We start from the raw sequence: 109,896 nt of genomic DNA, 5'->3' as shown, positions 1-109,896 counted from the left end.
GTATGAACAAATTTTTCTTTTCAAGTTTTAATAATAATTTAAAAATTTAGTACCATAGAAAGTACAATGCAATTATTAAAAGTTTATTCCCACATATTTTTTCTTCTATTTTAGGAGTTGTGCTATTCGTAGCGAAGAAAAATTTCTCCGACTTAGGAACGGATAACACTTATTAATCGTATTATGAATGCATGAGAAGTGTATATCCCCCGGTGGGTATGCCAAGACCATTATTGTGAGGACGGACCTCGCGGCCTAGACATTGATGATTGTCGGAATAACAACTAAAAAAATCACGATTGGTAGTAAATATCGACCATTCCGATGTCGACCATTGTAAAAGTGTCAACTTTTGTGGCTATTGAGTAAGAATGCGTGACTCTGGACCAACGTGCAATTGGGGCGAACTCGACACCAAGTTAAACTTAGGCCCAGTCCAAAACAAATACAATGTTACCAATATACTGTTTTTTAAGTTCTTTCGATAATTATATTATCATACGTGCTTTTTTATATTTTTAACATTTTAATCAAACCTTCTCCAAATAATCAGAACCGGACATATCAATCACGACAAAATTTTTGTACAATCTATATACATTTTCACTAGTTTATTTTTATATGATCAAATTTTACAATCACTTTTGGTTGAATGTGGGTGAACTCTTCGATACACATCTTATTTAAATATGGATCGGTACATCTGTTGAGGTAGACAATTATAACAAGTTCACAAATAGTGTGTATTATTTTTTCTATATTAAACACTATTTATAAACATATAAAAAAGTTACCCACATTAGTAATATACCATATATTTATATAAAGCGTTTAAATTTTTACTAACAAAATTTATATTTATAAAAAAAAAATTCTTCATAAACCATACCAAAAACTTATTTATTTATATAAACTGTTTCTCATAGACTAAAAATAAATAAGTCAATGGAGCAATCCAAACATGGCTTTAGTTGACGTCTATGTTGCCCGGGTACGGTACCGGTACGAGGTACGTTATTTTTAGAAAAACTAAGGTACGGGTACGTCACTATAATATTTTTTTAAAAAAAATATATACATATATATATATGTCAAATATATATATATATATATGGGGGCTGCTAACTTAGACCCAGTTGGGTCTAAGTTAGCAAGGTGCACCTTTTCAGTTGGACAAAAATACCCATGTTTTTAATTTTTGAAAGAATAGAGCAACAGGGGCATTTTTGTAATTTACGCAACAGTACACGCGCCCCCACCTTCTTTTCCCACCCCCCAGGACACGTGTCACGCTATTATTGGACAAAAATCACGCGCGTGCATCACACGCGCCGACAGGCGCGCGTGGCTGAAGGATTTCGCGGAGAGAGAAAGCCTTTTGAAAAGGCATGCCACGTGTCAGCATATGATTGGCTACGTTAATTTTTTTTCATTTAATACTTTAAACTCGATTATTTCGTCGTAAATTAATTTTTTATTTTTTATTTTTTATACCAAAATTCATAATTTTTTTTTCTCTACAAATAGAGACTTGGTTCGTTTGATTTGGACACAGAAAAAAAAACCCAATTTTTCACTACCTTAATCTCATTTTTCACTACCTTACATCAACTCACTGAAACCATTCTACCAGAAAAATGGTTTAAGAGTACAAATCTCTGAAACCATTCTACAAGCTAAATGGTTTCAGAAGCAAATAACTAATAATCAACTTACTGAAACCATTCTACCAGCAAAATGGTTTCAGATTACAACTCTCTGAAACCATTGTACCAGATAAATGGTTTCAGAAGCAAACACAATTAATAAATTACTCACTGAAACCATTCTACCAGTAAAATGGTTTCAGAATACAACTATGTGAAACCATTCTACAAGCTAAATGGTTTCAGAAGCAAATAACTAATAATCAACTTACTGAAACCATTCTACCAGCAAAATGGTTTCAGATTACAACTCTCTGAAACCATTGTACCGAATAAATGATTTCAGAAGCAAACACAATTAATAAATTACTCATTGAAACCATTCTACCAGTAAAATGGTTTCAGAATACAACTATGTGCAACCATTCTACTAGTAAAATGGTTTCAGAAGCAAACATTAGTTTTTAATTACCGTTTTATCTTATTTAATTAACTAAAAATAGTTTCAGGTCTCCAAAAATTTCATAAAATATACCAAAAGTTCCAGAATATTATCTACTATTTTCCTGGTATAATGGTTTCAGTGAGTTGGTTGAGTGGTGCGTGTTAAATTACAACACACAAGTAACGTATTTAGTAGACAAAAAATGAGATTAAGGTAGTGAAAAATTGCGTTTTTTTTTTCGGTGTCCAAATCAAACGAACCAAGTCTCTATTTGTAGAGAAAAAAAAATTATGAATTTTGGTATAAAAATAAAAAAATAAAAAATTAATTTACAACGAAATAATTGAGTTCAAAGTATTAAATGAACAAAAATCACGCCCAGCCAACCATTGTGTGACACGTGTCCTACTTTTAAAAAGCAAATTTTTCTCTCTCCAGGTTGTAATCCAGTGTGGCGCAGGCGCTGGAATCTGATGGATCAGGATGATCTGGGCTGTCTGATTGATCAGACAGTCTTGATGAGATCAGATCTTGGCTGTCTGATGGAAATCAACGATCTGTAACCATGGTCCTGCGGTACGCGCGCGACACTGGATCCGCGTCCATTGATGGTTTCAGAAGGTGGGGCGCGTGTACTGTTGGTGTAAAATTACAGAAATGCCCCTATTGCTCTATTCTTTCTAAGATTAAAAGAATGGGTATTTTGGTCCAATTGAAAAGGTGCACCTTGCTAACTTAGACCTAACTAGGGTCTATGTTAGAAAACCCCTATATATATATATATATATATATATATATATATATATATCAAATAATATAGTTATATTGTTAAAACTAATAATTAAACATAAAAAAGATCACACCACACTTTAAATGTAATTTAAATTGTTCAAAACATCAAAATATGAAATTAAAAATCAATTAGCTCAAAAAGAGTCAATTATTTCCCTCTTCATCATCACTAAAAAGAGTGACCTCTAGTTAGGTTCACCGCGAGAAAGACTAGTAATTTCAAGAATATCAACTATATATTAAATAAATCTCATTTATCTCTACGAATATCCCACATTTTTGTTGTACTTTCATTATAAGTATTAATATTTCTCTTTCTTGAGAGAAGACGAAGATTTGTATGAATAAAAACTAGATCTTTATCTCTCTTTGAATTTAGTCTATTTTTTTTTCAATGAATGAGCGAATAATTCCGGCGGCTACTTTGTTATTGTTTTTTAGCAATAGTTGCTACTTTATATTATAAACAAATAAAAAACGTAAGTCTTCTTATAAAAAAAACTAATAATAAAAGAAAAAAGGAGGAAAAAAAACAGTGTTTTTTTGGATTGGTGTACCACGCGTGTACCACAGGTATACCACGCGTGTACCCATTGCAAAAAACAAAAACAAAAAATAGATACGGTATCGGTGCGTACCGAAGGAGTACCATACGCATACCGGTACCCGGTACGTACCCGGTACCGATACTCCGTCTAAAATGGAGTAAGCATGCAACATACGTCGACGTGGATATTATCGGTGGATGACTGTATGTTAATGTGTGTATGTATGCATTTTCTCTCTTCTTTCTTCTCTTCCTCAAAATAACCGAACACAAATCCAATGCCTTCTTCACTCTCCACCACCATAACCACCGCTCGCGCCCCTCCTCTACCACCACCAACAACCTCCCGTCTCAGAACCACTTCAATCCGAGCACAATCCCTAACCCTACCCGATCCAGACCATAACACGCATTCTCCCTCACCTTCTTTTGTCACCGGAGTACAAAAACTACCAATCACAACACTAGCAGTAACCGATGAACGAACAAAGAGAATCGCAAAGGAAATGGAGAAGCTGAAATTGAAGGAAGTTAAAGAGAGAAAGGAAATGAAGAATCAGAAAGTAGCTTCGCAGAAAGCGATTTCTGTTATACTTCGTAGAGAAGCTACAAAAGCTATTATTGATAAGAGAAGGAAGAAAGGTCCTGTTAATTCTAAAAAGCTTTTGCCTAGAACTGTACTTGAAGCGCTTAATGAAAGAATCGCTGCATTTCGTTGGGAATCTGCTCTTAAGGTTCATTTCTTTCTCTCTTTTTTTGAGTATTTTGGGATGAATTGAATGTGATTGGTTATGTGGAGTTTCAATGATTTGGTTTTGAGGTGTTATGAATAAAAGGATTTATGGTTGTGTGTTTGTGCATTGTTTGATTGATTAGTTGGTTTAGGTTTCTAGTTTTTGAGTGATTCAATTTGATACTTGAAAAATTGAAATTGTAGGAGTGTATCATGTCTAAGGCTCTGTTTGGTAAAAAATAGCAAATAGCTGAGAAATGACCTTATAGAGGACCTGCTTATAGTGAATAACTTGTAATAGCTTATAGTGGATAAGTTCTTGTATTTTTGGTATATATGTAAGATAATTACACTTGAATGAAAGACAAACGCGCAACAAGCGGCGTCGTTAATCCTCTTTTATTGCAAAAGCAATCCTCTTAAACACTACATCTAGAGACCTAGGAAAAACATAAGTGGATAAGTTAGTTGATTGAATTTGTAGTAGTTGGTAAAATTAGAGGTTGAACTAGCTTATAAATAAGAAATGAGTAATGACATGAAAAAAGATATATTTATTTAATGTTTAGTTTCTTTTTTCAAGTAAGATAACAGGTGTAAAATTGAGAGGGAAAAAATGATAAGCTATAAGCTAATAAAAATAAGTTATAAGCTCGTGAGAAAAAATATTACCAAATGAGTCTTTTTTTGTCATATGAGCTTATGAGCTATAAGCTCAAAATCTGGCATTGCCAAACACAACCTAACATTATCAATATAGTTGGATTTGTACATACCAACTTAATGTCATTATAGTTCCTGCAAATAACAGAAGGACAAACTCGTCAAAATTTTGCAATTCAGATATGATTTTGAAATTTTAATAATGTGTTTCGTTGTGAGACTAGATTGATACGGTATTTAATTTCATGGACAAAATTGGGTGTTTACGCGTTTAGTTTTATTTTAAACATTGTAGGAGTGGGCTGTCAGGCTCAGTTTCTCTGTTTTATTAGTTGATTGCGGAGTGGAGTTCCATTGGGTTGGTTTAGTTTTGGGTGATAAATTTGTTTGAATTGTGAGTGTTGGCGATCCTCTGTGTTACCTTGGGATCCGTGCTTGTAATTTTTTAGGTTGACTTGCTTTATAGTTAAATTCAAATCCATATGGATTCTGTTATAGGCTTTAGCTGTGGTAGTATGAATTTGGTATTTGGTCTGCAGCACTACATTGTATTTAGTTAACTTTTTCTTGGAAATGTGGGAAAAAGAAAGTTAGAATAAATGGATGAATAGGTTTGACCATTTTTTTGGTTACAGAATAGCTTTGACCATGATAATATACTCGATTGATTGAATTTCGGTTAACTTTTGGTTTTAGGCAAATAATTAATTAGATGGACAAGAACGGAAATAAGTAAGCTAATTCACAAAAAAGAGAGAACCACAATTAAACCGTAGTATGATTTGGTTGAACCACGGACCCTTAAACCTAACCTTTTATAGGTCCAATATGCAATTGTTTAAATGTTGGTTATTTATTGAAGAAGCTCTACTATTTATCATGTGATCTTAATGTGTATAGAAATGTACGGGAAAAAAGTAACCAGGAAAGTTTTAATTTATCTGCAACGTGGTAATAGTTCATTGCCATACTCCTAGCAAATTATTATCCTGTATTTTATTATCTAGCTTCAGAGTATTTAAATCACTCTCTCGCCCTTGCCTACTTTTGAGGAAGTGAAGTGATGAGGTTCCAATGTTAGCATTTAAGAAATCATATTTGCACAAAAGATACAGATTGTAGAACATAAAATGGTGTGTAATTGAAAAATGTTGCAACAGAACGAAGGCTCGAAGAGTTAAATTGATCGAGAGCGTTTTCTTTTCTGCTGTTTAATTTTAAGGATTTCTTGTACTGTGAAAGGCATCAATTTAGGATCCCATTTGCATGTACTGAAGCATGATTAAATTAGTTTTAAAACAGTGGTTGGAATTTTATGCTAAGCACTCTCTTTCTCTCTCATACACACATACACTAGTGAAACTGTTTATTTTACTGGAAGACTTGAAAATCATATCAAAACATGCTCTCGTGGTTTCAGGTTTTTGAACTACTACGTGAACAGCTTTGGTATAGACCTTACGCTGGTGTATACATCAAGTTAATAGTCATGCTTGGAAAATGTAAGCAACCTGAGAAAGCTTTTGAACTCTTTCAAGCTATGATCGATGAAGGTTGTGTCTTGGACTGTGAATCATATACGGCACTGTTATCTGCCTATGGCAGGAGTGGTCTCTTGGATAGAGCTTTCTCTCTTCTCGAGGAAATGAAGAGTACACCTGGTTGTCAGCCAGACATTCAGACTTATTCAATCCTCATAAAATCTTGTTTGCATGTTTTTTCCTTCGACAAAGTTCAGATTCTTTTATCTGACATGGCCTCTCTTGGTATCAAACCAAATACAGTCACCTACAACACCCTTATTGATGCCTATGGGAAGGCAAAAAGGTAAGATGTTTAACTTTCTTTCTGTATCTTATGAAAATACTACATGCTCAGTGTGGTTTCTGTCAGAACTTGAAAAAAGAATTTTATCATCAAACCATTGGGAGACCAGTGAGGTTGTATCTTTTTTAAAAGACAGGGAAAAGATAGACAGATTAATGCATCCTTAACCTTAATGATTTCTATAAATGAGCTCTTTCGAAGTTGCATATTGATTTCTACAGCCTACAGCGAGGCATTGGCATACCACTGTCCAATCCTGGATTTTCACCAATTTCTTGCCTTCCAACTAAAGTTGTGATGAAAATTTGTTCTTTCTTTGCTGTTTTCTTGTGTTTTATTCTTTTAGCAACCAGCTGCAGCATACTGAATAGCATATTTGTAATATAACTTTACGGTTCCTAAAAGGTTTTCAGAAATGGAATCTACACTTCTGGAAATGCTTGCTGACCAAGATTGTCAACCTGATGTATGGACCATGAATTCAACACTCAGGGCCTTTGGCAACCTAGGACAGATAGAAACAATGGAGAGGTGTTATGATAAGTTTCAGACATCTGGAATCCAGCCAAATGTTCAGACCTTCAATATTCTCTTGGATTCCTACGGCAAGGCCCGTGATTTCACAAAAATGAGTGCTGTGATGGAATACATGCAGAAATACCACTTTTCTTGGACAATTGTAACTTACAATATTGTGATTGATGCTTTTGGGAAGGCTGGGGATCTCAAACAGATGGAGTATTTGTTTAGGCTAATGCGGTCAGAAAGAATAAAACCTAGTTGTGTTACACTGTGCTCACTTGTGAGGGCTTATGCACATGCAGATAAGCCTGAAAAAATTGGTGGTGTCCTACGTTTTGTTGATAATTCAGATGTAACACTCGATACTGTATTCTTCAATTGCTTGGTCGATGCTTATATGAGGTTAGGTTGTTTGGATGAGATGAAGGAAGTGCTTGAAATAATGAAACAGAAAGGTTGTAAACCGGATTTCATAACTTATAGAACAATGATTAAAGCTTATTCATCTAAGGGCATGCATAGTCATGTAAAGGAGCTTAGAGAGCTCCTCACAACAGTGAAGAGACCTCCTTTTGAAAGAAACAAACCTGACTTTTGACGAGAATATCTACCAATACTTTTGTTTCAATTGTTTGGCTGTCTATGATCTGTTTATTTGTGCATATGGTGAATATATCTAGTAGTACTTTGAGTAGGTTGTTTACTGTCTTTGGGCTTCCTAACTTTTTGAAGGGAGGGGCTCTCTTTTGTGAGTAGACAGTAGACATTGCATTTTAAGTTTGTTTATCTACCCCTTTTCTTAGTACTTTATATAGACACTTTTAGAGGAAAGAAACATAGGGAAAATAGGGCAGAGGAAATGAGAATAAAGTTTAAGATGACTTTTTCGAGAGAGGAAGGAAAAAGAAACACAGGTTTAGGGGTTTAGCGTCAATTTTTTTTTTCTTTGAGATAAAAGAAAACATGGAATTCAACATGTCGATAGTACTCTTTTCTATTTCATTTGCATACTTGTCTCTTATTTAGTGGTGTGGTTTATTTGATGTTTCTTTATAATGTAGGGACATTGTTTTTGATGAGTAGTATGCTCCGACTGATATTTTTGTAGGCTTTCTTTATAAATCTTGTATTGCCTCATTGTTGTGTATATTCTCATTTGTTAAATATTATCAAAACTATTTTGTTTAGGAATTACTTAAGGCAATTCAAAAACATGTAGTTTATTATTTATGTAAATTGTATTGATATATAATTAGTCCTTTATTTTTGTTATAATGGTTTGTTGTTGATTTATGAATCATTTGAAATGACACTATGAGGTTACATGATATTATTGTTAAGTCATCAAAGTTCAATGACTCTATATACAAAAAGTTATACACTCATGGAAGATTCCAACTTTTGGAAGCTTTCTTTGATAAGTTTGATTCATAAAATGATTTTTGTGACTTGCACATCTTTCTTGCTTCCCATGGACTAACAAAATCAGGAGGGCTTGTCATATTCGCATCTTTGACTATTGAGAAGTTTTCTAGTAAAAATTGCAGTTTTGACATCTCTATGTCACAGATCTAATATAGAGTCTTAGAATGTGTAACAATGACAAATTGAATTCAAACGGATTTAAGCATTCCAAATGGTGAGACAGGTTTATCACTCCTTATTCCTTAATGGTGAGACAGGTTTATCACTCCTTATTCCTTAATGCTTTGTTTGGATTATGAAGGAAAGAAAATGAATGAAATGATTGTTAAATGAAAGAAAGTGAGTAGAAAGTAAGATGATTTTAAAGTTGTTTGGTAGAAGAGAATGTGAGAGGAAAACAAGAGTTAACTTATGTTAAATGACATTAATACCCATAAACAAAAATTATACTCCGTAATTACATGTTTGTATATGGGCCTTGTTGTCTTTTGTGGGGTTCCATGAGAGAATATCTTTTGGCACCTTGCACCGATGTGAGCCATCCTATCTTCTCATCTCTCATTCACCTCTCCTCATATCTTTTCGTTTATTTTTTTTTTTTTTCATTTTAAGTTTCTTTAGTTTTTGTCATGTTTGCTTAGGAATATGGATATAATGAGTACAAATCCTCTTCCTAGACTACCAACAAAAATGAGAATGGAACAAACACTTTATATGAAAAACTATTTCCTATTTCGAAAAGGTTGGTGGTAACCAGTTCATCGAAATAGAAATCTTAAAAAGAATTAGGTTTGGAATAGTAATCTGTTTTCAATTACCTGTATTCCCGGGACAGGAAGATGGTAACAATTCAAATATTTCTTTGATTTAAAGAGTATTTTCATGTTCTGTATTATACATAGAATACATTAGACCACTGTAATACAATAGAAGTTCAAAATGCAAACAGAAAAAACTTTTATATCAGTTCGTCAGTGAAAAGGTCATCAAATTTTGTCGAGGTAAGGGAATCCAAAATACTTTTATATCAGTTGAGCATCCTCAAGCTAATGGACAAGCAGAATCTGCCAATAAAGTCATATTGAGAGCTATAAAAAGGAGGCTAGCTAGCAAAGGCGAGGCTTGGGTAGCTCATATCTCGCCCATCTTATGGTCATACTATACTACGCCCCAATCTTCAACATGAGAGGCACCGTTCACAATGGTTTATGGTTCAGATGCAATTATCTCAGTCGAAATAGACCCGCCTTAGTTGGAGAAGAGAGACAACAACATTGGAAGAGAACAACATAGCCTAGAGGAAAACCTGGACATGATTGAAGAGAAGAAAGAAAAGGCACATTTCAAGGAGTTCGCCACAAAGCAGAGAGCAGCGAGGCGATATAACTCACGAGTCATACAAAGAAGGTTCAGAGAAGGTGACTTAGTATTAAAAAGGCATATGGGAAAGGATAAAGGAGGTAAGTTCGCAGCTAATTAGGAAGGCCCATTTCGCGTTCACGAAGCCTTTGAGGGCGAAGCATATCGTCTAGAGACAATGCAAGGAAAAATTTTACCCAGGACATGGAACGTCACAGTCCTGAAGTTCTATTATAGCTAGGCGAGAAACGCTTGGCACTAGAAGGAGGGGTTGAACCTTCGACCTTATGGTTAACAGCCGCACTCAAAGGAAGAATCCATAATAGACATGATTTAGGAAGTTTTTGAAGATTGAGTATTTGGAAAATGATGATTCAAATGCAACTTGAAGTACTGAATTTATAGGAAGGAAAGTACACATCGTGGACTTTAGAAATGGATTAATAGGAAACCCTAATGGTAGTTACCTCCTTGAAATGCGCGGTAATGGGCGCACATGTAGTCTTTCAAAATGGGGCGCGAAAGAACGTGTATGTAGCATGAGAAAAACGTGCTAAAATTATGCCTTTCAGATAAATCATAAGAATGCATAATCAATCATCTAGTAAGCACTTCACCTCGCCGAGTTTCGTGCTTGTGGGGGGGGGGGGGGGCTGTGGACCGGGCAATGGGCTAAAGGATAAATTAGTTAGGCCCAATAAGTCCAAAAGTAACAAAACCTAATCAAAGTGATCCATGAAGACCAGTAGGCGAGATGACAAACATACATGACATGGCGAGATGAAGCGATATGACGCCAATTGTCTTTGAACTATGAATCACGCCCAAAATATCTTCTTCTTCCAAATGGTCAACTGCCTAACTTCGCGTGGAAGAAACCATCACCGCCCATCTCCTCCATAGCTTGAGGACGAAGGAAAGAATAAACACCCCTATCCTTGCGCTGGTTCGCGGGAGAAGACGGTGGTGGCCGAAATTCCAAGAGATCAAACTTGGGGAAGAAGAAAATTTTAACCTATAAATCAAGGTTGTCAGAACCGGACCGGTCATCAAACCGGTAAGCTTACCGGTTCAAGGTTCAATTGGTCGGACCGGGGTTCAAACGGGTCGGACCGTTTTTAATTAAATAAGTATATTTAAATATTTTTAATAATATAAAATAATATTAAAGCAAAAATTACACTATATTCAAATGTGAAAGGAGTTGAGTAGTAATTAAATATTATTTTTAATTATTATATTATAAGTGTTTGTCAAAAATCATTATATTATAAGAGGTTTACTCATGCATACACAAATACCTTCCGTACAAAATAATACTTGTGTTTTTTTTATTTATATAGTTTGTTTTTGATTGGACTTAATAGTTTTAGTTGGCCCAGTAAAAAAATAATGTTATCATACTTTACTGTAACTTAGCTCAAACCCACTTATAATTATAACCCCATTTTTAGAACTTATGTTTGGAAGTTGTAAGTATAGCCGCCGCCAACCTCCTCTTGTTATCTCATTCTTTATTTTTGCTTCTGTGCACATAATTTTTTTTGTTCCATCAGACCTTTTTCATCTTTATTTACGTTCTTCTATTTCCTTTTTGTATGCTTTGCTTCTTCAAAAGATTTTTTTGTTCTCTTCCAATCTTCCTAACTCACAATACCACAATATATTTTCTTTCTCTGTCTATGATTCTCTTTCAGTCTTCTTAACTCAGAATACCACAATATAGTTTCTTTCCATTTGAAACAGAGCTTTTGCTCGTTGTTGCTTCTTTCCTTTCCTTTCACGTATTCCGATTCAAAGCGAAGCCAAACTACGTTGTTTGGTGTTTTCAGTTTTTTTTTTAAAAAAAAAACAGAACCCCTAAATCGGTCCGGTCGGTTCACCGGTTTGGCCCGGTTTCGAGTCGGTTCGAACGGTTTTTTACCGGTTCTTTTGCTATCCGTTTTTCAGGCCTAACCGAACCGCTCCACCCTCCGGTTCCCGGTCCGACCGGCCGGTCCGGTCCGGTTCTGACAACCTTGCTATAAATAGCTCTGTATTTTCATTGTAAAAGATCATCATATTTTTTATCAATCCATATTTGATAAGTTAATGTAATATCATTCTTATATTATCAATAATATAACTCCCTTGAGTGTTTACCAGAACATATATGTTATAGATTATAGATATAAATTATAGATATCTATATCTTCTATACATATAATAAAGGGAAAACTTGAAATTTGGTGTAGCCTTTTTTGTAATTCCCATAATACCCTTAACAATTTTTTGTTTAAAACTATTTCTAAACAATTTTTTATTTTTTTTTTAAAACTATTCCTAACTTCTACTCTTTTTTTTTTTCTTAACTTCTATTTTAAAAATTTCTATGTAATAATTTCTTCTCTCAAACAAAAAATAACATAACTTCTATATATTTTTTTTCATCTAACCAATTATGTTTTTAGTTTCATAAAATCGGACCACACAGACGGGACGTGGCTGTCTGGCCACTAGTCTTATATAATGTAACTTTATCTCACATACATGTCGAGTAAAAAGATCAATAAAATCAAATACTACATTGTATTATTGTGTTTAAAAAGTCGGTGAATCATTTGTAAGAAAAAAAAGTTAGTGAATCACATACCATTATTTTTATAATTTTTAAAATATGTATAGGATTTTTATTTTTGAAATATAACATCCAATTTCACATTTAATTATAACTAAACACGACAAACACCTAACTCATATACATTTAACTTAATGTCACATACATGACAAATAAAAAAATCAACAAAAGCAAAATACAGTATTATGATTATCGGGTCTAAAAAGTCAATTAATCATAAAAAAGTCAATTAATCATAAATCATCATTTTTGTAACTTCTAAAATATGTATAGGATTAAAGTCAACAACTATCTTAAAAAATCCAACAACTATGATTAATTGTTAACATAAATTATTTTCCCTCATAAAAATACCTCAATTAGTAGGGACCTTGTGCTAGAGTAAAATTTTAACAACTAAACTACTTAGTTTAAGAAAAACATTATTACTAATGCATGCATTAAGAAAAAATTAACTTTTAATTGATGCATACATTAAATTAACTTTTAATTGTGTCAAGGCTTAAATATTTAGTAAAGAAATTTATTGTTTATGTATTATGCATCAAATTATCACGACTTGCTTTATTGTTTTGGGCATGCCTTATGCCTTATTTAAACCAATTCCTTTTCCTTTTCCTGTTGAAAAAAAAAATTTAAGGAAAAATTAACTTGTAATTGATGCATACATTAATTTTCCTAAAAAAAAACCAAAAACCAAAAAATAAAAACAAGTTAAATTCATTTTTTTTTTTGATTAAATTAAATCATCACCACATCAATCAAATCTAAATTGAAAAAAAAAAAAAAAGAAGCCCAAAAGAAATGTCCAATTTGACAAAAAGCCCTCTTTTCTGTTAGTTCGTCATCGTCTTCAAGCCCACATCACTCTCTCTCTCTCTCTCTAGCAGAGTTCGCATAGTTTCTCTCTTTCTCTCTCTCTCACCTCGAAAAACACCAACAACAAAAAACAACATCAAATAACAAAATCACCCTTCGTTTTTCTTCAACTTCTAGAGAGAGAAACTAAACGTAACCCCAATTACTACTCACGGATTCTATTTATCATCACCTATACTTGTTCTGATTCCATGGCTTGCATTTCTAGGGCTAATTCCTTCTTCTTTCGTTCATTATAGACAATATTCCTCTTTTTTTGCAAAACCCTAGAAAACGAATTCGAGTTGGGAGTTTTCTTCAATTCTCCTCAATTGTGCCCTAGTTTCCAATTTCACCGAATTTTTTTACGTTCAGGTGTTTTCTCTTGGCTCAATTGTTGTTTTATTTCACATTTTCACGAAACCCTAGAATTGTACGAATTGGGGGAAATTTCCGCGGAATTAGGGTTTTGAATTTTTTGGGGAATTGTGGAGCGTTGTCTTGTAGTTGATACTGTGATACGCATTGTTGTGTAATGGTATTGGTTTGTGACTTCGTTTTAGCTTAGTGTGTAAACGTTTATGTGGGCTATGGCATTGATGTGTTATTTAATGTTGGTTTTTGTTTATTGGGTAACTAAATTAGAGCTAGTGATTTGAAGTATAAACATGTGGTGTTTACGGGTTTGAATGTTTGAAGGTGATACTTGGCGGCAACTTTTTTGATGCATGCAATAGTTGCTAAATATATATGTTTATATGTATGGTTACTAGTACTTTACGTATTAACTACACCTTGGTTTTACTCTTTTGTGATTAGTTTAGTTGGAAGCTTTTGGAATTGTATGTGAGTGTGCTGGTAGTATGATGCTTCTTTCTGGTTGTGGGTTTTCTATCCTTTGCAAAAAATTTAAGCTTTTTTTCCCGGGTCGGGTGGGGCGGGGGAGGGAAGGGCTGCTCTTTTTGCTTTATACTCTCTCATTACTCATTACTGTTGCTTTTCTTCTAGTATGTAGAAGGCTATGACTGTATAATCTGTTGACTCATGAAAAGCATTAGTATGATGATCTTTGGGGTTCTTTTATTGAAAAAATTTGCTTACATGTTTTTTGAAATGCTTTTGGGGATTGGGGTGAAAAAGATGAATCTTATGCTTGTTAAGTGTTTTGATGTAACTATTATTTGTGAGATTGTTACTTTTGACATTTTGGATTAAGGCTGTTGAAGTTACTAGGAAACTGGACGATCTAAACCACCAAAGTTAATTTGTTTTTGTGATTAAAAATGATCTGAACCTCAATTTAAAAATTTGAGCCATCCAAATACAAACTGCTTAACATGTAGTTTACATTTGGACTATGGGGGAGATTCAAAATATTGACCTCCTAATATACCAGCCTGTCGTGGAGATTTGAATTGTCTTTTCAATTAAGAACATTTGGAATTATTGATGTGTTTGTGAATTTGATGTTGCTGTTTATGTCTTTTATGCGATATTATTTATTTTCAACAGTCGTCAACATTTGTAATGTTTTACTGTTGAGAAAGTCTGTGTCCTAGGAATTGCTATGTAATTGGATTCATGCCTTATTGACTCCCTCTTTATTACAAAATTCGCAGATTCTGTATTAGATGGGAAGTGAAGCTCTTAGATATTAAGGGCGGGAATGCATGGATGTAACTCCGGATCTGCTCATGTTGTAAATGCTGAGGTTGATTCCATGGGAGGTGTTGTGGACGGCGGAGTTGGTATAGGTTTGAAAACCTCTCCGCGCCGAGTAGCAATTGAGAAGGCTCAAGCAGAGCTCAGGTGATGGAAATGGAAAAAATTTGTGTACTTTGACTTTTTAGCGTTCGTTTTAAGGATTATTATACTCTTATGCATTAAGAATAACTCATGCTCTTTGCTAGCAGGCAGGAGTATGACGTTCGTGAAGAAAGAAGAAGGGAGCTAGAATTTCTTGAAAAAGTATGGAAATTTATATCTTTTGCACTCTATTAAAACATGATTTCAATGTAAATGACCATCACTTGTGCCTTGTAATTGCAGGGCGGGAACCCTCTGGACTTTAAGTTAGGGAATGCTGCTTCTGTTAGTGTTCAGTCTACTTCACTCACTGATCAACATCAAGAACAGTTTGTGACCAGGTTGGCTATTCTGTTTTTCTTTCATATTTTGTTTTTCCTTCATTTTATCATCTGTACATGCAACTTATCTTATTAGTATGTTAATTTTCTTAATGATGCAATATTGCTGCTTTCTTTTGCCCCCCTCTTCAGTGAAGCAAAAGGTAGTTTTGTATTGACTGCCTCCCCTCATGGCGATTCTGTCGACAGCAGTGCTAGACCAGGCGCTCCTTCTATCAGTGAGCCAAATACTGCTGATAACCTCTTACTTTTTGATGGTGAGAATGAGTTGCCCGAAGGAGAAAAGCGATCTTTACATTCAAATAGAAGAAATAATATTGCTCCTTCAGAACAGTCTTCTCAAATTGGTGTGAGTCAAAATACTAAAGAGACCGAAGATTCTGCTATTTTCCGCCCATATGCACGAAGGAACAGATCGAGACCAAATCACGGTCCTCGGGGGGGTTCAAGGGATGGGAAGGGTTTGTTATCCGATACAAACAAACAAAAGGATCAAAATGTACCATCCGTTTCTAAGCCAAAGCCTGTTAGTTTAAATGGCGAGATATTTGTTAAAGACCCAGCAACAAGTGATCCATTGGATAATGAAATAATGGGTCTTCGAACTCATCAAACAAATAGTGTTAGTACTAGTCTTGCTGCAGACAAATTAGATATTACGTTGAATAGAAACTTCAAAGAAGATCAACGTATTGTACCTTCTCAGGATGATACTGTACATAACCCACTTGTCTTGGCTTTTGGCAAAGCTAGTGCAGGTGGAGAAAGGAACCCAGGAGCTTCAGGTGAACTTGAGCTTTCACCTCGTGTAGCTGCTGCACAACCTGTAGATGAATCCTGTCCTGGTCAGACAAATGGTTTTGGCAACATAAAAGTGGACAGGAAAGGTGCACCAACCGAAGACCAAAATAGCAGTGTTGCAGTAGGCCTGAAGAGTTTTGATCCAGAGTCCTGTTGTGCGCAAACTAGTTTAGCTAGAGATGTAAATAATGATACTGATATGTGTACTAATACAAAAAATGCTGATGCAAATGGAACTGCTTTGGAACAAACTTTATTTGAGAAGAAACTAAGTTCAACTGCTTCTGAAGCTGTAAAAGAAAGGAGTAAGACAAACATTGGTGAAAATGGTACTACTGCTAAGAATGAACATGCTGCTGGTTATGTAAACCATTCTGGTAGTGGTAGTAACATAAAAAATGAAGAAGACTTCCATATGAATAGTTCTAGCATGCAAAACAAGTTGAAGGATTCTTCTAGTATTAGAGGACACCATAGCAATGACAGTACTGTATTGAAGGCTGATAAAGGGGAAAGTGTTGTCATGGTGGATCATTCCAATTCCACAAAGGATGACAACTGTGAAAGGCTTCAAGTTTCTAAGGATTTGTCAATTGCTACAAATCCTCAAAGTACTCTGGCTGACAAGGTTACCACTGCTGCATCTGACTGTCAACCATGTTCTCCGCACCACTTGAAGTTAGCAGACAAGGCTCACGAGGATTCTATTTTAGAAGAGGCTCGTATTATAGAGGTATTTAATTTCTATTTTTAGTGGCTTTTGCACTTGTAAAGTTTTGGTATTTGTTCAATGAGCTATAAATTTCTGACGTCATTTGTTAAACAGGTCAAGCGGAAGAGGATTATGGAGTTATCTGCTCACGCATTACCCTCACCGATCCTTCGAAAGTCTCATTGGGATTTTGTCCTAGAAGAAATGGCATGGTTGGCAAATGATTTTGCACAGGTTTTATTTTCTAGACCTATCCGTGATTTCCTATTGTACCCTCACCCTTGTTCGTCTTTCTCGTTTAGCGTTTTGAATACAACCCCAATTAAATTTACTAGATATTTGATTTTCAAAAAATCACTTATCCACCAAAATGTGATTTGTAGGAGCGTCTTTGGAAGACAACTGCTGCTGCGCAACTCTGTCATCAGGCATCTTTTACTTCTCGGTTAAAATTTGAAAAGCAAAACAAGAATCTGGAGATGAAAATTTTGTGCCACTCCATGGCAAAAGCTGTCATGCAGTTTTGGCATTCAGTTGAGTTACTACTTGACAAAGATGTCCCTGAACATAACTGTATTGGCGGTGCAGTTGAATCTGAGAAAGTTGATTCGAATGAAGTTTCTAGGGATAAGCGGAAAAACTCTGAAATGGTGCTGGTTATTTTCTTTAACCTTTTATTTTGTCCACTAAAAAAATTATCCTTTTCTATTGGTCAATGGCCGTCACTTCGGTTGATGTGGTCATAGGGCTGAACTGTTATATGGTTTTGTTTAATTAGTCACTCACATGAGAAAACATTCCTTTTGCAGTCAAATGATTTTACAGCAGTGTATTCACTTGTGTGTGTGTGTGTGTGTGTATGTTTTTTTGTAGTGTGTAAACTTCAACAAGATACTTAGATGTTATGCTATGTGGGATCCTGAATTTAGTGACTGTATGTGCAAATGTCTATCAATGGTTTGGTTGTTAAGGTTCATTGTTGATTTTATGTGCAAAAATGATGAAGCTAATTATGGTTGAAGTTAATATTTGATTGTATTGTTTATGCCTATAACCGGAAAATAAAATTTTCAATACGTTTGTACCTGATTTTTATTTTGATAAATTGTACCTGATTTCCATTTAGTGAAGATTTGTATGTTTTAGTCTTAAAGATATGTTTGAACTGTTCATTATTTACTATGTTTATATTTTGATTATTATTGTTAAGAAGTCCTACATCAGTTGCGAGATGGCCTGAATGTGTGTTTATAAGTGAGGACAACCCTCACCTTACTAGCCGGTATTGTAAGGATGAATTAGGTCCAACTCCCAGTTCAAAGAATTATATTCTCATATTTTTTTTACTTTCTTGTTGGACATTGTTGTAATGCTTGTTGATGTATGTTTGTGTAATTTGCCTGCCTGTTTTGTACAGTAGTTATATGCACAAGAGGTTGATGCCTGTTGCATGATCTGAATGCTCGTGATCTGTGTTATATTAGATACTTGTGTTGTTTTCGCCTTATTTGGTGGTCAATTTTCACTTTCTGCACTACTTTAAGTTACGAGGTTTTGTTTTTGTTGACATTATGAGATGTTTGTTAGTAATGCTTTAATGTTGGTGATTTTGGCCAGGAATCAAGTAACTGCTTGGAGGGACAAAATGCCAGGAAAAAATTGGGACTCAAAGTGCATTCCTATGCTTTGCGGTATATAATGGATAGTAGGTCGCATGGAATTTCCTCTCAAGCAGAAGCACCAGCAACTCCGGATAAGATATCTGATTCCGGTACTGTTGACATGTCATGGGAGGAAAATCTTACGGAAGTATGGACAAGTTACATTTATTTATATGATTAGCTTATTAATTTTGTAAATTATTGACCCATTTCTCTCATGTTTATTTTCACCGCTTTTGTTAAATATAATTGTTGTTTGTGAAGTCCGCAGTATATGGTTCTTTCAATATGATTTAATTGATGATTTTGTGGTTTACTTTTTACTAGTAGTTTATGAAAAACTATTTGTTTTACCTGAAATATCTCATTTACATATTGTATATTTAATTTAATTTTCAGGAAAGTCTTTTCTATACAGTTCCTCCCGCTGCCATGGAAACATACAGAAAATCCATTGAATCTCATTTTGTATTGTGCGAGGTAAATGTATTATCATATATGCTCAAATTTTATTACTTCATGCATTTGTAGATAGTGCGGTGCTTCTTGAATGGTGTTTAAGTTTTATATGGTTAAACTTTTTTTGAGGACAAGCTTTATATATATATATATATATATACATATCTGTGTGTGTGTGTATGTACATATTTTAATATGACATTTTATCTAACATTTTGTTGATAATTTTTTTTTTAGAAAACTGGTAGTAGCATTCATGAAGAAGTTGAAACATCCATATATGATACTGCAGCAGGTACTATTGGGACTATATAGATTATTTCATTTATGAGTTGTTTGTTGATCAGTCTGGAATTAATCACAATATTTTCCCTTTTTTAGAGTTTGGGTGTGAAGAGGTTGCATACGATGAAGATGAAGGAGAAACCAGCACTTATTATTTGCCTGGTACCTATGAGGGTAGAAGATCATCTAAGCCGGTACAGAAGAAACACAAACATAGGATGAAATACACGCATAGGTCCAATGAAATTGGAACTGATATGCCTTATGCGCACTATTCAACTGGAGCTCATCCGTCCACACTATATGGAAACAGGCCTGCTAATTTAAATGTTGGTACAATAACGAAACGCACACGTACAGCTTCTCGGCAAAGAGTTGTGAGTCCGTTTTCTGTGGTCGCTGGGACAGTACAGGCTCTTGCTAAGATAGATGCTACTTCAAGTGGAGATACCAATTCCTTTCAGGATGACCAAAGTACTTTACATGGTGGATCACAGCTCCAGAAGGGTATGGAGGTAGAGTCGGTTGGAGATTTTGAAAAACAGTTACCTTATGATTGTGGTGAAACATCGGTTAAACCAAAGAAAAAGAAGCCTAAGAATATGGTAATCAAAATATACATTCACGTAACTAAGTCTACATACTTCTTTTTAAGATGTGGCTACTTTTTCTATTTAATTTATTTTAGGAAACTGTATTTTTACTGCGATTACTTAACAATAACAATTATTTCTACAGGGTTCTGCATATGATCCGGGATGGCAGTTGGAATCTGTTGTTCCAAGTGAACAGGTGATTTGTTTCTTCAAAATTTCCTTGTCTTGATATCTGTCTACCTCTTTGGACACGATAAGCTAGGCTTGAGTTCTGTGTAATTTGGCATAAATTTGCTGTAACCGGGGATGCAACTTTGTTGATGTTTTAGTTTATATATATATTGGTTTGAGGGGGGGGATAGAGTTGAAGCTGTTTGCTGGAGAGTTTTGTTTTGTTTTTTTTTGGGTACAATAGAACGTTTATTCCTGCCTTTTTTTTGTTGGTACTTTAGAACATCATCATCACAAGTCACAGTTTGTGTGCCTACAACCAATTGCAAATTCCGAAGCCTTCGTCTGTATTGCTTAATATTTTTAGACAATACTTTCCACAGTACTTATCCTTTGATGTCTTAATGTGCTTATAATGCAGCGGGATCATTCCAAGAAGAGATCGGATAGTCATCACTTTGACTCCAATGGAAATAGTGGTAAATCACCTTATCAAATATTTATTCTTTAGATTTTTTTTTTTTGGTTTTACTTAAAATTAATTTTCTATTCTCTCCACGCTTTATGTACTAACCGTTCTGTTATGTAGGTTTGTACGGGCAACATATTGGGAAGAAGCCAAAGATGACAAAGCAATCGCTTGAAACTTTTGAAAATATTTCTCCAATAAATAATTCTATTCTCTCCCCAGCTGCTTCGCAAATGAGTAACATGTCCAATCCAAATAAATTGATTAGAATCATTACTGGACGAGATAAGGGAAGGAAAGCCAAACTACTGAAGGTAATTCTGGTGTGAATTTGTTGACTGACAGTCTTGTAGCAAATTTTCCCTTGTCATCCTACTTATTTTTCTTTTATTCTTATAGAATTCTGCTGGAGGACAGCCTGGTTCTGGAACTCCTTGGACACTATTTGAAGATCAGGTTTTTGTAATTCACAAGAGATCTAAAATTTTGTTATATGGTCCTTTGTAGAATAAATAAACTTCTATCTCGACAACTCTGTGGAAAAGGCTTATCCCTTTTCTCTTCCATGTCACAGGCTCTTGTTGTCCTGGTTCATGATATGGGTCCTAACTGGGAGCTTGTAAGTGATGCTGTCAACAGTACTTTACAATTTAAGGTAATGATGTGCAAATATGGTATGAACATGGAATATCTCTTGGAACTTTGTTATCTTGTTTATTATGAAGTTTTAAATGCGGATATTTTTTTTATTGCAAAAATTATTTAGTCAATTGTTTAGGTTTTCTCAGAATACAATGGGGCCTAAGATAGAAAAACATAGAAAATTAGACAAAGCAGCTAAAGTTGTTATAATGTTGGCTTGGTGATTAAAAGTGTTGACAACAGTGGCTCGAAGCTTAGCATAATAGTAGGAGAGTGGCCGGAGATGATCAATTCAAATTTACTTGTATTGGGAAACCAAGTAGTAGTTAGTTGTTAAAGGGAAACCCTTTGTTGTTGTGTAAATCTTGGAAGGAGAATTCTATTCTTTTACTCTCTTGTCATTCTCAGATCTCTCACACTTGGGTCCGTATCAATTTTGATCCCACTTATTGGATATCTCATCAAATGCAATATAGAAACGACTACTCAAGGAAGACAATCGGCAGTAATGGAACTCAAATCACATTTTTTGGATTCTTTTGTGGCTGAGGTTTGGGAAGAATATGCATTTGATGTATAGGGAATTCAAAATTTACTGGATAAGCAGATGAGAAAATTGGGCACAATCGATAAAGACGACAGGAAATTCATGACTGAAAGGAGAGAAAGCCAGTCACAATACAATGATTCTGAGTTCTTCTATGAATTTATGTACTGAAGAAGAAAGATGGAATTGGAGAATTATGAGACAAAAACTGTATGGGTTGGATTGTTTGTGCAGGTTCACTGAGGTGTAATGGACAAATCTTAGGATTGTTCTTCTGAGAAATGAAAGCAAACGAACGAAAGTCTAATAGTCCCAGATAGAAAAAATTAATTTATGTACTAAATAATTTTTTTATAACATGAGTTAGAGTCTCTGAATTACAGGGTACCTATGTTTGCAGAGATTGCAGAGGCTTGCTCTAGAGGCTTCTAATTCTGTTATTTACAGCTCAGAACATAACTAACTGAAGCTTACAGTAGAACTGAACAGCTATGTTGTTAAAAATTTGAAAGAATACAAACCAATGTACAATTCCCGTGCACTTTAAACATTTCCCCTTATAAACTCATCCAGGATGACTCCCAAATTTCTCCCTGCAAATGAGGCAGAATTTCAGGGGGATTTCATTGACAGGAGTTATGATATAAAACAATGGAAAATAATACAAATCAGTTAAAAGTAGTTATTACAGAAATTTTTAGGTGGTTAGAGTTAGTAAGAACAGGGGCTAAGGGCTTAAGCTTAAATAGTATGAGAGCAGCTGAAGAAAATTCTTTCAGATTTTAGTAATGAGAAATTGAGCATTTACTCATTTGTAAAAAGGGGAACCATCTGTTGTATAGGATGCTGTGAAGGAGATATTGCTTCCTTTTCTGTATTGTTATGAACCATCACAAAAATGTGTTCTCTCTCTCTCTTCTTTATTACTTAGTTCTCATCCTCTTGTGTCTGTAACATAAGTTGCATGTTTTTTTGTAATATTTCCAGTGTATCTTTCGGAAACCAAAAGAATGCAAGGAGCGTCACAAGATTTTAATGGACAAAAGTGCTGGTGATGGTGCTGATAGTGCTGAAGATTCAGGGTCTTCTCAATCATACCCATCAACACTACCTGGAATTCCAAAGGTATGTATTAACTTTACTGTATCCTCATGCTTGTCGAAGCTTTGCAGCTTTTAATGGTTTGATTTTTTTTTTGGGGATATCTTTAACAGGGTAGTGCCAGGCAGTTGTTTCAACGTCTACAAGGGCCAGTGGAGGAGGATGCACTGAAGACCCATTTTGATAAAATTATCAAGATTGGGCAGAAGCAACGTTACCACAGGAATCAGGTTTGATGGAGAAACATCTTTTATTTAGTGGTTCTAATATGCAATGACATTTAAATATGGTATCTATAACTGTTCAAGTCAGATGATTAGTATTAAGTTTAATGACAGGTAGTTAACTTAAATAAGGAACAGTTGAACTTTAGTGGTTGGAAATGAGAAGTCGAAAAATCCAGCTTGAATTGAGTGATGCTTGCAATTGTATGAAAATAAGATTCTACTGTATTTTAGCATTGGCTGAATATTTTCCTGCCTTAACTAACTAGTTGTCGTGATGTTATAATTTAGAAATCTGTGTCCTGTCTCTGTTCCAACTTTTAATTTATTTACTATTTTTTTTTATTTTAAATCTAGGTGTAGTGCTTCCTTTTCGTGTATGATTATTCGAACGCGTATCCTTATTTTTCATCATCATTTCCTTTTTAGAAATTGAACTCTAGAGGCAGGCCCAGGTTAAGCCCAGGGTGAGCACTTGCACACCCTCAAGTTTTAAAAATTACACCGATAATCATATATTTTTGAATTTAGCACCCCAGAAAATTAAGTTTTGCACCGCCATTTTGTCTCATTTCATTTTCGGTGCTGCACACACTGACAAATTCTATCCTATTTCACTTTTTCAGGGTAGACTGACTGAACCGTCTTTTCATGTTAATTAATTATTATGTTATTAATATTATACCATTACTTAATGTTCCATTTTTTTATATTTCTCTTAAATTTATATTTATATATGGCAAAAATACAACTCAAGTTACCACCAAGCCAAAATTATTGCTGTGAAAATTTGCCATATTTATATATCACATAATAATTTAAATTTTCATCTTGAGGATATTTAATACCATGCATAGATATACATTTAAATAAATAATAAAGTAAATAACCAATTTGAATATCTCATATCCCATACAATTTATTGTCTTCCTTGTGTTGCACACACAAAGACTTTTACTAAAAAAAGACATGTTCAGTGTCGTAAATAGTACTTGTATGGTAAAAATTGTAGAGACATTTGATGCGTTGAAGTATGGGTTCGACAAACAATATTTTTCTTTTTTTTTTTTGGTTGTGTTTTCTCTTTTCTTTTTTTGTCTTAGCCTAGTAACAAAAAAACAATATTTTTCTTTTACACATTCAATTTTAATTCTCTTTTCGACATTTAAATATAAAAAGATAAAATACTGAAAAATTTATAAAGTCCGAAGAAAAAAGTGAATTTCATAAATTTTTAGGAAGTTAACTAATATAACCATTTTATTCCACTTATTATTTGTATTTATACATATTTAAAATTATTTATTTCAGTCCATTTTTCGCACCCCATGACCCAGGGTCCTGAATCTGCCACCAACTCTGTCACCATATCCGGTTGAAGTCCTGGATGATTCGAATACTAGTCTTAGTTAAACAGTTGGGCATTTGATCATTTTTCTGTCATGTTTTGTTCTATATTTAGGATGAGATTTCCTAGCAAACTCACCTTTTATTGTCAACTTTTGTTATGGAACTTTACTCTGATTTTGAATGCTTTGACGTTGTACACACCTTACAATATTATGAGTATGAGCTATGGTCAGGTTTATATGGCATAGCTAATTTCTTAGTTTATATGGCACCTGTCCCCATCTTCCTTCTTAGTTTATATGGCATAGCTAATTTGAAAATCTTTTGTTTAAATGTAGAATGATAACCAGGATTTAAAACAACTAGCACCTGTCCATAATTCTCATGTGATTGCTCTCTCCCAAGTTTGCCCAAACAACTTGAATGGAGGACTTTTGACGTAAGTTCCATTTAATGCACACATATATGTGTGTATTTATGTATGCATTGTAACACGCGTTTCATAATCATGAAAAATTTTACGTACTTATTTAGCTGAAATTATGTTTACGTAGTAATTTTCGCATTTTTATGTACATTAATGTTTGAATTCTGGTTGAAGGCCACTTGATCTTTGTGATACAAATGCAACAAGCCCAGATGTGCTATCCCTTGGGTATCAAGGTTCTCATGCTGCTGGTTTAGCATTACCAAACCATGGTTCTGTACCATCAGTTCTTCCCTCATCTGGGTTAAGCTCTTCCAACCCGCCACCTTCTGGTATGAGTCTTGGCAACAACTTGTCATCGCCATCTGGTCCAATGGCAGCCTCTGTCAGGTTTGCATATTTTATAACTGGATATTCTTGTGCAAGTGTGTGTGTGTGTGTGTGTGTGTGCGTGTATGCATGATAATCTTGGTGATGTAACTGCTAGGTTCTGCATTTTTTTACAGGGATAGTAGATATGGAGTTCCTAGAGGTGTACCATTATCAGTTGATGAACAGCAGAGATTACAACAATATAATCAGTTGATATCCGGCAGAAACATGCAACAGTCTAGCATGTCTGTTCCTGGATCTCATTCAGGAAGTGACCGTGGTGTTCGGATGCTGTCTGGTGCAAATGGTTTGGGCATGATGGGTGGGATTAACAGAAGCATTGCAATGGCAAGGCCAGGGTTTCAAGGAATGGCATCATCATCTATGCTTTCATCTAGTATGGTGGGGATGCCAAGCCCTGCAAATATGCACTCTGGAGTTAGTGCCGGACAAGGAAACTCAATGCTGAGACCTCGTGATAATGTACATATGATGAGGGTAAGATGTGTTCCTAATCACTATTAGGCTTTAGTTGGTACCATAGTGGCAACGGTGCTGGAATTTCCACACTAACCATGAAACTTAATATCCATTAAACTAGGCATCTATTGTCTTGTGAATTTTGCTGGGCAACAAGCTCATGACTATATATTTATATCAGTTCTCTCTTTTATGTTTTATCATTTACGGTGTTCCTATTTTATTTCTATTAATGATTTTTCCATCCACTTTCTTTAGCCGGGCCATAATCAAGGACATCAAAGGAAAATGATGGTTCCAGAACATTCAATGCAGGTCACCCAAGGGAACAGCCAAGGCATGCCCGCTTTTAGTGGGATAAGTTCTGCTTTTAATAGTCAGACAACTCCCCCATCTGTTCAGCAATACCCAGGACATGCCCAGCAACCTCATCAACTATCTCAGCAACAGTCTCATCTCAGCAATTCCCATCCACATCTTCAAGGTCCAAATCACGCTACAAATTCACAACAAGCCTATGCTATCCGATTGGCAAAGGAAAGGCAACTGCAGCAGCGTTATCTTCAGCAGCAGCAGCAACAGCTTTCTGCGACAAATGCTTTGAATCCACATGGTCAGGCACAGGCCCAACTTCCCATATCACCACCTCAGCAAAATAGTTCCCAGGCCCAACCACAAAATTCATCTCAGCAAGTATCTCATTCCCCTGCAACACCATCATCTCCTTTGGGTCCAATGTCATCTCAGCACCAACAGCAGAAACATCATTTGCCACAACCTGGATTCAGTAGAAACCCTGGTTCTAATGTTACCAGTCAAGCAGTGAAGCAACGGCAACGACAGGCACAGCAGCGGCAGTATCAACAACCTGCTAGGCAGCATCCTAATCAGCCACAGCATGCACAGCCTCAACCACAGGCCAAAATTTTGAAGGGAATAGGACGAGGAAACATGTTGCTCCATCAGAACAATCCTGTGGATCCTTCTCACATAAATGGATTATCTGTAGCTCCAGGAAGCCAACCTATTGAGAAAGGGGATCAAGTCACGCAAATGTTGCAAGGTCAATCCTTATATGCTGGATCTGGTTTAGATCCTAATCAACCACCCAAGCCATTAGGTCCTGCTCATCCTTCTAATCATTGCCAATTGCAGCAGAAGCTACATTCTGGATCTACCAGTTCTTCATCAAAGCAACATCAGCCATCAGTATCTCCTTCTGACAGTAACATACAAGTTCAGGTTTCACCGGTTGCTTCAGGTCATATAACTACAACACAGCCTGCTGTTGTTTCTCCCAACCATCATCAACTGCAAATGCAATCTCAGACGCCGTCTAAGCAAATTAATCAAACACAACTAAATGTTCAGAAAACATTGCAACATAACTGTCAGGTGCATTCTGAGTCGTTAAGCATGTCTCAAACAGATTCACTTAAAATTGATCAACAGCCTGGAAATAGTGCTTCTCAAGTCAGTACAGGCACTTCAATGTCTCAGGGATCTATGGATTCAACTAGTGTGTTAGCAGTTGCTCCTGTGTCCTCTCAGAGGAAAACTTCAGAACCATCATTTGATTCCCCCAATCCCAATCCAGTTACTCAAGTGAGCTCTTTGGAGAGCACATCTGTTGGAAATTCAGCTGCAACTGAGCCACCAACTGTTAACCCTGGGCTGGGCCCACGGAAGTTATCGGCTAACTTGCCTTCTCATGCACATAATTCTGGGGCACAGTGGCAGCATCATCAGTCTTTGCCTCTTAAACAACAGTCTTCGTTGCAACCAAATCTGTCTCAACAGTCATGCCAACAAACGGAACATCAGCCGCAGCAACAGGAGGAGGAGCAACATTTTCCCAAAGATGTGGCTTTGCAACATCAAGTACAAAATCTACAACCAGCACAGAGCAGTTTGCTTATACGTCCACCTAACTCTACAGTAGAATAATGATTTCTGATGGATGGAGCAGCTTTGAGTTTGCTCGGTTCTGTCAGAACTAGAAATCTTTAGGCCCTTTTGTCAGCACTGTACAGGTATTTTTATTTTCTGTTTTGCCTTGTATATATAATTTAACAAACGCTGAATTGCACATATGTTCCTTTTTGTGATGTTTTTTGTGGAGGGTTGGGGCAAATTAATGTGACTTGTGTATTCGAGGTATACTAATCATTCATATTTTGGGATTGTTGCAATTTTTGTCGGTGGATGTTCTTGTTCACAATGATAATCTCAAGTCAGTAGTTTATATTCACTTTCCAAACAAGCAGCATTGTTATTTGAGTTTTATGGTTCTGCAGTACTCAGTCTGCTAATTGGTTTAGTGCTGAAAAACGAAAAAAATTGGGGTTAGGGGATTTTTGCCATACATCCTAGTAGTCTAGTAGCCTTCACTAGGTAGAACCTATGTTGTTAAAAGCGGCTGACGCGGCCGCAATAGTGACGTGGAGCGGATTTTTTGAGGTGACCGCTCCCAGCCACACTGGTGCGTCGCGTATGGGTAAAGCGGCTGGAGCGGGCAATATTGCGAGAGCGGAGCGGGTCAGATGCGGTTGGAGCGGCTGAGTTTCACATGAAAAGAAATGAAGAACGAAAAAGAAAAAGAAGCACGACGAAGATTAACATGGAAGAACTGCTTAAAGAAAAAGAAGACAATGGAAGAACGACATATAGTCGTTTGTTGGTTTGCCGCTGATGTGAAAATGAAGTAGCTGGCGGCGGATGAGAATATGAGAACTAGGGTTTCATATTTCTTTCATAATTGGGTAGTGGGCTGGGCTAGGTCCATATTAAACCAACCAACAAACCAAAAGGGATAACTTGTTAATACTATTTAAACAATCAATTTAATTTAAAAAAATAAATACACAAAGATATTAATACTAAATATTAATTAATATTAAAATTATTTTTTATTTATATTATTGCTAATAATCAATTAATTTTTTTTCTACAATAAAAAATCAATTGATTGTCTTTAGTTTTTCATTTTTATTAATATCAAATATATTTTTTTTCACACTTTCTCGGTCCTTAATAAAATATTTATTTTTTATTGTCCGCGCCGCTCCTCATTACCGCGCCGCTTTGCCGCGTTAATAACTTTGGCTAGAACTCTGTAATTTGCTTGGAAACAAGTACAATCATTCAAATAAATTAATTAATGGTATCCTACGAATAATATTTTCCTTTTAACGGGATAACTTCTCTTAGTTGTTGTTTTTAATACAATATTTATATTTATTCCATCAGGGCGACACATAAATGTCGGTTTCTATCGCATTTTAGATTGACTAATAATTCAAATTTGTATTGCTTTCGTTATTTAAACCACCTGCGAATGCTTAAAAAAGCCGTTTTTTTTCTTTTCAAGTCCCATATAGCCCCCATATGATTTCCGTTTTATCCTATACTTACTGCATGTCTCCAATGGTTGTGGATTAGATTTGCTCCCAGTCAAAATCAATTGATGAAATTTGCTCTATTTGTTACACTATCCTAATCCTAATGACTATATTAGATTTTGTCTTGAGTATGAAAAATCCGTGCTTTTGACCACTCTTTTCTGGTTGTATTGAAATATTGTCACATGTTAGAATAGAAATAGAAATATTAGTTGCAGAAAATTGGAGAAAACTTCAATAAACTTGTCGGTTTTGTGCAGATGAAGCTGGTCATTCATGTGGGCTTTTGAATATGGAGATGGATATCCATTGTTTACTGCAGGTCCTGTTAAATGATTAACAAAATTTATATTGGTAGGCATCATCACATGCTTTATTCTTGTTTCGAATGTCTTGTATATTACCACTGTTCTTAGAGGGTTTTTCCCATTTTCTTTTTTTGAAAGAGACGAAGATAGAGGTATGTGTACAGGGTCGTCTCTTCTTGTACTTTCCCCCTCTTTTATTTTCCTTGTTCTCCCTGCCATCATGCAGAGGAACATTTTTTTGTTCTGTTAGTTTAGATTATGTATTATTATACCCTGTTAGATGATTGGGTAGCAATCATTTTTATGAGCAAAAGCCAATTCAAAGTTTTGTGAATACAATATTTCTGATATATGCACTAATGGATAGTGTTTACTTATTCAATATTCTATCTGAACCTGTTGGGTTTTTAATAGTGTAAGTTCCCACGTTTCAGTTTCTGAAATGTGACATCTGGCAAGTCCGACCTTATCTTACTTCTTTATGTATAGAAACGGCACCTATTTTAGTTCAAAATGCAGATGTCAGCAAGTTGCTCTCTTTGGAATCATTATTACAAGGTTGGAGATGTGAAGTTGGGTATGATATATATTTGTTTGATGTTTTCAAAAGGTGCTGTTGAGATGCAACTTTCTCTACTTTGTTTTTTACTCTTGAGTGGAGATTGTACTTCTAGGGGTTATGTTCTGTTCTGATGAAATGCTTGTATTTTTGTCAATAGCTTCATTTATATATGATGCTGAAGTTGTTCTTTTAGTAACTAAGTGCATCGTGTTACCTTGCACGAGGAACTTTTTTTAAAAACTATAATAGAGGTTTTGCTTCGATATCTGTAAGAACAGCAGAAAGGTGTTGCTGTGGGATGCTGAGACGGTCAATAAAGTCAGTATGGTAAGAACGAGTTATTTTGTTTTTTGTCTGTTAGGATCTATTAGCATTAACATGATCTCTAACAGCCTCACTAGAGTTTCCTATTGTAGGATAGATGCTTTCTTTAGTAGTTTATGATTTAAATGGCACGATCTGTGTTCTGATGTAACGAAGTTAGCTACTTGATTCAATTTATTTGAAGTGTTGGAAAAATATCTTAGGTACAACTTGTCAACTTCTGAAGCAGATTTTGGTGTTTGATTACTAACTATACACCAAAATCTGTTAATTTATCCTTGTAGAATACATACATTCTTGGTATTTGAAGTTGATGTCTGTATGAATTAAGATTGATGGTAATTATGAAGCAACAATGTTTCTTCATCATTGTATGCTCTAGATTCTTTAGGGTCTGTTTGGTGGGGTTTAGGGAGGGTAGAGCCTTGGAAAAAAAAAGAAAAGAAAACAGTGGAAAGAATGAATGGTATTGAGAGGGACTTGGATACAGTGCAGTCACTGTGATGCAGTCAGTGCATCACAGTTGTCTGATTGAAATCAAACGGTTCAGATTTAAATGCAGTTTAAATATAATAATTCTGATCTTTAAATACAAGCCGTCCGATCTGGATCCAACAGTTTTAAATTCACTGACTGCACATGCAGTCAAGGGTGCTGACTGCACCCAATCCATGTCTGTATTTAGAGGGTAGGGTTTTGGGGAGTTTATTTTTCTTTATAATACAAAATCCCCCAGCTCCAAATGAATTGAAGAATTTTGGAGGGGCGTAGATAAACTTTTCAATCTTATCCATGTTATGTTACTCAAAATTAAGAAAATATGTTAATCATGAGCATTCTCTCACAAATCACTCTCAAATAAGCCGAGTTTTTTCGTTTCCTTCTTTTCCTCCGGCAAAGCCCTTCCCTCCTAACTTTAGGCAAATGCTTATTGTTTAAGTTCCAGTCTTTGCATCAAATACATGTCTGTGAATTGTTTTCGGATCATCTTTATTGTCTTATCCAACTCTTTTATTTCTCATTTACTTTCGGTCTCTTGATTATTTTTTTATTTTACAATGAAGAGATAGAGTGTGAGAGAAAAGTAAACAACACCAATAGTTGTCTTTGAAAAGTTGTAGTCATAACAAATACCCTTTACCATTTAAAGGTTTTTTGTTCCCCGATTTTTAGAAATTCGATTTGATGCTTTACAAGTAGACTAACGATTTATTTAGTCCCTTATACTTACTAGTCCCAAAAATATATAAAATTTACCCACTTAGTAATTATTTTAAAATGTTTGCGATTAAATTTACCCATTTAGTCCCAGAAGTATTGATGTTTTATTAATATTTAATAGTTTAAGTGTTGGTTGTGTTACATAGGTAGTATTTGTATTCGTATAATCATCTAGATGTATTTTGAAAAAGAATCATCTTCCGACGTGGTTATAATCTTGTGGTTAGATTCGCACTAAGCCCTAGTAGTTATCAACCTAATTTTGATTTTTTTTGTAATGAATGTAGTTATCAACGGTTTTCTTTTGAATAACCAAACAAATATTAGAAGTGGCCTTATATATTGTACAAAAAAAAAAAAGTTATTCTTTTTGTGCCTCCTGAGCACCCAGAGACCTCCCTTGCAAAAATGTAAAAAATGCAAAAATTGGGAAAAACTGTTCTATACTGTTAAACTGTTTTGTCACGTTGTCTAATATGATTGGCTCATAGCTTCATCCAATCAAGATTCAAACTAATTAAATGGGGAAAAAACTGTTTCATACCGTTAAATTGTGATTGAATTTTATTAATTGACCGCACTTGTGTCAAGTTTTTTTTACAAAGCTACTCATTATGTCAAACTATCATATTATTTTTTACTATTTTGTTTTAATTTTTCTTCGTTTCGTATAAATAACTGCAAAGTATGTCGTTGATTACTTATATCAGTCCTGTCAGTCTTGTTTAACTATTATGGTTGGGAATTGACGACCTTTTTTTTGTCCAAAATGGAAGCTATATCACTATTCGAAACAGGTGGGAGTAGAGAGGTGGTGGCCTGTAGGACAAAAACAGACGCTTTGCCAGCTAAGTACAAAGTTATAGTAATTGAAAAACAAGTGGGACATGCATGCCAAACTCCTCCATTTAACTTCTGAAAATCTACGGGTGAAGATTTTCAGTTCAACCCCCATTGTTGTATCTAATTAGAAGTCGAGATGTTCGATGTAGTCTCTTACATTTGAAGCTTGAAGATTTCTAGGGCAGATATTCCATTTATTGCTATATTTAATTACACTAGCTTGTGTAAAAAAAAATAGACTAGTTAATCATGTTATATTAGACTAGAAGTTGAAATCTCCGATATAATATTTAAATTGATGTATTTTTTCTATCTAATTTTTTAATTAAAAATTTTATATTAAGTTTATCCACAATTTCATTTTCCTTTTATTGCTGTTGCTGATATTACTTTATATATTCGTTTCTGTTGGGGCTATAATGCTATTACTATTTGTAATAAAAGGGTTCACTTGTTAGACAACAAACACCTTCACCGTTTGCTGCTTATGTTTGCGAACCCTATTATAGTTCGCCATCTAGGTAGCAAACACACTCCAAATTAGAACTGGGCATGACATGTTTCGAAAAATTTAAGTGCATAACCATGCATAAATATTTGTAAAAAAAATAGCGCATAAATAAATGCGCAACTATACGTAAAGCAGTTGAAATACGCAAACTATTAATAAATTAAGTACCCATAAACCAACCATAAAATTATCCATACAAAAATCATTAAATATAAAAAAAATTAATATTCAATGAATATTACAGATGCACAACATCACTGCGTAGATGCCTCCTACTATGATAGTGGTAATAGAAATGGATATTCCTCTTGACCTGCTGTAGAACAAGGTAAGGATAAGAGCCTTGTGGTATATCCCTGCTGGCCATCGGTGTCTGAATCAGTTGTCGGATCTCGAGCACGCATGCAACCAAGTCAACACTTCTGCAGCAACATCCATAATCACTTTGATACTCTAAAGTCTGAATGTTATAGGCACTTAACTCTGATCAAGCTTCAACTCATTTCAAATACGAAGTCAATGATTCAGAAAACTATTTTTGTAGAGTATCTTTTGGAGTTAGTACAATTAAGTGCCAAAATCAAATAATCCCTAAAAAGGGACAGATATACTTTGAATCCTTAAGGAACGTACTACCAACGGATCTCCAAAATACCGATTACAACTGTGAAATCAAAGGATATTTCTATTCCCTCCTCAAAGATATTATTCATCATCATCGTCTATATTAAGAGGACAACGAGAATTTGAAGAAAATTAATCCTTATGGAACAAGTTCAAAATCTTAGAGCAACAAAGTAAAAACCCTTAGAAATATTTTCGTTGTTAAGCTTAATCTTGAATTTCATTTTTGTATCTACTTAAGCATCTTTATAAACACACAATCTTTCTATTTCAACCTTGTTTGAATTCCTTGAGGACTAAGTTTAGTCAGCGGCTTCAAGAAGTCTTTGACAATATGTCTTTAAGTTTGTAATCAGTTTGATTAGTTGATTAAGATCTTGTGGTGCTCTGTTTCTTGTGTACTTTCTATTATGTCATTGTTTTTAGTGTGAAAAAGTTTTAATATAGAAACCCAATTTAAACCATCGTTTCTTGTGTTTCTTGAACCTTCAGTTGGTATCAAAGCTCCAATTCTATTATTGACAATCTCGTGTCAAGCACTTAAGTGTGCCAGAAAAAACTCCTATCTTGAAACACATTATGGCAAACACTAACAACAATGAGAAATGAGAAAGATCATTACTCTACCAAACCTCCAATCTTTGACGGAGAAAAATTTGATTATCGGAAAGACAAAATCGAAAGTTTCTTCCTTGGTTACGATGCAGATTTGTGGGATATAGTCACAGATGGCTACACACATCCTGTGGATGCAAGGGGTGTGAAGCTTGAAAGAAGTGCAATGGATGAACGGCAAAAGAAAGATCAGAAAAATCATCACAAAGCTAGAACGATTCTTTGAGGATGACTCATAAAAGGAAATGAGCAAATAAAGGAGTATGAGACCATTTATCACAAGTATTTAGAAAACTGCCGTTGAGCAATATGTGTGTCAAGTATGTGTATAAAAAACTTGTGTTCCGATAACATTTCTCTTATAAAATAGGTAAAACTCATAAAAACCTTTGAAATGAACACAATTATAACAAAGTTTTGGATGTTGAGATAAATTAAAAAGTGACATCCAATCAATTATATATTCATCAAGTCCATGGTGTAAAACACTCGCTATGTATTATGTATCACCTGAAAAAGTTTCCCTTTTGTGCATAAATGCTACTAGTATTAATATAAATACATCTGAATTTGAGTAGCATTTTTTGTAGCTATATACTCTCTGTACAGGAAATGTAGTAAGAAAATAATGTGGTTGACACAATAATACCTATTGAGAGAAAGAACCAAGTCCTGAGTCCTCATAAAAACTTCTTGCTGCCTTGAATAGATTGGGGGTGTCGACTCCCCGTATACCATCCTCAAACCTGAAAAGAATGGGTATTGCAAGATACTTCCATTTCTTTCAGGGTGTGTGTGTAAGTACAAAATTGCGTCCATATAGCACAGAAGTAAAGTCACCTATGAGAGTAAATCCTTTATCCTTTATATAAGTCAAGAGTAGTTTATTAGATCCGGTGGTAATTCAGCCGCATAGTATCAAAAACAATATACTGGCAAGTTTCGCAAACTGATGCTGTAAAGAGGTATGCTCATCTTCCAGGGGGATATCGTTTACTATTTTTACGCCAACATGATTTTGTCCCCTGTATTTTTAGAAAGTTATCATATCAGTATATACAATTACAAAGAATGAGGTTCGGTAGGAAAAAAGTATTGCAAATTAGTTAAGACAATAACATCTAAAAATATATTAAACAATACCAGATGAGATGAGATAGAACATACATTCCATCTGGAAACACACGTCAAAAAAATCAAGTAAAACATTGAAATGTAACCAGCCTTGCAGAAATGTGCACAGTTCAAATATACTGAGTTTTCCCCTTTAGGTCATGACAAAATTTTGATATAAATGTCAAAAAATCTTCCAAGTGAAATTCTATGATTAACAAAATTTGGAAATAAAGGCATGCACTGGCAACATAGCAACATTATAAAACAATATATTTTGATTAACAAAGCTTATACATCAAGTTCTCAAACTGAAAAAATGAGAGGCAATAGTGACTTACATCAAAATTATTATCCTTTAAGTTTTCCAGTGACTCAGCAAGCTCAGCTTGCTTCGAAGCAGTTGCAAGCAGTGCCTAAAATGAAGAAGCAAACTCAATCAACACAGTAATGTGAATTCTTTAAAAAATATATCCTTCAAAGGGAACAATTTTATCACAGGAGACTGGCACTACCTTTCTTGTCTTTTGCAAGTCATATTCTATTCCTTTTATACGACTCAACGACTCTTGAAGAATATCCTCTTTCTCAGGAGGAATTGTTCTAGGTTTATTAGCCATCTCAGTCACTACTGCCTCCAAATCCCGCAACCTCTGCCAAATTGGCTCCTTTATTGCCGGAGTGATTAATTGTTGCAGAGAGCTGGATTCCACTAGCTGGATTTTCTGATGGCTTCCTGGTTCGTTGTTGGCAGAGCGAACCACAAAAAAATTCCTCAGTGCTGCAAATAATAAATATATACAAGCTAACACTTTGACTATGACTAGATCCAATGTACTAGTGATATAGGAAATTAGCTTATTTGGTCGTCTTCTTGAATGATTGTTGCTTGAACCACCTATCAGATGCACCATTTTTTAAAGTATAATTAGTGCAGGATACAGAATTCTCCTAACTAGAAAAGGAAACAAGTCAATGTGCCTTAAACACTTAATACAATTGTCAGATACATCACTTCAGCAACAAAGAATATTACAATCCAGAGCATAAAAACTGAACTTCCAAAGAAAAGTCGCTGGCAGACAAAGAAATATACAGTCATAAATATCCATTCTGTTCTGAAAACATGGATGGCCATAGGACCATGTGTCGCATGATCTGGGTATGTCTGGACCAAGTGAAACAATTTTCTAAATAAATTTAAACTAGATCAAATTCCTCCTTTCATTTTCTCCAGACTCAAGTCATGTAATTCAAGATTGCTGAGGTTATGTTACATACTCTATTATTATCATATAGAGCACATAACATGAGCATCATCTGATAAATACACTAAAGGGTTAACTAATTTTTAGTCCCCCAAAATATGGTGAAGTTCGTCTAGTCTCTGAACTTTAAAAAGTAGCTTTTCACCCTCCATTTCCGAAAATGTGCTATTCATTATTCTCATCATGGACTCCATCTCATTAACAGCTAGTGTGTCAAACCGGGTAATACCTCTGGCCTATTGTACACTTGGGCAAATAATACTCATGGACTGCTGATGTGTTTACAATATCTCCACCTCACCAAGCCACATAATTTCCCCAATTTACCAAATTGAGATTAAGATCCCACCTTCCGATAACAGCACCAACCTCAAAGAGTGACTCCAAATAGACAACAAAATTGGAGTTTCAGTTGATTGCGTTGATCTTCACTCTAGGTAGAACAGGAGATGGGATTGCATGTAATACAGAAGGTTCGGTGGAAACTTTCTAGGCTAGGTTGGGTGTTAGCTTCGCCGATCAAGTTTTGATTGAAACTCTCTTATTAGAAAGAATATGAAATTGAGGTACGAGGAATTTGGTTGATGATGTTGTTATTATTTATTCCATTGAGAATATTGATTCAATGGGGGGTTCACATTAGTGATTCAATCATCACTGTGTCTGCTCAAACTCTACAGGTAAAGAGTATTAGCATTAGGATTCTGTTAGATCGACGAGGAAGAATAACAGGTGTGAAAGAGTAGGGTTTCATTTTCAATTACGTATATTGCAGAAATAACTTCGCCAGGTGAGGTGGAGTTTTAACACATCTGCAGCCAATACGGATTATTTGACTATTTGTGGGAAACTGAAGTGTCACTCCATTTAAAACATCACCGATTAATAAGACATATTTCACAACAAGGATCAGTGGACCATGAATAGCAAATTTCAAGAAATGGAGGATAAAAAATATACATTTTAAAGTTTCGAAACTAAAACCAAATTTAACATATTTTGGGGACTAAACATACTAAACCCAATAATAAAACACAAACCAATCCTTAATTATAATAGGACAAGCTTTTGGATGACGTACTTGGTAAATCATCATCACCCACTTCTTTGGCATCATTGTTTGGCTCAACTAGGTTGCAGATAGGTCCACGGCCTCTCATCCTTTTCTGCAATATAGTTCCATATCATACATGAGTTGCAGTTATTCAATATTATAAACAAAGTGACAAAATAAATGCAAAAGCATCATATATATATATTACTGAAAATTGACTTTTAATTATCCACGGCCTCTCATCCTTTTCTGCAATATAGTTCCATATCATACATGAGTTGCAGTTATTCAATATTATAAACAAAGTGACAAAATAAATGCAAAAGCATCATATATATATATTACTGAAAATTGACTTTTAATTATCTACTTAATATTAAAGGTTATATATATATATATATAGACTTTCAGTTTTATTCCAAAACTTTTTCCTTCTTTTCAATAAGTTTATTTATATCCATAAGTTTAAAATTTGGCATATATGGTATTTCACAATCATATTTCAATCATCGTTGAATTATAATTAGAAATTTAAGATAAAAAAATTTAAATATTATACAAACTTTCAATTATGTTTGAAATCTTCATCTTGGTTTTAGTATCCTCAAATTTTTAATTCGGCAACAAAAGTACCGCGGCCAATATTTTCATGAACAAAAATGACCCAAGAAGTGTTTCACTCTAGATAAAAATAAGATGAGAAAGAAAAAAAATGTTTTAAATAACACTTTTGATCCTTCTTTCTAATTTGGATTGGGTGATTTTGGTCGTCAATTTCTTTTTCTAGATATGGTCTGATCGTCAAATTTCTTTTACGCAAACTTCTTTCGTTATCATACTTTGCACTCCACAAATGTATATACTTAGGGCGTGTATCACATGAGTATATGTGAGGAGATAATCTTCATTCTTCACCATACAACTACAAGTGAATAGTGGAGGTTTATTCCTCTCATGATCACAACCAATATGCTTCCTATGTGTATGTGAGTGTCTACTATATCCCAATGTCCTATATTTTAGACTTTGCATGTGTCAGTGTTGTATTTGGTGTTCATGTCAGTTTCCAGGTTTCATAACTCTCATATGAAATGTATTGTTAGGATGTCTAGAGAAACATCTCACATTGTTATTTTATCATAAAATATTTAACATATGCCAGCATACCATTTACATATTTCTTTAACAAATTATCTCTGAGGAATGATTTTCATATTTCATTTTATATGATGATTAACTAAAGAGGATTAATAGCAGTATTGGTATAAATAAAGATCAGTACTTTGTTTTCTATAATAAAATGCAACATACCACTCACATTATATGATATAAATGAAATATGCTAACAACACAGTCCAACATATTCTTCATTATCTGGTGAAATTCATGTGGGTCCCAAATACTTGGAACTATGTCCGACTAAATAGGGAATGGTACCCACATAAATCTATCCCAATAAGAGAGTATTTGGAAAGAGTTTGTTTCCAGCATTTCCCCCAAATATATAATTCTTAGTATTCCTTTTCTTCTCTCTATACCTGAACCCTATACCTTCTACATGTATACGATAAAACACTAAAAAAAAAAAGAAAATAGAAAGATAGCTCACATTCTCACTAGAAGGAACTGATTGCATAAAGGTAGAAGGAATCAATGTTGCTTCTGACGTTGGTCCAGGTTCAGATATTTCAGTGCTTGTAACCTGTGAAGAAATAGTTGTGAGTAAGCATCACATCATGCAAAAACAGTATGAATGTGGCTCGTGAGTTGTGCAAAAAAGAAGAATACTGCACTCAAACTTAACCAATTTATGAGTGACCATGCTAGCATATGACTCGGCGTCTAATCTATCAGCAACAGAAGAACTTCCAAATATCGTTGGCTTTGTTGCTTCTCTAGAATTTAACAACTGGACATAGCACAAGGGAGTATTAGCTGTAGATTTGAGAAATAATTCGTGATAGAATTAAAACAAATGCAAAACAAACAATCCTAATGACGCCATACTTTCAAAATGTCAGGATCATTCCAAGGTCCCTTGTTAGATCGAAGACATCCTCCATCATTTGGGCATGAACAAGTTCCACCGAGAAAATCAGGAAGTTGGCTGTTGAAAAGGAAATGCTCGTAAAATATTCATTATTACAGACATAGAAGCAGTTAATTAGCTGAGACCGTACAAAAACAACACAAACCATGAGTCTATAATCTCTAACAATCTGCTCTGAAACTTGTTGCCCAAAACCTGTAAATCCAGAACAAATCATTTAGACTCTTCTCATTTTTTTCTAAAGTCAAATCAAAGCACAAAAAAAGATATTATATACATTTATTTTGGCTGTGGTCCTTGGATCAAGAAATCCTTTTGCTGTATTCCATATTAGCTTGAATCCACTACCAGCATTAACAATGAACATCTGGTTTAATGTCTGGAAAAAAGAAGAGCACATTCATAAGTGCATAGCGTCTGTGTACCAATATTACCAAAGGCAACCTTCGTTTTGCAGCAAGGGTACAGTGCATTGTAAGATTTGTACCCCTAATTCAGGTTCCTTTTGAAATTTATTTGACAATATGAATTTTATAATGACAAAAGAAACATGAACACTGAACTTAGTAGGACAATAAAGACATACAAATCCTAATTTGTACTAAATTCCATTTTATTAGCTATCACGAATAGAAACAGCGTGCATTTTATTTTTGTTATCTTTTTAAGTATCTCCGAATTGAATTATTGAGATTGCAACTTTAAAGATCACTACTATGATTTTCTTACAAAGTTAAATTCAACATCCTACAACATTTAGTTACCTCAGGGTAGTTATCACCATCAATTTTTTGCATGCGCATAACAAGTTCATTTGCAATTTTGCTAAAGCTCAACCAATTCTGCAAAATATATAAAGTAGCAATAAACTTTGATTTCCACAGATTGTTATTTAAGCTATTCTGAAATATTGTTTTAAGCATAGAATTTACCACGCCGTGCACATCAATTATTGTTGTTGTTTTATCTATGTGCCGCTTTGCTGCTATAGAACATGCTGGGAATTTCACTTTAAACATTTTCTCAAATCCTTGAACATGATATTTTAAAAATCGATCTATTGTGGTGACATTCATCAATTTGTTGGGTTCAACTTGGCCAAGTCTCTCAATATAAACTGGTCGCCCCTCTTTGTCCACACCATGCATACCATGAGGGTAATAACGCTGAACGTCTTCATACTCCTTATATATGAAATCCTACACATTATTTATTGTTTTAATGTTCCTTCTGATGAAAATATTTCTTGATCAAACAAATAATATTGGGAAAAATCTTATATTGGAATACTACACAGGATGTTTCCTCACTACAACTAACATGCTTTGGGTGGCTGTTTTGAGTTGAAAACTCAGATAAGCTCTTTTAACCTTTGTGCACAAATTACTATAGACTACCTTTCCTATTAAGTAAAAGAAAAACCAACTACTACCAAACTTTACCTGTAAAATAGAATCTACTCCATACTCCTTTCTCCAATGAAGCATATCTGCCCACATCTGGACTGTTTTATCAATGTCAAACTTTCTGGCCTTCAGAAACCTGCAACAATTTGCATTTGTAAAGCATTCCCTTTTGCATAAAAACTTGCATAGAAAAATAATATTTATCAATTCTCGATTTGTCAAAAAAGAAAAATCAATTCTCCTTGAGAAAAGTTTCTGGAAAAAGTTTTCAAATATCAAAGGATGGCAATCTAGATAAATAAATCCATTAAATTAAACTTGTGATCGAACTCTGTTATAAAAGAGGAAGAGTACTCCAAATTGAAAGCAAAATCATATTAAAGAGAGGAAGAAACTACAATGTCTCTCCAGAAATGTGCTTCAAGTTGCAACTTTGTGTGAATCAATGAGATCCGAACAGTATAACCAATGATATTTCAATTTATTTGAAGTGACAAAATTGGGCTATCAAAAGAGTAACTGCATACTCAGCAGTAAAGTTAACTTCAAAAATGAATTACCTCAGCATTGTGTGATAATTATCATGGGAATCTAGAAGCAGATCTCTTGTAAGTAGAGCCATGCGAAATGAATTCACAGCTTCTTCCTCTTTGGCATCACGAACATCTTCTATAATAATTGAATCAAATTGATAATCCGCTACACGTTTATTACGCTTCCGGAGACTATAAGTGAGTCTCGTTGAAGCAGTCATTGCTCTCCTCCTAAGAGATCTAGCTCGAGACTTGCGCCACTCATCCTCAGAGGTCTCAGGCTCTAAACTTCTATTCCTCTCATCTTCTTGAACTAATAATCCATCTCCTAAAATCACAGTCATCAGTCACCAAAACAAAGATATGTACAACCAAATCAGCATCTTAATATCAAATAGGTTTTGTACCTTGCATTCTATTGAAGACGCAGACAATTCCCACCTAGATTACCTCTGCACAACGAGTAAGCAAGAACTACATTTAATGATGGAATATACTAAGAAGAAAAAACACAACATTTCATTTAGCAGCTATGAAATACTGACACAAACATGGACACTGAACACAACACTGTCAACATTTCAGTGTTGTGTCAGACACCGGACACACCTTTGATCAGATGTGTCGGTGCTTCAAAGTTTACCATTAATTCAATCATAACACAACAGCATATTCAGCTAGATTAAATCCCTTAAAAACAAATGCAAACACTCTAGAAAACTAGAACATGCCACAATTAATACTTAATTTGAAGAATTCCACAGTATAACACAAGTAAACACCACTATTAAGCTGGATCAAATCAAATCCCCAAATAAACAAAAAAAAAAAAAAACCAAAACACTGGATCAATCATAAAAATTAATACATGCAACGATCAAAGAACAAAAAACCAAAATTCAAAGCTCGTTCGAATCTAAAACACCTTAAGCAAAAACAAAACAAAAATCAAACACAAAATTCACCGAGATTGAAACGATCCACATACAAAACTAGAAACAAAAATTGAAATCGTAAAAACACAATTAAGCTAGATGAAAACAAAAATCGATATAATTAAGAAAAGCATTAACCAAAACTCGTAGATCAATGAATAAAACGATGATCGGAAAAAAACAGCATTGCATTCTTGAAGACGAAGCAAAACGGCATCGCTTTTATATATACCTGAGGTGAGAAAAAAGCAAAATGTATATCACTTTCTGAGATCCAATCCAAATTAAACGGAACGTTTCACTTTCTTGGAGTATCGAATTCGGTACGGTGCCGCAGATAGAGACACCGATAAGAGAGAGAGAAACAGAAAGAGAGAGAGAGTTAGTTGAAGTGACGTGAAACGGCGGCAGTATGTATGAGGAAGGCGGTGGTAACGGCGGCTGATTAGTTGGTAAATATGTAGAAAGACAGACGTTTTTGTTAGTTAACGGGAGGAGGAGGTGGGTGGGCGGGGATCGAGTGTGGCGGATTGTACGCTAAAAAGCGTGGGAACAGTCAAGTTTTTTGTTCTTTCAGTCACTCACGCTTATTGTTTCCTTCCAAATATCTCGTGTTGTGACTTGTTATGTACAAAGTGAATTGAAAATTCTACAATGTAAAAAAGGACATTAGTTGAGCTGGTAAAATTAAGTGCACGTGAGGTGCACAAATTCTATTCGATCGTCACAAATGTCAAAATCGTTAGGATAGGAGTTCAAACAACGATCACTCCACTTTGTGTGTGTAAGTTTTTAATGGTTTTGTCATTTCGTCTATCAACCAAAAGAATAAATTAAGTGAGATCCACTTTGGTTGGGATTATTTTTCATCGGGAAAATTTATGTTATAAGATCCATACGCATTTATGTAGGTCTTACTTAGGGGTGTTCATGGTTCAAAATCGAACCAAACTGAATTAGAATATATGGTTTATGAATCGAACCAAAACTACTCTCATCTAAAACCGATTTATTTTATAAAACTAGTTCAAGTATCTATATTTTTTTTTTATTTTGGTGAATATTTCGTGCCATTGTATGATATTTTGTGTGAATGAAATTGGGAGTTCAGAGCAGTATGAACATTAGGAGATTTGTTGTTCCAACATTATTTTCTCTAATAGTTCAGAGAATCGAACATGAGAACTTAAGAAGTAGCATACTCTCAGGTCTCAAGCCAATACCACTAGACCAACCCAAATAGATTGACCCTCTACTCTATTATAAATAACAAATAAAAAGAATTATCACAGTGAAATGCATTTAATCCAAGAAGAATCTCTATTAGTAAAAAAAAAAAACTCCACTTAAAAAACAAATATTTTAAGTTAACTTAAATTCAATTTTTGAAGATACAATTTTTACTAATCCTAAATTTCACTTAGGATATATTATGGAAAAAAATAAAATTACTTAGGAGACACCTCTCGAGGTTCAAAACGTAATTTTAAGACATCCGATTCAAAAAGGATAAAAAAGCCAATATTATATCTAGAGACATAGAAGACACCCCATTGCTGTGCATGAATCTTTGAACTATTTTCAAAATATTCACAACATTTTGTGCTAGGAAATCAAACGTGTCAAAAGCAAATGGTATAAACACATGTTGATTGTTAGAACACGCTCTCTCATGTTTGGCCACTTTGCTTGAAACAACTTTGAGGACCGCATGTCCTATAGTAAAATCCTCAGCTGTCAATCTCACAAGTGGGGATACTCCAGTCAAATCCGCACATGCATATTACACCAAAATATCAGTTGGCCTCAGTTTTATAAAATAAAATCATTTACTTTTTTTTTAGGTTACAAAACTATTTACTCTTTATAATAAGAAAATAACTATTGAACCAAACTGACAAACTTCAACTAAACGTTGCATCAAAGAGTTGTGATGTCCCAAATCTGCCAACCAATTTGAACATTTGTGCATAAACGTTTAGGAAACAAAAATAAAATAAAATAAAATCCCGTTTGAATGTTTTTTAAGAACGCCCATTTAAACTAACTAGTTTAAAGACTCGTGGTTATTGACTTTTATTCGATATTTAAGTTTGTCATTATATTATGGTAGAAAATTTATTTAGAATAAAATATTTAAAAATTTGTTATATAATATTGTTAAAATATAAGTGAAACTATTGTGTTATTTTTTGTAAATCCTATTAAATGAATAAATTTGATTATAACTATAAATGATAAATTATGAAATTTTTTATGTATCCGTCACAAATAATAGTCCCGTGTAAATTATTTAATAAAAATTTAAAAATTTGATTAGAAATATTTAGGATAATTTAGTAAATTTGATAGTAATTAAATTTACTGTATTATTATTATTATTATTAATAGTATATTATTTTTTTTATGAAAAATATTGTTTATTTTTCTATTTCTATATTACTAATTTTATGCATATTCATTTTATTTTTTATATAATTTTGTTTATTGACCATTTTATTCTCTTTTTTCTTTTAACAAATTATTGAGTTGGTCGTATTAATCTGTTTTGTTGCTATTTTTATGAGTATAGGTTGTTTTGTTTTGTTCCAATGTATAATCTGTGTTGTTTCTATTTTTAAGCATATCATTTTTTTTATTTATCTTATATTCTTTCTATATTTTTTTAATATTTTTTTAGTAAAATTACAGTGAAGGATATAAAACTTGCAACGTGATTAAAAGTAATAAGGATAAATTAGTAACTTTGGTTGTATTCGATTTTAATATATTATATTAGTAATAAACTCTTTTTTTTTATAGAAAAATTAATTCTTTTAATTTAAAGTATAATTGCAGTTTTGGTTTTCTTATTTTAAAATTGGTGATATAATATTTTTTAAATGGTGTGATATATGATATGATGCTGAGAAAATATCAACATCGATGAAATCGTAAGAAATTCATTTATAAACTTAATTTAAATCATGCTGTATCACTATAATTAGATAAAATATTTGATAGAGAAAATAAAACCGTCATATTTTAAAATAGGAGAATCAATTTTATAAAACTGTGAAAATAGAGAGACCAAAACTGCAATAAATTTTTCTTTAAAAATCTAAATAAACAAAATAGATTTTCAGGGATTTAATATATATATATATATATATATATATATATATATATATATATTATATATTTTAATTATTATCTTATAGATATAAAGTTCTCATTATCGTTTAGAAATAACTTATCTTTGTTGGTTTAATCAAGTGTTTTAAAAACCGAATCGGACCGGCCGGTCGAACCGGGAACCGGGGGATGTCCGGTCTGGTTCATACGATGGATCGGGCAAGCTATTGGACCGGAAAGAACTGGTGGTTTTCCCGAATCGCCGGTTTGATTACAAGCATGTTTTTTTTTTCGCCCAAAATGCAGCTCTTTCTTCTTCCGGCATTGAGAACCATATCCAGATCAAAAGATCTCGATTTTTTCACAAAGAAACATAAACAAACCAAAAACTGTCTTCCACCGAGGATGAAAGCAGTGAAACAGTAGAAACCAAGTATATGGAACCAAACAACAAACCACATATCGCTGAAACACCAGTGAAAAGGTAGCGATGAAACCCAAACCTTGAACACCGCAATAGACAAACGCAAAAACGCATATAAAAAGGACAGAACGCTGGAGGCTGCTTGAACGCCCCCTAGAGGGAGAATAGAAGGTGGTGACGTGATGGTGCGGCTTATGACATGACGGGAAAATTTTTCAAACATGATGTGACGGGAAAACAACCGGTTCCCTAGACACACTTATTATTACTTTTTCAAATATAACCCTTCTTTGCATTGAAATATGTAAAGTTAACTACAAACAAATTTTTTCGCAAAGGACAATATAGTAATTGTAATACTCAAAAAGTACACATTTATTACACTATCAATTTTTCTTAATAAGCGTGGAAAATTGCAAAGGTGACTTATATTAAGGGACGAAGGGAGTATATAGTTTTATAATAAAGACCGATTTATTTCATCGATTTAATCTGATTTAATCGAATTTATCATGCAGTTCGACCAGTAATCCGATAGTTCGACCAATAAACCAGTATCCTCACCGGTTCGATGTTCGTTCCAGTTTTTAAAACACTGATTTAATCTATGGAATAGATAATACAACCAAATATTTTATTATATACATGAGTAAGAGATCGTATTTCTGACCAATTGCTGAAGGTGATGAGTTCTACATATATAAACAAGACAAATGCTAAATAGTGCCTCAAAGGCACTTGTTAAGGATTTAAATTTAGAAAGTTTTACTTGGAAATTGTGTAGTCAATACAAAAAAAATCTATATTTTGATGTTTTCCATGCACAACTTTTATTTTATTTCTTCTTTTGGTTCCTTAACTAGTGTCCCGGGGGCACTGGTTAGCAAAACCCTATAAACAATTGTTATAGTTCTAAACAAGTCTTCGATATAAATCAAGAGAAAAATAAAAGCTTTTGATATAAATTGTTCTTCTAGTAAAATTTCAATAATATTTACCATCTTGCTAAATTTTGGGGTAACTTTCAATAATATCATGATTATAAAAAAAAACTAATATTTTTTCAAACCAATTTTAAGTTAAAATGAAATGATAAAATATGATTAGAGTCTTTTTATTTTGAAATGATGATTGAATTGAGAATCTATTTGAAAAGTCAATATTTATTCTGTTAGGATATTTTATAGACAAAAATCATACTACAAGAAAATATTGTAAAATTTCGACCAACTTTTTGGAGGAAAGGATTTCCCCCTTAAAGTGTCTGCATCCTCCCGTAAGTATATAGATAATTTGCTCCACAAATATTATAAACATACATTCATTAGAAAAAACTAAAAAACTAAACGCACATTCCTAAACATCATTGCTCCACAAATATCATTAAAAAAAAACTCTAAAATTCACTAGAGAAATTCTCTAAAACTAGTCAATTATAAAATTTTGAAGAACAATTATTTCCTAACCAATTAGCCCATCATCTACGCCAAGTGAGTTTGGAATTCATGGATCACCTTTAATAAAAAAAAAGAGTGTGCTATATCAAAGTTATTCGTATTTATACTTTTTACCACCTAGAATAATAAAATGAGGAAGATGAATGAATATAATTGATGATTCTTTCTATTGTCACCAACCTGTTGTTGTGGGTTACGTGGATGCACGATGGTGTCATGATGTTAAAGGTCGCTCTTTATGTTGGTGACCTCCACGTTAGATTAGCCTTTTGCGGATCCTACTAACCATTTTTTTATTTACAATAACTGTGAATCGAACACATTATTTATAACGTATTACCTAAACTTCTCATCACTAAACCAAACTTAATGGCTTGACTAACCATATTATCTTTTGCGGAAGATCGATTATATATATATATAATTTATCAATTATACTTTTATTTCCTCAATAAATCATACTTCATATTTATTAGGGCTTCAATTCTCAATCTCAAACTCTTCAACTTTTACTTCAACTAACTCTACAAAGTTACTCATCCCAATTTCATTTTTCATAGAATTAATAGTCAAACTTGTTTAATTATAGTATAAAAAAAACATCGAAGCAGCATTTGGTGAATTTAAAAAAAGGAGCATTTTTTTTATGGAGCTAGAGCATGTATAGTGAAAAGATGGAATTCATGTTGATCGTGCCTGATCAGAATATGTGACCGCGCCGACGTTGAGCTCTCGATGACCCCTGTTGAAGCGGAGAGGGGTTGTGTACCTGCAGGCACTCCGATGCTCAAGTCAGTTTAAGTGTGGAGTGTGGTTTTCTGTGCTAAAATGATACGTACCTCTTGAATGGTATGAGATCACGTATATATAGCCCCCAACGATGAGCTAAGACCCTTGATGACATTAATGACCATCAAGTGACTGTCGGAAAACGGCTGGAAAGCCTTGATGAGCAGTTAATGCTCATCATTCCGGTGGAATCTGACGTTACAAGTGGCCCAGGAATATAGCCGTTGGAGTGTCGAGCAATCGTTATATGTCCGCACATTAGGAGCCTGCTCGGTTGATTGGGTGTTCGGGCTTGTAAGCTCGGTCCAGAACACATGTTATAGTGAAAATCTGGATCATATATATTGAAAATCTAGTCACTTTACGTGAATTAAAAAAATTCTGGAGCATATAGTGAAATAATAAATTAAGTGTACTTCACATAAATCAATGACTTTAATTAATCCATCAACTTGAATATTCAGGTTGTATATGCTTTCTCAAGTTTTTTTTTTTTTTTTTTTACCAATCGTTAGTTAGTTCAGTGGTGATTGGTGCTGAACTTGGTATGGAGGACCGCGGTTCGATCCCCCGCAACTGCGATCGGGAGGGGGCTGAAACCACTTGATGCTAGAACTGACCCCCGAACCAGATTAAACTGCTGGTGAAAACAAAAAAAAAGTTATTTTTTTTATTTTTTATTTATTTCCTAGGTTGTCTTGTGTTTATTATGGTTGTATATATTTATAATTGTTTGGGTGTAAATTAGCAAATGGGTGCACATGATTTAATAAATTTTACCTAACTAACCCTAAATTTCCTAGTGTTAAATAAGTAAATATCAAGAATTTTTTTTGTCATATTAGAAAAGGTGCGCATTGCTAATTTACACCCATATATATATATATATATTATATTTTTTGGGTACATTCAACGCTTATTATTATTATTAAATTAAAAATAAAATAAATTTTATTAAGACAAAAGAGTAAATAAATATAGAGATAATTTTATTTGACTAGTGCTCTGTTTTATTCTTTGGTTAGTTTTGTTGTTGCGCTTAAAGTTTGACTATTTTATTGTGATTGTCCTTCGGATCTTACGCCCAGTCTCAGAATATAAGTTGGCAAGGATGTGCTATGCTCTGGCTTTGCAAAAATATTTGATTGATGTTACAAAGTGCGAAAATACTGCTAGTTGTCTTCTAGCTTGCCTTTGTTTTCTTCGTCATCTACAAGAGGTTTTGACAAGATTAGGATTTAGGAGGCACACTATTTATTCTTCGTTAGAATAAAAGCTTTTTTTTTTTTTAAGAAGCTAAATTAGCCCACTCAAATTGGCGTCAGAGAGAATCGAACTTTAAACCTCAAGAGGAGCACACTCTCAGGTCCCAAGCCAATACCAATGCACCAACCCAAGTGGGTTCGTTAGAATAAAAGCTTTGCAGACACGTTTAGGATAAATTAGAGTACTCAAAAGCGTTTTAAAAGCTTTGGAGACACGTTTAAGATAAATTAGAGCTTTTGACAACACTAGGATTTAAGAGGCACACTATTTAGGGTTTGTTGGGATTTGACTTATTTTTAAGCTTATGAAAATAACTTATGTAAATAAATAAATTTTTACGTTAATTTATAAACTTTTATTACTAACAAATATTGTAGTTTTATATGTTGTTTTCTCATAAACCAACTTGAAAAACTTATAATATATAATACATAAAAGTTTATTTATTTACATAAACGGTCTCACAATTCAAACGAGTCGGTCCGAGAGTAAGGCAAATAGGAAAAGGCCTCTAAACATATTTTAAGAAATTACCTAATAAAAATGTCTCATATTCTTCATATTTTGGTAAAAAAACCTCCTATACATTCTACTATTTTCAAAACAATATTTATATTCTCTCAACAAAAATTATATAAATAATTGACTTTATATGAGCTAAGAAAATATAAAACAAAATTGATTATATTACTTTAATAAATAATTTTGTATTAAAAATGTATGAAAAATAATATTGATGCCGAAAAAAAAAAAGATAGAAAAATGACAGCTATGGTAATATATGCGTTTTTTTTTGGATTATTAATGACCTATAAAATGCGTGTTTTTGTTTGAACTTTGATCAGCCGTCTAGAATGCTTTCAAGGGTATGTTGATTGAAGGAATATCCTTTTCAAATGATCGAGTGAATATGAAAGGGAGAGAAAAAACATCTTGTGGAACATCTATTGGACTGAATCTGATTAAAGTCTTAGAAGCTAGATCGTAGATTGAGCATGATTATTGAAGTGAAGACCTGTGGTTTCATTATTGGATGAAGAAAAAGGCTATGATGTTTGCATCATTCAACTTAATTTGCTAACTTATTGACGATTTTGTTTGACAGATAAGTTACTTGAGGGAAAACAATAATTTAAGTTTGGGGTTTGTGATGACATTTCGTCATATGATATTTTTAGTAGTAATTTGAAAGTATTTTAGTAAGTTTTAGTTATAATTATATGGAAAAGGTAAAAAATTTAGCACTGAAGATAGTACAAGAGTTCGAAGAAAAACAATTAAAACAACAATCATGGCGCGATTTGCTTTGTAAGTTGTTAAATATATCTTTAGTATTTATCTGTTAGTGCTCTCAGATTCATCTTTCAGGCTTATCTACAAATCGTGGAACGATTTGGTTTGTATAAGCTGTTAGATTTATCTTTAGTACTTAAACGATTTTTTCCGGATCTATTGGAACCATGTAATTTGTAGAGGATTATGTTGTTGCAATTCAGTCTTTATATTTATCAATTATCATCTATGTTTAATATTTTTCATTAGTATTTAGTATACATATTCATGAATTGATCAAGATACCCAATGAGTACTAATCATTCATTTTAGTATTGGAATTGAGATAATTGTTCAATCAAGTAATAAATATCACCTCTCTTGAAAATCTTGAGATCACACCCAATACAATAGAGATTACAATGATTGAAAAATTACACCAAATGTATAGATATAACAAATTGAAGCACAAGCACTACAAAGTAAACTATGTAGAATAAAAGAGCTCTCAAGAAAATATATTAGCAAGTGTAAAAATAATGAGAGTGATTAGTAGTATTTTTTGACAGAATTTTGATGCAAAATGTATTATTTTTGCCTCATCGTGGCCACGATGAAACATATCGTGGTATGATGGAAGATTTTCTTCAGATTTTCTGTTTTCTTCAATCGCCTTTATCGTGCCACGCTGATATGTCATTGTGGCACGATGAAAAGATTTGTTGCAGATTTTCTTCAATTTAAACCACCTTCTCATCGTGCCACGTTGGATCTCATTGTAGGTACGATGGTGTGCGCTGTTTATTATGTCTTTGCCCTTTTTGATGTTTTTTTTCCACTTTTCTTGCTTCTAGGCAGTAACTTCACTTTTCCAGGTATTTGCTTGTTTTTGGGTTTCAACTGCTATTAAAATTACTCTAAATTACTACTAAAAAGTAAAAACATCATATGATTGACTGTTATCAACAACATAAGGTTATATATGTAAATATATATTTCTTTTTATTTTAGTCAAATAATACAATTGTTTTAACTATTTAATATATATTGGTCAAAAACAAAAAAAACTATTTATTATATTTATTACAAAAAGAAAAAGCTATTTATTATTTTTTTTTCAATTTGGTCAAAAAAGAAATTTTTTTTTATTATATTTATTTTTCATTTTGGTCAAAAAAGGAAAAAAACTATTTAAGATATTTTGGTCTAAAGAAAAAAAAAATTATTAAATTTTTTCTTAAAGAAAATATTTATTATATTCTCAGAAAAAAAACTATTTATTAGTACAATTGCTTTAACTATTTATTATATATTGGTAATACAATTGCTTTAACTATTTATTATATATTGGTAAACCAAAAAAAGAGTTTAATATATATTGGTTAAAAAAAAAGCTATTTATTAAATTTTGGTCAAAAAGAAAAAGCTATTTATTATATTTTTTTCATTTTGGTCAAAAAAGAAAAAAAAAACTATTTATTATATTTTGGGAAAAATATTTATTATATTTAGTTTTCATTTTAATTTGGTCAAAAAATAAAAAAACTATTTAAGATATTTTGGTCAAAAAGAAAAAAAAATTATTAAATTTTTTCTTAAAAGAAATATTTATTATATTTTCATAAAAAAAACTATTTATTATATATAGGACTTCACAAACCACAAAGAATGAACAACCATTGTGAATTCTTCTTTTACAAAAAAGAAAAATTGTGAATCCTGTTATTGCCTTAGTCCACCACATTTTTCATAACGACATGAATCCCCTCGCTCCATCTCCATTGTGGTAGGTTCAGCACAAATTAATTAGTCGTATACCTTCGTCAAATTGCACCTAACATGATGTTCATGGGTAATAGAAGCATAAACATAATTTCATAATTTCGTCAAATACAAGGGAGGTAAGTGTTGAATATGTTGTTGTGTTGTTGGAGATTGTTTGAAGTCCCACATTGTTTAGGTTCCCGGGATGTGAAGTGTATAAATATGTGAGGGCAACCTCACCCTTTGAGCTAGCTTTTGGGGTTGAGATCCAAGCATATTTAACAGTAAGTACCACCACAAACATAATTTATTTTTAAATATTTCTTATATTTCAAATATAATTACTGTTTTTTTTTTTCTTTTGCAATACTATTATTGTTAATTTGTATAATAGATCTTATATATATGGTGATATTATTTATCTTGTAAATATTTATTTTGAAAAAATACAAAATTTTATATTGATAAAAATTGAACAAACCATCAATTCAATTGAAACCACACTCAATTTATATATGATTTTTTTGAGGAACCAATACAATACAATCAAAATCAAACGTACCGCATATTATTTATATTTTTGAATCATATTTTTAACTTTCGAAATTACTAAATGAACCACTGACACCTCTAATCACAATTACTTTTTTTTTTTCAGTTACATTCTGTGGATTGACCAATCCCAATACAATAGCAAATTTTTGAGAGTATTATTAGTATTGTATTTTTATCATAATAGGAATGAGGACTAAACAAGGAGGTGGTCATGAAAGCAATTACTGTTAGGATCACTTCTTTGTATATGCTAAGTAGCAAGCATGCTGTACCAGATGCTGGAGCATCTGTCCCTTTGCTGAAGTAAGACAGAGTTAGCTTGGCCTGCAAGGCAACTGAGCTGCAAGCTCTATGCGCGCGTGTGTGTGTTGGCTTGGCTTGCAGTTTCACAGTTAGTTACTTGTTGTGTAGTTAGTTGCTTGTATTGTGTGTTGGCCTATATAAGAGGCTTGTATTGTGATATGTTGTGTAGTTACTTGTATTGTGATATGTTAGCTAATGAAGCACGATTATTGCTTAACAATTACAATTATTAGAAGGAACAAAAAGGGCTCAGAAGGGAAGAGTAAGAATAATGGTGGATAAGTGAAGAAGAAGGAGGAATGTCATGATCCTTCGGTGCCATTTAAGAATGGATCAAAAGTAAAGAAGAAGAATAAGAAGGATGGTACGTAGCTCGGTAAAGAAGGTGGAGGAATATCACGATGTTTGACATCGTGATAATGATGTTTGACATCGCGATATTCCTCCACATTCTTTACCGAGCCACCATTTTTCTTATTTTTCTTCTTTTCTTTTGATCCATTCTTAAGTGGCAGTGAAGGATCATGACATTCCTCCTACTTCTTCATTGATCCCTTCTTCTTCTTCTTCTTCTTCTTCTTCTTCTTCTTCTTCTTCTTCTTTTTCTTCTTCTTCTTCTTCTTCTTCTTCTTCCTCCCATTAGAGCCCTTTTTGTTCATTCCGTTCTGATAATTACGATTGCCTTCATGACCACCTCATTGTTCAGCCCCCCTTCCTGTTATGAGAAAATATATAATACTATTAATACTCTCAAACGTCCTCGGAAAATCCCACACAATGCAACTATGAGTGTAGAAACAAAAGTGATTGTGATTAAAGGTGTTGGAGGGTTTTGTTTAGGTCAGTTTCGATATTAAAAAAAATATATGATTCAAAAATAAAAATAATATGCGGTTTTTGTTTTGATTGGTTCTACAAATAAATCATATAAATTTAGTGCGATTTCCACATTTACTATGCATGATTGATCATATATATTTCCATATTTAGAGTTTGGTTATCTATCCATCAATGAAGTATAAAGATATTTTTGCAAATCAATTCATCTCAGAATGTGATGAATTGCGACAGAACGACATAGTCGATGAGTTTATGAGGATGCCTTACTTGACGAAATTTCAAAAGGCTGATGAAGATGATGGATTAAAAAAGATGAACTTGAATGATGTTTTTTCGTAAGGCTTGTAGCATCAAACTTCAACCTATCTAATTTGTCATTTTATTAGACTTGACATTTTGTTTGGCTTTATTGATGAGAGAGTTTTGGTTCATGTTCCCCTTTTCTTCTTAAAAAAATCTAGCTTATGAATTAATGTTTGAACTCAAGTTTTTTAACTTTTGGGGTACACATGTTGTGTTTTCTTTTATGCAATTCTTGTTTGGGTTATCATTGATTATATTTAAAAACGTACGGGAAAAATAAATTTTTAAATCTATATTATAATTTATATTAATACCTCTGGAAATACAATAGCAAAATTTTGAGAGTATTATTAGTATTGTATTTTTATGATAATAGGAATGGGGACTAAACAAGGAGGTGGTCATGAAAGCAATCACAATTATCAGAAGGAACAAAAAGGGCTCAAACGGGAAGAGTAAGAAGAATCGTGGATCAATGAAGAAAGAAGAGCAATGTCATGATCCTTCGCTACCAGTTTAGAATGGCTCAAAAGGAAAAAAGAAGAATAAAAAGAATGGTGTTTCGGTGAAGAAGGTGAAGGAATATCACGATGTGAAAGATCATGACTTCCTTCACATTCTTTACCAAGCCACCATTCTTCATATTATTCTTCTTTCCTTTTGATCCATTCTTAAGTGGCAGCGAAGGATTATGACATTCATCCTCCTTCTTCACTGATCCACCATTCTTCTTCTTCCCACCAGAGTCCTTTCTGTTCCTTCCGTTCTGATAATTACGATTGCCTTCATGACCACCTCCTTGTTTAGCCCCCCTTTCTGTTATGAGAAAATATAATACTATTAATACTCTCAAATTTGCTATTGTATTATTGGCCTTGGTAAATCCCACACAATACAACTATGAGTGTAGAAATAAAAGTGATATTGTGGTTAAAGGTGTTGGGGTTTTTGTTTAGGTCAGTTTTGATATTAAAAAAATATAGGCTTAAATGCAGTTTTGGCCCCCCAAGTTTCATAATTTCTTGATTTTGGCCCCCCACATTTCAATTGCTTGATTTTAACCCCATAAGTTTCACAATTGCTTGATTTTAGCCCTTCAAGTTTCAATTGCTCGATTTTGGCCCCCCAAGTTTATCCCCTTTTGCATTTGCTAGTCCCCGTTGACTTTTTTGACTAAAAATTGCATATGTGACATTTTAAAAAAAATTAAGAATATGTTTTAATTAAAAAAAAATTTAAAAAAAATAATATTTGCTTTTATAAAAATGTATTAAAAATTGGTTTTTTTAATAAAAGGTTTAATAATTATTTTTTATTTTAAAAAAACTTTACAAAGTTTTAAAAAAATAGTTCATAAAATGTTTTTTTTACTTTTTTAAATAACAAAATTATTTTATAAACTACATATAATAAAAAAAATTATAATTTAGTTTTTAAAAAACAATTTGTAATTTATTTATTTATTTATTTTTAAATACTTATTTAATTTTAAAATGTCACATAACTAATTTTTAATCAAAATATTCAACGAGGGGCTAGCAAATGCAAAATGGGGTAAATTTGGGGGGTCAAAATCGAGCAATTGAAACTTGGAGGGCTAAAATCAAGCAATTGTGAAACTTAGGGGGTTAAAATCAAGCAATTAAAACGTGGGGGGCCAAAATCAAGCAATTGTGAAATTTGGGGGACAAAAACTGCATTTAAGCCAAAAATATATAATTCAAAACTAAAAATAATATGTGTGGTTTGGTTTCGATTGGTTCTGCAAATAAATCATATATAAATTTAGTGCAATTTCCATATTTACTATGCATGATTGATCATATTTCCATATTCAGAGCTTGGATATCTATCCATCAATGAAGTATAAAGATATTTTTGCAAATTAATTCATTTCAGAATGTGATGAATTGCGACAGAACGACATAGTTATAGGTGATGAGTTTTATGAGGATGTCTTACGTGATGAAATGTCAAAAGAGGATGAACTTGAAAGATATTTTTTTGTAAGGCTTGTGGCATCAAACTTCAACCTATCTAATTTGTCATTTTATTAGACTTGACATTTTGTTTCGCATTTTTTATGGAGATGAAGTTTTGGTTCATGTCTCCATTTTCTTACTATTTATATATGACTTAATTATATTTTTAGCCTTTATTTTTATTTTAGGTTTTAAGTTGGTCCTTATCTTTTAAAAGTTTCAAGTTAGTCCCTTATCTTTTCTACAGGTTTTAAGTTGGTCCCCCCGTCAAATTTTTCACTATTACCTTTAAATTTGGACACATGTCATCAATCCAAATGTGGTTTCTGTTTGCCACGTGTCCAATTTTATCGGTAGTAGTGAAAAATTTGACGGGTGAGACCAACATGAAACCTGCAGAAAAGATAAGGGACCAACTTGAAACTTTTAAAAGATAAGGGATCAAAAGTACAATTAAACCCTTATATATCTAAAAGGTGCTGTAGCTGGTTTGCCATCTACTCCCAATTTGCTTTAAAAAAAACTAGCTACTTTGTATTTGAATTAATGTATGAACTCAAGTTTGTTAACTTTTGTGGTACACATGTTGTGTTTTCTTTAATTTATTCAATTTTTGTTTGGGTTATAATTGATTATATTTAAAAAAAGTAATGGAAATTGTTGCCTATAAACTATGGTTACATTTTATGTGTTCTAATTAATATTTCACTTCTGGACAATAGCAAGGGAAAATGTTGCCTATGGTGCAGTGTTAAAATGTCCCCTATATTCCCATAGCAAAGGTGATGTTTATAAAAAATAGGGTATGATTTTGAAATAAAAAATTTATCCGATTTGAAAAATTAATTTAACATTTGATCTGATCGTGCAATTTTCGTAAAAGGACATCCAAACACATTCGAAAATATTCTGGTTTTGCGGTTGTCGATTTTTTTTGGATTGATTTGCAGTTTTAATTTGGATTGGTTTGAATTTAAACACCCCTGATTGAGGGAGATTACACAAAAGAGAGGGGGGGGGGGGAGAGATAATTTGTCGGGGTGATATTTCTCATTTTAATAGTAGCATAATTTCTCCCATATGTATCCTATCCTATAAAACATAAAAGTAAAAGAAATATAATAATAAAAACTCATTATAAAATTTTAAAATACAATGAAGAAGATATTAAATGAGTTAAAATTTGAAAACTATAATTGATAGGATTGACGCTCAATATATCTACTTAGAGTGAGTTAAAATTACTTGTGATAATATGTTTGAAAACTATTTTTTCATCATTTTGAAATGGAGGGAAGAATCGTCACATGGGTTCTTACTACAGTGTACAAACAAACTTTTTCATCGTTGTATATCTGATTTGAAAAATCAATCCAAAATTCGATCTGATTCAGCATTTTTTGCAAAAGAACAACCAAACAAATTTAAAAGTATTTGTTTTTTTTTTTTTGCGGTTTTCAATTTTTTGCCATGATTTGCAGTTTTAATTTAGATCGATTTGGACTTAAACATCCCTGAGTGAGGGAGAGAGTCCAAAGGTGGAGAGTGAGAGATTTGTGGGATTTAGCAATTGAGAGAAAGAGACATTTTTCCATTTGTCTTTCTCATGTGAAGTTTATTGATAAGATCAATGGATAATAAGATAAGGATTATCGGATATAAAGATAAAATGGTGTGCAAAATGACTCAAAATACCTCTTAAATTAACAGGTGACAAGAAGTGAAGATGAGCAAAGTTGTATAATCATATCTATCTTCCTATTATAGATTTTATAACAAATATATATATATAGAAGGAAGCAATATCTTTGTCTTTTTAATGGGATATATATATAAATATAAAACATAAGGAAAAGAGGATACAAGAGAAAAACAATACAAAGAGAAACATCAAAAGTATTCGTAAAAAAAGAAAGGGTCTTCCTAAACAGTGTATCTCGGGCACTCTTTAAGCATTCTATTTAAGGAAATAATTTATCTAAAATGTTAAACATTTCAATTCCCAATGCGTTGACTTCACACATTTTAATAAAATTTTAACAAAAACTTACTATTGAAGATGCTTAAAGAGTGCCCCGAGAACACTGCTTAGCATTTTCCAAGAAAAAAATATAACAAGAAAAAAACACAAAAAACTAAAACCACAAAGTGTACATATATATTGATGAGAAAGAAACTTTCTCTAATTTAAGTGTAGTCCAAACGTTAAATTGTAATTAAAATATTGTGCGGATTTTTTATGTGAAGTGTGGGTTTGAATCTTAATTGATATAATGTCATTCTACTTCGCATTTTGTTAGAATGAGTTTTACCACTATAGATTCTTAAAACTATATGATATTAAATTTTTTTAGGCTAAATATATTTTTAGTCTCATAATTTAATTTTAAGTTTTATTTCGTTCCTTTAAATTTTTTATTGTTTCATTTTAATTTGATTCCTTACATTACAGACTTTTCATAATTTGGTCTTTTAAATTTTTTTCTTTTTATTTTAGTTTCTTAAGTTATGATTTTGGAATGTTTTAGTTCTTTAAATTATAAATATTAAAATATTTGGATCTGTATATAGGAGGACAAAATTTTCTAAAATTTCTAACTTAAAAGATCATCAAAATTTCTAATATTCATAATTAAACAGACCAAAATGAAACAAAAATAATTATTAAAAGATCAAATTATATATAATGGTTGTAACTTAAGCGACTAAAATGAAAAACAAAATTAAAAGATTAAAATGGAAATCTAAAATTAACTTAAGGGATAAAAAGTATAATTTATTCTTTAATTTATTTTGATAAAGATTTAATTCACACGCCCACCAACAATATAATTTCTTATTACAACTCAACCATATTTGTATAATCATTTTAAGTATTTGATTTGATTTGATGTTATCAATATCCATATATCAAAGATCATATATGAAAATGGCGGCTAATTAAAGTGTGGAAGTTTAGACTTGGGATGCAGAGGAGGTTCCTTTGGGTGGTGGTGGTGTTGGGGGTGGGGGTCAAATGTGTAATTAAGCCAATTCATTTTAATTATCTAGTTGTTGTGGTGTTAATTGATTTTGTGGTGTTAATTGACAATGTTTATTTAATTATGTTTGTGGTGAATAATTCAATAATTGATAAATATCAATTAAAAGAAATAGAGCAAAAAAAAAAGAAATAGAAAATAAAAACAAAGAGGTGTTGGGAGCATAGGAGGGTGTAGATCGAAAATAGTAGAGATGAGAATAATGGAGAATAAACATAATTTTAATTCCCATTAAACCAATTTATTTGTAATAATGTCATTGTCCCTTGACATTAACTTAAAAAGGCAAGGCACAGGATAGGTCGATATACAAAAACAAAAAAAAAAACAAAATAGAAAAGGGAAGGAAGCGAAACCTTATGATCAATGATGTTGTTTCGTCTGTGATGTTGTTGAATTGATTCGTAATTGCTGTTGGCTTTAGGTGAACCTCGGCGTTCAACAATGGGTGGGTTCAAGAGTTTGAGAAAAGCCACAATTTATTAAAAAATTTGTTTTGAGTGTAACAAATCACAAGTTGAGTTTTTATGATGCTTTAAGAGTCCTAAAAAATTTAAAAACATTTCTGAGATTTTCGTGGGTAGAAGAACAACAAAATCGAAGCTTGTTGAACAACCTTTAATGGAGTATTTTTTAAAAATAGAAACGTATGAACCTTGTCGTATTTAAGAGATTCAATTGCCGATTTTAAAAACTATAACCGGGTATCTTTCCGAAATTCAATGACGATCAAAACTCTATAAAGATTGTCAATTTTCGTTGAGTATAGAGGGAGAACGATCCGGGTCAGTGGTCACGAATCGGGTCAGAACAACCCATACGCAGACCCGCTGCGTGAGGGAAATGAACAGTATCTCCCCGAGGGTGCAATTTTTTTAAATATTTTTATATAAAATAGTAAATAATATTATGAGAATTTTGGGACCGCTTAGGGATTTTTTTGAGACCTAGAACTAATTTTAGTTAATTAAATGAGGTAAATACGTTTTTTAAAAATATCAGAATTTAATAAAAATTTCTTGTAATTTTATTTAAGGTATTTCGAATAATTTGGAATGGTTGGGGATACCTCACTCTCCCTGGTTCAATTCAATGAATATTTTTCACAAATTCCGCTAATTAAATTAAATTAAAATGAAACGGGGCGTGTCAGGGACTGTTTCGGATGTTATCTTGCTGTCCAGAATGGTTAATTGGCTGAGTCGAAATCTTAGAGAGATAGAAATGGAGCCGTATACCGGTGTGTTGTTGTTTTGGTTGTTGCTTATGGACGTTGTTTAGATGTTGTTATAAGTTGTTAAATGATGTTGTCTATTGAAGTTGTTAAATGATGTTGCCTATTGACATTGCTTATTATAACATGACATGCATTCATTCATGTGTCCAATGATGTTGCCTATTGAAGTTGTATAAATGATGTTGAAAATGACGTTGTTTAATGACGTTGCTTATAATGACATTGCTATTGGTACCACATGCATTTAACGAGTCTAAGCGCATTGCATGCATTCTATTTATTGAAGTTGTGTTTTATTAATGAATTTGCGTTTTATCTATTGTTTGTATTCTTGTGGTGTGTTGTTGCCTACTCGTTCAAAATTATGGAATTTTTTTTTTAACAACAGCAAAACTGATTTGGTAATTAATATTGCCATACAAAATTTCTAACTAGCTAGTTCTATCTTCTATAATATTTTGTTTTAACAACTATATTCTATAAATTGCTGCATGCAATGAACTATCTGATGCCATAACCTCTCACAACAAATTAACAATTGTAGCTTGTTATCTCTTTCAATCAAAACAATGGTTTATGTTAGGCTCGTTCTTTTGTCTGTCTTCTTGCTTGCCACTTTTGGTATGTATACATTTTAACCATCTTTCTCATCATTACACTGTACCCAAATCATATATTTAGGAATTAATGGATTAACAGTTTAGTAAATTATTATGTACCCAAATATGTATATGTTGTGTGTATAGGTAAGTCAGCTTGCTCCATTGCTAAACAATTTTTTTTAGATAGAGTGGTATATAAATTTCAGTTTCTCGATCTCTAAACTGATCACATTATTTTTTTTAAAATAATATTATGTGTATGTTGTTTAAACTTTAATTGGTTTTGCCTTTTACAGTAACGTTTCCTATTAAGAAAGTAGAAGCAATATGTGGGGAGCTTTGTAGTATAAACGTACCATGCCCCAAATCAGCTTGCGGCTTTTGTACTCCACAAGGGTACATTGGTGTTTGCATCCCTGGATCATATAAAGATGCTATGAAGATGGTTGGCGAAAATTTTATATGTCAGAATGATGCTGAATGTAAGAACAAGGGATCTAGGAACGTTTGTGTTCGTTTTCCTAAAGCTGATGTGGAGTATGGTGTGTGCGCTGATTCTATATCTGAGGCAGAAAACTTAATCTTCAAAGATTTTCTCTAAATCTAAACTTACAAATGACTTGATGCCAACAATAACCGCTTAATATTAATGCTCACAAAATTTATGATCCATGATATGTGTAATATGCATGCATCTTTGTTTCCAATTGATGAGGTTGGGTATCTATTTCAATAAATTATGTCTGCAAATGAGTGTAGAACTTTAATAAATGTTATGATTCTTATCTAATTCTTTCCACATTTTTTATTTATTTTTGTACTTTAATTAATTGATGCTTCCATTCTTTCAAATTTCTTAAATGCATATGGTTTCAAATGAATTTTCACATTGGTTGCATTGGTGATGTGCACACGGACAACTGGCCATAAATATTGAATTTGTTTTGTTGAACACAGTGAAGGGATTGTTCAAAATTATAGATATAAAATTATAAATAAAAATTTATATCAAACTATCGATAAAATTATATAAAATTTCATTAATTATTTAATTAAAAGCATGGTATATCAAACAATAGTACAAAAACTCAGAGAAAGTACAAAAAGTAGTATTTCCTATAGGCCCGACAAACCAAAACCACGAAATAAAGATAATCTGATCCAGTAAAGTAGACACATTAACAACAACTCCTCTAAACATGGTATTGTTTCGAGCGCACCATAAATCCATGTGTTAGCTAACCAAATAAAATGGCGACCATTAGCATATTTCTTATACTCCACCAAATCACACCAAAGCTATTGAAATGACTCCAAACCTCTTCAAAATGAATAAATTCTTACTTTCATCCACTTAAATATATTCTTCCACACTTGTAATGATTGGAACAATAGGATAGATGTTTATTTTTTACCTGTGCGTGGCCACTCCATTTTAGTTAATAGTTCGAACTGTAAAGTGAAATATAATATTTTATTTGATATCGAAAATATAAATGAGTTGGAGGATGGGGACGGGTGGATGAGTTGGAGAGTGGAGTGATAAAGTGGTCAGCGGTTCAAAATTATCCCTCATATTAATATACAAGTAGAAATATATAGCTCCTCATAGAAATTATATAAAAAAAAAGGCATGTATATTAAGATATGTTCCCCATAGAAATTTTGAAAAATTAGACACTTGTATTATAAAAAATAGACATGCATATTAATATATGTGTAAATATAGGTTCCTAAAGAAATTTATGCCCCCGTCCGTAAATATAACTCTCTTGAAATTTTTTCTTTGTCCTTTGTTTATAAGATCACTTTCATATTTCCAAGAAAATTACTATATCTTTTAAAAAAAGAGATAACCTTTTGCAAGAGATTTCCATAATGTATTAAATATGAGCGAAAAAAAATAAATTAAAAACATATAAAAATTCCTAACACAAAGAATACAAAATTGAGATCAGAAAAAAAAGGAAACAATAGAAAAGATTGAAGCAAAAAAAAAGGAAACAGTAGAAAAGATAGAAGGTTTTAGAAAAAATGGAAGAGAGAGAGCGCCTGTAAGAGAGAGAGGGGTTTGCGAGAATTTGAAAGTGACCGAGTGAGGGCAGGGGTGTTTGCGGTTTGGTTTAAAACGATTTTAAGACAAAAAATTTATCCGATTTAAAAAATCAATCCAAAATTTGATCACATCTAATAGTTTTCACAAAAAGACATTCAAATCCTTCTAAAAGTATTATTTTTTGTGGTTTTGAGTGAGGGAAAGTACATGACAGAGAGAATGAGAGAGGGATTTTAGTATTAAGAAAAAAAAGACACTTTTCCATTTGTCTTTCTCATGTATTTGACAACCAATGGATAATAAGGTATGCCTTATCGGGTAAAAAGATTAAATGATGTGACAAAAAATAAAGATTAGCAAAGTTGTGTAATCATATCAATCTTCATATTATAAATTATATTGAAGGAATTATCTATATCGTCACATTAATTTATTAATCTCGTGTTTCTTACTTGGTCTAGCCTTGTTTCTAAATTTAATTAAGGTCACATATAATTAATTCTCTAATAAATCTAAAAAATAAAATTTTTCTTATAATTAAAGTCGGAGGAGTATTATGCACAAATAAGGCTACAAAACGAACACCTTCATTTAATTTTAACTAGCAAGACCTTCAAATTTTTGTAAGTATTTTGTGCCTAAACGTCTTAGAAATAAATTGAAGGAAATGAATGTGACAATTTTTTTGTTATATTGAGAGTAAAATTTATGAATATTATATTTGGTCGTGTTAGCCCGTTCCTTCGTGACACTAGTTAAAAATCCAAAACAAATAAATTTACCGGCTTCTAGGTATCAAATATAGGCATGATATTGTTAGAGATGTTCTTTTTTATATTTTTAGGCGTGTGTGCGCTGATTCTATATTTGAGGCAGAAAACTTAATCCTAAAGATTTTCTCTAAATCTAAACTCCCAAAAGAGGAGATTCCAACAATAATCACTTAATATAACTAATGCTCACAAAATCTACAATCCATGATATATATATAGATATCTATTTGAATTTCAATAAATTATGTAATGGGTGTAGAACTTTAATAAATGTTATGCTGCTTATCTAATTAATTCTTCCCACATTTATTTTTATTATTATTATTATTATTATTATTTTTTTTTTTTTTACTTTAATTGATTCTTCCATTCTTTCAAATTTCTTATATGTGTGTGTATATATGATACGGAACTTTTTTCGTTTCGAAATCTATGGGTGTTATTCAATGAATCAATGGCAATGCATACCATTTACAGTTAAATAAGACTCTTTACATCGGTTGCTTTGGTGATGTGCATACGGACAACTGACAAAAAATATCGAATTCGTAATTTTGTTGAACATGTAGATATGAAATTATAAATAAAAATTTATAGGTATGACAATTTGACTCATACCCAGCGGGTACTCGCAAAAAATACCCATAACGAGTAGGGTAAAAACTCATATTTTAGGTACGGACATGGTTATGGGTAATTACCCGCAAAAATTAACGGGTATGAGTGCGGGTATGGGTACCTTAGTACCCACTCCGCCCCATACCCACGTAATATATATATTTTTTTATTTTATATATATTATTATATAATAACATATTTATATGAATTTAAAAAAATACAACACTATTAAACTATTACACATTTTTAATAAAAGTGTTTATTTATAATATAATACAAATATAATGTGAATATGTCAACAAAGAAATGAACTTTAACATGAGGTTAGTAAAATTTTTGTTTATAATTTTCATGAGTCAATATTAATATTTTTTTTTTTAAAATTAATTATATTAAAATGATATGATATTTCATAATTGATCGATTTATTTTTAGCAAAAATGCGGGTAACAAGTCCGGGTATGGGTACTTAGGGTATGGGGATGAGTACAAAGGTTGTTACCCACGCGGGTATGGGGATGAGTATAAAGGTTGTTACCCACGCGGGCATGAGTTGGAGGACGGGGTAGGGTGGGTGAGTTGTAGAGACGCCGAGTGACAAGGAGGACGAGGGTTCGAAATTGGCCCACGTATTCTCTGAGAATAAAATTCAAATCTCTTGTCACTAGGTAGAAATATAGCTCCTCATAACAATTATATATATATATCTGTGTGTGTGTAAATAGACATTTGTATTCTAAAAATATACACACATACTATCCGTCCCTAAATATAACCCTCTTGAGATTTATTTTGTCCCATTTTTATAAGACCCTTTCATATTTTCATGTAAATTAATTACTATATCTCTTTTTGAAAAAAAAGTTAACATTAGAATTCATTAATGTACAAAATATGAGCGCAGAAAAAATTCAAAATTTTTAAGCGTAAAAAAATATAAAAATTCCAAATACATAATACAAAATTGAGATTAGGATATTGTTAAAAAAATAAATAAATTGATATTAGGATAATAGAAGGTGAAGGAAACAGTAGAAAAGATCGAAGAAGAAGAAGAATGGAAGAAGGTTGAAGAAAAATGAAGAGACGGGGTTTTGTGAGAATTTGGAAGTGAGGGGAAGGAGTGTTTGCGGTTTGGTTTGGAACGATTTTGAGACAAAAAAATTATCCGATTTGAAAAATCAATTCAAAATTCGATTTGATCAATCCAACGGTTTTCACAACAATCAAACGCATTTAAAAGTATTCGTTCTTTTTACGGTTTTTTGATTTTTTTCATCGGTTTGTAATTTTAATTTAAACATCCTGAGTGAGGGATATCATAAGAGACAGAGAGAGAGAGAGAGATTTGTGGGAATTTGCAATTGAGAGAAAGAGACACTTTTCCATTTGTCTTTCTGATGTGAAGTTTATTGACAAAATCAACGGATAATAAGTTAAGGCTTATCGGATATAAAGATAAAATGGTTTACAAAATGACTCAAAATACCTCTTAAATTAAATAGGTGACAAAGAAATGAAGATAAGCAAAGTTGTATAATCCTATCTATCATCCTACTATAGTAAATTATAGGGTATTTGAAATATGAAAGATTGAAAAATAATTCAATAAATTATACTGTATTATGCACAAATAAGTTCTTTTGTTAAAAATAAATAGAAGGAAATGAATGTGAGTTCTTTTGGTTAAAAATAAAATATATGAGTTCTCATGTGTTGATAAAAAAAAGGAAATGAATGTGATAAAATATTTGGTCGTTTGTATGAATATTATATTGGGTCATGGTAATCGGTGTTTAAGGACACTAATTAAAAATCCAAAACAAATAAATTTATTGGCTTGCTAGGCTTCAAATATAGACATGACTTTGTTAGGAATGTTCTTTTTGATAATTTTAGGTGGGAGGGAATATCTGCGAAGAAAGAGGGGCATATGAACTTTTTGACTGTGTCGCTAGAGGGGAGATCGACACTTCGGTCAGCGAATATTCTTGTGTATGGGTGGTTACGAGAAAAACATGTTTGTGTGGACTTGATTGAAGTTTCTCCATTCGTGGGATTGAGGACTATGTGTATTTTACTGTCGGACAAGCAACTCCCAAAGCCGCTTTAAGCAAAGTGACAAAACATGATAAAACATATTCTCATAATCAACATGATTTTATCTCATTTGAATTTGACACTTTGGTTTCCTAGCATCATAGATCGAGGATTTTTTGAAAAGAATTCAAAGGGTCATACATATCAATTTTGTGTCTCCTAGACCTATGAATGTAGTTTTTCGGAGAATTGATTTCATGATTCTCGAACATATAATTACTTCTCTAACTAATACCTTAGAGACACCAGCACTAGTAGAAAAATGACATGTTACTTAAATATTTTACATCAGTGGAAAACATGTCAGAAACAAAACTAAACGCGGTGGCAATCCTGTAATTATGGCAAAAATTGTCTAAAATAAATTTCCATCTAACCATAATATCCACAGATGTAAAACATCTTTCAAGTGGAAATAAATTTTGAATTGAAAATGGTATTTAATCTTCGACATGGTATTTTGAATTGAAATTTTGGTAATACCCTGAAAACGAAAAGCAATTATTCAATCTTTGACATGCATTGAAGGTGGAAAAACACAAGAAGAGGGGGTTGAATTGTGTTTTAGTATTTAAAAAACTTTTTCGAGATAGCAGCGAATAAAACTAAAGCACAATGTAAGAGGATAGAGAGTAGAGAAGAAAACACATGAATTTATACTGGTTCCTCTCACAAATCGAGAGTAGTTCAGTCCTCTTGTACTTCCAAGAGAGTTTCACTGAAATAATCACCAAGATTACAATCACTTGCTCAAGTTAAACTAACAAGAGACTTCCTACTCAAATGCTCAAGTTATCTAAACAAGAGACTTCTAATAAACACAAAGGTTTACAAATGAAAATATAGAAATACACCTAAGACTTAAATAAACACAAGTATGATAAGTTACAAGTGTTTTATAAACTATCAGAGTATGACAGATTAAGAGCTTTAAGTCTTTTGTGCAGAGTTTCTTTCAATTTGATTGTGCGCGTAGGTAAAGTGTATACAGAGATGCAATTCGTCTTTGTATTTATAGGCAATGAGATATAGACGTTGCATATGACCGTTGATGAAGATAAGATTGCCAGCTTGAAGTTGTCTTGACATGGATTTGAATTAACGTCCAAATTTGAACAAGAGTTTCAGCAACTTTGGCTTGATGCAGAGAAGACTTTCCAATCTTAACTAAGAAGACAGACACACCACGTTTCTTCCTTAAGACTAGGGATAATGTTAGAAAGCTATCCTGAACCACTTGTACAGTCCACTTATGCGTCGACATCTGACCTTGGCCAGATGTAAAACGCGTTTTTGGTCAGATGTAAAATGTTTTTTTTTCTACTAGTGTAGTTATCAATATATTATCATAGTAGCTAACAATAGAGCTTAAATTTTTTTGGTACATACAATAGAGCTTAATTTGTTATAGCTATTAATGCCACAAATTATTACTCCCTCTGCTACTTATCAAAGACAGTTGAATTTTTAGATTAATTTAATAATTGATGTATTTGATCTATAATATATATCAAATATATCAGTTATTCAATAAATATAAGAAGTGAATTAGACTAAAGAAAATATTTAAATACTAGTTTTGCCACATTAGCTAAAAATGATGATGTCTAAATTAAACGAGGTCATTTTAGGAAGAATGGTGACAAAACCTTTAGCTTGTTTAGATATTGTTCATTATAATATTGGGATTGAAATTTGCTGTAGTAAATAAAGACATAGTTTTCGCACTGATTTTTTAATCTCAACAATTGGCAATTTAATAAGAAAGATTTAAACAAAAAAAGAGAAAAATCCATAGAAATAGCGAATATGACCAATCAAAAATTGACAAACCATACATGATTCTTCTCTTGCATAAAAAATTCATACTAAATAGCATTTTCCATTAATTATTGATCAAATGGTTTATTTTAATAAAGTATAAAACCTCTTGAAATGATCTCGGCCATAAAATGTAGATCGGATGGTCCTAATTTTAAACTGTGTCAAAATTGTGGGAAACTTTTTTTTTTTGGAACCATAATTGTGGGAAACTTAATAGCAGCAACAAACTGATTCGATAATATTGCCATACAAAATTTCTAGCTAGCTAGTTCAATCTTCTATAAATTGCTGCATGGAATGAACTATCTAATGCAATAAACTCTCCCAACAAATTAACAATTGTAGCTTGTTATCACTTTCAATCAAACAATGCCTTATGTTAAGCTCGTTCTTTTGTCTGTGTTCTTAATTACTTGCCACTATTGGCATGTATATATTTTAACACTCTTTCTTATCATTATACCGTACATTGATCAAATCATATATCATGAGAATCTACTACCGTGCATTGTATGTATAAAAATGTGTAGCGGAAGATGAAATATGAAATCCTTCTCTATTTTTCTTGTTAAATTTCTTGATGAGTGTGTTAAGTATTTTTTTAATAATATTATAGTATGAAATACTTCTTGTTTAAACTTTAATTAGCTTCACCATTTACAGGAACGTGAGAAGCACAAGATGTTGCGAAGATAATAGGGGAAAATCTTACATGTCACGATGATGATCATGTAAGAACAAGGGAACTTGAAACTTTTGTGTTCGTTCTCCTAAACTTGATTTGGATTATGATGTGTGCACTGATTTTACATCTCATGCAGCAAACGTATAATCTTGAAGATTTTCTCTAAATCTAAATTCATAAAAGACTTCTCTAAATCTAAATTAACCGCTTAATATTTATATGCTCACAAAAATATATAATCCGTCATATATGCGTGCAACTATACTACTATATAAATATCATTTTGCCGTTCAAAAAAAAAAAAAAAACTACTTAAATATATAAAAAGTTTTTGTTTCCAATCGATTAGTTGGATATTGGTTTGAATTTTGTTGGAATAAAGAGTATAATTATGCTTGAATTAAAAATAAAACTTTTGAGTTTCACGTCGTGTAATAATAGAGCATATTATATATATAGGATTTCAACCACTAAAAAATCCAAAGCATAATCAAAATATCTGTTATGAACTATTTCTAAAGAATAGCAAGAATATAGAAGGAGAAGAGAAAGAGAGAAGAGAAAGGAATAGACCATTGTTATTATTCTATTCACAAGTGTGTATTACATTGTAACAAAGGGGTCCTATTTATAGGACACAATTAGGGGACAAAAAAACCTACACAATAATGGACATTCATTACATATTATTCATAACACTCCCCCTTGAATGTCCATGAAGGATATTCTTTCTCTAAAAAAAAACCTAGTGAAGGAAAAAGAGTACATCATCATTTGTAATAAAACAACGAATTTCTTGTATGTGTTGAATTACAATTCTCAACAAAAATATCTTCTCAGCTTGCTTGATGTAGTGCTAAAATCTTCACATGATTAGATGATATTGTTGTTTCTTTAAAGTATAAATAATTCTATGTTTTGCTTTACTTCAATATTTGGGTTGGATGAATAGGCAAAAATAAAATACTACGAAATTATAGCAAATATATTAGTGAGTTTAATTGAATTAAGATATGGTACTTCAGGACCAATTCAAATTGTTCATCATTTTCTTGAGGCATGACACATCAAATGACATTGCAACCATTTTTAGTATACAACAAATTAGATTTGTCAATGTCAAACTGTTTTAACACTTTTGCTATATAATCTTATTTAAATTATAAATTTAAATGAGAATATCTCATAAGCTCTTCGGGAGTCTAGATGATATTTTATCATTAATATAAGCCTCGGATATAAATAATTCTTCAAGAAAATTTTATTCTTTGAGCAATCATTCAAAGATGCTTCAATATCAAGGTTTTCCCTTTTTATTCTTTAATTAGTTCTTCGGGAACTAGCTAATATCACATATATTTTCATTAGTTTTGCTAATTTGTCTACTTTTCCTTTTTTTTCTTTCAATTCTAGCGAGAAGCCGAGCTTTTAAAATTAACACGGCCATGACTATTACCTCAACGATGGCCACAATTTTTGTCCATGGTAATCGTGTGTTGCTACATTCACTTCTGGGAATGGAGTAACATCAATGGGTTGGACTTCATTCACTTCTGGGAATGATTTTTCATTCATTTATTATTGATATATACTATCATCAAATAATAAAATTAAGCAAATACTTAGATAAGCATAATAAACATAGTCAAATAAAAAAAATTAATTCCAATTATTTTTTATTAATACTAATGTAATGTAACATACTGAAAATTTATAATGCAAATTAAATAGTAACTTAATAATAATTATAATGTAACCTATGTTATGAATAAGATTAATTAGTAACTTATTGAAAAAATAAAAATAAATTGGCATATAACGTATTGATAAGAAAATTGGCATATGATATACATTTTTTATGTTTTGTACAATATAGAAATAAATAAATAAATCCATTGAAAATTGTAAATTGCCAAAATTTTATAAAAATTGGTAAAACTATCCTTTAGGGATGCATATGTATATTGAATTCTTCTGGAATTCTTAAGAAATAATTTGATTTTTCTTTTAAGTTCTTCAGGAACTATATAATATTGTTATAATGTAAGAATAATCTTTTATGCAATCCTCATAAGAATAATCCATATTCTTCGTTATATTATAATATATCTAATTGTACAATCCTTCAAAGATGTATCCGTAATGAATTCTTCGGGAATTCGTGGGTAATACAAATTGATTTTAAAATTGTTTAAGAACATGTATAACGGATCAAATATATATTCAATCAGTTATTTATCCAATCCTTCAGGGATTGATGTTCATTTTACTTATATCTATGAATCTTCAGGATTCATATTTTAAAATTTCATCATACTATGAATCTTCAGGATTCATATTTTAAAATTTATCACACCATGAATCTTCAGGATTCATATTTTAAAATTTCATCATAATATGAATCTTCAGGATTCATATTTTAAAATTTTATCACACTATGAATCTTCAGGATTCATATTTCAAAAATTTCACCACGATACTTCTGGATCGAAGGTTTGTGAATCAATATAAAAAAACAAGAAGACAAAAAATTATCTGAAAGAATAGAATAAAAAAAAATCATACATAAAATAAAATTGTCACTTCCCTTTGTTGCTATACCTTTCTTGAAAGGGGAGAGACTATCGTGCTGATAACGTGTTATGAACTATTTCTAAAGAATAGCAAGAATATAGAAGGAGAAGAGAAAGAGAGAAGAGAAAGGAATAGACCATTGTTATTATTCTATTCACAAGTGTGTATTACATTGTAACAAAGGGGTCCTATTTATAGGACACAATTAGGGGACAAAAAAACCTACACAATAATGGACATTCATTACATATTATTCATAACAATATCCCCTTTTATTTTACTAAAAATTTTCTTTCTAATCTATATATACATTTTGGATTTTATTTAGTTTCTAATCTATCCTGGAATATGGAAATGAGTATGGAAAATAAATGTTTTGGATATTGTAATGTCCCATTAATTCATCAATGTTGGCGGTTGTAAGATTGAGCATAATTTATGATAGAAAAGGAAAAAGAAACCCAATAATGTGCTAGTGCTCAGATCAATTTTTATTTGTTTTTAGTTTAACTAAATTCCACCTTGGCAAGTGACAATGATTCTACATAAATAAAAATTGCAATCTAAGCAAAAAAATTGAGTGGATGTGTGGCCGGAAAAAGGGGCTAAACATCAATGGACAAAATTGTTAAAAAAAATAAGGGGTTAAAATCCCACAATTAATAATTAAGGACAGTAAAAGTGTTTTATGTTTATCTAGTTCTTCATGTTTATTTTAAATTTTAATTTGGTCCTTTATGTTTAAAATATTTAAAGTAGGTCCCTTGTGTTATTGATGTCAATATAAATTCGTCATTTTCGTTAAATTTTGAGTTAATTTTTTTAAACTTTTTGTTAAATTTGAAATTAATTTATGCTAAAACTTTCAAGTAGTACACTCCTAAAAAGTTGTCCGCGTGTGCAAATCCATTATCCGCGTAGATGACTTAAACAAAAAATTGACCGAAAGGTCCAATTTGAAACTTTTTAAACATATATAAAAAACCAAATTAAAACTTAAAATAAACATAAGGACCAAATATATAATTAATCCTAATTTGTTCTGTTGTTAAAAAAAAATCCTTAAGTTATTCTATAAATACATCAATAATCATGACTTTCAACTTAATTATAAAGCAAATCACCGTAATAAAGTTTCACACTTAGAAACTATTATCAAACTAAATAAATTATCCCATCTAATAAAATAACATAACGAATGGAATGACCGGTGAACACGGAAGAGTCAAAGAGATATGAGACATCATTTCGTTTTGCTTACATTTGTTTCACTTGTGTGTTCACTACAAAAAAATGGGCGATTTAAGAAACGCGCAGATCCTAGCATCGACACATTATACTGCGACGATTTTGTCAACTGTCACAAAAACCGTCGCAAGTAACTTTTCGTCGGCTTTAAATCGTCACAATAAGGCAATATGTAGTTGGAATTTTTGAACACTTTGCGTCGGTTTGAAACCTCCGCTATTTTTTTTAAAATATATCATGATGACTTTTTTGCTCAGTTTTTTGTTTTTTTTTTTTATAAGCTAATGATATTATATAAAGGAAGTACTAAGGGTACTTCAACCAATACAAGAGAAAATTTTACATGTATTGAAGGCAATCTAAAGGATTAGTACACCAATTGGTATAGGAATAACATAAATTTCTTCCACTCCTACTAACAAACCAAAACCAAGAAAAATGTTTAATTTTTTCTACTAAATTACTTAGAGTGATTGAAACACCTTTAAAAATAACGTTAGTTTAAGATTCCAAATATTCCAAGTTGTAGCACACCAAACCATCTGTCTCACCTTCTTAAAATTGCTAGTTCACCAAAAGCAATGAAGTGCACCCATCCAACTTCTTGCGTAGGAGGACTTTTTTGCTGCAATTAATTGTTTTTTTCCCTACTTAAGGACTAATGTTCAAACGCAAAGCAAAACTACTAACCAAATTAATTATTAACGAAAGTTTGATACATTAATTGAAATTCATAAAATTCATAAACAAGGTATCTTAATGTTAGAAATAATATAAAATCATTGATGTGACTATATTCTAACAGCTTAAATTTTTGAGATAATCAGTTATTTGACACTTAACATTGGAAAATTCAACGTCAGTATGAATTCAGCTTCCAGAAATCTTTGCTGATACTCACCACTCATCTGGTATAGCCTCCATGTCACAATAAAAATAAACGACCGCCTATTACAGTATATATACAGTTCAAAATAGTAAGTACTAACAACTTTTCAGCTTCCAAAATTCTTCTTCAATAGTTTTGTTTATGAAAGATTTGACATGAGATCCTCCTCCTTTTCACATCGGTTATGACTTTGCTTTAACTCTCTACTAATCTCAGATGTAGGACCTGTTTGTTTGAGATTTAAAAAAAAATAATTTTTTGAAAAAAATCATTTTCAAGAAAATCTAAAGCTAGTTTCCATTTGTTTACGATAATAAAAATTTATTTTTTTAAGATGGTGAAGAATGATAAGTGATAAAAAAATGAATTTTGATAAAAGCTATTGAAAATAGATTCTCATTTTGATGAAAAAAATGATATTAAAAAATCTGAAACAAATAAAATTAAGATAAAAAAATGAATTTTTTTTTGGAAAAAAAATAGATTTTAATGGTTAAAAATCTGAAACAAACAGTCCCATAATCTGCGGTAGGAAAATTAATATCAATTCCAACCACATACGAGAAACCAAGAAAACCAGACTATTAGCTTAATATTCAAAAAAAACATATCCAAATAGCTTAATATTCAAAAAGAACATTGGACAGCTTAATCGCACGAGACAAATCTCATGAATTAAGACTGTATTTGATCTATAATTTTTTTTTACGGAAAATGAAGAATCACCGAGCTCTGCACAAATGTAAGAAGTGACCGGTGCCATATAACAGGCATTGTCCAAGTTTCATTGACAAATCTCATGAAATGAGCAATAACTGCATCAACCACGCGATACGACAAAGCATATTTCTTCTCCAGAAGAAGCTTTATGAAATAGCTGCAATTATTATCATTATCACCATTAGTATCTATCATTTATTAAGAGGAAAATTAATGTCAGATATTAAATACCTAGTGCCACAATAATCAATCCCAGCAAGCTTTTAAAATGCAACATTGTATGCATATCGTTTGACACACTCAGGTTTTCTTGAAGGTCTCCATTTTTGCGTGGTGTTTACTGCGTGACAGGTTGCCCACTAAGTCAAACCTGGTTACTAGAGGCATATTATCTTCTGCAGCTCATTTGTGTGTATCTGGTTGTGGGATGGCAGAGTTGGCTCATCATTTATTCATCTCCTGCAGCACTTTTGGTTCTCTTTGGGATCTAGTTCGGACTTGGATTGACATTTCTTCGGTGGTTTCTACTTCTATCGGGATCATTTTGTTCATTTTACTCTCTCAGCTGGTGGATCTATCGGTCTTTTTTACCACTCATTTGGCTTGCTAGCGTATGAGTTGTGTGGACGGAAAGAAATCACATGTTATTCAGAGGCTCAGTCAGTACTATTTATTAGTTGTTGGACAAGATCAAACTTTTCTCCTATAGGTGGTTGAAGACGACGAGTGTTACGTTAGTCTCAAACTACCATAATTGGTGGTCTGGTCCTTTATTATGTTTGGGCCTTATATGATTGTTTATTTATTTTTGTGACTATTTTTAAACTCTGGTAATCTATCTTGGCAAATATTGTGCTAAGGAGACTTGTTTGTTAATATATATCATTTTGCCTTGTTAAAAAAAAACACATTGTATGCATATCTATAAATTCGGGTGCATCAGACATTGATTGTAAATAACTTTCAATCGCTACATGTAAAATGTACATCAAATTCACTTCTAGTAGTAACTTTTAAATCTTTGCATCAAGACAGTAGAATATCTTCCATGAGTGCTTGGGATTGCAACAATTGAGTGTGGAAATTCGAATGGACAGCAGAGCTATCAGATACAGAAACAATAGCAGCGCAAGATATTCTTTTAATTTTGGAAGCGGTGCGGCCACAAAGGGAGGTGAGCGATAGGAGAAAATAGATTTCACATACTGCTGGTCTTTTTACTGTTAAAACAGTGTATATGGCCTTGCAAAAAATGTTTGGTGCAAATGATTTAGAGCTCAACACGACGAAAGCGTTGAAGAATCTGTGGTTGAATAATGTTCCATCGAAGGTAAGCATTTTTGGGTGGAGATTGTTGTTGGATAAATTACCAACTAGGGAGGCCCTATATAACAAAGGCATCATCACAAACAACCATGAGAGAGGCTGTGTGTTTTGTTTCAAGGAAGTGGAAGATACCCATCATATTTTCTTCAAATGTGACGTCATAGCACAAGTATGGAATATTGTCTTCAATTGGATGGGAACCAAGATGATTCCGTTCATTGATACTAGTACTTCATGTCATTTTAATTTATTTGGAGACTCAATATTTGGTAATAATAGCAAGAGTTTCCGGCACATTATTTGGTTGGCGACGACATGGAGTATTTGGCGCACGCGTAATAATATTTTATTTAGAGGAGCTTTCGCTAATGTTTCTTCTTTAGTGAACCAAATTATTTATATTGCTTGGTTTTGGTTTATAGGCCGTTTAGGGAGCAATGATTTTGTGGCTTTTCATGACTAGTGTAATAATCCCTTGGATTGTATTCGTTTGAATATGAGGTGATTACCTTTGAATTGTAAGGGTTGAGTACCCCTTGTACTCCTTATAATTCAATTTTTGCTTATAAAAAAAAACGCTGATCAGGAATAACACATACTTGCTTCCATATTAGTATAAATTAGTAATAGTATATAGTATATACGCAAAACTTTAGAAAAATAACGTATGTTATTGATAATATTTTAAATTATTTTAGACTCAATTTTGTTGATTCAGACATTTAATATTGTACAGATGAATTTAAAATTATTGTATAAATTCTATATTGTATTATTGTTATCTCATACACACTCAATGGTTGTGCATGGGTGGGTACAAGGGAAAACATGTTTGTGTGAACTTAACTAGATTTTATCCACTCGTGGGAATTCAAGACCGTGGATTTACCGTGGGACAAGCAACTCAAAAAGACGCTTCAAGTAAAGTGGCAAAAATTGATAAAACATATATTCTGACAATCAATCTGCTTTTATTCCATTTGCATTTGACACCTTGACTTCCTAGCACCAGAGACTGTGGATCTTCTCAAGAATTCAAAGCGCCATGCATATATATGTTGTGTTTTCTATGCGTATGGATATGTAGCTTTACGGATGATTGGTTTAGCCATCTGAAACGGTTAGCAGCTCTGCTTATTGCACGAATACCTTTTATTTATACTAGCGGCCAGACAGACGCGGAACATATTTTCTATTATGTAAAAAAAAAAAAGACATGACTTATGTTATGGTGAGTTTGTTAGTAAAAAAATTTTGCTGCTTAAAAAAAAAGTCATACACATGATATTTCATAAATAAATAAATTTTGTTATTGAAAATAGTATTTTATAATTTTAAAGGAACAATTACACAAATTTTAAGATCATTTTACTAGTTACTTCCTTAAATAATACACTAGATACACTAGTTAGCAATACATCGCCACAAATTATTACTCCCATCGGTCATTTTTTAGACAATTTACTTTTTAAATTAATTCAATAATTGATGCATATGATTTATAATATAGACCAAATATATTAATTATTTAATGACTCAAAAAAGTGATTTGTCTGTTATAAAAAAATCCCGTAGGGAGTTAATTCTTGAGGATAAAACCATTAATTTATTTATAATGTTGCCACATAAAATTTCTTGCTAGCTAGTTCCATCTTCTATAAATTGTTGCATACAATGAACAATCTGATTCAATAAGTTTTCACAACAAATTAACAATTGTAGCTTGTTCTCTCTTTGAATCAAACAATGGCTTATGTTAAGCTGGTTCTTTTGTCTGTTTTCTTGCTTGCCACTTTTGGTATGTATATAATTTAACCATCTTTCTCTTGCATCAAATTAATGGATTAATAGTTTACTAAATTATTATTTACCCACTACTAAACAATACAAATGTTTACTGATAAAAATGTGCAGTGGAAGGTGAAATATGAAATCCTTTTCTATTTCCATTGTTAAATTTTGGCTTAATTGCAATTTGGTCTTTTGTTTATCAAATTTGCAAAATAGGCCTTCCATTTAAAAATTGAATATTTTGGTCCATATTTTTACATTCGTTGCAGTTTTGATTCTAACTCATGTTTTTTGCCTTAAAAGTGACGATTTTTTTCCAAAAAAGGTGAATTTTAGTCTCATATATGGTATTTCATCTTTAGATTCAATTTTGAACACAATAAATCATTTATTAAGACGCCAAATATCACCATTTTTAGAAGAAAAACATGAGTTAGGACCAAATCTACAAAAAATGTAAAAATAGTGGACCAAAAAGTGCAATTTTAATACAGGGGGACTACTTTTACAAAATTTGATAAAATAAGGGGACCAAAAATATAATTAAACTTTAAACTTATTGATAGGTGTGTTAAATTTTTATTTTTTTTAAGGTGAGACCTACTCTATCCTTTCATAAATTGAGGGTACGTGCCCATGAACCAATAAGAACAAGCCACATGAATAAATTTAAATGTGGTACCAACAAGAAACTTGTAACAAACATTTGAATTTGCACATGTGGACTTGCATATAGCTTGTTCTCATTGATTGATGGGTAAATACCCTCAATTTATGAAAGGGTAGATTATAAAAACTTTTTTTTAATAATGTTATGTGCATGTTGTTTAAACATTAATTGGCTTTGCCATTTACAGTAACGTTCCCAATAAAAAAAGTAGAAGCAGTACTGTGTTTGGCAATTTGTACTATATCCACACCATGCGCCAAAGGTTGTATTTGTATTACATCTCCTGTCGGTTTGTGCCTCCCTGAATCATATAAAGATGCTGTGAAGATAGTTGGGAAAAATCTTATATGTCAGGATGATGCTGAATGTAAAAACAAGAAAACTGGAAACTTTTGTGTTCATTCTCCTAAACCTGATTTGGAGTATGGTGTGTGTGCTGATTCTATGATTGACGCAGAACACTTAATCTTAAAGATATTCTCTAAATCTAATCTCACAAAAGGCTTCTTGGAGATGCCAATAATAACCACTTAATATCATGCTGAACACTCCAGTACACATCTTATTTGGATATGTATCAATACACACTGCTGAGATAGACAATTCTAATAGTCCACAAATAGTAATTAATATAGAAAAGTTAATAAATATTATTTGTGAACCTATCACAAGTCTCCACTTTAACAAATGTATTGATATATATATATATTTAAATAAATGTGTAACGAAGAATTCACGTGATAGTAGTGCTGACAAAAATCTACTATCCATAATAAATAAAAAGTCTTGTTTCCGATGGATGAGTTGGATATCTTAGATATCTACTTGAATTTCAATAAATTATGTATGCAAATGGGCGTAGAACTTTAATACATGGTATGATGCTTATCTAATTCTTTGCACATTTTTTATTTAATTTTTGTTACTTTAATTGATGCTTTTTTCTTTCAAATTTCTTATATGTATATGTATACCATTTACAACTAAAAATTATGCGAAACTTTTTTCGTTTGATAACTATGGCGTAAAACATTGAACCAGTGCTATTCAATGGCAATGCATACCATTTACAACTAAAAATTTTCATTAGTTGCAAAGGAATTTTCACATCCATTGCTTAGGCAATGTACATACGAACTGACCAAAATTATTGAATTTGTGTTTCTTAAGAAGTTTTACATCAGTTGCAAGATGACCTGAATATGTATATATAAAGTAGAGGCAATCATCACCATATGAGCCGATTTTGTAGGGTTAAGTTAGAGAAAATACTCAGTTAGGCCAAACTCTCAATTCTAATATGGTATAGAGTCTTTTCATGATCTGTTGGGCCGTCTGCTACTAGTTTTCCAATCGGACCATCCACCATTTAAATCCGGACATTGATCCAAATAGCGCTGGACGTAAGAGAGTGTGTTGAAGTCTCACATCGATTGCAAGATGAGCTGAATATGTGTTTATAAAGTATAGGCAATCTTCAACACACAAGCAGGTATTGTAAAGAAGGGATTGTTCAAAATTATATCACTACTAAAAATTAGTTTATTTCCTACGGATTTGGACAAAAAATCCTCGGGAAATACGTTTCCGTGGATTTTTCCAAGGATTTTGATTACCAATTAATACCTTTGTAGGTAATTCTATGACAAGGTAAAACCACAGATCTGCATATATATCCACAAAAAATATAGCTTTCTACAGATAAAACCGCAGCTAATGCCATTTTTTTTTACAAATTGGGTTTTTTCTTTTATTAAATGTCAAAAGGAATATTAAAAATCACTCTTATTTGTTGATAAAAAATTACTTGCTCTACAAAATCAAATAAACAAAAAAATATTAACACATGGTCGATGTACATCTAGAAGGAAAAATACATCTAGAAGCACACTAGAACTACTCCATACAATAATTTAAGATGCACGATGTTGATAAAACAAATGAGTAAAACATCAAATAAACAAGTTAACAAACATACCAGTAAATTTTGATGTTTTATGTGTTGGAATTAATTTAATATGAATTTTTTAAATCATGCTCAACAATAAAGATTAAATTTATAATCTTATTTTAGTGCGGAAACCGAATAAATATATGAGCATGTATATAAAACAGGATCTACGTCATGTTAATTTATCAAGATTATAGGAGTGGGAATACCTGGATAGAAGAATTCATTAGATACTAACCGTTGGTGACACACGTACACAAAGAGAGAGACGGACGACGAGTATCTGTTAGCTTGTGGTTCTTCCTCAACTTGGACTCCTTATTATGCCCTAAGCACTCTTCAGATGGTGAGAAGATGTGATATGTAGTATGTCCGGATATTGGGGACCATAGCCTATATATAGTGTGATGGTCAATTAGGGTTCCCATTATTCCGAAACGGGCCATCCTGACATCCACTCATATTGAGTCCATATCCAATTAATTAATTAATTCTAAATAGAAATCTAATTAACCTTTTAACTTTACTTCTTGACCACTTAATCAATTAAGGCTCATAAGTGATAAATAGCTAATATAATTATATAAAGATATTTGCCCCCATAATATTATTGGAATACCATAAAATATTCCAACATTATGTCCCTATGAGACACTCCAACACAGTTATGAAAGTAAGCTAGTGCTCTACATATCTAAAAAAAAGAATAAGAATGAATGAGAAACAATAAAATGGTATGCACGCACGGTAAATATATACAAAAAGTTGTAACCTTTATCACACTCCATCAAATCATGCACAATACACATTTCAATTCCATATATATGGACTCATAGCACAAAATGCAACAAAAACCAAAAGGATATGAGAAAGTTGTAACCTTTCCAAGAACGAATTCATTGGTGTGAGGACTGAGGATCATAGTTATCAGAGGTATCAAGAAGAGTGACACCAGGTGTGCAAAAAAACCAGTCCTCATTGATGTCACCATCAAAACAAGCAAAAAACTATGAAAAGAAACACCAAATTCAAAGAAGAATAGATGAAGTTAAAAGAAAAAATAATTCAGGTGCAATGGAGAATTCCATCAACATATAATATCCACTTCAATTTTCAATATACAATCTCAATTTATTTTGGAAAAATAGATCAAAAGACATGGATACAGGGTAACATTTTCAGTGTAAAATACTTCCAGACCTCATAGACAAATAATTGTCAATTCTTCCATGTACCTATAGATGGCAATGGAATTTTAGGGTTATGATATTTTTTTAATTTGGATGATAGAAAGAATACTACTTGTTTTGGACTGAGCCTAGAACTGGCCAAAATTCCAGTCTTCTAGAACGTCGAGGACAATCCAAAAGAGCACGTCTTGATCCACTTAGGATAAGCATGCAAGCTGACCACGTGCTCCTCATCTGATGACACGTCATCATCAAAGCCTCATCCCTGATAAGCGGAACAGCTTTGACCCAGAGTGATGGGCATGAACTATCTATCCCTCCATCCAAGGAGAAACCCTAGCAGTCATTTTTAATGGGCTCCTCAATACGGCCCATTAAGGAGTCCTTTGGTCCAGCGTTGGGACACTATAAAAACCCTCCTCTACAGGAGGTCAGGTTTATAATTGTACTTTGTATTGAGTGAATTGTGTTTATAAAATAAATTACATCTAACTTGTTTTTTTGGATTTAGAAAGAAAAAAAAGGGCAAAAGGAGTATCGTCTGACTGTAAGGAGATTTACATTGATACCCGCACACATAAAGATGGTTCAATTGTAAATAAAAAAGCTGCAAACTATCTAGCTGTGTTTCTCTGTTCTTGCATGGTTTTTTTGTGTTTGTTTAAGCTTTGTAGCTTTCTCTGTTCTGCAATGAAGGGTTGGAGGGTTACACAATCTCATTGTATTTGTCTGTTTTGGATTTTTTTCTGTTGGTCCGATTCTGTGTTTGCATGACTTTTTGGTGTTTCTCTGTTCTGGTTTTTTTTATCGGTTAGAATAAAAAATGTTAGAATAAAAAATGATAAAAATTTATATCCAATCATAAAAATGTTAGAATAAAAAATAAAAAACTAAAGAATTAAGTGCAATATAATTTAAATGGCTACACACACATATATATATATATATATATATATATATATATATATATATATATATATATATATATATATATATATATATAATAGAAGGAAATGTCAAGGAAATGAATGTGCACGTGAATTCTTTTAGTTAGAAATAAAATTAAATATTTTTTGGTTTACGATGAGTGAATTGACATGTTTTTAATAAAAAGAAGGAAATGAATAATGTGACAATTTTTTGTTGTTATATTGAGAGTAAAATGTATGAATTTTTTGTTGTGACAATTTTTGGTTTACTAATTATTATTTTTTATTTTTTAATTATCCCTGTGTTGGTTAAAAAAATCTCATTTCATTTATTAAAAAAAAATTCCCAATTCATCAACACGACAAGTCGACAACACCCCAATTTCACTTTCTTCAACCTTTTGATTTCACCACTTCATCTCTTCAATCTTCTCCCTCATTTTGTTACCATGGCTCCTTCATTGAGTTCAGTCTCAAGCTCCTGTTGTATGAACTACAAAATCCACACATGCAATTTAATTTTTTTTTCTATTACGAATCACTAATTCTTCAATTCATTTTCAGAGATCCCAACAACCACAAAATTTAAAAATTCATCTTCAAATCACAAACCCGATTTCAACTAATATAAAATAAAAAAAAAAAAAAATCAAAGGTTTATGGGTTGCCATTTTCTTTAATAAAAAAAAAAAACCAAAATTCTTCATTTTATTTTTGTTGAATTTCCACATTAACTTTTCTTGGTTTCAACTATTATGAATCATTGAACCTTAGCATTAGATTTTCTAGTAATTACTTCCCCTTATTCTCCCGAACACCAACGTGGCCCTTGTTGTCATGTGTTGTCTCTCCTCAAATTGATTTTTGGAATTTTAGTCAGAAAAATTAGAGTTAGGTTGAGTGAAATTGAGAGGTAGTGCAACTATGATGATTCATTGTCCGATGGTGTTTATGGATTCAAAGGGGGTTAGATCGTGGCTGGAGGGATGCAAAGAAAAGAAGAAAAATATAACACTAAACAATGATGAGAACAGAGTAATAAAAGAAAAAGAAGTTATAAAGATGAGGGTTAGACGCGGCCGGAGAAGTGGAGACGAAGGTTGTCGGCGGTGTGGGGATAATGAAGGCTGACATGAACTGAACGCACGGATACAGTGTGTTTGGGTTTGTGGTTCACTGTTTCAGTAAAAATAAACAAATTCAGCATTGAAGATAACTATTACAATATTATATTCCTAAAAAAAAAAAACCGGAACAACCTCCAATACCCGGTAAAGTCACTTTCTCACATGTAAGAGACATGTTCCATTGACCCACGCTAGAATTCGCCTCAATAGATATGTTTAGTTAGATGAATTGATTACAATTAGATAGATTGGTTTGAACAGTGATGGGAAACGTCGACTGTTGTGGTGCTAGTAGGATGCCTGTGCGCAGATGCACGGGGTAGTGCGTTGCCGCTTCATATAGTTAATTTGAAACTATGAAGTGAAATATAATAATTTAGTATTTTATTTAATATGAAAAAATTTAAATGAGATGGAGGATTGGGTGGGGTGGATGAGTTGGAAAGTGGACAGATAAGAAAGTTAGAGGTTCGAAATTGACTTTCATATTAATATATGAGTAGAAATATATGTCCCCGTAAATTTTTTTACAAAATAGATACCTTTATTATAAAAAAAATTGACATGCATAAGTTGATTCAGTTTGGTTTGGAATGATTGTCAGATAAAAAAATTATTTGATTTGAAAAATTAATTAAAAATTCGATATGATCCGACGGTTTTCGTAAAAAAACTTCCAAACACATTTGAAAGTATTCATTTTTTGTGGTTATCAATTTTGACTGTTTGGCAGTTTTATTCTGAATAGGTTTGGATTTAAATAGCCTTGAGTGAGAAATAGTAATAAGAGAGAGAGAGATGTGGGATTTTGGAATTGAGAGAAAGAGACACTTTTCCATTTGTCTTTCTCATGTGAAGTTTATTTGACAAAAGCAATGGATAATAAGGTACTACTCTGTCCCAAAATATAAGGGAAAATTGGTCAAAGAAAATTGATGTATTTGGTTAAAAATTTGGACTAGATACATCAATTTTGGTTGACCAATTTTCCTTTATATTTTGGGACGGAGGGAGTATGTCTTATCAGATAAAAAGATTAAATGATGTGCAAAATGACTCAAAGTATCCCTTAAATTAATAGATGACAAAAAATAAAGATGAGCAAATTCGTATAATCATATATATCTTCCTATTATAAATTTGTCTTTGTAATTGATTTAAATAATTAATAAATATTGTGAACGATATCTTTTAATTAATAAACTTGATTATTACTAATTTTGAAACACATTAAGTGGGATACTAGTTCATTAATTGCATCTTAAAATGTGCCCTTAGGGCACATGTTAGCGGAACCCATTTGATAATACCACAAAACTCGCTGCGATTGAGTTTTAATAGCCTAGTGACGCATCGTATCCGTCACAAATAAGGATTCTAAATTCTCTCACTAAATATTTTTTTTTGACGGTCTCTCACTAAATTTTAATTTGTTAATGATATCGAATGTGACGGATACTCATTTAGCGAAGGATTTGTACCCTTTTTATTTTTAATTTTTCTAGTAGTGTATGATTTGTATGAGTTTAAATTTCCTCTGTTTGTTATTCCTCCGGTTGTTCTCCATCTGGAGAGATAGACAAAACTAAAGATTACTTCATCCGTCCCATTTTATAAGAGCTAATTTGACTAAATGATACTATTCACTTATCTTGCTTTGACCATATTTTTTTAATAATATATAAATATAAATATTAGCATATAAGACCTTGTGTTGATTTGTTTTGATGAGTATTTTCAAAATATCAAGTTTTTATAATTTTTACTAATAGAGAATTAAAGATATTAATTATTAAAATTGTGCATTGGCATACGTGCACTAATCAAATTATTTCTTATATTTTGGGAGGGAGTAGTAGGTTAAAAGTGGGTCAACTAGTTTGTGGACCCCACTAATATTCGAGTTTGAGTTTCTCCCTTTGTTACCCCTCAATTTATTTTCCATTTGGATAGACACAAGAAAAGATAAATAGGGTCCACAAATTAGTGAGACCCACTTTTAATAGGTCTCACTAATCTTTAATGTGTCTATCTCTCTCCAAATTGAGAATAAATAGAGAGACAACAAAGAGAGGAAACCCAAACCCCTAAGATTCACTTGTGTCTATCTCTCTCTAAAAGAAGAATAAATGGAGGAATAATAAATGGAGGAAACCTAAACTCGATTTGTATATATTATTTCATCAATTTTCCTTTGATAAAAATTAATGGAATTTGCTAAAATTTTTAAGGTAATTTTTTGAACCTCCTTGAAAAATTCTTGAGTTTGGTTAAAAAATATTTCTCCAAAAAAATTAATTTTCCATAATCTGTGAATTACAAATAAGAATTGAATCAATTAGCAAAATGTAAAGAGATTAGGGTAATTAGAAGATTGCGAATCATTCAATCACTTGCTTCTACTTGTCATTTTAGAGAAAAAAAAATTGTTTTAAATTACTTTGTCGTTTTGATAATTTAAGTTTATATTTTGTCTATCGTACACTCATGTAATTTCCAAATATTAATAAGTAGTTGTTGAAACTGAAAAAGATTTAGAGCTCGTTTGACTCAATTTTTTTTAGAGCTTATGCAAACAGCTTATGCAATTTTTATATATTATTATAAGTTTGTCAATGTTGTTTATGATAAAATAGCTTATACAATTACAATTTGCACTAGTGTGAACTTATAAAATAGCATAAAACCTAATTTATATTGCATAAGTTGTTTGCATAAGCTCTAAAAAAGTTAGACCAAACGGACCCTTAATATATATTTGAAAAACTAAAGTGTTTTTTTAAAAAAAAAATATTTGGTGCATAACATATTAATTTTTTTTTGTGCACAACATATTAAATTTATTGGAGATAGAAAGTGTGTGCAAAAAAAAATTATTGGTGAATTAAAATAAAGGTATAATAGGAAAATAAAGTGCAAAAATACACTTTCTTAATTTCTTGTTTTTTTTTCTAAAACAACAAGTAATTTGAAACGGATAGAGTAATAAACCTTTTTTTTTAAACAAAGGAAGTTGGTAGCTGAAAGCTAACCAACCCAAAATATATTAAGAAAGAGTAAACAAAACAACATGGAGGGGACATAGACCAAAACTCCAACAAGAATTACAAATTCTGAAACTAGGGATACCTAACTGGTTTCTTCGAAAACTATCTTTTATAAAATCTAAAACCTGATGCCAATAGGTAAAAGAAGACAATGAGAAACCATGATTAGCAAGAGTGTCTGCAACTTGATTTCCTTCTCTATATATATGAGAAACGATACAGTTCATATAAGAAAGAAGGAATTTAACATTATGCCATTTATTTCTTAAGTTCCACGCTACCATGAAATTGATGTTTTTGAAAGCATGAACTACCAATTCTGAGTCTGATTCCAACCAAAGATTATACCAATTCATGTTGTAAGCTACTTCAATTGCCCTCATAGCAGCACAAAGCTCTGCTTAAAAAGAAGAAGTTTCCCCTAAAGGCTCAGCAAAACAGTAATATAATGCAGCAGTATGTTCCCTAAACACACCACCACAAAAAGCAATACCCGGACTACCTTTTGCAGCCCCATCTATGTTGCATTTAATTAATCCAATTAATCAAAGGAGGCTGCCACAAAACTTCTTTGATAAGAGGAGAGTTGAGTGATGAGTTGAAACATTGAAATGCTTCAAAATTATAAAATCTCTGATGGAGTTAGAAGAAGACTTTTTAGAGTTATTACCTGAAAGAGAGGAGTTTGCAATAATCATAGAAATAACTGAATTGAAATTGATGGGTTTATCATGAAATCTAGCTTGATTCCTGGCAAACCAAATTGCATTGATCAGGTTGACCAAGACAGCAGTGATGGTAATTTTGCATTGAGGGGACCAATTCATATCACATAACTTCCACATATCCTCTATAGAAGTGAAATGCAGCACCAAGTTTAAGCAATTTGCAAACCAAGACTAGATCCAGACAGCAAAACTACAATCAAAGAAAATGTGGAAAGCAGACTCAACCTAATTGTTACAGAAATTACACATAGAAGGCAGGGCACATCCTCTAATCATTAGATTATCGTCTGTTGGCATTTTGTTGTGCATGAGTCTCCATACAAGAAGGGATTTTGAAGGAGGAATATCAAGACTCCATATAACTTTAGCCCAACCCAATTCTTGTAAATGTTGAAGCTTAAACTAATAAGCGTCGGAAAGTTGTAAATCACCAGAATCAGAATGTTTCCAAATCAGATAGAGTAATAAACTACACAACCAAACGACATGTAAAAAGTAGACAACTAAATCTCTCACTTGAACAAAGATTTTTTTTTTTAAAGCTGAAACAAACAGGCCTAATATTACTTGAAAAATTACCAACCCGGGAGGCTTTAATTTGCAAAGGTATTATCACGAATAATCATGAGAGAAGTTGCGTATTGTGCTTCAAAGAGGTAGAGGACATACAACACATCTTTTTCACTTGCTGCATTACTTCACAAATTTGGCAGAAAATATTTGTTTGGTTGGGCACTAATGCGATCCCTTTTGAGGACATCACAAGTCATTTCACTTTGTTTGGTGAATTAGCAAAAGACAGTCATAGCAAGCGAATTCGTCATATAATTTGGCTGGCGACGACATGGAGTATTTGGCGTACGCGTAATAACATTATTTTTAGAGGAGACTGTGTCAACATATCATCTTTAGTGGAGCAAATTGTTTATTTTTCTTGGTTTTGGTTTATAGGCCGAAACAGGGAACAATGTTAATTTAGTTTTTTCTGAATGGCATTATAATCGTTTAGATTGTTTTCAACGCATCTAAAGTGATCTATTCTGAATTGTAAGGGTTGAGTACCCCTTGTACTCCTTATAATTCATTTTTTGCTTATAAAAAAAAAAAAAAAACAGAACTAATATTGCTATACAAAATTTCTAGGTAATTAGTTCTATCTTCTATAAATTAACAATAAGCTCTTGCAACAAATTAAGCATTGTAACTTGTTATCTCTTTCGATCAAACAATGGCTTATGTGAAGCTCGACGTTCTTTTGTCTGTGTTCTTACTTACCTCTTTTGGTATGTATATATTTTAACCATCTTTCTCATCATTATACCGTGCATTGATCAAATCATATATTATATGAATCTACTTTCATCAAATTAATGGATTAATAGTTTACTAAATTATTATATTATTATATTTACCCAAATATGTGTGTGTGTGGGTGTTCTATGCATATGTAAGTCTCGGTCCACTGGTTAACAATATAAATGTTTACTAATAAAAATGTAAAATGTTTAGTTGAAGGTGAAATTATTAGAGGTATAGTTAGTTGCATTAGTTACTAGTTAGTTAGTCTAGTTAGTTAGCCTATAAATAAGTCAATTGTACCTAATTTTCTTATCAATTGTAATTGTACTCATTATCATCAATACAAATTTTTTACTTTTCTCTCTACTTTTCTATGGATGCCATGATTCTTAACATGGTATCAGAGCAAATTTGGTATCCACCTTGAACAAATTTTCCGCTGCATTTTCTTGAGAAAATTCAATTTTCTCATACCTCTTTAGTTTCTTTCTCCCAATTTCATTCACAGAATCAATTTCCCCTATCCGTTTATTTCACCGATTCATCATCTTCTTCAATTTCGTTTTCGATTGAGTTCTTGATGTTGCTTCGCTCATATCTGTGTGATATTTGCAGATTGATTCGTTCTTGTTCCGTTGCTCTTCTCATTCTTTGTTGAAAATTTGTTTTCGATTCATTTATCTGAATTCATCTTTCTTCCTTTATCCAACATCCAGATTCATTGATTTTCGTTTTCTGTTGAGACTCCGGCATGGCACTTTCATTCTAGTTATTTTCCCCAAATTCTAGGGTTTGCGATTCCATTTGCAATCGCATTTCAGTTCACTGAATCATTCATTTCCGCTTCCGATCTCATCACGACTATGTCTGGTACTGTGATATTTGATAATTGCTTGGTATGACGCATCATAGAGGATGCGATTTGATTCAAAGTGACAGAGGTTTCAATTCGACGATTCTTGGAAGAATTCGTGTTGATTGTTATTCTCTTGGAGTGTTATTTTCTGCGTTAACATGCAAAGGTTCGGAGTTTAGATTGCTCTTGGTGGTGATCTTTGCCTCTGTTTTCTCCATCACCTTCATTGCTTTGAGGTTTGAGATATATTTCTTTTTGACAATTCTGTTGTGTATTAGTTACTTCTGGTTCTTGCCTTTCTTTGAATTTGAAGCCTAATTGCAACAAATTTGAGTTGATATCTGCAATTGATACACTACATATGAGTTGTGTTATTGCAAGTTTATGTTGCAACTTGCAAGTGATGATTTCAGAGTTGATTTACTGCAAGTTTCTTGTGCAATGGATATGATATGCCACACGATTCTGGATACATCTTCTGCTGGATATTTCAGTTATCCTTTGGTGTTTTCTTATGAATTGGAAGCATATATTAGTGATGGTTCTTTGAATTTCTAGTTTTTCTCTGTTTGGTGTTTATGGGCTGAAGACATAGTTAATCTCATGCTCATGGATTTAGCTTGCGTGGCTTACCAATAATTTGGAACTTGTTGTCTATTTGGTGAAGCCCTACAACAAGTTACTGCTAGAGTATGGAATTAATTTGATTTGGTTTAGTGGAGCATTTCTCACACCTATTGTATGTTGGAGGAATTCTTTGGGATTTTAGTAGCACAAAGTTCTGTTATTGTTGTTGGCCTTTGCGGTTTGTGAGTGGCTTATTGGACTTGCTACTGGTTTTGCCTCTGATTTTGAAGATTAAAGGCTGATTTGAGTTCTTTAATCTACTCTTTGTTGCCCTGTTTTAGGCAGGTGCTTAGCCATATTGGCTTTGTTGCATTTATGCTATCTCTTGAGCAGGTTGTATTTGCTTGCTTTGTCAAGTGGTTAGTTGGTTTTTTTTTATGTGCTATCTCATCTTGAGCACAACATTGGTATTGATGCTTTACTCTCTAGCCATCAACCACGCTACTTGATCTTTCTCCTTGATTTGTTGGTCCTTAGATGAGCTAATTACCTTTAGCACAACTTGAGTATTGATGCTTTACTTTGTAGCCATCGGACCTCTTCTGACATTCTCTTTTTTGCTTCTGTCATGAGTGTTTGGAACTCTTGATGGTTAAGCTTTGTGCCCTTTGTTGGCTATGTTGATGTTAGCTTCTGTTAAGTGGTTAAGCCTTGAGTTATGGCTTCTGCTTAATGGTTAAGCATTGATTTGTTGCTTCCTCCGAGTAGTCCTTGAGTTGTGGTTTCTACTTGATGGTTAAGCTTTTGCCCTTAGTTGGCTTTGATGAGTTGTGTTTCTTCCTTATGGTGGTTAAGCACTACTAGTTGTATTTGAGTTGTTGTTTTGGCCGAAGTATTTTCGACATCTCTCATTGTATTTTCTTTTGATTCGATGTAATTTTGTATTCCTTATCCCAAGCTAGAAGTGTTGTGAACACCTTCTAGCTTGCGGGAGGCTATTAGAGGTATAGTTAGTTGCATTAGTTACTAGTTAGTTAGTCTAGTTAGTTAGTCTATAAATAAGTCAATTGTACCTAATTTTCTTATCAATTGTAATTGTACTCATTATCATCAATACAAATTTTTTACTTTTCTCTCTACTTTTCTATGGATGCCATGATTCTTAACAGAAATATGAAATCATTTCTCTATTTCTCTTGTTAAAATTATTGATGAGTTTTAATTTTTTATTTTTTTTAATAAATTTTTTTTTAATTTTTTAATAAATTTACAGTAACATTCCTGATAAAAAAGAGTAGAAGCATGTGGATAGTTTGTAGTATATTCTTACCACCATGCATCAGACCTTGTATTTGTTCAAATACTGTCGGTTTCTGCATCCCGCTCTTATATAAAGATGCTGAGAAGATAATTGGAAAAAATCTTATATGTCAGGATGATGTTGAATGTAAGAACAAGGGAATTGCAAACTTTTGCGTTCGTTTTCCTAAACGTGATGTGGAGTATGGTGTATGCGCTGATTCAATATATGAGGCAGAAAATTTAATCTTCAAAATTCTCTCTGAATCTAAATCCACAAAAGATTTGCTTTAAGATTTTCTAAATCTTAATGTTGATATGCTCAAAAAAGTTTACGATCCATCGTATATGCATGCATCTATGTACTACTACTTAAATAAAAAGTCTTTAATTTGTTTCAATCAATGAGTTGGATATCTTCGATATCTGTTTGAATTTCAATAAATGACGTATGCAAATGGGTGTAGAACTTTTAATACATGTTATGATGCTTATGAAATTCTTCCTCCATTTTTTTATATTTTTTTATTTTTACTTTAATTGATGCTTCCTTCCATTCTTTCAAATTTTTTATATTATATATTGTTATTCAACGGTAGTACTGCTTACCATAAAAAAGACTCTTTACATCAGTTTTGTTGTGAATTAGTTAGTCACACCAATAATATTTGATTCTTGGAGAAAAATAATTGATAACAAAAAAATAAGAGGATAATAATAATCCAAAATAAAATAATCAAGCGAAGGAGGATTATGCAAATCCACACCATATAACTTTTGGAACAACAGGGCTCTGCTACCTCCTAAACCGTTAATCTTGATGGGCTTCAAAATAAAGATCCATCAAAATTAACGGTATTTAATGAAACTCATAAACCGTTAATCTTGATGGGCTTCAATGGCGTATCATATGATTTTCAATTTCTTTAAAATTTGACATGGATGATCTATATGATACAAACTTTCAATCTAACGGTCGATTTTGTAAAAATCGTATTCGTTATAACGATATTGTTAACTTGTGCACCATGAATGACATGATGCACTTGTGCATGTTAGAATTGACCTATATTGAAAGCTTGGTTTCGTATCCGTGGAATAAGTTCCTCGCTACGACGGTTTTTTTTTAATGCATGGCAAATATATAAATATAAAAACGAAACTAGTACAAGAGAAAGTTTAGAAAAATAAAGAGGTACCAGAAGTACACTCCACCAGAACCTAACGATTTCTATGGTAAGTTAAAAAGACAAATAGGTAAATAAAATTACAAACAAGAAGGCATACCACCACCAAAATCAGAACCCCTCAGACACCATAAGAAAAAGAAAACCCCTCAAGAAGAGAGAGGCAAGAATCAACCTCGCTACGACGATTTACTTCTTTGACTTTGTGTTAATTCATGTATATATGTTGATAAGTTGTATGATTATTTTCTTATGATGACTTTTGATTGTATGGTTGAGTGATTTTCTATTAGCTATCGTTAATTATAAGGGTTTTATTATCACTTAATCGAATGAGTTTGTCTTCCATTATATTTAATGTAAGTTAGAAGATTTATTTTCTTAAGGCGATTCACCCAAAAAGAAATCAATGCATTCTTGAGCATTCCATATTGGGTTGGTCTTCATAACATTTTAAACAAAAATGAATATGAATTAATTTTTGATTTGGGAGAATAATACATTCTTTTAATAGAATGATAGATTTGAAATTGTTAGAATTGTGAGAGTTTGGAGAAATTGAATGACAAAAGCCATAAGTGTGCTTGAAAGAGAGTAAAAATTGTAAGGTTTCATATTGATCAAAGATGGTAAAATGAGTACAAATATTGGTGCTCTTATATAGAGTTATTAGAGACTTAACTAACTAATCACCTAATAACAAACTATATCAACCTAATGAAAATACTTACTGACTAATGGGAGAGTTTTATCTAATTATCAATATTCTTATCAGAAATTAGGACATATTTATTATATCTATAGATCTATTGATGAGAAAAGGAAAAACATTATGATATTATTTCTTCAAACTTGTATATATAAGTTGTATTAGTTTTATTACCTTCAAAACATCGTTTTGAATAGTATGTCAAATAAATAGATATAGATTCTATTTGAATGATTAGTGATTAGTTAATACATGCATAAGTTAAACATAAAGGGATTTTTTTTGGGTGTGCAGATTAATATACATTGGATTTTCTTCTTGTTCTACAGTGTTCACACCAAGTACATCAAGGTTGATATATAGTTTGTGCCTCGACGTCTTAGAAATAAATGGAAGGAAATGAATGTGAATTCTTTTGGTTAGAAATAAAATATATCAATTCTTTTGTTTCGATAAAAAGAAGGAAATGAATGTGACAATTTTTTGTTATTAAATTGAAAGTGAAATATATGAATATTAATTAAAAATCCAAAACACATAAATTTATTGGTTTTTAGGTTTCAAATATACGTATGACTTGTTTGGTGATATCTTTCGATATTTTCAGGTGCACGAGAATATCTGTGAAGAAAGAGACATCTGTGAACTTCTTGACCAAGCCGCTTGAGGGGAGATCGACACTTCGATCTGCAGATGTTTTGGTGTATGGGTGGGTACGTACGAGGGAAACAAGTTTATGTAGACTTGACTGAAGTTTCTTCACTTGTTGGATTAAGGACTTTGGATTTAACTGTGGGACAGGCAACTCACAAAGCCGCTTCAAGCAAAGTGGAAAAACATGAGAAAACATATTCTGACAATAAACATGCTTTTATCTCATTATTTGACACTTTGGATTCCTACCACCAGAGACTGTAGATCTTCTGAAAAGAATTCAAAGGGTTAGGCATAACAATGTTGTGTCACCTAGGTCTATGAATGCCTTTTGGACATTGATTTGGTCATCTTAAAAGGGTTAACGATTCAGCTTGTTGTCTGCATGCCTTTTGGACATGTGTAATTATCTCGAAAATATACACATGATATTTAATAAATAAATAAATTTTGAATTGAAAATGGTATTTTATAATTTTAAAATTTTAAGGGAATAATTAATTACACAAATTTTAAGATCATTTTACCACATTTAATTACTTCCTTAACTAATACCCTAGAGTCACTACCTAGTTAAATAGCAATAATTGCCAAAAAAGTAGCTAACGATACAACTTAATTTATTATAGCGCCTCAAATTATTAATCCATGGTGCTTTTTATTGACAATTGACTTTTAGATTAATTCAACAATTGATATCTGATCTATAATATAAATCAAATATATTAATTATTAAATAAATTTGAAAAATGAACTGTTATTTATAAAAATGCTCGGAGAAATGATGTCTAAACAAGGCAATTTTTGAAGAACGGGGGCAAAAAAATTAATTTGTTTTAGATATTGTTGCATTATAATATTGGGATTGGAATTTGCAAGCTGTAGTAAATAAGACAATTTTTCCACAGTTTTAGATCTCATTTGTTAATTACTATTCAAACAGTTTATACTAATAAAATATAAAACCTCTTAAAATAATCTCGACTGTAAAGGGTAAATAGGGATTTGGATTTCCTAAAGTCATATTTTCCTACATTTCCTAGATTTAGGCAAAACTATAGGGTATTTATGTCTTTATAATACACATAAATACACTTAGATATTCAAAATTTTCTCTTTCTTAGTTAATTTTATCTTTCTTAAAATTGTGTCAAAAATATGGAAAAAAAATTTTATAGCAGCAAAACTGATTTGATAATATTTCCATACAAAATTTCTAGCTAGCTAGTTCTATCTTCTATAAATTGTTGTATGCAATGAACTATCTGATGCCATGAGCTCTCACAAGTCACAACAAATTAACAATTGTAGCTTGTTATCTCTTTCAATCAAACAATGGCTTATATTAGGCTCATTCTTTTGTCTGTGTTCTTGCTTGCCACTTTTGGTATGTCTACATTTTAACCATCTTTCTCATCATTATACTGTACACAAATCATATATTTAAGAACTAATGAGAATCTATTTCCACAAAATTAATGGATTAACAGTTTAGTAAATTATTATCTACCCAAATATGTATATGTTGTGCGTAAAAAAATAATATTATGTGTATTTTTATTTCATTTTTTATGAAATAATATTATGTGTATGTTGTTTTAAAATTTGTGGAGTATGGTGTGTGCGCTGATTCTATATGACAGAAGCAAAGGAGGAAGGATCAGCCTATTTTTATCTAAAAAAATGATAATATATTGATCCAATATGCCAGCCGCTAGATTGATCCAACGGCCTTTATTTTTGCAGCAGAAGACAACTGACCAAAAATATGAAATTTGTTTTGTGGAACATAGAGAAGGAATTGTTCAAAATTATAAATATAATATTATAAATAAAAATATATATCAAACTATATATCAATAAAATTATATAAAGTTTCAATAATTATTTAAATAAAACCACGGTATATCAAACAACAGTATGTAACTTGAGATTCTATAATTAGTTAGATGAATTGATTACAATAAGATAGATTGGTTTGAATAATGATGGGCAACCCTGGACTGTTGTGGTGCTAGTAATAATTTAATGGTTCGGAACTGTGAAGTGAAATATAATAATTTAATATTGAAAATATAAGCTAAGTTGGAGGATGAGAAGTGTTTATATGAGTAGGAGAGTGGAGTGATAAGGAGGCCCGCGTTTTAAAATTGGCCCTCGTATTAATATATATGTAGAAGTATAGCTCCTCATTGAAATTATATAAATAGGCATGTATATTAAGATATGATTTCCATAGAAATTTTGAAAAACTAGACACAAGTATTATAAAAAAATAGACACGCTTATTGTAAAGACCATTAGGAACAAGACCCTGATAATCAAAAAGAAATGTTCAAATGGATGTTTGCTAGGGTTTTGCTGCCGACGAACTACTGTTAGGATCCTGATCATCACAGTAGTGCTTGTAAAAAGCGTAGAGGATTCAATCGCGCTGACGTCAAAACAGATCCTTTTCGTTTAGAACGTACAAAGATTGATAGAACCCCTCTGCACGCGCAGGCATAACTACTCGTTACCTTTCCACTATGGGGGACGGGGATGATCAACACTGGCAACAGGTGCAAAGACGTAACAGGAAAAGGAAAAGCAATCCCCAGGTCACAAGCGATATTGCTACTGTTGAGCAATCAAAAAGACAGCAATTCGACAATGTCACAACTTATTTTTTCACGGATTTCCCAAACAGTTTCGGTGCTAAAGCGATGCTCGATGCTTTTCAATACTATGGGGACATAATTGAGGTAGTTTTTCCTGCTAAACGAGATAGAGGAGGTAGAAGGTTTGGTTTCGCACGCTTTGATTAGGTCGCTGATGTAACACGTTTCGAATTCGAATTGGACAGTATTATTATTGGAAGAAACAAAATCTCAGTTAATCTTTCGCGGTACCATCGTCCAGAAGATATCAGGAGGTATGGCGTTGGAAACGAAGACAGTAATGTGAAGGGAGAGGCATAAAGAACTGAAAGAAGAAAGGCTGAAAAGAGTGTACCTCGTTCCAAACCTCGATTTGAACAGTACTCTGATTGGCCACGAAAAGAGGATGAGAGATCATACGCACATGCTGTTTTGAACGACGATACTAAGAGAAAAGGAAGATGTGTGTTGAGATTACAGAGAGCTTTTATTGGGAAAGTATTGCATCCGGGTATGTCGTACAACATACAACACGCGTTCCATCGACAGGGGTATTTCTGTGTAAAGGTGACTCCGTTAGGATCCAACTTGACTTTACTAGAAGGACAGGAGGAAGGAGAAGTGCAAGCCTTAATGGATGATGCAAAAGGGTGGCTGGACCAGTGGTTTAAGGAGAAGTACATGCCAATTCAAAAATTGTGTTTTTGTGATGTACCAAAAAAAAATTGTGGTTTTGTATAAATATCGATTAATTCAAATTGAATATATAAAATAAAGTGGGTCCCATAAAAAGAATATTTTAATGAAAAATTAGGTGGGTCCAAGAGGAGAGAGAGAGATTTCTTATTTTAAAAGTGGTACCTAATAGGTACCATAAGTACCTAATAGGTACTACACCATTGAAGATGGTCTTAGATGTTCAAAATTTTCTCTTTCTTAGTTAATTTTCTCTTTCTTAAAACTGGGTCAAAATTATGGAATTTTTTTTTTACAACAGCAAAATTGATTCGATAATATTGCCATACAAAATTTCTAACTAGCTAGTTCTATCTTCTATAAATTGTTGTATGCAATGTACTATCTGATGCCATAAGCTCTCACAACAAATTAACAATTGTAGCTTGTTATCTCTTTCAATCAAACAATGGCTTATGTTAGGGTCATTCTTTTGTCTGTGTTCTTGCTTGCCAGTTTTGGTATGTATACATTTTAACCATCGTTCTCATCATTATACTGTACCCAAATCATATATTTAAGAACTAATGAGAATCTATTTCCATAAAATTAATGGATTAACAGTTTAGTAAATTTTTATCTACCCAAATATGTATATGTTGTGTGTATATGTAAAGTTAGCTTGCTCCACTTTCCTCAATCTCTAAACTGATCATATTATTTTTTTGACGAAATAATATTATGTGTATGTTGTTTTAAAATTTAATTGGCTTTGTCATTTACAGTAACGTTTCCGATAAAGAAAGTAGAAGCATGTTGGGTAGCTTGTAAGCCGCCAAACGCGTAATGTCCAAGAGGTTGCGTATGTGTTGGTGTTGCATTTACGTTCGGTCTTATTTGCGTCCCTCCATCATATAAAGATGCTGTGAAGAAAATTGGGAAAAATCTTATATGTCAATATGATGCAGAATGTAAGAACAAGAAAATTGAAAACTATTGTGTTCGTTTTCCTAAAGCTGATGTGGAGTATGGTGTGTGCGCTGATTCTATATCTGGGGCACAAAACTTAATCTTCAAGATTTTCTCAAAATCTAAACTCACAAATGACTCGATGCCAACAATTACCACTTAATATTAATGCTCACAAAATTTACCATGATATATGTAATATGCATGCATCTTTGTGTCCAATTGATGAGTTGGATATCTTTTTCAATTTCAATAAATTATGTCTGCAAATGGATATAGAACTTTAATAAATGTTATGATGCTTGTCTAATTCTTTCCACATTTTTTATTTTAATTAAAGCTTCCATTTTCTCAATTTTCTTAAATATATATATATGGTTTCAAATGAATTTTCACATCGGTTGCATTGGTGATGTGCACACGGACAACTGACCAAAAATATTAAATTTGTTTTGTGTAACATAGAGAAGGGATTGTTCAAAATTATAAATATAAAAATTATAAATAAAAATATATATATCAAACTAATGATGGGCAACCCTGGATGGGCAACCCTGGACTGTTGTGGTGCCAGTATATAGGATACATGTGCGTAGTTAATAGTTTGGAACTGTGAAGTGAAATATAATAATTTAATATTTGGTTTAATATTGTAAATACAAGTTGAGTTGGAGGATGGAAGGGTTATATGCAGGGGCGGCCTAGGCTATGTGCGACATGAGCCGTGGCACAATGTCTCTTAAAAATGAGGGGTATAATAAAAAAATTATATGGTAGTGGTATTAGTAAGTTAGGGGGTGTAAAAATTAATTATTTATGTTAGAAAATGTTGTAAGGGTAGTAAGGCTGAGCCCAACCTGTTTTGCTAAGGAAAAAAAATAGCAGACAAGAGAAGCCTATATCTTGCCTTTTGTGTTCTGCGTTTTGCGTTCTACGTATTCTTTCTCAAAAACTCCATTAATTCACCACTACTAGGCGTCGACCTGCCACCATCACCGGCGGCATTAACGTCGGTTAACCTTCTTCCTTCTATTCACAAAAATTCCATTAAAGTTGAAACAAAGGTAAAAACTAAATTTTACAAGTTAGGGTTTCTAAAATTTGCAATGTAAAATCACAATTTTTCTATTTTAATTGTGTTTCCCAATTCCCAATTCTCATCATTCTTTTTCTCCCAAAGTTAATTACTGATAGAGATATGTTCTTTTGTTTCTATAAAGTGGAGAGGAGATTCCTAGTTTCAACATGATAATATTTTAATGTTTATTATTGTCCTATTTGGTTTGATAATGTGTTGTCCTATTTGGATTGTTTTAATTGCTAATTACGTTCTTTTTTTCTTTTTTTTACCGGTTCAACTTCAATGTTGTCTATTTGGTTCTACTTCAAAAAATGCAGCAAGAATGAGTCGATTTAAGTAGCGAGAATGTTTTCTTTATAAGTAAAGTAGATATAATGTATTTTGTTGTTATTATTAGACTATGATTCTTTTTTATGTTAATTACAAGAATGATTATAATTTTATGTTATTTGCAATTTAAATCGATGATGGTTTTTTTATAAAAAAAAGTTACGTTTTTTTTATTAAAGGCTCACTTTCATATTTCGCACAGAGCCTCCAAAAACTCGGAGACACCACTGGTTATATGAGTAGGAGAGTGGAATGATAAAGAGGTCAGCGTTTCAAAATTGGCCTTGGTATTAATATATAAGTAGAAGTATTGCTCCTCATATAAATTATATAAAAAAATTGGCATGTATATTAAGATATGATTCCCATAGAAATTTTGAAAAACCAGATGAGTAAATATTAGTTCCTAGAGAAATTAATGCTTTCGTCCCTAAATATAACTCTTTTGAAATTTTTCTTTGTCCCCATTCCATAACACCGGATTTTATTAGTTCCAAGTAAGTTACTATATCTCACTTTAAAAGAAAAAGTTAACATTTTACATGAAATTTCTATAATGTACTAAATACGAGCGTAAAAAAAATTAAATTATTAAGCATAAAAAATATAAAAATTTCTAATACAAAGAATACAAAACTGAGATCAGAAAGAAGAAAAAAAAAAAGGAAACAGTAAAAGAAGAGGGAGTGAGAGAGGTTTGTGAGAATTTGAAAGTGAGTCGGTGAGGGCAGGAGTGTTCGCAGTTTGGTTTGGAACAAATTTAAGACAAAAAATATTATCTGATTTAAAAAATTAATCTAAAATTTAATTTGATCTAACCGTTTTCATAAAAGGACATGCAAACACAACCAAAATATTCGTTTTTTGCGGTTTATTTGAGTGAGTGAGAATACATAAGAGAGAGAATTTTGGGATTTTGGAATTAAGAGAACACTACAAGAAAATATCAGATTAGCTACCAAAACCTTGCTACAGACATCTTTTCAAGTTAACTTGTAGTTGCTTAGCCACAAATTTCCCTTCATCCATTCATTCCTTCTGGAATGACAGTTTCCAATAAAATAAACATTGTAATGTATATTTTTGGCAAAATAAATAAAAAAAATAACATTTCCTCAAAATAAATAATAAATAATAAATAATAAAATACATATCGTCATTCATTTAATTTCCTTTTCCCCAAATTTCTCTCTCTCTCTCTCACCGTTTTCGATTCCACCACCATTGCGCTCGCTCTCTATTGTCACCGCCGTCGCCGATTGCTCTTCGTTGTCACCGCCGTCGCCGATTGCTCTCCGTTGTCACCGCCGTCGCCGATTGCTCTCCGTTGTCACCGCCGTCGCCGATTACTCTCTGTTGTCACCGCCTTCTCCATTGCCAAATCATCTGCATTGCGGTTTGATTTTCTTTTCTCTCTCTTTCTCTGTCTCCGATCGATCTCTCAGTTTACGTCATCGCAGTTTTGGTTTCGTTTCTCGCACTTTCGGTAACGTCACACTCCGATTTCTGGATTCACTTTTGGTCTCCAAACACGTGAAATCCTTAGTCGAAATTCGATCCAGTTTGACGCAATTCCTCAAATCTGAATCAGTATCCATTATTCAATCAATCGCCGCAGAATACATCAACGATAAGCTTCTCGTTAGAGTTCTCCCTTTCGCTCTCGTTGAAGATCAAGAGGTACTTCTACGGTAAGCTTCTTCATGTATTTAATTTGTTCGTATTTCACACAAAATTTTTTGAAATCGTGACTCTAGGAATAACATAGATCTAATAATGCATGTTGTAATGATTCAATTTATATATCAATTGTTTGTATAACAATATGCTAATTCGTATTTTTCTTTTGTGTTTTCGAATTTCAATTTTGAAGAGTTGTTTGGCTTTGAGATACGAGGCTTTAGTTATTCGAGAAATCAAATCCGCTAGGTTTCAATTGCTTCAAGTTTCGCCCGTAGAATGGTTAAAATTTGTGGAGGATGCTGTGCAGAACGGTTTTCATGCAGATGCAGACTTGCAGTTAAGGTAACGATCAATGCACTCTATTTGTTTGTGATAATGTGCAATTTGAGATTTAGCTTAGTTAATGCTTTTTCTCAAACAGACTTATTAGTTTTGAATAAATTGAATGCATGATATTATAAAATTGTGATGTAAAATTATGTAGTCTTTGATACTTTTGGTTTGAAAATTGAAATTTCAGTTTCTTTTGTTTGTGTTGCCTAATTACTGTTTGGAAAATAGGCATGTGAAAATGCTTTGCATTGCATTGCATTGCATTGGAAATGATGATGTTCAACCCTATTTGTTTGTGAAAATGCTTTGTGATAAGTCCCTTTCTGCACACAGGCTTTCTTTGACTTCACTGTCCCTTCTGTTTGGTCTTCCTGAGTTCTCTCACCTTGGTTGGGGCCACTGGTTTACATTGAGGGACTTAGAACTTGTTTATCAAGGCCAGCTGATCAATGGGAATCCAGTGGCTATTAAGATGCTACTAAATAATATGTGAGTATTGGCACTACTTTTAATTGAATTGCATGATTACTTTATATTTTCAGTTCTAAAGCGTTGTGTTATAGTATATTGTTTCATGTTTTATTAGCATGTTTGTAAGCAGCTAGTTTCTAATACTATTTATGCTCATCATGCAGTGGACAAGCTGAAAAGGAATTTAGAGTGGATGTTTAGGCTATTGGGCATGTGAGGCACAAGAACTTGGTTAGACTTTTGGGTGTTTACATTGAAGGCGGTCGCAGGTAACCATACCATCTTGGTCTATATTTTTTTGTTGTAGGCTTTCTTACATGGGATGCTCGGATTAAAATTCTTCTTGTTTTTGTAAAAACTCCCTTTTTACTTTTGGTGAGTTTCATTTTACTGATCTTGTGATTATTTTGCAGGCTGGCTTACTTGCACGAAGGCTCACAAGTCGACATTGGAGGCTGCCATTACCGAGGTATCTGATCATATGTTCTTTAATTGTCATATATGGAAAATGAATTTTGTTTTAACCTTTCCATGCATAATGATCAAATTTTAATCATGGAAAAGTTTGTAGAGAGGTAATGGTTATTTTGTAATAACTAGGTTGATTTTCAATCAAAATGATCCTAAATCTGCGAGTCTCTTCACTTTTGGTTGAGACTCTTATTTTAGTTAAAGAATTAAGAGAGGTAATGGTTCTATTTCATATATATTATTGATGCATTACAGGACACGTCTAGTTGTTTACGTTTGTAATAGTTGATGAATTTTTGTTGCTTTATTTCTTCTTTAATCATCAATCTTAGTAACCTCTTCCACTTTTTCTTTACCCTTATGTGACTAGTGGCAGTGTGGCCTTCTGTTTTTACGATTCCATGATTATTTTTTAGTTTGAGTGGCTTTTGGTTTTCTATTGAATGAAGTGAATGGTGTCCCTATTGTACCCCTCCTTATGGTTATCTAACTAAGACATATCTTCACAATTTGGCATGACTGCAGTACATGCAGCAACCAAAACAGAGGGTGAGACTCTTGTCATGGAAGACAAGACCACTTTTGGAGGTGAGACAACTTTTTCTGAGCTTTGTTCAAATTTATTAGGATTTTATTTGGCATTTTGATTTTTGAATACTTCTCATGATGTGAACTGTTAACATATTTTGTATATATTGTATCTAATACTGGAAGGGATCTCTGTTAGGACTTGAAACTATAAGTTGGGATCTCAGTTAACAAATTCAAAGTAACACATTTTATATTGACTTATGCTTCACAACTATATATTTGCACAATGCTTATGTTCGTTGTATTGATTTGCAGGAAGTTGAATTGGTTAAGAACGACATCAGGGAACTTGGGCACTGCATATTGATTTGCACAACGCTCATGATATATCTACAAGTTGATAAATTAGCAGGGTAGATAAGTCATGTAGATACTAGTTCTAAATTCTTTTACGGTTGTGTTGTTGGTGCCTCAATATTAAAAGTTGACTGGCTTACTGATTTATTTATTTCAGTCATGATGCTGCAAGTTGCTTAATTAGTTTGCAGATTTAAGAGGGATAATCTTGTTGTATTACTTATATAAAGTAAAGTACATGTTTAGTTCTGAAGTTTTAATTTTAATGAGTGAAACATGGTTATGTAAATCAAAATCTGAACTATGTTATTGACTTTGGAATAGCCCCCACCCCGTCATTCAAAATCTGATTTAGTTCATTCAAAATCCGATCCTTATTTCCTTATTTTTCATAATTATTATGTAGGTTCGGTCGATACAATCTGGGTTATCTTGATGTGTCTATTTTGTGGTATGAGAGCAAGGACTTGGGTAGTGGTTACATTGTAATGTTTTGATTTAATTGAGGTTTCATTTCGTTGATCTATATCTCGGTAATGTTATTCATCGTCCATCTCTTGTTTATAATTGAAGTGTTTCCTTAGATCATTACAAGTGTGGCATATTGGGTAATTATTTGACTTATGTTCCTATATTTTTTTTATATATATATTTAAGCTACAATGCTGATATGATGCTATTGTCCTTTAATTTTTTACGATTCAGGGTAATAAGGTTTATGATAAAGTTTGAAGGTTCATTCAAAAGTGGCAACAGTGGCTGCTTTGTTTTAGAACATGTTGAGCATGAGCGACCTGAGGTAATTGTTTGTAGAGATTTATGTAACCTTGTCTGATTTTGTATCTTTGCGTTTCCGTCAATGTTCTCTGTGTCTTATCGATTTGCTTCTCTGTTCTAATTGATCTGCAATTAGATCCAATATTGCATCTGATTTATGTAATCGCGTGTTTCTGTCATCACTCTTTGTCTCCGATTGATTTTGACTTAGAGTTAGTTAATGATGAACTTTTATTTTTATCCCAAGTGAACCTTTAATAGCTCAAACTATTACATTGACTATATGTTGTTATATGGTATAAGGCATGGTTTATCCAATATATAAGCTGAGTTTTGTTGAACTATGCTTTAAGAGTGTGGCCTCTTCCATACTTTTAGTTTACCCTTATGTGACTAGTGGCACTGTGGCCTTTAAGCTCTTTAGTAACATTTGTACACTTCTGTGAACTTAAGCTTTGTAACTCACTTTTAGGTTTGTTCTCATTTTATTCACGTGCTTAGTTCTTTACAATATAGTAGTTTAATCAGTTTTGATTAGGAAGGTTTTTTTTTATAATTATATAAAATAAATGAAAAAAGCTAAAAAGCTTGGATATTGTTGCGAAATTGCTAGGATATTTAGCTACAGTTTTATTGCGAAATCGTTGTGACAATATCCTAGCGATTTAGTTAGGAAACACAAACTTTTGAACACTATTTAACTAGGTATTAAATGGGAACTAGCTAGGATATTCTTTATATTAGTTGCAAATTAGCTAGGAAATATTTTGATAGGTGATTTGCCGCTCAATCCATGCTACGCCCTATATGACAGCTAATTCACAACAAATCGGTAGCTAACTCTGTTTTGCTAGAGATTAGCTACGCGTTAGCTACAAACGTCGTCGTAGCTAATCCCGTATTTTCTTGTAGTGGAAAAAGACAATTTTCCATTTGTCTTTCTCATGTGAATTTTATTTGACAAAATCAATGGATAATAAGATATGGCGTATCGGATAAAAAAATAATATCCCTTAAATTAATAGGTGGCATAAAATAAAGAAGAGTAAAGTTGTATAATCATATCTATCTTCCTATCATAAATTGGAAAATATAGAAGAAAGCATTATCTCCACGTCAAATTAAGAGACAAATAATTTAACATGTTTCTTGCAGGCCTTGTTTCTAAATTTAATAAGTGTATATATTTATTATGAGAAAGAAACTTTCTCTAATTTAAGTGTGGTTTAAAAAATATTGTGCGGATTGTTTTTAACTCTCTAGTTCTCAGGGTAAGGGAGGATCCCGATAATCCAGAGTTCGATTGTGAGGTAAATAAAGTCCAACTAAAAATTATTCTCACTAAGAATCAAAACTTGATTAGGTTCTTGCGAACAATTTATCCTATTAAGAACTCATTAACCACTTAATGAATAATTTTCTAATCGGTACAATATATTATCGAGAAAAGATAATTGAATACGATTTGCAAACAAATAAATACAAGGATAAACTTCTCATTTTAACTAAAGAGGGGTACTTGTGTCAAAAAGTACGGCACTACCATCCTCCGGTTCATTCTTTCTCTTGCTCTCAATCCTGCCGCCGACCACCAGCACCGTCACCGTCTATGTCAACCCAGTTTAATTTTAGAGAAGAATATTTTCTCATTCATATATTCAATGAATTAGTATAACTTGTATATATATTGCTTATGAATATGATAGCAGTTTAGGCAATTAGTGTATACATAATTATTGTCTATGAATAAGCATGAAATATCTCAAATATATGATTCCTTATTAACAAAAAAACAGATCCCTAAAAATAAGCAATTAATTTCTCAACACGTCCCCTCAAGTTGGTGCATAGATATCCCACATGCCCAACTTGCTAACAATAACACTCGACTTGAGACTGCTTTAGTTAGAATATCAGCCAATTGGTACTCTGATCGGATCCTAGGTAATTCCCACATATTCTCATCCAATTTCTCCTTGATGAAGAATTTGTCTACTTCCACATGCTTGGTACGATCATATGTTGAACCGGGTTATGAGCTATGTCACATGCTGCCTTATTGTCACAATATAGTCGAATTGGTTCATCGGGTAGATAGCCCAAATCTGATAGGATATGTCTTAGCCATAATGCTTCACATAACCCAAGTGACAGTCCTCTAAATTCAGCTTCTATGCTTGAATGTGCAACGACATTCTGTTTTTTGCTTCTCCATGTAACAATTGCCTCCTACAAAAGTGAAGTAACATGAAGTAGATCGTCTATCATCTATAGATCGAGCCTAATCAGCATCAGTATACACACTCACATTGTTATTATTATCATATCTTTTGAATAAAATTCCTTTCCCGGAGCGGATTTCAAATATCTCAAAATCCGCATAACTGCATTCATATGTTGTTCTCCAAGATTATGCGTGAACTAGCTCACAACACTCAAGGCATATTCAAGGTCTGGCCTTGTGTGTGCCAGATACATTAATCTTCCTACAAGTCTTTGATACCTCCATTTATCAGCCGGAACTTGATCAGGTTCAACAAACAATTTTGACCCCGCCTCTATAGGTGTATCAGTTGGTTGACAAGCTGACATACCAGTTTGAGACAAGAAAATTCCTTTAGTTGATCTTGACACTTCAATACCAAGGAAAAATTTTAAGGGACCAAGGTCTTTCATTTCAAATTCCTTAGACAAGTAGCTTTGAAGGGCTTTTCTTTCCTCAACATCATTCCTAGTAACAACCATGTCATCAACATATACAATTAGTGCAGTGATTTTACCTTGCTACTTTTTTAAGAATAAAGTTGCGTCTACATTACTTTGACTATAGCCAAATGCTTTCCTAGATTTTGTGTACCTTCCAAACCATGTTCTCAGAGATTGTTTTAGCCCATATAATGACTTTTTTAATCTGCACACTTTTTCTCACATGCTTCAGGTATATTGCATCCTGACGGAAGCTCCATGTATACTTCTTCAGTCAATTCGCCATGAAGAAAGGCATTCTTCACATCAAATTGTTGTAAAGGCCAATCAAAATTTGCCGCTAGAGATAGCAAAACTCTGATAGAATTGACTTTATTCACTAATGCAAATGTCTCAGTATAGTCAACTCCATAGGTTTGGGTATATCCTTTAGCTACTAATCTTGCTTTAAAGCGCTCTATCGTACCATCAGCTTTGTACTTAACTGTATAAACTCATTGGCATCCCACTATTTTCTTTCCTGGTGGACAGTCAACGAGTTCCCATGTATTCTTTTTCTTTAACGACTTCATCTCATCATTCATAGCTTCTCTCCACCTCGGGTCCATTAAGGCCTCCTGTGCACTATTAGGAATAGATACAATAGATAATTGATTTACAAGTGCCTGATTTTATTCCGACAAACGATGGTTAGACACATAATGATTCATTGGGTATCTAGCTCTACTGGAAATTTCTGGTTCATAAGTAGATTTCGGAATACCTATATTTTGCTGCGGTGGGAGTTTTTTTGGGTGGTTATAAAATTGAGTTAGGAGCATCCTCAGCGATTTCTGGTTCATAGCTTTCCTAGATTTTGTGTACCTTCCAAACCATGCTCTCAGAGATTGTTTTAGCCCATATAATGACTTTTTTAATCTGCACACTTTTTTCTCACATGCTTCAGGTATATTGCATCCTGACGGAAGCTCCATGTATACTTCTTCAGTCAATTCGCCATGAAGAAAGGCATTCTTCACATCAAATTGTTGTAAAGGCCAATCAAAATTTGCCGCTAGAGATAGCAAAACTCTGATAGAATTGACTTTATTCACTAATGCAAATGTCTTAGTATAGTCAACTCCATAGGTTTGGGTATATCCTTTAGCTACTAATCTTGCTTTAAAGCGCTCTATCGTACCATCAGCTTTGTACTTAACTGTATAAACTCATTGGCATCCCACTATTTTCTTTCCTGGTGGACAGTCAACGAGTTCCCATGTATTCTTTTTCTTTAACGACTTCATCTCATCATTCATAGCTTCTCTCCACCTCGGGTCCATTAAGGCCTCCTGTGCACTATTAGGAATAGATACAATAGATAATTGATTTACAAGTGCCTGATTTTATTCCGACAAACGATGGTTAGACACATAATGATTCATTGGGTATCTAGCTCTACTGGAAATTTCTGGTTCATAAGTAGATTTCGGAATACCTATATTTTGCTACGGTGGGAGTTTTTTTGGGTGGTTATAAAATTGAGTTAGGAGCATCCTCAGCCGACGATTGGTTTGGTACTGAAAATTCTTGAGGTTCTACATCTTCATCAAAGGACAAGGGTTCAATTACTTCCATTTCTTGATATTCTTGTGATGCTATAAGTTTCTCAGGGGATAAGGAACCCATTACTTCAACTTCTTGTTCATCATCACAACTACTTCCTCCCACTTCAAATATTTTTAATTCCTCATGTACATCAGTATCATGGCCTAGAGTCAAAACTTCATTTTGCTTCTCCTCCTAAAGGTCTGACTTGGAGGAAAAATACATGGTATCTTCATGGAAAACAACATCCAATGTAATATACATTCGTTTAGTTGGAGGATGATAGCACCGATATCCTTTTTGATGGGTAGCATATCCTACAAAAATACATCTCAATGCACGGGGAGCTAGCTTGCTTCCTTGATGCTTATGTAGGTGCACATATGCTACATAACCAAACATGTAACACCCAAATCCCTTAACGCGTATTTATTGAATATAAACAAATAAAACACTTAAGAAATTAAGGCGTCACGATCATAATACAAAACCACAACATAAACATGTCATGCTAGCACAGCGGAAATTGCTGCATGCAATGAACTATTGCAGGAGTATTTAATTACTTGTATTGCCACAGTAGCTAAGAATGGGGACAAAATCATTAATTTGTTTAGATATTTCTCCATTGTAATACTGCCACGCAAAATTTCTAGCTAGCTAGTTCTATCTTCTATATAAATTGCTGCATGCAATGAACTATTGCAATAAACTCTCACTACAAATTAACAATTGTATAGCTAACTCTCTCTTTAAACAAAACAATGGGCTTATGCTAAGTTCGTTCTTTTGTCAGTGTTCTTGCTTGCTACTTTTGGTAAGTATTTTAACCATATTTTTCATCATTATTATACCGTGCATTTCAAATTATATT

At 32.5% G+C, this 109,896-nt stretch overlaps 5 protein-coding genes and 2 long non-coding RNA genes across 13 annotated transcripts; 6 read left to right on the top strand and 1 right to left on the bottom strand.

Annotated features, from left to right (window-relative positions):
- Positions 1-3,611: 3,611 nt before the first annotated feature.
- LOC123892409 (pentatricopeptide repeat-containing protein At5g48730, chloroplastic) lies at positions 3,612-7,803 on the top strand. Its single transcript, XM_045942193.1, has 3 exons — positions 3,612-4,164; positions 6,247-6,653; positions 7,059-7,803. Exons 1-3 carry the CDS (start codon positions 3,709-3,711, stop codon positions 7,771-7,773), a joined length of 1,578 nt encoding a protein of 525 aa, XP_045798149.1. The 5' UTR covers positions 3,612-3,708; the 3' UTR covers positions 7,774-7,803.
- Positions 7,804-13,345: 5,542 nt separating this feature from the next.
- On the top strand, positions 13,346-29,969 carry LOC123889950 (chromatin modification-related protein EAF1 B-like). 2 transcript variants are annotated; one of them, XM_045939475.1, is made up of 23 exons: positions 13,346-13,809; positions 15,054-15,243; positions 15,348-15,402; positions 15,484-15,581; positions 15,714-17,115; positions 17,209-17,328; positions 17,478-17,744; positions 18,712-18,903; positions 19,155-19,235; positions 19,452-19,509; positions 19,596-20,104; positions 20,238-20,291; positions 20,688-20,745; positions 20,856-21,049; positions 21,135-21,191; positions 21,310-21,390; positions 22,912-23,049; positions 23,139-23,255; positions 24,938-25,038; positions 25,201-25,416; positions 25,533-25,896; positions 26,137-27,911; positions 29,540-29,969. In XM_045939475.1, the coding sequence occupies exons 2-22, from the start codon at positions 15,101-15,103 to the stop codon at positions 27,823-27,825; spliced, it is 5,994 nt and encodes a 1,997-aa protein (XP_045795431.1). In that variant the 5' UTR covers positions 13,346-13,809; positions 15,054-15,100; the 3' UTR covers positions 27,826-27,911; positions 29,540-29,969. The 2 variants fall into 2 exon arrangements, with proteins under 2 accessions (XP_045795431.1, XP_045795432.1); XM_045939476.1 differs by having other exon boundaries at positions 13,417-13,809; positions 26,194-27,911.
- Positions 29,970-34,682: 4,713 nt separating this feature from the next.
- On the bottom strand, positions 34,683-43,302 carry LOC123888602 (phosphatidylinositol/phosphatidylcholine transfer protein SFH9). Of its 4 annotated transcripts, none has more exons than XM_045937682.1 (15): positions 42,879-43,302; positions 42,119-42,163; positions 41,739-42,039; positions 41,215-41,314; positions 40,705-40,971; positions 40,537-40,614; positions 40,050-40,151; positions 39,918-39,967; positions 39,730-39,829; positions 39,527-39,631; positions 39,332-39,424; positions 37,750-37,834; positions 35,916-36,298; positions 35,742-35,816; positions 34,683-35,312 (listed from the first exon to the last, which is right to left on the bottom strand). In XM_045937682.1, the coding sequence occupies exons 2-15, from the start codon at positions 42,123-42,125 to the stop codon at positions 35,259-35,261; spliced, it is 1,800 nt and encodes a 599-aa protein (XP_045793638.1). In that variant the 5' UTR covers positions 42,126-42,163; positions 42,879-43,302; the 3' UTR covers positions 34,683-35,258. The 4 variants fall into 4 exon arrangements, with proteins under 4 accessions (XP_045793638.1, XP_045793639.1, XP_045793636.1 ...); XM_045937683.1 differs by having other exon boundaries at positions 41,739-42,024; positions 42,879-43,269; XM_045937680.1 differs by having other exon boundaries at positions 40,537-40,971; positions 42,879-43,270.
- Positions 43,303-61,181: 17,879 nt separating this feature from the next.
- LOC123892363 (albumin-1-like) lies at positions 61,182-62,196 on the top strand. The gene is made up of 2 exons (XM_045942151.1): positions 61,182-61,224; positions 61,892-62,196. The coding sequence occupies exons 1-2, from the start codon at positions 61,182-61,184 to the stop codon at positions 62,194-62,196; spliced, it is 348 nt and encodes a 115-aa protein (XP_045798107.1).
- A 13,975-nt stretch (positions 62,197-76,171) lies between these two features.
- Positions 76,172-79,403, top strand: LOC123892362 (albumin-1 E-like). Its single transcript, XM_045942150.1, has 4 exons — positions 76,172-76,256; positions 76,315-76,412; positions 78,131-78,206; positions 79,057-79,403. Exons 1-4 carry the CDS (start codon positions 76,172-76,174, stop codon positions 79,401-79,403), a joined length of 606 nt encoding a protein of 201 aa, XP_045798106.1.
- Positions 79,404-89,370: 9,967 nt separating this feature from the next.
- Positions 89,371-91,702, top strand: LOC123887980. The gene is made up of 2 exons (XR_006801907.1): positions 89,371-90,232; positions 90,664-91,702. It is a non-coding gene; the product is annotated as an uncharacterized LOC123887980 (long non-coding RNA).
- A 9,611-nt stretch (positions 91,703-101,313) lies between these two features.
- On the top strand, positions 101,314-105,070 carry LOC123890136. Of its 3 annotated transcripts, XR_006802719.1 has the most exons (9): positions 101,314-101,797; positions 101,980-102,131; positions 102,456-102,611; positions 102,758-102,862; positions 103,007-103,062; positions 103,590-103,652; positions 103,911-104,181; positions 104,359-104,560; positions 104,658-105,070. It is a non-coding gene; the product is annotated as an uncharacterized LOC123890136 (long non-coding RNA). The 3 variants fall into 3 exon arrangements; XR_006802718.1 differs by having other exon boundaries at positions 104,359-105,070; XR_006802720.1 differs by lacking the exons at positions 104,359-104,560; positions 104,658-105,070 and adding an exon at positions 103,194-103,279 and having other exon boundaries at positions 103,911-104,337.
- Positions 105,071-109,896: the final 4,826 nt, after the last annotated feature.

The sequence above is a fragment of the Trifolium pratense genome, linkage group LG6 (assembly GCF_020283565.1).
Source record: "Trifolium pratense cultivar HEN17-A07 linkage group LG6, ARS_RC_1.1, whole genome shotgun sequence".
NCBI classification, from domain to species: domain Eukaryota; kingdom Viridiplantae; phylum Streptophyta; class Magnoliopsida; order Fabales; family Fabaceae; genus Trifolium; species Trifolium pratense.
Note: the sequence above shows the minus strand (reverse complement) of the source record. Positions and strands in the feature narration are given on the sequence as shown.

Bases quoted from the DNA above. Each gene is read 5' to 3' on its own strand.
- LOC123892409 (XM_045942193.1), top strand. From the start codon at position 3,709: ATGCCTTCTTCACTCTCCACCACCATAACCACCGCTCGCGCCCCTCCT. The intron at 4,165-6,246 runs GTTCATTTCTTT...TCGTGGTTTCAG, and splicing joins GTTGGGAATCTGCTCTTAAG to GTTTTTGAACTACTACGTGA. The intron at 6,654-7,058 runs GTAAGATGTTTA...GGTTCCTAAAAG, and splicing joins GCCTATGGGAAGGCAAAAAG to GTTTTCAGAAATGGAATCTA.
- LOC123889950 (XM_045939475.1), top strand. From the start codon at position 15,101: ATGCATGGATGTAACTCCGGATCTGCTCATGTTGTAAATGCTGAGGTT. The intron at 20,105-20,237 runs GTAATCAAAATA...TTATTTCTACAG, and splicing joins AAAAGAAGCCTAAGAATATG to GGTTCTGCATATGATCCGGG. The intron at 20,292-20,687 runs GTGATTTGTTTC...CTTATAATGCAG, and splicing joins CTGTTGTTCCAAGTGAACAG to CGGGATCATTCCAAGAAGAG.
- LOC123888602 (XM_045937680.1), bottom strand. The intron at 39,632-39,729 runs GTATGGCGTCAT...TGCTATGTCCAG, and splicing joins ATGATCCTGACATTTTGAAA to TTGTTAAATTCTAGAGAAGC. The intron at 35,313-35,741 runs GTAAGTCACTAT...CTAAAAATACAG, and splicing joins TAAAGGATAATAATTTTGAT to GGGACAAAATCATGTTGGCG.
- LOC123892363 (XM_045942151.1), top strand. From the start codon at position 61,182: ATGACGTTGTTTAATGACGTTGCTTATAATGACATTGCTATTG. The intron at 61,225-61,891 runs GTACCACATGCA...TGCCTTTTACAG, and splicing joins TTATAATGACATTGCTATTG to TAACGTTTCCTATTAAGAAA.
- LOC123892362 (XM_045942150.1), top strand. From the start codon at position 76,172: ATGGACAGCAGAGCTATCAGATACAGAAACAATAGCAGCGCAAGATAT. The intron at 76,257-76,314 runs GTGAGCGATAGG...CTGTTAAAACAG, and splicing joins CGGTGCGGCCACAAAGGGAG to TGTATATGGCCTTGCAAAAA. The intron at 78,207-79,056 runs GTATGTATATAA...TGCCATTTACAG, and splicing joins TTTCTTGCTTGCCACTTTTG to TAACGTTCCCAATAAAAAAA.